This window comes from Natrix helvetica, assembly GCF_964273705.1.
Source record: "Natrix helvetica genome assembly, chromosome: 4".
NCBI lineage: Eukaryota > Metazoa > Chordata > Lepidosauria > Squamata > Natricidae > Natrix > Natrix helvetica.
In genome coordinates, this window is record NC_138550.1 from 92,245,218 (window position 1) to 92,389,396 (window position 144,179).

Consider the following 144,179-nt stretch of genomic DNA (forward strand, 5'->3'; position numbering starts at 1 on the left):
GTCATGTGACTGGGTGACCGTGGCCAACTTGGAAAATGTGGTGAAATTCACTTAATGATACTCTTGGTTAGCAACCAAAATTTTGGGCTCAATTGTGGTCATAAGTTTTCTTTCTTTCTTTCTTTCTTTCTTTCTTTCTTTCTTTCTTTCTTTCTTTCTTTCTTTCTTTCTTTCTTCCTTTCTTTCTCTTTCCCTTTCTTTCTCTTTCTGTCTCTCTCCGTCTCTCTCTCTCTCTCTCTCTCTCTCTCTCTCTCTCTCTCTCTGTGTGTGTGTGTGTGTGTGTCTGTCTGTCTCTCTCTGTGTGGCTCTTTGTCTCTCTCTCCCTCCCTCTGTCTCTCTCTGTCATTCTCTCTCCGTGTCTGTCTGTCCATCTCTCTCTATCTCTGTCTCTTTCTCTCTCCTCCCTCCCCCCATCTGTCATTCTGTGCATGTCTGTGTCTGTGTTTGTCTCTCACTCACTCTCTCTGTGTATGTCTCTCTCTCTGTGACTCTCTATCTCTCACTCCCCCTCCTCCCTCTCTGTCACTCTGTGTGTGTGTGTGTGTCTGTCTCTCACTCACTCACTCACTTAATCACTCACTCACTCTGTGTGTGTTTGTGTCTCTCTGTGTCCCTCCCTCCCTCCCCCCTCTCTCTGTCTTTCTCTGTGTGTCTGTCTGTCTCTCTCTGATTCCCTCCCTCCCTCTCTCTCTCTGACTCCCTCTCTCTCTCTGTGTCTGTCTGTCTGTCTGTCTTACTCTCTCTCACTCATTCATACACACACACATAGACACACACATACTGTGGTCACCTTGTTGAGTGTTCCAATCATATTTGAAACACTTAACAACTGGCCTGCACTTATGGGTTTTTGCAGCATTCTGCAATCACAGGACAAAAATATATGGTTAAAAGTACCTGGCAGCAGTGTTTTTCCCTGGGGGGTTCTGCAGAACATCCCAAGACCGATATCACCACATCTGCCCTATTCGGGGACAGGTCCTCTTCAGAAGGATGAGGCCCCACTGGTCCCCTCGGATTCTTCATCTTCCGACCACAGCCCCATTCCATGGAAAACATAGGTGTGTACACACCCCGCACAATTACAGCCAGGAGCAGGACCAAAGCCCCTCTCCCAACTGGCCCATCCTCCATTGGAGGGCTTTGGAGGGCTTCAAAGGGAAGCTTCTGCAGATGCGTGAGCAAGTGAGAACAAGTTCCTGCCGTCACAGTGTCCGAGGCTGTAATTGTATGGGGTGTGCATGCGCGCCTGTGTTTTCCATGGCGTGGAGCCGCAGTGAGGCTCTGCACGGCTGTCGATGACTCCAGAGCCCATCTGTGGGGGGGGGGGGTTCCCCTCATGTTCATCATCTTCCCGAATGGGTTCCAGAGTCATCGCAAGCTGCGCAGAGCCTCAGCACGGCTCCATACCCTGGAAAATATAGGTGCATGTGCACACCTCGTACAATTATAGCCTCAGAGACTTTGTAATGGCGGGAACTTGTTCTCACTTGCCTGGGCTTCTGCAGAAACTTCCCTCTGAAGCCCTCCAAAGCCCTCTGAGGGAGGAAGGGCCAGTTGGGAGAGGGGCTTTGGTCCTGCTCCTGGCTGTAATTGTGCGGGGCATGCACTCACCTATGTTTTCCACGGGGTGGGGCTGTGGCCGGAAGATGAGGAACGTGAGGGGACCAGTGGGGCCTCCTCCTTCTGAAGAGGACCTGTCCCCAAAGAGGGTGGATGTGGTGGCATCGGTCTTGGGATGTTCTGCGGAGCCCCCCAGGGAAAAACACTATGGGGGTTGGCTTTTTAACCAGGCGGCTGTCAGAGAGAAGAGGGTAGTTCATGCCCATGGGCTTGTTCAACAGCCGAATCCTCGCCTCCTGTTCCTTCTTTGCCTGCTGCACAAGCCCACGTGGCGTGCTCTCCCCTCTTCTCTCTGACAGCTGCCTTATTTCCAATGGAGGGGGTGGGGAATGCATGCGTTCTCCTCCCTCTGCATGGATTTCCCATGCCCTATTGGTAATGAGGGGCTGTTGGAGGGGCAAGCCTGGTGTGGACAAGCAGGGCAAGCGAGAGGCAGGCGGGGGGAATGAGCAAGGAAGCAGGCAATGGGAGGGAGTGTTCCGGTATGCGGCCTCCAGCAGAATGGGTACCGGAAGACACACTAAATTTGAGGAACAGGTACGAGCCTACCGGGGCATACCCCCTGAAACCCACTCCTGAAATAGTGTCAAATAAAAAAAATGGTGTTTTCCCTCTTATTCATAGACAGCAGTTGTGAGTATGATAGAAAAGTCTAAAAAGCAAAGATCCAGAGATCATTTCCCTTCCCAAACATCAGCTTTTTAAGATAGTAAAATAGCTATACCAATTTGAATATCTATTGCAGCATAATTGTGACCAATGGTTAGTTTTACAGGGGCTAAAACAAGATATCAAGAAAGGTAGCAAATGGAGTTCTTCTCTCTTTGCTGTGATGAACTGTCTCCAATGAAAGGTACAAATGAGATTATACAATTGTAGTCATATCCTTTTAATAGTAATTTTATTAAGCAATTAAAAAGTTAAAACTAATACAAGTAAGAAGAATAAAAGAAAAATTATAAAATGCAGAAAAGAAAAGATAGAAATAAAAGTAGGGAGGGAAATGCAATACAAAAGAAGAAAATAATTATTTACAGAAATGATTTCCCCTTTTATCACAACAAATAATTTTAGTAACTTATCACTTTCTCTTTAACTACAACTTTATCTATTTTTTCCCCATCTCTTTATCTATTAACAGTTCCCAAAAATCTCATCATTCAGTCCTAGATGGCAAAAGTTTATTAAGGTGACTTTTGATCCAGGTGAAAATAGATATGTTGTTATCTACAGTAGCTAAGGGTTACTGTGGATTATAATATATCTATTTTCACCTGGATCAAATAAATCAACTTTGTATTTCTTCCTTTTAATCACTGTAATTGTTAATGTCCTAGAACTTGATTTCTTTTTTATTTATCCTTTCTCAGGAATTTGTTCAAAACGTTAACAAGTCTCTTTCGTAAATCCAATATTGGAAAATATCCAGATTGCTCTTTTGGTGTGCTATTTGTATTCCCTTTCTAATTATTAAGACATCAGCCAGTTTCATTTTTATTTCCAAATGAAATACACTTTTTCCTTATTTTTTTTTTATAGCCGGTCATTTTTGAATACACTTTCAAATCAGTCATAGTCTTATCAGGTAAAATGTGCCTCTTTCACAATACCTTTTAAACACAGTCTGCCTGTAAGGTAGACACTCAAATTTAACTTCTAGGTCCATTGTTTACAGTTTGTGATATTTGTGGTATCAAATATAAATACATTTGATATCAATGTATTAATACATCAAATGGTATAGTATTTTGCTCCATTCTGCATTTAAAAGTCAAATTTAAGTGTCCTTCTTTAATTATAATTTTTAGTTCCTTCTGGTTCCCTCTGATGTCCAACCTTCAAAGTACCATCTTATTTTTTTTAAAAAAAAAAAGTCAAAACAACAGCATTTCCCCAAGGCAAGGATTTTTATAATTAATTTCAAAATACTATTTCAAATTCATCAGGATCATTAGTCTATTTGTAACTTTCCAAAATCAACCTGCACTAAGCTTCCCCGGGCCTCCCTACCCAGAGACTCCCATGCTCAGTTTAATGACTATATCAGGGAGTGCAGGATTGAACAGAGAATAGGAATAGGAATAGGAATATGAATAGAATAGAATCTTTATTGTCATGTTAAATGTACACTAATCAGCATACATTAAAATAAAATTTTGTTGCATTCAGCTCTCAAAAGATACCCACTATACATATACCCACATATGTACACATATACGACACATAGAAACATAACAGTCTAGTTTGAATGTATACATATACATGGTATAACTGTAGCTTTTGTGTCCCTCTAGCCTGTATTTTAAATTTTAAATGTTTAGGGATAGATTTTATAGGTTGTTTTAATTTTTAACTATATTGTACAGCCTATCATATAATTTGTTTTAATGGGTATTTATAATTATTTAAGTTTGTATATTGTTTTATTGTGGTCTGTACACCGCCCCGAGTCCCTTTGGGGAGAGGGGACGGTCTATAAATTAATTAAATTAAATTAAATTAAATTAATGGTGGAAAAAAGGAATCCTGCGACTTTACAAGACATCATTAAGTGATAACATTGTTCCTTCTTTTAATGATTATTAAACTTGCTATCATAATGGACAGCATCGATTATTGTCGTAATTCAAGGACTATTCATTCTATCCTTTTTTTATTTTCATAATTGTGCCGAGGCATAAGCCAAAGATATGAAGTTCAGTCTAGATCCAGTTCATGTCTGGTTAGTTTTCATACATTTCATTTATTAATTAAGAAAAAAAATACAAAGTCTACATTCCGATTCTTTATAGCTTCCTCTTGTGAATGTATTATTAGAACTGTTCAGATTTTTGAAAGGTTACCTTGCTGTGATAGAAGTGTCTCTGTGAAGCAGCAATTACTAACTATGAGGGTGGAGCAGCTGCAGCACTTTACTTCCCAACAATAGCTTCTCCAGCAGAGCAAAACAGCACTGTCTTGCCATTATTAGTCCATTTCCTTTTGAAGTTTACACTTGAAGGAATTATTCCTGTCTGATTAGGCTGATTAGAATTATACATCTCAGGAGGAAAATGGATTTCAGGAGTGTTTTATTTTTCTAACTGATATGATGGCCACTGCTATTGAAGTCTTCCTATGGGATATGGAGATGATTTGAGCAGCTATCATTCCTGAACATCCCACTTTAAAGAATTTTTCCAATCCCCTCGCATACACCCCTTCCAAGAAAAATGAGGCATGTGACTAAAACATATGAAGAACAGTTACAGGAACTGGGCAAGGCTAGACTAGTGAAGAGAACGACCAACGGAGACATTATAGCAATGTTCCAATATTTGAGGGACTGCAAATTTGAGGAGGGTGTCAAGCTATTTTCCAAAGCACTTGAAGGCCAGACAAGGAATAATGGATGGAAACTGATCAAAGAGAGATTCAATGTAGAAATAAGGATAAATTTTCTGACAGAACAATCAACCAATGGAACAGTTTGCCTTTGGGTGTTTTGGGAGCTTCATCACTGGAAGCTTTCAAGAAGAGATTGGACTGCCATTTGTCAGAAATGCTGCAGGGTCTCCTGCTTGGGATGGGGGTTGGACTAGATGACCCACAAGATCCCTGTTTAGCCGTTAAATCTTTAATATTGGTAAGTTTGATATGTTGGTTGCTCGCTGTCTGCCCTTCACAGCTTATTGCATTTAATGGACATTAATGCTCAAGTTACATCCAAAAGGTTATAAATTCCTCCTTATGGGACATACTCTGTAAAGGAGGCCACTCCTGAAAAATTAAGTAATTTGACCAAAATATCTGAATAATTGTAGATTAGTAGATAACATCCTTTTCTTAGATAAATGAGTGATGGAGTGGAACACCATTAATTCTCCTGGATCTTCTAAAGTTTTCAATACCACAGAGAGTAGGATTTCCAGTTGACTGGATTAGATGTGAATGAAATAGCTTCACAATTGTTATGTTGGTACATAGTTAACCATCTCCAGAAGATGGTCCTGGGGATTTTTGCTTAATTTCATGGCTGTGTATGAATGCTATGCCCCAGAAAGGGCATACAATAATAAATGTTATTGTATGCCCCATTCTGTTTAGCATCTACAAGAAATTACTGAGATACATCATTCAGAGATTTAGAATGGTCTTAATCTTATTAATTTGCTGGGGACACATCACTACTTCTTCTTTCTGTCATCTCCAGGTGAGGCAATGAAAGTGCTCAATCCGTGTCTAGTTATAGAAAAGGACAGCGGGGAGGGGTGTGTGTGAAGTTGAATTTGAACAGGATGTTTGTGGATTATTTATCTGTTAGGAGAATGGAATTCAACCTGTTTGAGAAGAAGGCATATTGTGTCTTCTGTAACACAATATACCTTTTACCAGTTTGCTCTATAAAAGCTCTCTCTGAATAAAAATGGCCTCATTACAGCAATCCATGACATGGTAATTTCTTAGTTAGATTATTGCAATAGATAATGTAGCTCATGCCCAACTAGAGGCTGGGACAACAGCCAGCATCTGTCTATTCAGAACTAAGTCCCCATGGGTCTAGCAACGCTTACTCCCAACTAAGGGGACTGATGAGATATCTGAATGAAGTCAAGCTTTTGCAGAGATTAGGAAAATTTATCAGGCAGCTAGCAGCGTGGAGCAGGCAATGCCAGGAGCATCCATTATGCAGATCAGATCAGACCAGATCAGATCAGATAAGAATCTACAGGCAAGAGATGATCTCATTCACAGCCTAGGAAAACAAAAAGTCCTCTATATAAAGCAGTATCAGACCCAGGAAAAGAAACATAAGTTTGCATGGCAGATGTGTTCTCTCTCTCACACTCATAAAGAGGGCATAGGAAAAGAGCACAATGCTGAAAATAAATACCTATTTTTGCTTTTCACCCTCTACCCTGCTTGTCATTTGATTTGGCAGACTATGCAAAATCTTCATCCATAGTCATTGCATTTGGAATTATATGACTGAAATGAAAATATGGGATTGTGATGATGGGGGAAAATCGAATGTGGGCTTGGCTGTTAAAGAGGGATGGACAATTGTGTGGTTGCCTGAGATTTCACTAAGAATGGAGGGAGGAGGGGGTTGAGGACTGCAAAAAGGGACCACGGCAACCTCAAAATTTATCAGCATAGAATTTAAAAAAGAAATGAAAAATCCAGGCAATATGTTATAAACTGAAGGATTGTTTTAACATAAGAATTGTTTAAAGTTAAACATGTTGTTCAAAATCTTCCTTGCTCTTTTACCTTTTTTTTTTTTTAAAAAAAGACTAATTTGGATGTTTCACAACTAACACATCTACCAATGTGATGCTGCAAATCAGATGTAGATTTCAACTTCAATCTGCTATGGTGTAATCATTGTTTTAGCCAACTCCCATGCTCCTAGTATATTGTGATATTGTGATAGATTTCAATTACAGGAGGAAAAAAAACCACTTGCATAGTTATTAAGCAATAGAAATCTGCCTGTTAATTTTTATTTTCAGTTTAGACAGAAGATTAATTTTATATACTTATTTCCCCTTATTTGGAAGAATGTTTGTTTATATATCCCACTGCTAATCTTGTGGATTTTTAAAAACTTATTTATCTCGTAAATATTCATATATTTCCAACTTTCCTGATTTCTGGCAATCATATGGTCCCAATTTGGTAGCATGATCAGAGGTATATCCAGGAATCCTAAAGGGTGGGCTGAGGGCCTGAGGCAAGTATAGAGTCATGGGGGAACCCTCTTGCTTTAGATAATTGTATATTTTAACTGCTACTACCCATCAGATCCATTATTAGCTTCCATGAGTTTCTAATCATAAGATTCACATGCATGCTTCAGGCTTCTACAGCAGGAGTCAAAATCTTTCCTATACAGCTGCAAGAAAAATATGATATTCATTTAAGGAGAAGTTAGGTGTGGAAAGTGGAGGGAAGAAAAAAAAATGTTTGGAAATGGTTGAAAGTCTCTACTTCCATCTCTGGGTGTGGACTGTTTGCCGATTTGAAATAAAACAACCAAGCAAATCACTTTTTCCCCTTCTTTTGAAATATTTGACTCCCGGGATTTTTTTTTTCATGAACACTTGTGTCTGAAAGTGTGAATCTTCCACAAAAGGCTGAATAACGTGATGTTTCTTGTTTATGAAGTAGTTCTGTATCTAGGAAAAATAATAGAGATCTCCATAGTTGGAGTGTTGAAAGCATGAATCTATGCAACATCTTTAGACATGCAGTGCATATAATTGAATGACTGTAGTTAGATTGCCATTCTTCCTACAGCCAACTTTTTAAAACAATTACCTGTATTACGATTTTTTAAAAAGCATTTGTAATTATTTTTTTAAAGCATGACATTCCAAATTATTCAGAATTTTATGGACATCAATGGGGAGGAAGCAGATGGGACTTCTGGTTCTGTTTCTATGTTTAAAATTCTACCCATGAAATCGATTGTTCAATTCTACTCAATTGCTACTTGGAGATAAAGTCCATCAAATAAATTATTAAACTGAGGGAGTGACAAAAACATGACAAAGGGGGAAAAAAGAGCCCAGATTTACTAAACTACTGGTAATTTTATAAGATAGCACAGATACAAAGCCACAGATTTGCATATAGCAGTTGCTATAATAGGACCAGCATGGAAATACTGAATACTCCCTGTTACATATATAGAAGATCAGGATAGTAGTACATAAAGGGCATAGGACACGTGGGATAAAAGAAAGAATAATGTCAACCAGTAGAACTATAAGTTACATAATTATGAAAAATTCTGCCATAAAATAACATTTTGTTGACACATTTTACTTGAAATGGCCCTTTTGAAGACTAGAAATTGAAACCAGCTCTACATTATCATTGTGGGACAGTTAACTATAGGTTTCATTTGAAATTAAACCTTGGAGCCCATTGTTATGTAGAATGCAAGTAAAAAAGAAGTGGTTCTTCCATCACATGGGGGGCAGGAGAGAGAGGGAGGGAGAAAGAGAGAGAGAGAGACAGAGAGACAGAGACAGAATAGCCTAGCAAGTTAGTTACTCTATCTGGTATTGAGATAGAAACAGATTTCTCTCCATCATGGATTCCTGACTCCCTAGCTCAGATTATCCCTGAGGATTACAAATATCTTCTATTTCTCTCGGATTCCCGCTCTCCAACATTTTCTGAGGCTTGGCTTTAGATCAAGTGATAATTTTTTCTTCACCTAAATAGGATACATTCTGGCTTCCCCATTGACTTTGCTTGTCAGAAGGTCACAAAAAGTGATCATGTAACCTCTGGACATCGTCATAAGTATGAACCAGTTGCCAAGCATCTTACTTTAATCACATGATCATGGGAATGTTAGTATGATCTTGTGAAAAAGGATCATATCTCAATTTTTCACTGCTGTTGTAACTTTGAACAGTCATTAAATGAATTGTTGTAAGTCAAGGTCTACTATATATCAGAGCCAGAACATTTTTTGCCTTCATTTGTTGGAAATCATTGTAGCTAAATGATACATTTTGACAGCTGCTATTCTGGCATTTTGAGCAACTGTGCATCTGTTACATGGAAGAGCCAGGTCTATGCATATGCCACTGCTTTTAAAACTAAAAGAAAGCTAACTCTTATGTTGAGAGATGGATAGGATGCCACATATAGGTGAGAACTCTCAATTAAAATTACCATAAATCCTGGATTATAGACTTTTCTAAAGAAGAAATTACATTCTTCCTTGGTTGCTGTCTTTCTGAAAATAGATTTTCTTTGTTCCTCATTTTTATAACTGAATTTCTATGCACAGGGATAGATGGTGACCATAGAGAAGGGAATCTTCAACTGGTCTCTATGGTAGCTGTAGTGACAATGTGTTCCTGTGCGTTTGTTGTTGCCATGTAGCTTTTTTCTTGTTTGAAAAAGAGGAACTCTAAGGTCAACTAACACTCAGACTAGCATTAATGCATTAATATAGTCATGAAAATCTAAAGAAACCCAAGTCCTAATTCTAGAAAGTGTAGGTACAATCAAACACTACACGTTACACCAACTATTAATAGCAATAGCACTTAGACTTATATACCGCTTCATAGTGCTTTACGGGCCTCTCGAAGTGATTTATAGAGTCAACCTATAGCCCCCAACAATCTGGGTCATCATTTTACCCACCTCAGAGGGATGGAAGGCTGAGTTAACCTTGAGCCAGTGAGAATCCAACTGCTGGCAGTTGGCAGAATAAATAAAATAAGATAAAAGAAAATAAGAAGAAAATGCAGGTCATACACCTAGTTTTCAGCATTGTTTTAAGAATTCTATTCTTATGTCAAAATAAAAGTTGCATCTTGGTAATAGTAATTGGAAGTCTCGGGAATTGCATCTAAAGCTTTTGAAGGCCACATGATCCTGATCTTCAAACTGTGTATTTATATCTACCTTTCCCTTCCCCAAGGTAGGAAAAGGTACTTATGATGATTTGTGGAAGGAGAAGGATGTACAGCATCTGTATGCACTGTAAGTGGGCAACATAAGTAACTGCCATTCTCAAGTAGGAAAGAAAATGGAGTCAGCCATAGAGTTCAATGAAGCAAAAGGACACAATTTGCCAAAATGGATTGTGACAGCATAGATGGTGTTAGATAGTGAGGGTGTCATACTCCACTCAAAACTGTGTATTTTAGAAAGATGCATCTGAAAAAAGTATGATTTCAAAAGCGTAGTTGAGAGTAGCTACATTTTCAAAAACATAAAGTTGCACACAAAACTCCAGACATACGAGAAAAAGATAAAAGCAATGCAGAGATTTTCTTGCAACTTTTTTCATTTCCAACCACGCTCTCCAAACAAAATTAAAATAATGGGTAAAAACTTTTGACACTGATTTTAGACTAATCCTGTTGCCTTTATTCTTATCGTCTGAAGAGCAGAAACTCTCTCTTCCCCCACCTAACTCTGCTTTTCTTTTTTGCACATATTTTGCAGTTCTTTCTAACATCTTTCAGCAACTCTGCAGGCTTGCCCACATATTTCCTAAAGTCTGGATACAATCCATCAGAGCTTTTTTTCCTGTTGAGGCACCATTACAAGTAATGAATATTATTCATGCAAGAGCACCATGTCCTCCTATCCCTGTCCTGAACATTGGACTGATACATTTTCCCCTCGCCAAGGGTTTGTTAGGAGATTGATAGCTGGTTTTCCTTTTAGGGCATCATCTCCTTTCCCCTCTGTTAAAAATGTGTTTTAATACTTCATGTGAATTTTATGACATTGTATTATGCTCTTTGAGTGCTCTGAGCAGTAAGATAATTTTGAAGTGTTTTGCAAAAGTCCTCAGGTCACTGTTGTCAACAAGGCTCATTTATCTTCATAACTAGGACCATTGGGTGATACTGGCATGTCTCAGTTTTCTCTTTGAAGGTCATTATTTTCACCTAGATACAGAACAATCAATATTGTATAATGAGCCCCTGTTGGACACCCTATAATCTAATAGATTAGAGCTGAACCACAATGGGCCATTCTGGTTTTGTTTTCATTTTGCAACTGTCATTGGAAAAGAAGGTTCACTTTCAAGTATGCCTACAAAAATGCTTATAAAATTGATTTTTCTATTTAAGCTTCGGTTCATTTCTAAAGATTCACTTTCAAATGAAAGCACATGGTGAGAAAGGGTCTGGTAATTCCAGGAAATTGGAATAAAGAGTTTGGATACACATTTTCAATCCATGTATGCCTACCTCTTTCTACTCTTTAAGTAGTAGGGGCTGTAATGGGCTAAGCAATGCAAAGTGCTTGAGTTGATGCAATGACTTTAAAATTATTCTTGGCAATAACATTATTCAGCAGGAAGCAAGAATGGTCATTGGGATGGATGAGTCTTGCCCAGGTTTCTGTCATATCCAGTAATGGTATATCAAATTTGCTTCATAATTTCTCGAGGAGGAGGAGCCAGCATCGCAACGATATGGTTGTGTCGTCTCAATGCTCTGAGACCACAGCCAATACTTTTGTCATTGGGTGGTCCAAATGGACCTAAACCGCCCGGAAGAGACGGTGAACAGGAAGAATATGTCTTGTTGATCTTGGGGATATCACAAAATCCCCGAAAGAAGCAAGAGAAGTTCTTCAAGCCGGTGACAAAAAATCCAGCCAAGGCTGACGAAGTCGGGGCGGCTCCAAAATGGAAGGATATGGAAAGAGAAAGTGTTTCCAGCTGGTGAGGAATTTTTATTGTTTTAAAAAAGACTGCCTATAAAAACTTAAAAAAATAATTTAAATTGAAGAATAAAAGAATTAAGCGGCGAAATTAAATTTGAAATGGTTTTGGACAGTGGTTATCTCACTTTTTAAAATGCTTTTTACATGGACAGAATCTTTACAAGCTTTTTAAAATGGATGGATCAAGTCTTCTTCTTCTACCGTTTCTTTGTGACTCTCTGTGATTTATAGAACAAAGTTTTCCCCTTTCATTGTTGTGGATACTTTTCTAATTCATTAGAAAAATTGATTTAAAGATTGGACCACCTGTTCCAACTTGAAATACAAAATAGTTACAAAAAAGAAACTTTTTAACAGTGTTGTGCTGCTCGAATGCTGGGAGGCTTTCTTGAATGGAGTTGTATGTATTCAGGCGGGACTTTCTTTTTTTAGAGTTACGGCTTGGCTACGGAGTGATAAGAAGAGAAGCCAGATGTCCCTTTGAAGTGCATTTAAAATGAAAACAACGGCATTTGTGAACTTATGCTTTAATCTTGTTGACCTTCCAAGTGAAAGCAGCTGCGTATGAGAATATGGCACATGGAGAAAACATAGAGGTTTTAAACTTACAAGGAATATTTTTAGAATTGCAAAAATTATTAAATATAAGGGAGAGAATGGAGAGAAAACTGGAATACTTGGAGCATCTAACAGCAAAATATGATGAAAAAAATTGAGGATGTTTATCAAATGCAAAATGAGGTGATTGAAATCCAAAAAACTGAAGTGGAAAATGAATATAAAGAGATTAAACCTGTCGATATCTATGGCAATTGGTTTATTTTTGAAAAAGGAAAGAATGGAGTATCGAAAGAGGAATTAAATGGAGAGGAAATTTATTCCAAAGGGCAAGATATAGAAGAAGAAGAAAAAATTAAAGAATTTATAGACTATGAAATCCTATCGGCAAAAATATTGATAACACTGCTGACAATCAAAGACAAGCTGAACAAGGAAGCAGAAAGAGGGCATCAAGAGTACATGAGAGATTTCACAAGCAAGGAGATGCTAGGAGAAGTCCATACAGATTTGATCAAGAAGATGTTTAGAAGACTGGTTCCACACATGGCAGAAGATATGAGACTGTTTTGTTACTGGAAAGATACAGGTTGATCAATGGAAGAGTATAATTTAAAACTAGCTAAACTTAGTGAAATTTAATGACAATAGATATAGTTAAATAAATAATTGATAATGATAATAATGTATACAATGTGTAGTGTTATGATAAGTAATAATTGGATATGAATATTGAATGATACCCATGAAGGGAAGGTCAGAAATCCTTTTGGATTATATATAAAAGTTAATAATAATAACAATAATAAAAAAGAACTAAATTAGACACAGTTAAGTTTTTACTCCCCCTTTCTGTCCTTCAGCTCATTACAGAAGACCATCCAGGCAGAAAACCATATTTTTATTTTTAATGTTGCCTTTGCTATGTTTGTGTTGTATTTGTGCTGATAAATAAATAAAGGGAGACTAGTATAGATCTATTTCAAGCTATTTAGCTCTCATCAGCTAGCCATACCCTTACTGGTTCTAATCCAGTAATTAACCCAGTAATTAATCCAGTAATAGAACCCAGGTTCTAATCCCAGTAAGGGTATGGCTAGCTGATGAGAGCTAAATAGCTTGAAATAGATCTATACTAGTCTCCCTTTATTTATTTATCAGCACAAATACAACACACACACACACACACACACATGTATGTATGTATGTATGTATATATGTATGTATGCATAATATAAGGATATTGGATGCAAATTGTAAACAGTGATTTGGAAAGGAGGATTAGAAAACTCTGTTATTAAATATTATGGATGTTTAGCTAGAATAGGATATAAGGATTTAGTGTTAATGGAGGATTTTATAAATAAGTAAATGAAATGCCAGTATGTGGTTATGTACTAAATTTTGGTATATTTCACGATGAAGGACGTTTAAACAATTATAGTCAAATAAAAGTGGAGGTAAGATGATGGTAATATGTATAAACATTTGAGTTAAAATTCTAGACTTAATATGAACTATACTTGATGACGGTGGAAGAGATGAATGAAAGCCTTTTGTAACCAACTGATACACTTTCTGCAGCATGTAAAGAAGGAAGGTTTTTTATCTGTTATGTTTGTTTTGAAAATTCATAATAAAAAAATGTGAAAAAAAATTGCTTCATAATTTCTCAAAACATTGAGGGTTGTGGTAGAAGATACGCACTGATATTCTTCTCTGTTATATATAGTATATTTTGAAGCATTCACCCATGAAAAGTTTACCAAATATTTATTTTCCATTGAAAAGAAATCAAAGGCAGAAATATTACTTTGTTGTTTGTATGTATACTGAGAGTTTATGCACTGGAGACAAATTCCTTGTTTGTCCAGTCACACTTGGCCAATAAAGAATTGTCTTCTCTTCTTTTCTCCTCCTCATGCCACTCCACTTCTCTCCTCTCCTCTCCACTCCACTCCACTCCATTCCCTTATATTCTATTATCAAATGAAATGAGAACTGGATCAATAAAAAGACAAGGGAAAATCTATGTGTGGCACTCGGACTAAATAAGGAGAGAACTAGAAATGCCAAATTCTTTGTGGCAAAAGAAAATTGTCAGCATTTTAAAACCAATGCTGTAGTGCAGGGGTGTCCAAACTTGGGAACTTTAAGACTTGTGGACTTCAACTCCCAGAATTCCCCAGCCAGCCGGCTGGCTGGGGAATTCTGGGAGTTGAAGTCCACAAGTCTTAAAGTTCCCAAGTTTGGACACCTCTGCTGTAGTGTATACTGCATAAGATAGCTTGGCGGCCATGTGATTCTTCCCTTAGAGCAGTGATGGTGAACCTTTTTTGGCTTGCGTGCCACAAGTGGGGGGAGCACAGGAGGGTCGAGTGCGGGCGTGCTGCACCCATAATGCAACGCGTGACCCCCCCATTTTAACATTTTTTTGCCCTCCCCAGGCTCCAGGGGCTTTATAGGAGCCTGGGGAGGGTGAAAAGAGCCTCCCCTGACCCCCCGGAGATCCTCCGGAGGCTTCAGGGACTGTCCAGAAGCTTCCCCGAAGCCTTTGGAGCGCTTAAAACCACCCTCCGAGCAAACCGGAAGTGACTTCCAGGTTGCTCGGAGGGTCGTTTTAAGCGCTCCGAAGGCATCAGGGAAGCAGCGGACGGTCCCTGAAGCCTCCGGGGGGGAGGCTCTTTTCGCCCTCCCCAGGCTCCTATAAAGCCTCTGGAGCCTGGGGAATGCGAAAAATAGCTTTTAAAAAGATGAACTCAGCTGGCCAGCATGCGCATGCGCGCTGGTCAGCTGACAGGGCAGCGCCTCACGTGCCCTGACAAATGGCTCCGCGTGCCACTTGTGGCATGCGTGCCATAGGTTCGCCATCACGGCCTTAGAGCTATCTATGCAACATGATGTAGCTCTCCTACAGTATCGTACTGAATCAAGATGTTTCTTGCCACCTTCTGTCAAAAACATTTAGACCAATCTTTGCAGCAAAGTTAAATAACAGCAAACAAATACTCCTACTTCTCTGGTAATTTGGACTCAGCTGGAAATCTTCTTGGCTTCAGCTAAGCTGCTTTTGTTGATACTCCACTTATGATTTCAACTGACAAAAAAAAATCCCTCCTTTTGTAAAGGAAATCCATTTTTCTTACCTCAAATGGGGAGAGGGAAGAGCTATGTTTACAATTTTGTCCCAGGCAGCTAAGTTATGATTGTTATGCTGGGAGCCTACAGCATCCTGCTGATACGATATACATTAAGAATGCCTTCCTTAAGAAACACTTTTTTCAAAAAAAAAAAAAAAAGCTGGAAGCTGAAATTCAGAAAAACGGTGCTTTGTGATCCTGTTTCCACGTTATGGTTCCAGACGTGTGATATTTTAGCATTCCCGAGTCTGTAAAAAATATATGGGGACTTTGGAATAGATATTGCTAACTCCCTTTAGATAAAAATATAGATTAGGTCCTTGATAGAAATTCAGGTTGCTGGCTATCTGCTTTTAGGATAACTTAAATTATTTTAAATTGGGTTGTCTAAGGTTTCTGTTTATATAATCAAGCATTAATCATGTTCAAGTCTACACATATTTCAATGAACCATCATATAGCAGCATTAACATCTACTATTTTACCACTGTTCATTTGATGTTTCATGTCCGTTTTTTTAAAAAAATATGTTTTCTTAAATAGCCTATATTAAAATGTCAAGGAAATTGAAGCGGAGGATCTAGTTGCCTCTATTCTCCCAGTGGGGGGGGGGGAGAGAAAGAAAGATATAAATGAGGTTCTAAAAATCTCATTTTAGATTATAAAAAAAAATGGGGGAATGAAATAATGGCCGGGGTGGGGGAAAATCACAAGTTTCCAGATTAAATGATGTCATTGTGCATCTTTTGGACTGAACGTTAACAAGCCAAAAGACCAGCCAAGTTTGTAGACTATGATATCTCCATCACAGTAAATGTATGCTGCTGAGAGACACTGTGAGTGAGCTGGATAGCTATATAAATTTGTTTGATAAATAAATAAAAACAATGCTGCTGTTGTCTTGATTTAATTGGCCATTTCTCCCAAAGATAAATTAATACATACCGATATTTAGCATGGAGCAGTTTATTAAAACATTTATTATTTGTTTTAATCGATTTATACGGCTTCTTATCTCACAAATATAGCCACTCTGGGCATCTAACCAAGTTAAAAATTCAATAAAGCAACCAAAACAATAACAATAAATACAACATACAGTGGCAGTCAAAGACAAAAAATAGTCACAACAGCAACACTCATCTCTTGGGTCTCATTAACTTCCCAACTCCCATGACTAGCAAATCAGCCATATTTTTAAAGTTTTATGGAGTGCCAGAAGACCTAGCAGACATCGGAGAGTGGGGTGTCCCAGAGGACAGATGCTGCAACAGGAAAGGTTTCCTTCTTGAGGCCCATCAAATGGCATTATTGTAAAGATGAGACCCATTGCCTGTCCCTTCTGTTGACCACATGGTAAAAACAATGAGAGAGAGAAGTCCCCCAAATAACCTGCTCTGACACTTGCCCTCATGCACTAATTTGTTATTTTTTAATTTTCTGTATATTTCTGCAGCTCTCCTTTCATCTGCCAGATATTTAACTGACATGTTCCCGGCTACACTCCCTTAACAGCTAGAATTTTTCTGCTATCTAATCTAAATAAATGGTCATGTTATAGCTTAGCAAGTTGTTCAGTTACATTCGGTCAGATGCTCCACTGAGTATTTTCTCTAAATGGCTGTTAGCCCGGCGATCTTTGCCATAAAAGACAATCTTTTTCTTCCTGCCTTGCATTTTTTGGCCGAAGTACTGCTTTATATTTCCATCTTGACAGGGAACTTGTACTTTGGAAGTAAATATGGCGTGAAGGCAAGAACTTTGAGGGCGTAGATGATGAGGAGTGATCACCACCTCTGCTAATGCAATCCCGACATGGTGATGGTTCGTCTGAATTTCTTTATTATGGTCAGTTTAGCATAGCTGTACCTCAGGGATCTTGATCATTTTTTTATATAGTTCATTTAAAGAAGCAAAAGAGATCAAAGCTGCCTTGTGCAAATATGTACAAGCCCATGAGGTAGCTGGTAAATTAAAAAAAACTCTACACTATGTGATTATATTCATATTTTTAGTATTGCCTCTCGATTAAATGACTACTTTTCAGTGACAAGAAATTAACAATTATATGGTAATGTATTCACCATAACCTGTTATAGCACTTCCCCCTCTTTATTCTGGCATGCACTCATTCTTCCATTTTGTCTCTCTCTCACACACACACTCTCACACACAAAATATTGGAGGCTGTGCAAGATAGGTTTGTGAAGATTCATGCATATAGATTCATTATAGGGACTTCCATACAAATTTTTTGTATGCATAGGAGAGATGGGTTAAAAAGGAATTCTGTATATATTCAGTGTGGCTGTTTTTCTAAATTTAATCTACTAAATCAGGGCCTTACTAATTCTTTCGAAAGATGAACAAACCCACTCAGAATAAATTACAGCCTCATAGTCTCATAGAATGGATGGTTCTCACTTTTTACATTGTACAGAAACTCCCTAGCGCATATGTCAGGTGTACAGTGAATGTAGCTATGCTTACATACCGAAACACAAATAACACAAATAAGCACTTACAATCCCTGGGAGTAGAAGAATGTTTGCCTTCCACAGCCCAATAGTCTCCAGATTACAATTCCCATCCATCCATCATAACTAGCAAACAAAATATCTATTACTTAGATTAGCTGGGAGCGATGGTATTTTTATTCCAAATTTTCTAAAGGATATTTTGTCATAGAGGAACCATGAAGAGTAAATCTCTAGATCTCAATGCATTTTCTGAAAGTTGTTTTTAAAGTGCGTGCACAATGAAGGGAATGTCATATGTATTAAGTGATTCTCATGTTTTCAAAATTCTAATGAATTAAACACAACTGTGTCAAAACCTTTTTGGAAAGCTCCCAAGATGACCACCTGTTTGAGACCCTATATCAGCGGTCCTCAATTTTTTTAAAACAGGGGGCCAATTCATGGCCCCTCAGACTGTTGGGGACCCCCAGACTGGCTGGCTGGGTAAGGCTAGGTGGTCATGTGACTGGGTGGGTGTGGCTAGGTGGGCATGTGATTGGGTGGGCATGGCAAATTTAGCAGTCCATTAAACAATACACACAAATTAAACTTTAATTTGTTATGCTCCTGGGGGTGGAAAGCAGGTTAGTGAAGGGATGCGGCTGCCTTGGGGTCTCTCTCTCTCTCTTTTTTTTCTCCCTCCTTCCCTCCCTCCTTCCCTCCCTCTCTCTGGAGGCTAGGGAGGCCAAACAGGTCAATTTTTGGCCTCCTCGGCCTCCAGAACCATTCTGCTACCCCAAAATGGACCCATTTTTGGCTTCCTAAGGCCTCCACTCCACATGTCCCATTTTTGGCATCCTCAGCCTCCAGAAGGTGAGTGGAAGGTGGGGCAGGGTTGTGGTCCCTTGTGGCCTGAATTAAGGACTTTGGCAGACTGTATCTGGCCCCTGGGCCATACTTTGAGGACCCCTGCCCTACATTGATGGCATATACAGTAAACCTGTAATGTGTAATCTAAATTTTAAACACAGGAAGAATTTCAGTCGAAGAGAGGTTTTCTTGAGATCTCACAGATTTTCATAATGAACTGAGAAAATAGATCACCTTACTATTTTCAAACTTCAGTAAAAATCAGAAGACTACCAATCATCCTTTGATAATATTCCTATATTTGAAAGAACCCTTTAAAAAATGCTGTAGTACTTTGGGAAGAGCAGTTGTCCTTGAACTTCTGTCACATATGAAAGAGCCAATCTATTTTTTTTTCATTTTAGATTTAAAACTAAGTTCAAAACATTTTGACTTTGCACCTAATTGAGAATGCTTACACTTGCAGTTTCAGAGACCATCCATGTACAAGTGTTCCGTTAAGAATATACTCTCATCAGATGCTGGTATTGACAGAGAAAAGTTTCAATCATCTTCTCAATCATCATGTAATGAAAAATGTAGCCTACATGTCTTCTAAGGTAAAACCTCTTACAATATTTCTTTTAACTGGACTGCTAATGTATTATTTATCAGATGAAATGGAAATTAATGAATTGTAGGGGATCATGTCTCCAGGCCACATATATATTTATGTAATCTGAACACCCCAGTTAAAAAACCACTAGGAAAGAACCAGAGAATAATCAAACTGACAAAATGAGGGAGGGTCTAATATATTTCATTTAAAGAAGTACAGTCACAAAATTAATTTTCCTGAACCTTATGTTGCCAGATTTTTTTCTTTTTTCCTCAAATCGCTAATTGCCCCATAAGTTTGCATGCCACGTGTGCGCCATTTCAGATTTTTAAAAATGACTACAGCAGCTATTCTGCAATCCAGCGTATCATTCATTGTTTCAACTCTGCTATGGAAAGTTGTCTGTTTTTTTCTTAACACAATTCCATCATGTACAATGTTAAAGCACACAAGTGGGTAGATAGTCAGGAGTTAGAATCGATAGATATTTGAAAAGCAGATTTCTCCACAAAAAATTTTTTTCACCAGTATTGTATCCCTAGAACCAACTTAAATGAAAGAGAAACTTGCCGAGTTGCGGAAAGCACATCTCTGAAATTACATCTGGATGCTTTTAATTCACATTTGATATTTACGGCTCTTTTAAAAGACCAATTGATTAGCTGTTGTGTGGATATGGACTTCCTTCCTGATTATAGTTTGTGTTGCAAAATTTGGTTCATTTATCGCTGGCTGGTGTAATATTATACAAAGCATAAAAACTGGAGGGACAGAAACCATAAAACTCCCTCTCCTTTTTTCTTAATAGGAGTTCACATTTGGGATTTGAATAAAGTCTTTCAGAGAAGAAAATGCTAGAATTTCTGATATCAACAGGATATATATATATATATATATATATATATATATATATATATATATATATATATATATATATATATATATATATATATATATATATATATATATATATATATATATATATATATATTCTGGAGATTTTATTAATTGTTGCTTTAGTGATGCTTATAGATTAACTATTCTTTCCTGGGACAAGTGAGGAAGGAAGTGCAATAATGACCTTAATGAGAGACAGGGCATTCCCTTCTGAAGTTTTCCAGAGTATTTTTCAACAAGAGATCACGAACCCAACTTGTTTAGAAAAGATAAAGAAAAGAAAAACCATAGTCCTCTATTAAAATGCCAAGGAGACTTGTGGCACTATAAAACAAATGATGGCTCTCAATATAACAGAACAACACAGGTTTTGGAAAATATTATATTACATTGAAAGGTTCTGTAACACAATGGTTTTTGTGAGCTCAGGGAAAGTCAATGACCTTTTATATATTTTCGGACTCACTTTTATGCTGCTTTAGATCATTTGGTGCTGTAGCTTTGCATCAGGAGGCTTCTGGAATTCTTCTGCATTGCCAATGTCCAGCCCACATTTTAAAATAAGTGAGGAATGAGCAATTTGAGTTTTGTATTCCTCTTGTACATTATAGATATGGATGTCTTCCAGTTTATTTGCTCTTCTTCTAAAGTACTTTTATTTTGTTAATTAGGGATAAGAAGAGCAAAACAGGAGTAAATGGAAAGCAAAATGGAGATATTTACTGTTTATTAGGAAAACAAAAACCATTTCTATTATGATGTAAATGTGGTTGTCACAGTTCATCCCAACACCATCAAACAACCTTCAATCATGGGGGGAAAAAAGTCCACCTCCATAAGATGCAGAGACCAGCAGGGGAAAAATTGATGGCAGTCGGGGGTTTTTTGACAAGCAAAAGCCAACTTAAAAGCACATAATTATCAAGCAGAATTTACTAGTACAAGATGGAATGATGGCTATTGACCCAGATGGCTTTTTAAAAAGATTAAACTAATATATGAATGATACTTCCATCAATTGTTATTTGGCAGATTGTTTCACAGGACATCCATGCTCCAAAATAGTATACCACTGAATACTAATAAGGCAAAGCTTCTTGCTTCTATTTCCATCTGAGGCACCTGTTCTTTTATTTCCCCTTCTTTTCTTTTTTGACTTAAAACCATCAATATAGATAATATACAAAGCAACTTTTTTTCTTTAAAAAATGGGTATTCCTAAAAAAAAACATCAAAAAACAAAGGTAACAAAATAAGAGCAAGTTGCATTTTGGAAACATTTGGGTAGAAACTAGCTTTAGAATTTGAAGTCTAACTTTCAGAATGTGGACTCAACATCCACTGGAGATCTCAGACTAAGTTTTTATTTTAGCCCAAACAGGGAAAGGAAGGAAATGGAAGCCGTCAGTTTACCCTGATTGGAGGTCTTTATATTTATGCAGGATGAACAGCTATCAGAAATGCTGTGATGCAGCCTGCCCTAAAAACAGGTCAGACTAGATTTAGATGACTGCTAAGTTTCCTGACAATATGAAGATGATGCTCTTTTCTTGACAAAGGTGAGCTTAAGCATTCTCTTCTCTTCAACTGAGAAAATTGCTAGAAAGTGTAAGATCCCCAGCTTTGTTTTATATTTCATGTAGGTGTAAACGATACTCTGTTGAACTATAATTTTGTAATTCACATTAAAGTCATTTGCATTCATAGGTTGTTCAGATTGCAAGTAAGTGGCATACATCTGCACTGTGATGCAGATGTTGTGGAAGCAAAACTATTTTTGGAAAAAGACTTAAAAGGGGAAATTATGCAGTTACAAATCTGAGTGGATTTTTTTTTAAGCAACAACTTAATAAGATAAAAAAATCCATGCTCATGATAGCTGCTAAAAATGCCCATCAGGGTTGATAGATTTTACCTCAACCTGTAATTTCATTTCATTTTGAATGGTCAGAATGCCATAATATCTTCTCTTGCCTAGAAAAGTATGCTAGTCAGAAGAAAATAAAATATATTTGCTTCCATCCAGATTCTGCTTTGCTATTACATTTTATTTCTATTATTATATTTTGTGTACATCAAGGGTCTCAATGGGCAAGGAGACACATAATGGAGACTGTGCCATACATGTAGGAACAATCAAGGTTTTTTCCCCCCTTTTGTGGAGTTAGCAGGGAGAATTTTGAGGAAATGTCTATTTCTTAATATATAGAAAACCTGTATTAAGGTTTATAAGAGAGTATTTCTACCTCAGAATTGGTGTATGTATGTGTGCTATGTTTGTACAAAACATAGGAATTAAAAATGCAAAATTATCAATAAACCAATAACAAAGAAGTAAAATTCAGGAACAGGAATAGAAAGAGGAGGAAAAAATAACATTCTCTTCTCTTAAATAAAAGAAAACAATATATCATCATCCAGTTGAAATTAAAAGTGAATCCATGGAAGCCCCTTGAGATTATGAAATGTCCCCCAAATGGAAGGCAACTAAATGTACAGATGAGTTTAAAACATGCTAGCCAGGTTACTACAATGGTTAAAGTTTGGGGTTAATGCAATCCTCAGCTTATCCTTAGAATAGGTTATCTTTTTTCCCTCCCTTTCTCTCTCACATACAGACATATCAAATTTTGAAATTGGTTACAGGGTAAGGTGTGAGAAATACAGAAGAGTAAATGAAAGATATTATAGCAAATTAAATGATCTGATAAACTTTTCATTGGGTGGAATTGAAAATTAAAAGGCTTTAGCCAAAAGCTTGTGTTAGAATTTTCTTATCTAAAGAGATTCTCAGTCATCCAGGTCATGGTTCTCCCAAAGGTGCTTTTTCAAAAGGCAACTGGACTTTCTTTGTTTTGCTGGAAGTCGTTTCGCTTAAAATATACATTCTTCCATTCCTCACCATTCAGCCAGAACTGAAGAAGCTTCTTGGATGAGAAGTGAAACGTCTTCCAGCAAAACAAGGAAAGTCCAGTTGCCTTTGGGACAATCTATTTTGTTCAAAACTCATCCAAGAAGCTTCTTCCCTTTAATCCCTACAATTAAGTTACAGCAGTATTTCTCAACCTTGGCAATTTTAAGATGGACTTCAACTCCCAGAATTCCTCAGCCAGCATGAAGTAGGCCACACATCTTAAAATGGCCATGATTGAGAAACACTGACTTATAAGATGTAGAACTACTGTATATTTTTGGCATTATCACTTCAGCCACAATAAAAACACATGTGATTTGGTTAACTATAATCTTCAAGGTGAATGTGTTTTTTAACTACTTTGGGGATCTAGCTATGTAGGTTTATTTTTTTGGCGACAACATAAAAGATACACTACTTTCTTCTGGGACTTTTGCTTAAACTTCCCAATCTAGACTTCTGCCCTGGGCTTCCCTCATTCAAGTACTAACCATGCATAACTATTCTTAGTTCCTGAGGTCAGATATGGTATACATATCTGATGAACAGTTTTAAACAGAAAGAACAATCCATTTCTTTCCTAGCTATTCCAACAGTTCTCCAATGTTAAACTTGAACTCTTTGTACCTGAAATTTAGTGGGTGTTCCCAAGCCTTTGCTGATTCAGTCACATGTATAAGAGAATTTAGGCATAGAAGTATTACCCAGATAGGCAATGGCCTTGACATGGCTTCATGCAAAAGCTAGACATTTTGGCGATGCTCTAATTTGGATTCCTACAAGGAAGATGAGATTGGGTTTGGCAGTCTACATACTCTCTGCCACTCACAAATTCATTTTGAAGTAAAATAGTAATGTAGCTTCCAAAACTAAGGGATCTTAGCATAGCACACAAAATTGCCTGCTACAACGTCCTACCAGTAAATGACTACTTCAGCTTCAACCACAATAATACATGGTCAAACAATCAATACAAACTCAAGTAAACCACTCCAAACTCAATTGTAGAAAATACGACTTCAGCAACAGAGTGGTCAGTGTCTGGAATGCTCTACCTGACTCCGTTATTACATTCTCAAACCCTTCAACCTTAAACTGTGTACCCTGGACCCCACCCCATTCCTAAAAGGTCCTTAAAGAGGGCGTGCAAAAAAACAAAAACAAAAAAAGAATAAAAAAAAGAATAAAAAAAAGAGGGCGTGCACCAGTGTGCTTACCATCCCTGTCCTACTGTCCCCATTTATTTGTATTCATTACCTTTTTTCATATTTATGTCCATACTTATACCTGCTACCTTGTACATGTTTGACAAACAAACCATTAAAATAAATAAATCAATCTTTTGTGCTCTCTGAGCTTGTTTTTTTTTTCTTGCAGAGATTTCATTACCAAAACTATATAACATTATCAATGCTACTGGAAGATGATCCACTCTTTATTACTCCTTGGAGAGCAAACCCCACTCCTTACTAGCACATGATATTACCTAGTTTGGGTAATGAAACATCTGCAAGAAAAAAAACAAGCACAAAGAGCACCAAAGACCCCCTATTTCAACCCTAAGCTACCAATATTCTTCTCTGTTGCTTCCAAGACTTTCCTGACTGTTCTGAGAGATTTTATTATTCTGTGTGTGGTGCAGAAGAGGACATGTACCACCACAAAGTGTCTGGAATTTAAAAAGAGGTCTGTAACTGGATAATATAGAGCTACCAATCTTCTCTCAAATCCATGTTGAAAGCTGTAGCAAAAATGTTGTAATAAAGTATGCAGATCAAAGACTTCATTCTAGAAAAGAAATGAAAATTTATGCTTCTTCAGTCTCAGCTCTAAGCTTACGGAACATTATGTAAGATTTGGAAGGGAAACTAACTTAATACTTTTTTTTTCTTTTGCCACACAAGATGCTAGATGCAAGAAATAATATTGGAAACTATCTAAATTTTTTCAGCAACATTATTTTTCAGACATATGACAGGTGACTGTCAGAACAGAGGGATGGGAAAGTAACATTTCCCATCCCTATACAGAGAGTCTTAATAGTTTTATTAGTCTCTCCCCAAGTACATCTGCAAATCTTATGAAAATATGATGATTGTCATGTCTGGGAGAAAATGAATTTACCTCCCCCCCACCTTCATTGCTTTCAGGAAAAACGCAATGTAGAAATATATAGACATACTGCCAATAGAGTATGTCTATATATTGGTGTAGTTGTTTGGTGTAGCAGTTTGGTGTGGTGGTTAAGGCATCAGGTTAGAAACTAGAAAACTGTGTTCTAGTCTTCCAAGAACAAAGTCAACTGGATTATCTTGAGCCAATCACTCTCTCTGAACTCTAGAAGTCATGGCAGGCCACTCCTGAAATCTTGCCATGAAAATTGCAGGGACTTATTCAGACAAACTCCAGGAGTCAACACTGACTTGCAAACACACACATGCACTGCCAAAGGGTTGAAAGTTTATTTATTGATTTATTTCATATGATTAAGAAGTTCTGAGTTCACCAGAGATAGGTTTTAGGTGGTAATTTTATTAGTATGTGGATAACTCACCAAAGGCTTCCAAAATTTTACTGGGCCTCATCTTGTTTTCCAGGTGCTTTATATCTGTGTAAAAGATGTCCAGTTCTTTGCACAGCACTAGTCACACAGCATGTACATCTTTTCTGTGCCACTTCATTGACCTTTCTGGACTTTTCTTCCACTGCAAGAGAGGCTCTGATAGATGCTTATTGTGTGTAGCAGTGTCACAATTGGCTGATGTCTCCTCAATTTTTATACATACATAATGAATTCAGGATGAACATTTATTTCTGGGTTGTTTTATGGCTTATAGTGTATCAGATTTTCCTCACAGCAAGGGTCTTAGAATCCTGATTAGTAATATTTAATAAAAGGATGATTAAGTTGGAGCTGCTGACTACTAGGGGGGAGTCAGAGAGACAAAGAGAACTAAGGTAGTGGCCCTTTAACTCCATTTCATTTGAACTTTCCTTTGGTGATTGAAGCTGCTGGCTACAAAGGGGGAGTCAGAGAGACAAAGAGGACTAAGGTAGTGGCCTACCTAATGGCGCACAAATCATATATCTATAAACTAAAATAGCAGTAATACATTCTGGATTAGTGCGCTTGAGATTGTGATTTTATTTTATTTCAAAATGACCAGCTTAGTTCAACGTAATAGCTGTTTTGCACCTGTCTTTCATAGCACTCTTTTCAAATTTGGATACTGTCCCCTTTGTAAACAAATTACTAGTCTACATAGACAGACTATCAATCTAGAATCTCTAATCTGTGCTCTCCAAGCAGAAATTAGGTGTCCAATTCAGCCATTCCACTCTATGGAGATGCCACGCTATCAGCCCCCTCTACCGCAAAGATTCTGCAGGAGAAGAGCAGTCTGGACAACCATGGGATCTGGCAGGGTGAGAGCTATGAACCATAAACACAAAGCTTTTGCTGTGACCTAGCATAACAGATACAGTACCCTTGTGGACCTTAATGGGGACACTAAAGAGACAGGTCAAGGTAGTTGTGATAATGATGACTTAAATAAGCAGGGGATCGTGGTCCAAAATGAAGAACTTTCTTCAGAAAGGCAAAATGGGGAACCAGGTATCACACATCAGTCACACAAGAAGAGCAAAGTATGCAAAAAGAGAAGTCACCTTCTGGTTGGTATTCAATCGTAAGGGGTGTAAATTTAGGAAAGGATATGGAGGTTTTAAAAGAGGTCGGGTGTCTGCCAGATGCTACTGCCAGCAGAGACAAGAGGCGTATTCTTAAGATAGTCAAGAATGCAAGTTAGAACTGTGATGTTGATGCTATTATACATCTTGGCACAAATGATCTGTCCCAAAAAGATGTACTTTCTGTGCAGAATGATTTCCAGAGCTTGGGGTATGAACTTAGTAGTATACAGTAGGTTGTAGGCTTATCTTTTCAGAGGTTTTATCAGTATATAAGGAACAATAAAGGAAGGGCCAGCGTGTAGCAGAGTTTAATGTGTGGCTAAAGGAGTGGTGTAAAAGGGACAAAAGAGATGGTTTGCAACCATTCAAGAAAGAAACTGAGTTACTTGGCATTAAATTCACAGATTTTCTGGATAAAGATTTAAACTGAACAGCGGGGACAGATGCTTAATTGATACAGAACATTTCTGTCCCCAGCAATCTAAAATTCATAGGGTTATCAGTGCATGTAACATAGATGTTTGTGCAGGTAAGATTATCACTCCTGCTGTCAAGCAAAACCAAGCATTTAATAGTGAGTGCCATACCATGTGCATGAATCATACAAGTGGCAAGAAAATATGGGAAATCAGGCATCACACAGGTTATGTAGACAGTAAACACAGGGTTAATCAAAATTGACTCAAATGTCTATACACCAATGCACAGAGTATGACGAATAAGCAGGGTGAATTAGAAATTCAAGTAAATGAGGGCAGATACAATATTATTGCCATTACAGAAACTTAGTGGGATGAAACACACAAATGGAATATACAGCTAGAAGGATTTAAATTATTTAAAAGAAATAGACCAAATAAAAGAGGAGGTGGAGTTGCACTATATATAAAAAATAATCTTATAATATAAAAGAAATAATCTTATAAATAATCTCTACAGAAATAGAGGGTCAATAATAAAGGTTGGGGGGAAAAGACATTTCCATAGGTGTATACTACAGGCCACCCAACCAAGCAGAGGAAGTAGATGAACTTTTTGCTAGTCAGCTAACTAAGGTATGTAGGAAGCACATCACAATAGTAGTGCAGGATTTTAACTACCCTGACATCAACTGGGAAACAAACCCTGCACCAAGTGGAAGATCCAACAGGTTCCTAACAAACCTAGCAGACAACTTTGTTTCCCCAAAAGTAGAGAAGGGAACAAGGGGATCAGCCATATTGAACTTAATTCTCACTAACAGAGAGGAAATGATAGAAGGTGTTGAAGCCACAGGAACCCTGGGGGCAAGTGACCATGCAATATTGGAATTCAACACTATGCAAACACAAGTAGTAGAACAAAGTCAAACTAGAGTCTTGGACTTTAAGAGAGCTAATTTCAATAAACCTAGAGAGATCTTGGGAAGAATTCCATGGATGAGAATCCTCAAGGGGAAAACAACTCAAGAAGCTTGGGAAATTTTGAAAAATGAGATTACAAAAGCTCAGTCTAGCACAATACCAATGAAGAAGAAAAATAACAGCTCCCAAAAGAAACCAGCACGGCTGCATAAATAACTCTCTGACAAATTGAAAGACAAAAAAGATAAGTATAAAAAGTGGAAAGAGGGGGACATACCTAAGGCAGAATATCAGCAAATAGCCCAAGCCTGTAAAGATGAAGTGAGGAAAGTTAATGCTCACAAAAGTAAAAAAATAGCAAAAAAGCTTCTTCCAACATGTTAAAAGCAAGAAAAGAGTTAAGAAAACAATTGGTCCATTGCTGGGAGAAAGTGGCAAGAAGGTGACAAGCAACAGAGAGAAAGCAGAACTATTTAACTCATGTTTTGCATCTGTCTTTACACAAAGGGATAAAACAGTCCAGCCTATCAAAAACAGCACCACAAAAATCAGATTAGGAACACAAGTTGAAATAGGGAAGAAAATGGTAAGTGAGCACCTGTCTACCCTAGATGAGTTCAAATCACCAGGATGGATTATACCCCAGGGTTCTGAAGGAACTGGCAGACAAGATCTCAGAACCACTGAACTATATCTTTCAGAGATCCTGGAGCACCGGGGAACTGCCAGAACACTGGAAAAAAGCTGATGTGGTTCCCATCTTCAAAAAAAGGGGGAAAATAGATCCAGGAAACTACAGACCTATCAGCCTGACCTCAATACCAGGAAAGATTCTGGAAAAGATAATCAAGCAACGAATTAGCGAACACCTAGAAGCAAACAAAGTAATAGCCAAGAGCCAACATGGGTTTGTCAGTCATGCCAGACTAATCTTATTGCATTATTTGACAAAGTGACAAAATGAGTGGACCAGAGGAATGTCATAGATATAGTTTACTTGGACTTTAGTAAGGCATTTGATAAGATAGACCATAACCTACTACTAGATAAAGAAGAAGAATGTGGGTGAGACAGCAGCACCACCAGATGAATTCGTAACTGGCTGACCAACCACACTCAATGTGTAGTCCTCAATGGAACTGCATCTACATGGAGGAAAGTATGCAGTGGAGTAACCCAAGGCTCTGTTTTAGGCCCAGTACTCTTCAACATCTTCATCAATGATTTCGATGAGGGAATAAATGTGGAACTCATCAAATTTGCAGATGACACCAAGCTGGCAGGAATAGCCAACACTCCATAAGATAGGTTTAAGATGCAGAAGGATCTTGACAAACTTGAACATTGGGCACTATCTAATAAAATGAAATTCAGTGGTGAAAAGAGTAAGGTTCTATATTTAGGCAAGAAAAACAAAATGCAAAGGTACAGTATAGGTGGTACCTTGCTCAATAGTAGTAACTGTGAGAGGGATCTTGGAGTCCTAGTGGACAACAATTTAAATATGAGCCAGCAGTGTGCAACAGCTCCCAAAAAAGCCAACACAGTTCTAGGCTACATAAACAGAGGGATAGAATCAAGATCACGTGAAGTGTTAATACCACTTTATAATGCCTTGGTAAGGCCACACTTGGAATATTGCATTCAGTTTTGGTCGCCACAATGTAGAAAAGTTGTGGAGACTCTAGAAAGAGTGCAGAAAAGAGCAACAAAGATGATTAGGGGACTGGAGACCAAAACATATGAAGAACAATTGCAGGAACAGAGTATATCTAGTTTAATGAAAAGAAGGACTAAGAGAGACATGATAGCAGTGTTTCAATATCTCAGGGGTTGCCACAAAGAAGAGGGAGTCAAACTATTCTCCAAAGCACCCGAGGGCAGGATAAGAAACAATGAGTGGAAACTAATCAAGGAGAGAAGCAACTTAGAACTGAGGAGAAATTTCCTGACAGTTAGAACAATTAATCAGTGGAACAGCTTGCCTCCAGAAGTTGTGAATGCCCCAACACTGGAAGTCTTTAAGAAAATGTTGGATAGCCATTTCTCTGAAACGGTATAGGGTTTCCTGCCTAGGCAGGGGGTTGGACTAGAAGAACTCCAAGGTCCCTTCCAACTCTGCTATTGTATTGTAAATTACAACCCAAGAATTCCAGCATGTTCTTTACTTTGAAACAGACACTACTGTACATGGCAACAAAACCCTTCATTTGTTGTTCAAGCTCTTATAGTGGAAAAGGCTGGAAGTTTGCTGCTTTTATAAAGGTGGGGTATCCTTGTTTTTGCAATCACTGCTAAATTTCTTGATGTGAAAACGAATTCACATGCAGGTGATTGCTGAGGAAAGTCTCTACATTCCTTTTGCCCTTCATACCCTTGAGAATCGATATGTCCAAATAGTATAATCCCTTTAGATTTATCTGAGATTTAGGGATTGATTAGCTAGCTCTTATTTGACATCCAGTCTTTAATAGAAAGTTGTTTTACTTATCTGAAGGACACTTTACATTGTTAAAGCATGACAAAAATGACCGTGCAACTGGATGATAATGTGGCATATGGTCATATACTAGTTCCAGCAAAGGTTAGTAAATCTTAAATAAAGATAATAACAAATCCACCTGCAATCTAAACTATAGCTTTATTCTGTACATCGAATTTTGTTTCTGCTTGGAAATCACTTCTAGATTTTGTGCTTGACACAGGAAAAAATGAAACTCTGATTTTGGGATTTTCTGATTAGACAAGTTATAGAAATGGCTAGTATATATTGCGCCTGCAAAAATAAAAAGTTACGGTTGTCACATTATTATTTTTATTCTACTGTGCTGAAAAGTTGGAAGGAATGTCTTTTTTCCTCTTCACACATCTCTCTTCCACTTTTTCACTCTCTTTGATAGATTTAATAAAAATAATAATAAAAGAACTCTAGCTTTACTCCCCCCCCAAAAAAAAGATAAGCAGCAGTCAATAAAACCACATGAAATTAACCGCTAAAGCTTGTCAAAAGAGGAAAAGTTGCCATAAAAATAAACTACAAAAGTATTGTCAATAATTGCTGCTGAAATATGGAATGAGATCACATTCCCCATAAAAGGAAATTCTTTGCTGAATCACACAAGGAGAATAATTCTTCAGACAAGTTGCTCGCTCCATCTTTTATCAAATCATCATCCTCATCCTCATTATCATCATCATCAGTAATATACATAACTTGAGGCAGCTGTCAAGTAAACTAAATGCAGGTGTTCATGTAATCATGAGGAATTGAGCCCAACTGGAAAACTGTTTTTGTTTTGGAATAGATTTCATACAGTCAGTGGGGTGAAAAAGGGACACGTTTCCAGTATGATAAAGATGTAAAATGCACACAGTAGTAATAACCATGTAATAATATAGATATAATTTAACAAGAGCCGGAACATGAGATCTGTTATCAAGGGTGATGGAAAGGCTTCCTTTCCTTTTCCTTTTCCTTTTTTTTTATTGCTGCTCCTGAAGATACAGTTACCACTTGAGGGAGAGATCTTATGGTTTATTTTTCATCTGGGTTGAATTATGTTCCTCCAAGGTCACCCTGCACTTGTGTCTTTAATAACAGGGAGATCCATCATAGTAAAAGATTCCTATGATGGTTTGACTGCTTAACAAAATATATATCAATTTTAAAAATAATAAAACATTAATATAGCCAAAAACTTATTCTGTTAGCATTGTATTATTATAGGGGTTTCCCCCCTCCCCATGCTTAATTTGCAGTCAATATTTTTGCATTCTTTGCTATAATAGCCTACCACAAAAAGATACCATCGCTCCCCAAAATACAAAGCAGTATTTCTTTCTCATACTCTAAAACAGTGATGATTAATCTTTTTGGTGCTGGGTGCCCAAAGCGCATGTGACCCCCAAACCGCAAAATGCAATGCGAGCACCTCTCGCATGCACCCTGACCCAGGCATGCACCCCATCCCTCTGCATTCACGCACCTCCCCATGCATGCACACTGCCCCCGTTGCTTGTTTTTGGCTTCCAGGTTGGTGCAGGAAGCTTTCCAGGTACAAAACAGGGCACGGGGGGCTAGTATGGCTCCCCCAGGGCACGGGGGGCTAGTATGGCTCCCCCCTGTGCATTGTTTTGGCTTCCAGGTTGGTGCAGGAGGCCTTCTAGGCCCAAAACGGAGTGTGGTGTGTGTGTGCACAAATGCCCAAAATGCAATGCAAGCACCCCTGTGCATGTGCCCCACCCTCACACATGCAAGTGTGTGTCCTCTGCATGCACCCCACTCCATGCGCATGTGTGGTAGATACCCAAAGACCAGCTGGCCAGCAGGAGGCAAGTGCGCATGTGTGGTGGAGCTGGGCTGGGTCGACAGCTGCAGTGCCCTCAGAGAGGGCTCTGCATGCCCCCTGTGGCATGCATGCCATTGGTTGGTCATCACGGTTTTAAAGTGTTACAAACCCAATTTGGTTATGTGTTCTTTATGGTGATGGGAATATGAATTGCTAGGGCTTCTGTTTTTAAGGGGTTTTCTTACAGCTACACAACATCTTGGTGTCTACTAGTATTAGAGCTTAGAAATACAGACCATTCAGTCTGTTCCACCAAATGGTCTTTCATGTCAGGTTTCTAACTCTATCTGCCAAAGGCCAAATTACAAAGTGATCTTTAAAATGCATAAGAAGTATAGTGACAGTGAAAACCAAAATAATTTTCCAGTATTGCCAGTAGACTTCCACTTTTTTAGGCTTGAAGAATGGTTTCTATACACCAACACCATCTATTTACATATGGCATACTTTACATTAGAAATATTCAGAGCTGTTGTCAATAGGACTGTCATATGCAAAGATAATAGTTAATTGGAATCATGTTTATTTTTTGCTTGAATAGCAATAGTATAGTGTGATATGCTATTCAAGGAGTGTAGTCGTATTAGGCCACATAGCTGCATATGAACAAAGGTTCATTAAATAAAAGAATTGCCCTGCTAAAAGCTGTAGTTGCTAAAATGCAAATATGCAGTTTATGGGCTAATCTCCATATTAGTACTGATCTTCAATGTACACTGGAGGCAAAACATATGTTTTCCCCCAAACTTTATATATAATACCAAACTACTGTATATCATGCAAATGGTATGGTATGTATATATCCATAATTGATAGAACTCTTTGAATTATTGTAATAGTCTCTATGTTTATCTTGTTCAGAATTTTCTGTTCTTTTTTTAGCCATCTAAAAGAGAGCACCTATCCGTTCCTCATCTAAACTCTTTTAATGTAGAGACAGTTCTTCCTTCTAGGGAAAAAAAAACACATTGATTATAACCGTTATAAACATTGCCCTAATTATCTGATACTGTTCTTTTATTCTGTCTTCTGATGCACAAAGGTCAAGTCCTTTCTAATGTTCCTTTTGGGTTGGATCATGACACAGAGGTGGAGAACATGCTTTGCATGAAAAGGACCCCATGTTCTAAAAGGTTGCTGATGATCAATATTGATGTTATCAAACTAATGATATTAATTTATTTTTTAAAATTTGATTTTATTTTTAGCCATAATTATTTTTTTTATAAATAGCTCAAGGCAGTGAACATAATCTAATATTCCTTCCTCCTCTTATTTTTTCCTGCAAGAACCACCCTGTGAGATGGATTGGACAGACTGAGTAGTAATTGGTAGAATTATATTACATACTCTTCATGATCAATATGCAGGCTGTGTATGGATAGGGGCCTATAGAAACTTAATGTAATAGATTAACTTTTCCTTAAGCATGTTCATATATTGCTGTAGAAACACTTACAGGCAGACAAGGGAATGTGTTTTATTATACAGTACATATACACATACTTTGTAAATTTGGAATTGTGTTCTTTAATAATAGTGTTATATGGAAAGAGTGCTTAACGCTACTACAACAGCCATATGCTCTACCTGTGTATAATTCAAGATTTGATCTTTGGCATTTCTCTGTATAGATAGGACAGTCTTCTCTCTGGAACTCTGGTGAGCAAAATGTTCAGTATAGAAAATGTTAGTAGATTTATCTGATTCACTATAAGGCAATTTTATGCTCCCAAATAGATATCATTGCTGCTCATATCATACTACAGAAAAAAAGGGGGAAAATACCGTTTCCTACTACTGGATAATAATACTTTCAAAGTAATACCTTTGTATTCATTAAAATATTCTTTAAAATAGGAACAATTCTTCCCTAATATCATATTTCAAGTTGAAGCCGCATCCCTTTTGATAATTATATTGATTACAGTGATGCATGTAATGTAACAAGTTGGGTTGACTTCACAGGGAAAGCCATAAAATCAATATTAAGAGTATAAATCAGTATTCAAAGCCCTATTACTACATCTGCTATTGGATTTATTTATGTCTCAGATGCAAAGCATCTGCTAAAAGCCAACTACTAGCCTTGGCATATCTGAAGCATTTTGTAGCATCCTCTAGGCGAATTATATGTGAGCTGAAAGAGTACGAATATCCTTTGAGATATTGGTTTTCATTTACAAGTGGGATTTTGCAACGAGCTGAACTTTGGAAATGAATTACTTATTAAATATTTACATTATTTCAACAGCCATAAGAAGCGCCGATTAAGATTGGAGCTATTCCGTGCTTTAAATTTTGCAAGCAGCCATGATCCTATAGTTCAACTAAGAAATAGTCCAATAAAGCAGAGGTGCCTAAGGACATAGTAGCTCCTTTCCTTTTTACAACCATTAAGGAGAAAAAAAGTTTACATGTCATATTCTCAATAGGAAATGCAAGCCAAGTTGTTATATGCCAACTCTTACTCCCTTATCAACAATTGCATGAAAATAACAAAACCAGCAGCTTTACATGGGAAAGCAAATGGGCAAATGATCGGATGCTGGTTAGTTTCCCCTCTCACTTCTTACAAGGGAAATTTCATATGTACTATGTGTCTGAAATGTTGAGAAATCATGGATCAGTCTCATAAATCTAATTTCTTTCATTAAGGTACATGAAGGTGATCAGAGATTAGGATTAAAATCTCTGGTTTGGATCATGCGCAGCGATGACAGTACTTGCTAACCTTGTCAGGTTTTCAGTCCTAAACAGAGTGGACTTGGTTAGGGACACAGATAAATTTCAGTATTGTAGACTAGTCTGAGATTCAAAAACCATTCTGCAAGAAGATAGTGAAACATTTACATATTCTTGCTAAGATTTTGGCAGAAAGTTGGACATCTTTACTTTTAGAATTGTGAGAATTGCAATGGGCTTTTTTTTTACAAAATGGCTGCCAAAGTGAATGTGGAGAGTCTTTTATTGAAAGTGGAAGATGCCGGCTGGGGAGTTCTGGGAGTTGAAGTTCATTTATCATAAAGTTGGCAAGATTGAGAAACACTGCCTTAGATGACCAAGTCCAGATCTATAAATCTTCCCTTTTCTCTGAGAATCACCATACTATTCGATACATAGCTAACTTTAGTATCATGAAAGGGGGCAGTACAGTATTGGGCTTGTTTGTTACAACATTTAACACTTGTTTTACTTTTAGGGATGGGAGAGTGCTACATGTGTGATTTCTCAGCCGCTAAAAGGTATTGTTGATTTTGACTCATAGGAAATACTGATTGGGAAATAGTTTGCCAACAATATTTATGGGCTGACCTCACCTTCCTGACTCAGCATTTATAGACCCCCAAGGACCACTCTCCATAATGCATGCAGAGCTCTACTCTTGCTTTTCATGCACTTCTCAGTCAAAACCAAGGCAGCAACAGCCAAAGAACCTCAATGTAGAAATCTGGTCAAATCTGTTGACATCTGCTGGTCTTCCTCACAAGAAAGAAAAAGAATTAAAAATCCAGGCATTTTCCTTGATTAAACCTGTAAATTTCTTTTTGAAGTTCCACTTTTTCCCATTGTGCTTTTGGTTTAATTGCTTCATTCCTAATTGTAATTTGACTCCAAGTACACATTTAATTATTTGATTTGTTCAGCCTATTTTTGAACCTCAAAAGGCTTCTTTAAGTGGCTTATGATTGATTAATACAGTTGTTCTATTTAATAAAAACAAGATTCTCCTAGCCACTTTATCAACTGCCCTCTCATTGGCTTACCTCTCTCTCACTGCTGTAGCAAATGCATTGAGCAGCATTTGCCCTGATTGAAGTTTTGCTCCTAGTTTTCTCTCTCGCACTCTCTCCTTTTCCTTTCCTTCCTTTCCTTCCCACCCAATTACCTATTCTGTGTTAGGATTCTATCTGGTCCACTTTATTTTGCTTATGAAATTCTGGCAAAGCAGCATTTGTCCTCTATATATGAAAAAATAAAGCAGTTGCAACTGTGACCCAAAGAAAGAGACAAATAGATTCATTTCTGCTCCCTTCAGTTTTCTGCCAGGCTGAACTTCCAATAACCTTGGGCACAAGATCTGAGCTCTTGGAGCTAAGGAGCTTGTCTGCTGTGCAAATACCAGAGTGCTCTGGAACAATGTTGCTTAATCTTGACAACTTTAAAATGTGGGGGCTTAAACTCCCAGAATTCCTCAGCCAAAACCCCCAGAATTCCCTAGCCCAAACCCCCAGAATTCCCCAGCCAAAACCTCCAGAATTCCCTTGCTATAGAAGAGACCACAGGTTGAGAAACAGTGTTATCACCTGGTCCAGTATCTCTTTCTCTCCCCCCACCCCCATCCCCAAAGAATCTTGCATGCAATCCTCGTTTCTGAATATTCTTAAGTTAAAGATGTGCGTAAGTTAAAGTTCTAAGTCTTTAACTTAGAAACTCTACAAGGTTAAATATTCTTAAGTGAGCTCCACTATTCCTTTCTGTGCCGTAATACCCCTTTTCAAAACTCTGTCCTCACTGGCTATGAATGCTGCTTACTTGGCATGCTGAAGGATCTTTAAAACAAGGCTTCAAGTTGACCTATTTTCATCTTTATTTAGTTTTTAGAGGGCGGAGGAACTCTTCGAATAGACCTGTGGTTTTCTCTTCTCTCTGATGCTTTGCTTGCATTTCTATAGCTGTTGTTGGCAACTGCATGTCAAAAGAGGGTTACAGGGTGTCTCAGTACCCCTTTTCAAAAGACTTGAAGAAATGTTCTCCCCTCATTCTTGCCTTTAGTTGGGAATATGCCAAAAGTCTCACTATTATGCTGAGTGGCTGAGAGCACAGAGTAGCCATCAATCTTTCCCAGCAGAGCGATTCGCTTAGCCAACTTTACAGCAAAATGATATCTAAAAGCTTCAGCCCCATTTCTTTCAGCTCCTTTTATTGTATTTTGCATGTGTGCACGGACACTCATTTTACAACCTTCATAGTATTTATGGTGATAACAGGCTCCCAGATTTTCAGGTTAGGAGGGAGCCTGTTGGATTTTATTTTTAAAAATAATTTTGCTTGGATGATCATTGTTCTTTATAAAAGTGACACATTTTGAAATGGCCCAGAAACTCTTTGCATTAAGATTTAGTGACGGCTGGGAATAAAAAACAAGAGTTTTGCCATTTAATTTTACAATACAATCCAATACTGTGTTTTTTCAGAGCACTTACTATGGATATTTTCTGTATTAAAAATGAGTGCAGAATTAAAACAAAAAAATCACTAGCCATGACACAATGATTGAAGTTCCTTTTAATGTCCATTTTATTTTTTTAAAAACTGTAACCTGCAAATGCTTCAGAGAGTCTCGCTGCTTAAAAAAAATTGTAATCTTTATGTTCTATATTTTGTCCTCACTTGATGTCATGGCCATGACTATCTCAAGTGCTGTGTAATAATTATATAAAGTAATCCCAATTTTTTAAAAAATAACTCAAGGCAAAAATGTATTTTATTCTTCTTCCTTTTACTCCAAACTTCTCATCCACATGACTCCTGATATTTCAAGTCACCTATTTTAGCTACCAGAGCAGCTGTAAGAAAAACAAAATAAAAAAATTTGTAAGTGTTTTGTATAATTGATTTACCCTATGATCCTGGGTATCCACAGCAAGTGGACAATAGGGATATGGCTGATCTGATCATAATAAACTGAATTGAAATGGACAAAAGTATCACATATTTGTGCCATATAGTTTCTCTCTTATTTATAGGTTATGAAGTAAATTCAAAGGGTTAGAGCTTATTCCGTGACATTGTGGCACATTTTTGTTGTTTTTATTATTATTGTGCTAGCTAGCTAGCTATGGATATTTTAGCCATGTCATATGATTACAACTTCTTCTTTTATGAGAATAATCGTATGATTTTCAAAAACCTTTGTAGAGCATGATATCAGTGAGGGCCTGGAAACATAATGCCCACGCCCACGCCCACATGGAGTCGGGGAGCATCATCAAAATTTATCAAAATTAAATGGCTAGAATCTTCTGAGATCATAAAAATCTTACACAATTTTTATTCCTTCCCCATACATCTTGTATGATTTTGAAGTTCATGAGATGTTTGCAACTTTGTGAGATAACAACCATTTTAATGTTTATTTTGAGGTCCTTATCACAAACTTGCACAGACTATCAGTTTTTTTTAACTAGTCCAATTTCTCAGATTATGTTTGTTTGCACATTATCTCATTTATTTACAGTTTTATAGTCAAAACTATAACAGAACCTAGTGTCTTAAAATATGATGAGTGATGAAATAAACAGCATAGAAAATGTGGTATAACTTTCTCAGCAAAGCAAATATATGTTCACATTTGAAACAAAGATAAAGACACATGGATCCAGGAACATATAATTCCATTTGAAAATTTTCAAGTTTGTATTTGTATTTCAAACATCAATTTTTATCTTGGAATTCAAAATTGGTATACTTTGAAGCATCAGTGACTCTTGGTGTACTTGGCAGGCATCAAATATTAACACTTATCAGCTGTCAGTCTTGAGTTCTCTAAATACCACTGGATTATGCTAACAATCATATGAATTAGGAAAAGCTAAGCATCATTATCTGTCAACCATTCTGTATTGTATGTATGAAAAGCAATTTCAGGTTAATTGTTTAATACCCAAAACAAATTATCACTTAAACCTTAAGTATCATAAGATATTTGATAAAAATATGTGAACTTCTGGAAAACTCTAAACATCTGAATAATCTTTGAAAGAAATTGAAACTTTTTGCCAGTTTGGTTTCAGAAAAATTCCTGGAAGTAAATGTATTTCATTGCTCCAAATGTTTCTTTACAGACTTACAGTTTCTGCTAGTAATCTGTGATAATGATTTTCAATTATGAAATAAAATTAAGAGAACTTGTGAAGAATCAGAATGTTAGCAACCATTGTTCCATTCCACCATTCATCAAAAAGACTGGAAAAAAATATAATTGTGTGGGTCTGAATTAGCTTATTTTATAATTCAAGTGGAATTGGCCTTTGAACGAACATCTTCGGTATCTTAAAGCAACCAGGGGGTTGATATGAATATTAGTCTCTATCTTAGGAATTTTTATACATTTTGAAACAACAGGTGTGACTTTTTGGGTGAACAGTGGTATTTCAGGGACAAGCTCAAATTGTTATGGACATTGAACATAATGGCTCTAAAAAAACCAATCTATTGAAAAAGGGAGAAAATGTTCTATTCATCCATCTTGAAAATGCCTTCTTTGGTGCACTGTGCATGTCTCCAAATACACTGCCAGCAAACCAGTACTTCTTTGTGGCAAAACAAAGAAATATGCTGACTATCACAGCTTCAGCAAGATTCAGTGACATGGACAAACAAGGGAGAAGCCATTGATTTAAAGGAGCCTGGGAAAATGCCAGCGAGTGGACAAGTATACAGAGGTTCTATCAAAGTAATAAATATTGCTATCACAGGTTGTGCTGATTTCAGTTGTGTAGATGCATCCACCTATTCACTAATGCAAATTTCCTCGATAAGATTGAGCACTCAAGCAAAGGCTAGATGAAACAAGATAAAGGCAAACAATACAAAAGATTTTTCCAAATAATTTTTCTGGATATTATGAGCCATATTTGCATGAGTCAATGAATAGAACATCTAGATATGAAGTAATATAAAATAAAGAACAGCTAAGCTATATTGTTTGTCAGTGATAAGGTTGGGACATTTACTGAACAGTAGGGTGTGAAAATTGGTTCAATCCAATTGACAATTTCAACCATGTTTCTAGTTAGAATAGATTCAGAAAATTGAGTCCGTTAGACTTATTGCTTCAGTTTGAAACATGAAATTGGGTGATTTTCTATCATCACTGAAGCACCATCGAATTGACTCAACAATCTGATTTGCATTGTCATTCTGATTTAGAAAGATGGTTTGAAGATTTGATTGAATCAACTTCAGATCAGATCTCTGAATTGAATCTTTGCATAGCTCAGTCTGAGGACATGTCTCTGACACTCAGTTATAGAAGAAGATATGAAGCAATTATATTACCAAATGTGCTAGACTCTTACTTTTTGTGCAGACCTTGTACCACCATACATCATATCCCAAGCCACTTCAATATTTTGATATCAAAAAGCATCTTGATATGTTTAAAGATAGGGTAATCTCCTTCAGTTATCATATAGCACAAGTACTGGACAATACATTTTCAACCAAATATTTTATATTCAAAGAGGGAATGATTTGAAATTTGCACTTTGAGATTTTAGTGCAATGGATCTCAACTAACAAAGGGCACTTGATTATATATGTAAAATGCTGGTGGTGGGAGGAGGTTCACTGGGAATTGGGACTCCATTCCCTGTTTTCCTCTCCTTAGTCATATTTTTAAAAAGTCGAGAAAGGGAATGAAGTCCAAAGCAATATAAGACTTGCCACCCCCCCCCCAAAGTATAGAGTTTAATATACTGACTAACCTCATGGGACACTGCCAGTATTGATATCAGACAGCCACCAGCCACACTACTCAGCCCCCTCTGCTCAACACTTCATGAATGGAAATGAAGTTGAAACACTTGTATGTCGTCTGAAAAAGTCCCCAAAGCAGCCTAAAAGCTTCTAAATCTGAATGGATTTGGTGTATTGAAGGAGCTCTTAGCTTCAGTTCACCACTCAGTTTCAATAGGATGAGAATATGCATAATTATAATATGTCATCTCCATGAGGAGAGATACTTTGGCGGAAGGTTAATCAGGGAGAATCTGCGTATTGCAGAACTGTAAAGCATATTTTTAAAGAAAGAGGTTATAAAGAAATCTTGTATTGTTCAGCAATACTATTTCAAACTGCAACAATATTGGAGTGTTCTTACACTTCCAAGCTGGTCAGAGAACAAAGGAATTGTGGCTCCAAAAGGGTGCAAACAGGCATTAAGATCTGAAAAGTTACACTGAAAGCAATTTATAATATAGTTCAATATTGTAGCAATGAGCATACAGTGCTGTTATGGAGCTCAACCTAAACTGGCAAATAGTTAGAGCACAGTTTTATCAGGTACGTAATTTATGAATGTGGCTCAGAGAAATCACACTTAGAAATGCATACTAGAGGCTATGATATCATTTTATCTTTATCTTAAAGGTCAGAATTAGAAGATACTGGAGCTGAATTGTCACCAACCCTGCAATGTGGGTTCCAGTTTGATACATAAATTAGCTAAAACATAAACTTTCTCTGTGAAGCCAAGAGAAGCTCATGCAATTTGTATATGAGATTTCTTTTTTCAATTAACTCTTGAACCATTTGATTATCACTTGGGCCTTTGGCTGATAAATGGAGCTTCTTCAGTGAGATGTGTTAATTAATTCATTTACATTCAGTGCTCTTAATGAAGAAGAGGAGGCCAAGCAACACCTCTCTTAAGGCTAGCCAGACATCTGCATCATACATGGTGGGAAAAAGCCCCCTCATGCAAAAAACAAAACAAAACCCAACAACAAGCCCAACATGTAGTATTGCTGCTGTGAAATCCAGGATGAGGAGTTCTATGCTATTTTTCCAAAAGTAAATAGTGTTATCTATAGTTTTTGTATTACTGTCTTGTACTTCCCTTCTGCGAAACATCTACACGTTTCTTATTTCTTTAGCTGGCAATGTGAAGCTTTCTTAGTTAGATCCATAGAGGTAGTCCTTGAACGGATGTAGTCCTCCATTTTATGACCATTCAGATCATTCAAAATTGAACAGTCATCTCTCAACAGAGGGTGAGGGATACCACATCATCTATCTCCAGTCTACAACACAGTCCTTTCATGCCGTTCCAAGAAGGCTCCACATCCATTTGCATTACTCAGGTGACCCTGAGGACACAGATAAACTCCCGAGTGTCCTCAACAACCCTCTAAAACAGGGGTGTCAAACTGGCAGCCCATGGGCCAGATGCGTCATGCGCAGGCCACACCCATCCCAGTTCTGTGAAGGGAAAAATGTCATTAAACATCATGGAAACGTGACACCGCGAGTTTGACACCCATGCTCTAAAAGAATGCAAATGACCAGCTGTCTGCAAGAAATATAAATCCTTCCATTCCTCACCATCCAGTCAGACCTGAAGAAGCTTCTTGGATGAGAAGCGAAATGTCTTCAAAGAAAAACCAGAAAATCCAGTTGCCTCTTGAAAAAACACCTTTGGGACAACCATGACCTGGATGACTGAGAATCTCCATAGACATTTATGACCATTCAGTGTTACAATGGCCTTGGAACAGAATTACCCAGAATGTTCTTCTGGCTTTCATAAAATGTTATTCGCTTTTCCCAACTGGTTGCAGCATCCCATGATCACCAACCACAATTTCCAACTTTTTGCCAGTTTCTGACAAAAAAAAAAAACCTCTTCCCATTTAAAAGCTTGGATTCACTGTTCCATTCACTGAATGACTATGATTTAACTGCTGCTGTGAAAAATATCAAAAACCCAGATCCTGTCATGCTGGGTGCCTCAATTTAATGAATGGATTACCTCAGCCAATTGTGGTTCTAAATTGAGGATTACCTGTAATTAAATTAAGCAAATTGTATAATTTGCCACAAAGATACTATGTTATATTGACTTTCCAGGAATCCAACTAAATTCTTTATTTTAAAAAAAGAATTAAATTTGGATCAAACAGCAACTGATGCTGTTGAACATATATTTTTGGGTGCCTTCAAAATATAAGAAAAGTTATGATTTCCTTTGCTTGGCATATTATGGTGGTGGAAAATTTTGCCTTTTATTTGCATGATATTATTTTACAAGGAAACATGTTTAAATCAATTCATTATTACTTTATACCTGAGATTAACTAAGGTTATCCTGGCAAAGTGGGTAGAAGAGATTTTTCAGTAGTCAAAAATCAGAAGAAAATGACTCACTCACTGATATTTAAAGGATGATGTTCTCATCCTAAACATTGTTTAAAGTGAACAGTTTAAAAAAGCAGTTGGAAGATTACATACCATATTTTTCGGAGTATAAGGCGCACCTTTTTTCCTCAAAAAAGAGGCTGAAAATCTGGGTGCATCTTATACGTCAAATACAGCAGTTTTTTGCCTCCTGAAGCCCCGCCCCTTCACCAAAATGGCTGTGCATAGTCTTATGAAGGCTTTCAGGCAGCTCCTGGGGGCTGGGGAGGGCAGAAAGAAGCAAAAAATGAGCCGTTTTTTGCCTCCCCCAAACCCCTAGCAGCACTCTATAAGCACTCCATAAGGTGATGCATGCAGGCTTTTTCGTGAAAAACGGGCCGTTTTAGGGAGGTTTCCATAGTGCAAAAACTTTTGTTTTCCTTTTGGAAAGCTCTTTAACTGATTGATAAGAATTACATTGATCAAGTGCTGTGCCAGCAGAAACAAAGTCTTAGGTGCTGCAGATTGTCAGTAATTTCCTTCTCCAGCAAAGGATAAATACACCTGGAAACATGTACCTACCTACCTATTCTCTGTCTCCCTACCTACCTACTGTATTTCTCTCTCTCTCTCTCTATCCCTCAACTACCTCCCTCCCTACTCTCTCCCTCCCTCCCTATCTACTATATTTCTCTCTTTCTCTCTCTCTCTCTCTTTCTCTCTCTCTATCCTTCTACTTACCTACCTACATCCACTCTCTCTCTCCCTATCTACCTACTGTATTTTTCTATCTCTATTTCTCTCTCTATCCCTTTATCTACCTACCTACCTACCTACCTACTCTCTCTCTCTCCCTACCTACCTACTGTATTTCTCCCTCCCCCTCTCTATCCCTCTACCTACCTACCTACCTACTCTCTTTCTCCCTACCTATCTACTGTATTTCTCTCTCTTTCTATTTCTCTCTCTATCAATCTACCCACCTACCTACCTACACACACACTCTCTCTCTTCCTACCTACCTACTGTATTTCTCTCTCTATTTTTCTCTCTCTCTCTCTTTCTCTCTATACCTTTATCTACCTACTTACCTACCTAACTATTCTCTTTCTCTCCCTACCTATCTACTGTACTTCCCTCACTCCCTCTCCCTCTCCATCCCTCTATCTACCTACCTACTTTTAAAAAAAAATGCCTCTTCAAAATCTTGGTGCATCTTATACTCCAGGGCATCTTATACTCCGAAAAATACGGTAGTCTTAAGACTCACTAAGAATTCCCAGGCAGCATTGCTAACTGGTATAACTGATATGCATATTTCTTGCACATTCCAAGTCCATCAGATATGTGAAGATTGATGTATCTTGGCGGGAGGAAATGTTATAATGTCTGTTATAATTAAGTGAGAAACTTTTAATTGCCTAATTTGACAAATTAACCAGTCATGCACAGTTGATCTCTGGAGATAGGGAAGGAGACTTAAGAAAATAATGTGGAGGATAATGCTGCAAGTCTTGATGGCCATAGACCATACTTTTTGGGATATAAGGCACACTTCCCCGCCTAAAAGTGGGTGAAAATTGTGGTGCTTCTTATACACCAAATGTTGCCAAAGCCCTGCCCACCATTTTCGGCCTCCACACATTGCATTTTCAGCTTCTGCACATCCTGTTTTAGACCCATTCCAGGCTGCGGGGATAGCCATAGCACATCGCCACTGATTGTGACTTCCTCTTGTCATGTTTTTGGCTTCTTCAGCCAAAAAGGCAACATGCAGACACCAAAAATGCAACGGGCAGACACCAAAAATGTGACAGGCGGAAGCAGCGATGAGCAGCGATGTGCTGTGGCGATCCCGGCAGACTAGAACAGCTGCTTGGCAGTATTCCGGGAGGCTGATCCAACCACCAATCAGCTGCTTGTGTTGAGTCAGGCTGCGATAATGTGCTGAAGCTGACCAGGCTGTTTGCTCTTTGCTGCAAGGACACTAGCCAGATGAATACTGATGGATGCTGTAGGCAGAGGCAGAATTTTTTTTTCTTCTCCAAAAACTAATGTGTGGCTTATATTTGGGTAAATGTTTTTTATTTGGGTATTTTTGATCTTTGCGGCTTCTATGCAGTAATAATAAATATAAGATCTCATTTCAGTAAAAGCCATTTTACCGGCACAAAGCATAGGACAGAGAGAAATTTGCATAGGTTCACATAATTCTTAAACTTTTAGGAAAAGAGCACCCAAAATAAGTGATATTTAAACAGCCATTAAAACACCTGTCGTGATACAGCCATAGGCATATCAGCTGGAAGAGTTCCACAAATACAGACCAGCAGTGTAAAAAATCCTTCTTTCTTATAACTATCGACTTCACAGTTGTTAAATGTAAGCCTGCACATGAAAGCTGATTTTTAAAATGGGAGCAAATTCATTTAATCCAAGGGAGGAGAACCCATAATCCATTGGCTGCATGGAATCCCCTCCAAGCCTTTGATGTGGCATCTAGAATTGTCTCCTACTTTAATGCTATATTTCTAGCAATGGCTTCAATTAAAAATTTGGTGTCAACTTTCTGGAGCGCTTTGGGCACTGGTTTACCACCAGAATATTGACATTATTGACATTCACCTTAGCCCACTTCCTAAGCAAAACTATCTATACCACCCCCTAAACAAAAAGATCTTCCTTGACACTGCGACAGAAATACTGCTTGTCTCACAATAACATTTCCTTTGAAATTCCCTCTCTTTTCTCAATTCCTACATTGCCACTGAATCTCTAAAGCACCACTGGTTGATGCTTCATTTCCACCTGAAATATATCATCCTCAGCATCACTGTCCATCATTTTCCACATTTTAACCCATTCTGTTAAGCAGAATGTGAGGGAGTGAAGTTGAAGTTGCTGTCTGCTTTTTTCAAAGGTAGCTGTAGTCATGCAGAAAAATCCCCCCTCCTTCATGCATTCAGATATTCATTCATACATTTGCTAACAAGCATCCAAGCCAATGCTGTGGCTGCCTATGATAGTTGAGCCACACCCTGGCATTTTCAAGGATGGGCCGTTGTCCTAAGCCAACTTATCCAGTGGTCCAGGGTCTTAATTTAGAAAAGCAAATGTTAAGACAGAGTGAGAGCCGCATATGTAACAGAAAAGGGTGAACAAATAGCCTACAGGTAGGAAAGCGAACGTAACATCTGGAGACTGGCAACTATTACAAGCAGTCAAGAAGACTTCCATTCAACTGCTAGGATCACAAGCTATGATCTTGCTTGGAACTTTGCTAGGAACTCAATGCCAACTACCCTGTTTCCCCGAAAATAAGACCTCCCCGGATAATAAGCCCAATTGGGCTTTTGAGCACATGCATTGAAATAAGCCCTCCCCAAAAAATAAGCCCTCCACAAAAATATTGCAACACAGCAGCAGCCATGAGGTGACCATGCTCGCCACCTCCTGCACCACAAAAATAATAAGATCTCCCTGAAAAAAAGCCAAGCACTTATTTTGGGGGTCAAAAGAAAATAAGACCATGTCTTATTTTTGGGGAAACATGGTAGAAAAGGAGACATCTCACTAAAGCAATACTTCATCCCAATTAGGGTAAAATATTATGAAAAAGGCAACAATTGTTTGCTATGTTATGTATTAAATGTATATAGTTATGCTAAAGGTTTTTTCTACTTTATGATTGGTTAAGGCCATGAATATAAATATAAATAACAGGCATATGCCTGCAGTTCCTCATTTCCATTTTTGAATGGAACAGCTCAATGAGAGCTATTGCAGCTATGCTGGTCTTGTTCTTGCCTACTGAAACCCACCACACAATATGCTACTTTAAAGATTTTCAGAGTTTTGTTTTATATTGAGAATAATTGTTGCAATAAAGCATTGTGATTTTTTTTTTTTTTGCTGCATTGTGTTGTATCCAGTCTTGGGAGAGCAAAGAACCCCCAAAGGCTGTTGCATGTCTTCATCTAACTCTATTTCTTGCTCTAAAATGCAATAACAAAGATTCTGAATTTTGATGAAAGAGAATGGTATTTTTTAATAGTTGAAGATCCTGAGGACTGCAACAAGTATTACTGATGATCAGAAGCAATAGCAATAGCACTTAAACTTCTATACTGGTTGAAAGCGCACACATAGCGAACTGGTACCAACTGGTACAGGAACCCATCCCTAAATCCATTAAAGCAGAAAGTTTAATTATGGCCAAATTAACACAAGGTCCCAAATTCAAAATCCTGCCTGATTCAACAAAGCCATAACAGTGGAGAGGTACAAAATAACCAGTGTGCATCTAATAAATGTCCCTCAAAGTTCTTAGTTTGGACTTAAGCTCACTTAAAAGTTTGAGCTTTGATTTCGTCAGAGTTTTTAAAGTTGGTTTTTAAGACCTCATAGTATTTTTTGTGTGACATAAAAATCATCCAGCTATGGGTTTCAAAATTGATTCAGAAGATAAAAATTCACAGGTTTTTTTTTAACACTTTGTAATCACTGCTTATTTCTGCTGAAATGCTTATATAACAAAATTCATGGACTGATGTCTGATGCTCTAGTACTATAATACTTTAGATTGTACAATTTCCTATAAATGTCTTCATTTGCTCTGCTTTAGTTTGAGCTCTAGCAGAATTGTCCACCTCCCGTAGATTAATATATTCACCTGATGCATTTCTACTATTGTTATATATGTATAATTCTTTCTGTGTGTATATATTTGGATTAGGATTAATGCTAGACAAATAATTTTATGAATTAGAAGATAGAATAACCATTGTTTCTTCTTTAGCAACAAAAGAATGTCTATTTTGCGAAGATCAGTTGAAGTTTTAGCTTAAACGAGGAACAAAATACCTCTGACTATTTAACACTAAGGTGGAAAACCCAGCAGTACAGATAGTCCTCAATTTATGGCCATAATTAAGCCCAAAATGTACATGTTGCTACATGAGAAAATTAAGTGAGTTTTCCCCATTTTACAATTTTATTTTTGCTACAATTAAGTGAATCATTGCAGCTTTTAAGTAGTAACGCAGTTATTAAGTGAATCTGGTTTCCCCATTGACTTTGTTTGCCACAAGATTGCAAAAGGTTGACCCCATGACTCTGTAACTACCATAAATATGAGTCAGTTGCCAAGAATCTGAATTTTGATCATGTGACTATGGAGACATTAAGTGTGAAAAATGGTCATAAGCTACTTTTTCAGTGCCGATGCACCTTCAAAGGGTCACCAAACATACTGTTGTATGTCAATGATACCTGTGTATTTAATTTCCATCATATCATTCAAGGGACAAATCATATCAAAAGGTAGGGAATTTATTAGGGAGGAAACCGTGCCCTCATTTAATCAAATATTTGGTCCCAACCTCACCTCACCTCACCTCACCCTCCATTTGACTAGACTCATTCAAAGATCTCAAACAGAAGAGATAATATTAGCTCTTGCTATCTTAATTCCCTAATGGTTAGTGATGGATGATGCAAAGCTGAAGCTATCAGTGATAAAAGAAAACCACGGCTTGGAGTGAGGGTGGAGGACAATTTGACTTATAGCCTGAAAACCAGATGTTCTGTATTAGACGTATGATTAAAAGCTCATCATTGATGACTTATTGAAAACAAAACAAAAAAGATTTCCTCAGAATTAAGCAACGTCTTCTTAGACTTATTCATCTACCCAGTCATCTTTGAAGGCAGATTCTAGGTAGGCTTCTACCCTGAACAACAGCTTTATTACCTCATCACATTTCTTTTGAAGTTTTTTTCCCTAAAACTTGTTTAAAGAATAACTTGATAACAATGTAAAAGTATATCTGTGTGATGGTTTCCATAAATTGCTCCTTATATGCTTCTGGTTACATAATGTAAGAAGAACCATTAAAAAGTCGATTCAAATGGTCATTTTCAAAACTTTGATGTTGTTAGTTCTGTGATCATCAGGAATAATGATCAAATACTTGAAGCATCAAAGATAAAGTCTTGTATATTTATTAGAAATATAATGGTTATATCTCCCATTACTTTTTAGTGGCATTTTTATGAAAGAAAAGTATATTCTGTAGCGCTAAAAGAAAGCTCCAAACAGATTAAGCTTATTCAGGTATTTATTTGAATCAATATTTACTTATTTGAAAGGAGTCTTTACTGACATAGATGGATTTTTTAAAAAGTAAAAGTAATGTATAAAACATATCTACTATCAAGTACCTTGAATAACAAAGATAAAATGGCATTGCATGATAAAGTGGATGCAAATTTTCAAAGAAACAATTACATTACAACAAAGCGAGAAAATATGACAAAATCAATGCAGTTTAGCCCAAGCTCGGTTTTAAGAGAAAATTGGTACTAAATAGAAGTTTACAGATGGTATATAATTCTCTCAGTAAAAGTAGTCCCTACTTAGCAATCATTTGCTCAATGACCAAAGTTATGATGGTGCCGAACATATAGTACTTACAGTTGGTCCTCAAAGTTATAGTCCTTGCAGCACCCCCATAATCGTGTGATCAAAATTTGGGTGATTGGCAGCCTGCTTTCATTTTACAACCATACTGTATGCTTCAACTCCCCGTCTCTGTCCCTCTGGCAACCCTGCACTTGACCACCAGCTACCCCTCCCATATGACCTTCATCATCTTTCTCCTCCTCCTGATTTCTGGGGAAAAATGCAGATTACAGGAACTATTTGCAATTTGAGATGCAGATGATCCAGACTCATCATCCCCATCAGCCTGCACCTGTCTTCAACAGTCAAGGGACACAGGGCAGAAAACACCCTGCAACCAAGAAGACTCCACACCTATTTGCCCTACTTAGGTGGCCCTGAGGACACAGATAAACCTCCAAGTGGCCTCAAAGACTGTCTAAAATAATGCAAATGACTAGTTGTCCGCAAAGAGTATAAATCCTTCTATTCCTCACCATCCAGTCGGAGCTGAAGAAGCTTCTTGGATGAGAAGTGAAACATCTTGGTAAGGCCACACTTGGAATATTGCATTCAGTTTTGGTCACCACAATGTAGAAAAGATGTGGAGACTCTAGAAAGAGTGCAGAGAAGAGTAGCAAAGATGATTGGGGGACTGGAGACTAAAACATATGAAGAACGGTTGCAGGAACTGGGTATGTCTAGTTTAATGAAAAGAAGGACTAGGGGAGACATGATAGCATTGTTCCAATATCTCAGGGGTTGCCACAAAGAAGAGGGAGTCAAACTATTCTCCAAGGCACCTGAGGGTCGAACAAGAAGCAATGGGTGGAAACTAATCAAGGAGAGAAGCAACTTAGAACTGAGGAAAAATTTCCTGACAGTTAGAACAATTAATCAGTGGAACAGCTTGCCTCCAGAAGTTGTGAATGCCCCAACACTGGAAGTCTTTAAGAAAATGTTGGATAGCCATTTCTCTGAAACAGAATAGGGTTTCCTGCCTAGGCAGGGGGTTGGACTGGAAGACCTCCAAGGTCCCTTCCAACTCTGCTATTGTATTGTATTGTAAGTTACAATCCAAGAATTCCAGTAAGTTCTTTACTTTGAAACAGACACTACTGTACATGGCAACAAAACCCTTCATTTGTTGTTCAAGCTCTTTGTATCCTCAAAGAAGAAAGAAAAAACAAGAAAGTCCAGTTGCCTTTTGAAAGAGCATCTTTGGGACCACCATGGCCTGGATGACTGAGAATCTCCATAGACTTTTAGTTATGCACTTTGGGATGAATATCCTTCGAGTGTGGGAGTATGAACGGATTTCTAGAAAAACTGCAGACTACAGGAACCATTTGCACTACAGTTTGAAATGCAGACAACCCAAACTCATCCTCAACAGCCTTCACCTGTTTTCAACAGTGAAGGGACACAGGGCAGAAAAGAAGGCTCCACACCCACTTGTACTACTTAGGTGATCCTGAGGACACAGATAAATGCCCAAGTGGCCTCAAGGACTCTCTAAAAGAATGCAAATGACCAGCTATCTTCAAGAAATATAAATCCTTCCATTCCCCACCATCTAGTCAGAGCTAAAGAAGCTTCTTGGATGAGAAGCAAAACATCTTCAAAGAAAAAACAAGGAAGTCCAGTTGCCTCCTGAAAAAAAATCCTCCTACTGATGAGGCACACCCAATGCTATGCGATGTCTCTCTGAGGTCCTTGTCTATTAACTAGAACCAGATCTGCCATTGCTAACTAATGCAGTCAGATGATGTTTTGCTTAATAACCTCTTAATAACCTCTTAGCTTAGTGAAATTCCAGTTCCGGTTAGGGTTGTTAAGCTGGGACTTAACAACATGTTGCAGAATGCATAAAAATGTGTTATAATCTAAAATATATGCTAATGGTCATGAGGACAACTTTGGCTCAACATTGGAAAAGAGACACTTTGATGATTTCAGACTGAGGAATCCAATTTTGGGAATATGCAGCACCTCCATCCTCACATGATCAAAACTTAGATACTTGGCAGCTGACTTGTATTTATGATGGTTGCAGTGTCCAGGGATCATATGAACACTTTTTGCAACCTTCTGATAAGTAAAGTCAATGAGGAGGCCAAATTCATTTAACAGCTGGGTTACTATCGACTACAGTGATTCCCCTAACAATTGTGACAAGAAAGGTTGTAAAATAGGGCAAAACTCACTTAAATGCTTCACTTAACAATAGAGGTTTTAGGCTCAACTGTGGTCGTAAGTCGAGGGCTACTTGTATGTGCATTTATCCACAGAATGATGACAGTTAATGATCATATTAATGTCTTGTTCAGAGTTTTGTACAGATTTCATTTTTTAATGATAAAAATGTATTGAGTTTTACATGAACATTTGATGAACTACCATGCTTCACATTTTATCATAGTTCTAATTTCCCTGTTTATTTACTGATGTTTTCTTATTCAATGTTCTACTTTTCTTCTTTTTTTGCCCTGTAATTTATTTTTTTCCCTCCAATGTTTTAATACATGGAAAACTAGAAGAGAAATACTGATGAAAATGTCTCTTGTACAGTATATGAAGAAGACCATAGAGAACTAGTCAAGGTGGTGCTTCAAAAGGGCTCAGCATACTTCTGGTGTAAGTATGAGGCATTCATTGGCATCAGGAAACAAACTTAAACATATATTTTGAATTGTTGCTCAAAGAGAAATGTTCCTTTGAGACTTCCTTCAGCCGTGTTCAACTTTCAACTGCAATATGCAAGTCACCTTTACAGTGTAGGAAATTGAGTTAAGATGACAGGGATATTATAGTGTAGACAATATGAAACATATGTAGAGCTGGAGTAATGTGTAAAAGGTCATGGCATTTTCATTTCTCACATGACATTAAAAAGGCCAAGCAAAATATCACCTTCTAGGATCAGATGTTTGCATCATAAATGGAGCAGCTTCAGAAGTACTTTTTTTCCCCTCCAAATGCCATATTACGTTCACAATTTATTTTTATTACTTTGGCTAATGTTTTAAATTTTGCTTTTTTAAAAAAAACTGTGATACATTTTTTTATACATGGCTAAGCAACATCTGGAAACTTGATGCATATGAGATCAATAAATGGGCAAATTTTTAGTGTTTTTGAATTTGTTGGTTAATCTGTTCATAGTATATAAAATAATAATTTCATATAATGGAAACAGATCATGCTTATATTAAAAACCAGGGGTCATACTTGGACTGAAGTGTCCTAGACACTTTTCTCCCATTTCAGCTGGTGCATTTGAAGATATAAAAATTTGATCAGAAACTGGATAGAGGTTTATTCAAAGTTACATTGATTTAGGACTAGTTCATTAATTAATTTTTTAAAACTGATGTTCTTCTCTTTTACAAAGGCATTTTGATACATTCTTTCAAGGTCAAATTTTAATATTTTCAATATTTTGATAAATCTTTTCTGCTGTTTTCATGCTTTAATATATATAAACAATCCATGTTCTTTTTTAACCCATATATTCCCCCACCTAAAAGTTTGATGTCACCCTCAGAATCTTTCTTTCACTGTGATGCCCAGTTGTTTGAAAATAATGACTGCAAGATGTGAAATCAGAAGTAGAAACAGGATGATAAATGTTTCCAGCACAAACTGCCTATAGGAATATATTGATTTGCTAAATGACCTTGGTGTTTGTTTAAAGACTGCTGCATTCACTTACAATTGTGGCATTCAGTTAATGACCACCATAGAATTGTTAAAATCACATCCAATCATGTGGGTGGCTCAACTTACAACTCTCCTGACTTACAAAAGAAATTCCAGGTTCCATTACATTCATATATTAAGTGCTACTTTCATTTCAAAATGTAGTGAAACTGAACATAGCCAGGTTTAAGATGTTCTTCTAATGCACTACAAGTATCTTACTGTTTGGCAAGAGGTTGAATAAAATAGAAGCATAAGGAAATGAAAGAGCTCCTTGAGTATTTCAAAACACTCTGCCAAGCATTCAAATTCAAGCTCATTGAAATTTAACTTAGAGATGTACAAAGCAAACATGGTAAACATTTGAGCAGATTTTTTAAAAACATACACTTTCAAATTATCATTGTATGAGAAATTTTGATCATGAATATGCTTGAGGAGGGCAGTAGAAGAACTATATATATATTTTTCAGTACTCAATTGGCTTCTGCTGACAAGGTTGGACATGAACAAAATGTACATTCCCATCTTTTATCTTCTTTCTTTGTTTATAAGAAGTAAAAGAAAAAGCTGAAATCTGAAAATCTTAGCTCTGAAAATTAAGTACTGCAGTTGGGAACAATACAGGAAGATGTCTTGTTTAAAGCTGTGTACCCAACAGATGAAAGATGGTAGACTCCCAAAGGTTCTCCTGCAAATTATGATAAGTAGAAAAACTCACAGGAAGTATCTTAACTAGTCAAGTTCTAATTTAAATATTAAATAACTTTATAAAAGATAAGCAACAAGCAATACAGATCTTTTGACATCAAGGCCAATTGTTACAAGCCTACAGTTAACAGCTTACATGCTGTATTTAGCATCAACTGAAGCTTCCAAATAGCTGCATACATAGTGCAGGGCACTGCAGGCACTAAGAAGCCTTTTCTGACTCTGCAAAGGTAAGAATAACAGCAAGGGGGGGAACAGCTGTGCCACCAATTTAGATTAGCTAGAAAGCAAGTTTTCCTGCTTTCTAGCTAATATAAATTGCGCAACACAGCTGATTGTCACACAGCTGATTGTCAGAACTTTTTTAAAACTTTTTTTAGCATTTTTAAACTACTGGTTCGGGACTGGTAGTAAAAAAAATGCTTTAAAAAGTAAAAAAAAATTCTGACATTGCGCAGCACAGCTGATTGTTGCACAGCTAATTGTTGCACAGCTGATGGTCGGAACTTTTTAAAACTTTTTTTTAGCATTTTTACTACTGATTCTCCTGAACCACTAGCATTTCACCTGAATCCAAATGTCATTTAATATAACTCCTAGTCCTGTTTATCTCTTCCAAACCCATTCCATTCTTTTTGTGGTAAGTAGGATAAATGTTTTAGTCATGAAATCCAGCATTCTGACACTTTCCCATCAATTCCTTACTGATAAGAATAAAGAAAACTTTGCCCAGTTTTCTATGAACCGATGTTTTATATAATGGTTTAACTTTCTTTCTTTCTTTCTTTCTTTCTTTCTTTCTTTCTTTCTTTCTTTCTTTCTTTCTTTCTTTCTTTCTTTCTCGTGTATATAGTCACCCATCTCCTAACCAACTATGGGCAAATCAAATAAAAAGTTACAACAACATGTAAAATCTTATTAAAACTATAAAACTATAACATTTGAGCATTAAAAACAACAATTGTTGCCAATCGAACTTCTAATTTGTAATTACCCAATCTTATCCAAGCCCTTGGTGGTGGTGGGGTGGTGGGGAGCCAAGTCTTCAAAGCTCTATGGAAGGCTAAAACAGGGAAATATATGTTAGATGGTCAATTTATTTGATCCCAAGTCAAGATTTCTCATTGATTTTCTTGCTTTGTTGCCCATCAGCCTTATTTTTTAAATTTCTACTTGCTCTGAAATTGGATTTTGGGGTGGGATGATACTAAGTACTAAGATGCTTTTAAGCTACACCAGGATACGTTTTCTTAACCTTTTCAGGTGAATTTATATATCAACTATATGTGTGCATGCAACAATGTTTTTTAATTGGCACAGTGACAGAACTTTATATATAATACAATTATTATTGGTAAATTCTCATGTATTAGAATACTATTTCAACTACATTTAATGGGAACAAAGTGCAACAAAGAGATATATATTGCTTTACTGAAATGCCTTGCATTAAAATTTTTGCAATGCATTAAAAAAACTGCAATGCACTAAAAGGGCACTGAGAATCCTTACCTTGGATGCTTTATGGTTCCAGGTAAATAGCCACACATTTCCCACATATTTGGTCAGTAAGTGATTATGCAGTGACTTTTTTTTTTCAAAAAAAGCACTACTGAGCTTGAGGAAAGGAGCTTCATCTAGGGAAGCATTGCTATTTTTCTTCTTCAATGTAAAAGAGTTAACTTAGAGAGCTTTTCTTTACCTGCTCTTGTGAGAGATTTATGAGTGTTTCTATCTCAGAGTCAGTATATGAGAATAAACTGAAATAAAGTTTAATGAAAAGAAGGCAGGGGTGAAATTCAACTGGTTGGGACCAATTTGCGCGAACCGGTAGTGACGATTTGAATCGGTTTGGCAAACCAGTAAAAAACACCCCTGGTTGGCCCCGCCCATGCCTGCCCAGTCACTGGTCACCCCTTCCAGCTGCTCAACCCACCCACTCTATATATGTTGCCTTTGCCACATGGCCCAGCTAATCGCCTCATCAGTCACCTCACCAGCTCAGCTCACCAAAGGTGCTTAATTGCCATTCCCCAAGGCCTCGGAGCCACTGCCATTCACTGCCCATCTTGGTGGGGTTGGAAATGCGCCATTCCATGGCTCCAGCCTTGCCTCAGAGCCACCACCTGCTCACCGCCCACCTCTCTCACCTACCTTCGCACTTTGGTGGGGGGGGGGGACACTGCAAGGCTCAGCTGCCTTTCACACCAAGAAGCCTCCAGCCTCTGGCAGTTGTTTTCAGCTGCCTTCTGAGCAGCTCCAATGTGACGCCATTCCTCCGGCTGCTGCTGTTCTCCTGGCCAGACCCGGCCAGGAAAATGGCAGCAGCCAGAGGGATGATGTCACAACAGAGCTGCTCAGAAGGCAGCCGCTGGACACAGTCTTGAAGGTACAATCCCGGGAGGAATGGGTGACCATATGGGGACAGACTGTGGCCAGTGGCTGCCTTCTGCTGTTAAGCGGGGGAGAAAAGTTCAGCAACATTCAATGTGGCTGCTTCTTTCCTCCTTCTCGGGCTCATACACACAGAGCAAACATGAGAAGGAGGCAAGAAGCAGCCATGTTGAATACTAGAAGGCTTGGCCTGCCAAACTTTTCTGTCGGTTTTGTGGGCATGGCTTGGTGGATTGCTGTGAGTGATATAAAGCTGGTCACACCCATTCAGTCACATGACCAAGCCATGCCCACCAAGCCACACCCACGGAACTGGTAGGGGGAAAGTTAAATTTCACCATTAATTGGGATTCTAATTGGAACCAGAAGTTTGTGCTCTGTGTTCTATCCTTGGTCTTGAGTTCAATTTTCATTCTTCAAAACCTAATCCTTTTTTATAACATTGTGTGGATAAAGCCATGTCTAGGGCAACTTGCTGTGGTCAACTTGCCATGGCCAACTTGTCACCAGACAATTCAATGTTATGCTAATCATTTCATTCATTTACTTTTATTACAGGTGACTGCCTTTTCATTGACATTGTTTTAACTCTTGTGTTGACTTTATTTTATTATTATTGGCCATGTTTCCATTGAAATTAATTTAACTTTTATATTTATTAAATTGTCCTGTGGTAAGTTATCCCACAGTGAGTTGAAGAAAAGAAGGATGAGTTGGCCATGATGCATTGACCATGGCAGGTTGGCCATGATGAGTTGTCCCATTCTGGATAAAGCCTATATGGCTTATTTTTTTCCTAATATCATGCAATCCTCCCTCCCTCCCTCCCTCCCTCCCTCCCTCCCTCCCTCCTTCCTTCCTTACCAATATCTTTACTAAGTTTCAAAAACAAAGATTTGAATACAAACTAACATAAGAGGGAAAAGGGAAGAGAATAACAGGACAATTTAAAAGTAGAAAAAATCATTCAGATAAAACTATAACAAAAGTGAAGTCGAACTTAATTCAGTATCATTCTAAAATACCATATACATGTTATATGATGTTTTCATCATAATATTACGTTCTTCTCAATTTTAATCTAACATATAATCTAACACACAATAAATTATCAAATATAAATATCCATTTTTTAAAAAAAACAACAATATCTCTTTAGTCAAATCAGCTGTAATCCTCAAATCCCAAAGTTAAAAGTTGTTTTTCTCCATATCTTGTATGAAATCTAACAGTGATTCTCAAGTAGCAAGAAATTTAGTCAGGTTATTGTCTCTAAATGAAGCAGTCAATTTCACCAACTCAGCTAACATTATTACGGTAGTTTTAAAATCCATTCTTCCATTGTAGATTTTTACTCCTCTTACAACTTTGGGCATATAATAACCTTGCATCTAATATTATATATAAAAACAAAGTGTCATGTTTTTTCCAGCTGGTTATCTGCCAGAAAAGCTTCAGTTTTCAATTTTACATCCAGAAGACCTTCATGCTCTTAGTTATCCAATATATCAGCATTTCTTCGACACTATCTCTCAGCCATGTTAATATTGTATACATGTTGACTGTGAAAAATCATCATTTATAATGTACACACAGCCCACCAGAATGGAAGGGTATGATATTGGTCAGATCAATCAAGGAAGTACATCTGGGACCACAAAAAAGGGACTTCTTCGTAGTGGTCCCCTCTTTATCATCTCCCTCGAGGTACAGTTGTCTGCCACCCTATTGTTTTTCCAAAAGGTCTTTAAAATGTGGTTTTGTCAGGCCTGAGGACCCTGAATGGAAGTGGAATTGATCAACTGAGTAACCTGACAATGTTGCTGCGGTCATGGGAGTGTGGGAGTGGGAGGGTTTGTGGGTTTTTAAGTTGTAATTTTTAACATTGTAAGCCACCCAGAGTTACCTGTGTGACCTTGATGGCCATATAATTATGTTTAATTAAAAAATAAAATAATATTTTGCTAAATACTGTATGGTAGACTAAGAGTTTAAAAGAAACAAATCCAGAAGAATGCAAACCATTTCTGTATTACTGCCAAGACAATTACATGACATGTCCATGAAGATAATATGAGTTGAATTCAACTTTTTGTGGATCTTGCCTTTACTTTTTAATGAGGCTCTTAATATATGGATATGGTCTCTATAGTAGTAGTGACTGATATATTGCCTATCAGTAGGCTTCAGTGTCCAATTCAGAGTCTGGTTATTACCTGTCAAAGCCTTCAGAGAGTGGCTGTGCAGTACTGTGTCCTCCCGTCCATGATTAAGTTGAAGGATCTAAAGAAGATTTTATGAGGATCCCCTATCCCCAAGGGAAGTAAGAGCGGTATGAAGCAGGAAGCAGTACATTTCTCTGCAAGCTATTATCTTATAGAATAAATGGTTCCAAGAGGTAAGCTTTGTTCCTCTACTTCTGGCATTTCAAAAGGCAGAGAAACCATATTTTATAAACAGGCATTTATTTCCTAGTGTTTAGGCATTTTTAGTCATGCTTTATAAATTATGGATTTTATTCTGTTTGATGGCATAGTTTATTGTTATTTGTCACTTTCATAAGTGTTATAAAAATGGAATGACTGAGTGAATGAATGATTTAATTCTCCTGTCTCAATTTATCTAAGCCATCAAGTATTTAGTGTTCTTGCCAGATTGGAACCAGAGAAAAGATTTGCCTTTACAAAGAGCCATCTTTATTAGATCAATCCTTCTGAGGTTAGGTTCATCGACATTTCATTGTCTTTCCCATATTGTCTGGTTGTTGAAAACTGTGTCCTCATTTAGGGATTAGCTCACTATGTGGCTTGAAACCTTTATACAGTCACTTATATTCAGTATAAGCTACCTAGGAAATTGAAAAATATGCCAGAAAAAAAAGCAGTCCTGAAAATGCTGCAAAGAAAACTGCATGGAGAAGCTCTACTCTGAAAGAAATGTAATTCGAAACGAGAGATGGTCTGGTGTAGTGATTAAGATGCTGGAGCAAAAGTTGGGAAACAATGTGCTCTAGTTCTCACTTGGATTACTCACTTGGATTATCTTGAGCTAGTACCTGCCTCTCAATCCTCATAGGTGTGATGTTGTGGTGTGATGTTGTGGGGAGAGGGAAAAGAGGAAAGAATATTGTATATACAGTATGCCACCTTGACTTCTACAAAACAAAGGCGGGAAACAAATCAAATAAATGAGATTTTATCATTAGTGAAGACTAGATAAAACTACCAAAAGGGTACAAATGATATTAGGTTATATGAACTATCCCAAGAATGCAGGAGAAGGAATGGTAGAACCTAAGGGTTGAGTGAAAAAGGCAATTAGCCTAGAATTCCTACATAGCCACAAGCAAGCTAAGTCCAGCCCCTCTTGAATGTTGTTGACCCTTATCTAACTCTAACCAGGTGCTGGCTGTTAGTTGTAAAAAATCCTGTGTATAGACTTTTAGCAATAAATCTGTTTAATTGAAACTTCACATGTGAACATGGCCTTTCATGTCTTACAAGTATCAGACACACTATGCCACTGGATATGAATGAGGTAGTTTTGCCTTCCTTGTAAGCTTCCCTGAAACATATTGTTGGCCACTGAGGAAAAGATGATGCTAAAGTAAACAGTAGTTGTGATTACTGGCACATTGCCTCACTGCTCTGTCTTTCTACCAGTGAGTTAAGGACTCAAGATAATTAATGGCTCTTTTTGCTCTATTGAAATATGAAGGAAAGTATCCCACCTTTGCTTTTTTAGCTCTCTGCTGCCTTCCTTTGCACCAAACAATAAAGCACAGCTCCTTACAAGGCGTTTGACCCACTGTACAAATGCAGTTATCACATAAATAAATGTACTTTGTAAAATGTGCTGCTAGATTATAAAGCATTGACAGCAGTGCCAATATACACTATAAGAGAGAGAGGGAGGGGGAGAGGGAGAAAAGTTTAGTTACAGAAATGTCTTAAATATAATTCCGTTTATATATTCCTTTGTGTTGGTAGGCATTACAGTATTAAGTAGTAGAATTTCATTAGATCTCAAGATTCATCATATACCTCTGTCATTTCCTTTTTTATTACATTGACATTTTCTTGGAACTATTCAAGATCTTTTTCTTAAATGGTAGTTGCTAATTAAAAACATGATAAATGTTAAGTAATTGTAGGGTGTTTTTTTACAACACATACACTTGCACCAAATTGAATTTCATCTATCATTTCATGGCCCATCCTTCTGGTATCATAATTGCTTTCCAAAAAAATCCTCCCAGGCAGTTTGCTTAAATTATTTGTATCATTTGGTAATTTTATTGCTACATTGTTCATGTTCTTTTCCAGCCAAATAATAACCAATTCTTTTAAAGGACAGGTTGCAACCCCCGGTTGTTCATTTTTAGCAACTGGGAAACTTGCTCCACGTTCTCCATTAGATAAGATCTTTTGGGGTTCTCAGAGAAGTTCATGGGACCATGAATCTGAGCAGCAGCATCCCAAAATGATAGCATTCCAAAAAATTCATTTACCAAGATAAGTTTCAGCAGTGGCTTACATGGAAGGAACAGCTTAGGTCACCAGAGAACTTGAAACATCATCATTGTCATCACAATTGTCATTGTTACCGTGATCATCATCTTTCCTGGGGCAAGAAGCTGAAGGAGGATTTGGCAGGAAGATGAGATCCAGAAAAATCAGAATTCTGTTCCCACTTAGAGTTAAAAACAATATTTGTGATTAGGCCATTTGAAGAACAGCTTAGCACTGCATATTATATCTATAATTGAAGGCCACAGTTACCCTATCCTCAGTTTGGAAAGCTGTAGAGAGACAAGGATATGATCTCCAAACAGGAATCTGGAGATTGTTAGATACAGAAATGCATCACTTGAGATGGAGATATATAACTGGGTATCATCAACCAACTGGTCATACCTCATCCTGTAGTGACAGATGGTTTTGCCCAGCAATTTCATATAAATATTAAAAAAGAACAGAGACAGCACCAAACCCTAGGACACCCCACAAAGCAAGGGGTGCAAGCTAGACCTTTCACTGCTTATCAGCACAAATTGGGACTGGTTTCAGAGGAAAGATGTGAAACAGCACAGAAACTATGCCACCGACCTCCAATTCTGTAAGTCAGCACCAAAGAATACTACGTTTGATGGTACTGAAAGCCACTGACAGATCAAGAAGAGCAAGAATAGTTATACCATCTCCATCTCCAGTGCAACTCCATGGAGATGGAGATGGTATGGTATAACTATCTCCATCCAGCTCCCACCAGAGATCACCCATGAGTGCAACCAATCCAGACCCATATTCTGGCCTGAAATCTTATTGAAAAGGGATCAGATAATCCATTTCCTCCAAGATCCTCCAGAGTGCAACACCACAATCTTTTTCAACCACGTTTCCCAAGAACAGGAAGTGGGAGACTGGACAAAATTTGTCTAGAATGATACGGTCCACACTAGTGCCTCTTTAAAAGGAGCCAAAAACACATCCTTCATCAAGAATAAATTCACTAACACTTGACCCACTCACATAACACCCCCAGCCCCCCTGACAGCCCTAACCAGCCAAGAGGGACATGAATATAATGTGCAGTTTGTGTCATTATGAATGGGTGGAATTTATGTGTGGGATCACATGTTTTATCATTTTAGTGTCATAGTGGTTACCTATGAGTGCCTATGGACTCCTATTCATAAAAATACTACTAAAGAAATTTAAATGTAAAAACAGCTTTAAACTGTACAGTATGGCAATATCTCCAAATATTTTTTATAACCATGGCTTATCCATAATATTTTCGCAGTTCATTCTATAATATCTCTGACTTGCACTGAATTAACCAAAGAGACCCAGATATTCATCTCATTTCTAGATGAGCCTACCTTATCATTAAATTATAATTTATTTAAATTAATTGGAATATAAGGAATTACCTAAAAAGGCCATACTATGCAACAACATCTCTAATAGCACTATAAGCACTAATGAGCCTAACAAGACTGGTAAGCATATTTTAGCCTAGTAACTGTAATGCCATTCTTGGGGCGGCTTAACTCTGCCTCGCTTCAAGTCATGGTGCCAATTTGTTTCAAGTAAGGATTCACTTGATATGTAATCCCATAATCCTAGCAAATATTTGGCCAAGTAAAGGTTTTATAATACAGCCCAAACTTCATTGAAGGTGCTTTTCTGTGTATTTGCTTCTAATTGTATTCTATACTGTAGTGTAACATACCAAAACAAACAACCAAAAAAAATGGCAAGTGTTTGGGCTGTATAAGCCGAAAGCCACAGTACTTCCTTTATTCAGCACACACTATTTTTTGACTGTTTTAGTTCTTGAGTTCTTTTAAACATTTTTAAGCCAGCAAATCTTTGCACTTTCAGTGAAAAGCAGAAGAGTCTAAAATAAAAATGTGGCACAAAGGTTTATGCTCCCGTCCTAACTTTTATCCTAAATTATAATTGATGAAATAAAATATTTTTTTTATATTTACATATGTTTACCTAGAGATACATTTCTTGAATAGGATTACTTATTTCTAAATAGATATTGGGTTGCAATGAAAGAGATTTCACCCTTAAACCATACAGGGGGGAAAAATGGAAAGAAACAAGCAGATCTGACAAATTTGATGAGACTGACTTATGTGATTTTTCTTGAAATATGAAAGAAAAATTAATGTAATGCAAAGGCAGTTTTTTTAAAAAAACTCACTCTACTCACAATTATTAGTGATATTTATAACACTTTATGTGCTGGTTTTTTGCCCTTCATATTCCTCATAGGAATTGCAGGAGAAATAATTATAACCACTTACTCTCAGATTTCATTGTTCTATTCCTTTCCTCCCCGTTATTTTATCTCGCCACCAAAAAAAGGTGATGTTTCTTTTAATGGAGACCTCTGTTTAAAAGCCTATTTTGATAATGATTTAGATTAAATGAAACTTTATCAAGATGGACATGCTCTGACAGGAAAATAGGCACCAAAAATTATAGGTTAGAAAGCAAGAAAGAAATAAAATAATGCTGAAGATTTGTTTTGGTCAAACGTTCTTGCTTCTTCAATTTTAAGAATGTTTACAAGTGGGTAACTTCTGATCAAAAAACAGTTTTTTTTTCCTCTTAAGAGGATTATTTGAGATAAGAAAAAAGATTCAGGATGCGATATCAAGATAAGGTCACTAAAGCAGAGGGTTGTCCTATTACAACGGTCACGGGGACCTGACCCAATTAGTGCAGGGCCCCACTCACGAAGGGGTCCACACACTGGACCTCATTTTTGTATCTGAACAGTGGACGAGTGATCTGGGAATAGGGGATTTAGTCATCACGCCCCTGTCATGGTCAGACCACTCATCCCTCCGGCTGGACTTCCCTGGCGCTATCCCCCACCGCGAGGAGGCGGAACCAGACTCTATAAACTGGTACCGCCCCAGGCACCTGATGGAATCTGATAGATTCCAGACGGAGCTTGGGCCAATACCTGTAGCCTTGTCCCGCTCCCGCTCCGAGGACCTAGTGACTGCCTGGAATAGGGCGACGACTGGGGCCTTGGACCGGGTTGCGCCTTTGCGACCTCTCCTGCGACATCGACCCACCCGGGCTCCTTGGTTTACTGAGGAGCTTAGGGTGATGAAGCGCCACAGGAGACGTCTAGAGAGCAGGTGGAGGTCCTCACGCTCCGAATCTGACCGAACACAGGTAAGAGCCTATTTGCGGACTTACCTTGTGGCAATAAGAGCTGCCAAACGTAGACATTGTGCTGCTCTTATTGCGTCCGCGGATAACCGCCCTGCCGCCCTGTTTAGGGTGACCCGCTCCCTTTTATCGCAGGGGGCGCGGGAGACACCCTTACAGGGTAGAGCAGAGGAGTTTGGGGAATATCTGCAGGACAAAATCCATCAGATCCGGAGCGGGTGGGCCTCCGTCAGTGGACCAGACGAGCTGCCAACAGCGAGTCTTGAGAGACCATTCTGGGAGGAGTTTGACTCTGTTGCCCCCGAGGATTTGGACAGGTTGCGTGGACGGCTGCGACCTACCACATGTTTAACGGACCCGTGCCCCTCCTGGCTGGTACTGGCAGCCTGGGAGGTGACACGAGGCTGGCTCCTGGGCTTGGTGAACGCCTCATTGGGTGAGGGATACTTACCAACTGCCTTGAAAGAGGCGGTGGTGAGACCCTTGCTCAAGAGACCTTCGCTCGACCCAATGGAGCTAGCTAATTATCGTCCAGTCTCCAACCTCCCCTTCTTGGCGAAGGTTGTTGAGAATGTGGTGGCACAGCAATTTCCACGACACCTAGACGAATCCGACTATCTAGACCCACGCCAGTCCCACTTCCGACCCGGGCACAGCACTGAGACAGCCTTGGTCGCGTTGGTTGATGATCTCTGGAGGGCCAGAGATAGGGGTTGTTCCTCTATCCTGGTCCTATTAGACCTCTCAGCGGCTTTTGATACCATCGACCATGGTATCCTATTGCGCCGGTTGGAGGGGATGGGAGTCGGAGGCACCGTTTTACGGTGGTTCGGCTCCTACCTCTCCGACCGGAAGCAATGTGTGTTGACAGGGGGGCAGAGGTCGTCCCTGAGGCCACTCACTTGTGGGGTGCCACAGGGGTCGGTCCTCTCGCCTCTCCTGTTCAACGCATATGTGAAGCCGCTGGGTGAGATGATCCGTGGTTTTGGGGTTGAGTACCATCTTTACGCTGATGATACTCAGCTGTATATTTCAACCCCAAACCACCCCAACGAGGCTGTCGAAGTGATGTCCCGGTGTTTGGAAGCCGTCGGGGTCTGGATGGGGGACAACAGACTCAAACTCAACCCCTCCAAGACCGAGTGGCTGTGGGTACCGGCACCTCGGTTCAGCCAGCTGACTCCATCGCTGGCCATAGGGGGCGAACAGCTGTCCCCCGTGGAGCGGGCGCGCAATTTGGGCATCCTCCTCGATGCCCGGCTGTCCATGGAGGACCATGTGGCAGCCGTGGCAAGGGGGGCGTTCCACCAGGTTCGCCTGGTGCGCCAATTGCGCCCCCTACTGGACCGGAGTGCCCTGCGCACGGTCACTCATGCGCTGGTGACATCTCGCCTGGACTACTGCAATGCCCTCTACATGGGGCTTCCCTTGGGACGCATCCGGAGACTGCAGCTAGTTCAGAACGCAGCCGCGCAGGTTATTATGGGAAGTACTCGTTACTCCCACGTAACACCTCTCCTGTGCGAGCTGCACTGGCTACCTGTGGCCTTTCGGGTGCGTTTCAAGGTATTGATTACCATCTTTAAAGTGCTCCATGGCATAGGACCTAGTTATCTGCAGGATCGCATCCTACCACACACGTCCCTGCGACCTATCCGCTCACACAGGGAGGGGCTCCTCCTGGTGCCGTCTGCTAGGCAATGCCAGCGGGCGACACCTAGGAGTAGATCCTTCTCTGTGATGGGCCCAACCCTCTGGAATGACCTCCCCCCGGACATTCGAACTACCACCGACCTCCGTTCCTTCCGGCAAAAGTTAAAGACTCACCTATTTCAATCAGCTGGCCTGGCACTTTCTTAGTTTTACCTCCCGGGGATTTATTCATTTTAATTGGGTTTGGGGTTTTAATAGTGATGTTTTTAGGATTAGAATATATTTATTTCTTAGTACAGCCTATCTCCCCCTCCAAATGTATCTTAAATGTATTTTATTATTATGACTGGTTTTATTTGTATTGACTGTACACCGCCCCGAGTCCCTTTTTGGGAGAGGGGCGGTCTAAAAATCTAAGAAATAAATAAAATAATAAATAAGGAAGAGTTATCAAGTTATAAATTGAAGATATCATCTTCAAAACCATCATGAAAGAGGATATTTATTCTCTATACAATATTCTAAAACAAAAACAAAAACCGAACATTCCTTCAGGTACTTGTTCCATCCTTAGTCAAGGCTAAAATGCCATTGGTGTGAAAATGCAGGAAGATTAGAAATGAAAGAGTTCTAAACTACTTATTACATTCTAGCCTGATCTAAAAATACTTCTGGGGATACCATGTATGTATGTTTTCTGACCCCTCCACGCCTGTGAATAAACCAGAACACAGGCTTGGCTGTTTGCCACTGTTTAATTACTGAGATAACGAATCCTTTGGCTGAGGGCCCAGACAACTCACGTTCAATAGAGTATCTATGCAGCAACCCAGATAATTCAAATGAAGTAACGCTGATTGTCCAAATGAACAGACACGGCTAGAATACACAGATAGATTTTCTTAACTACTTATTCGTACGGTTGTTTCTTGCAAATGTCCCCTCCCAGCGCCTCACCTATAATCTCTCTTGGGAGGGGCCAATCTACAACCACATGCGCTTAATCATCTTCTGTGAGTCTGCCTACGAAGTTGCTGCTTCCGTTTCTCAGCCCTTCTCAATCTAGCATCAAGGACAAACTGCCTTTGATCCTCCCCACTGCTCCATGCCTCAGGCACCTTCTGGTGGCCAAAGAGCCTCTATGGTCCCTGTTCTGAGTCTGAACCCTGCACAGGGTCCTCCACATTGTCTAGGGCAGACTCATATGGTTCCTCGCTATCCGAGTCCATCAGCAGCTCAACCGGATCCGTGGGAATCAAAGTACTAAATTGCTCACACAACTCTTGCACTTATAGAATGATGATGGAATGAGCTTATACAGAGAAGGGAAAAAGTCCAAAAAATAGGTATCAGGCACATTACTGCCATTTAATTGAACAAATGCTCCAAGATTTTTAAAAAGATTCATCTACCTAACACCCCCCCCCCCCAAGAATAAAATTGGAATACTCTTTCTCATTTTTTGAGTATTTTTGAATAGATGTACATTCTAATTAGTGGAATGCAGGCAGTGGTAGATTGACTTGTAAGAACATTGCTATTCTAACTTGTCCAGAATAACTTCCACATACTTTAGCTAAAATTGGGCTTTAGTTGAATTTGTGGTGTAGTATGAGCTGCTCAGTAGCGTCTTTATTATTAGGAAAGAATGCTTTATATGATTGTATAAGTGTATCCTTTTACATATTCTCTTCCCCCCCTCTCTCTCTCTCCCTCCCTCCCTCCCTCCCTCCTTTCCTCCCTCCATTATCGCCCTTATTAAAAGGCATTATGTGAATGCCTGAGTATTATACTGTATATAAAAACTGGTTAGAATCTAAAAAGCAGCATACAGTGAGTGAGTGTTATTGTTTTTATTCAGTACTAGTTCATAACCTATTGCAATTATACTGAATTTGGCAGGTGATAATGTTTCATTGATGTATATATAAATCAAAGGTTATTTCTGTATTGTTTCCCCTAGGATTCCTATAACTCTTTCTCCTGCAAACGATGGCTAATGGGTTCTGATACATATTTCATTTTAGTTTTGAACATGTGCCTACATGTTAAGCCATTCATGCAATTTTATTTTTTACTGAAATACACATTACTTGTGGATTTATTTATTTAAGACTCAGAAAGTACACTTGTTCAGGCAAACACTTTCACATGGGGTCATCCATATCAGATAGCATTGGCACATACATATTTATCAGATAGAAAACATATTTATCAAAATTAAATCATCCTTTAAATAATAAAACACATCACCATAATGGCTTGCCACTATGATAAAAACAACTTCAGCAATCAAGATAACTCTGTGAGATCTGAATATCAATTTAAAGCAACAGTTCATAATTACTTTACACCAAGATTCACCATTTCACATTTATTTGAAAGAAATGTGGGGAGAGAACTTGAAGCCTGCCTGCAAAATACAAACTGAAGACGTCTTATATGCAATTTGCATAGCATAACTATGCTGCAGGATAAACCAATCATTTGTGTGACATTCTGTGATTGCACCAAATTTATTTTTCTATACTCTGGTCAATTTTTAAACCATCACTGGGAGAACCTATTTCCTTTGTGTTGCACTGCCCATAATTAAATGTCAGGAACAAGACTAACAAGGCGGCAACCTTAAGATTCTCAGTGGAATTTCTATAAGCAAAGCATTCCTTGTCAAGCACAATTCAGTTCAAACTTGTCTTCTTTCCTCCATAGCAAATGCGTTACCATTTCCTATTCAGAATTTTTGGAATTTTAAGAATGCCATACTGTTTTCTCTTTCTCAATTTTTTTGTCTTATCACTTTGTAGCACCGCTGGCTGCTCATGCTTTCTCCTCTAACAAACAAACACCAAGAGAAGGATGTCCATCAAATGTTTAATAGTTCTGAGGGAATATGAGAAGTTGGCAACCCCTGGAGAGAAGAACTGTGTTCCATAAAAGACAATCACATTCAGCCTTTGGTTCCCTCATTACTAACTCTGCACTAAATCCAGGGAAATTTCACCAGTATTTTCACATTCTTTGAACAAAAAAATCAAAAGCAATGCATTTCCATGCTAATTAAATGAGAATGAGCCAGATAAGAAGGAGGGGGTCTGGAACCATGGAGTTGGTAGCCATCTTTGTCTAGAAATTTGATATGAAATCAGGGGTGAAATTCAGCAGGTTCTGACAGGTTCTGGAGAACTGGTAGTGGAAATTTTGAGTAGTTCAGAGAACCAGCAAATACCACCTATGGCTGGGCCCAGAGTGGGGTGGGAATGGAGATTTTGCGGTATCCTTCCCTTTCCATGCCCACCAAGCCATGCCCACAGAACCGGTAGTAAAAAAAAAATGAAGTTCATCACTGTATGAAATAGTACATGCATTTTTTATCCTCGCTTCCATACTGGCTTATAAGAATTCATTGTGTTCTCTTTGGTTTCAGTAACATGTTCACATAAATGTTTTGTTTTACTAAAAGAAGGGGGAGGTTCATCTCTTCTTATATTCTAATTCAGCATCCACAATTTGGATGTCCAACAGATCTGTGAACTTCAACTCCCAGAGTTTTCAGAAACATTCATGCTAATTTTGAAATTTAGTAAACCGAAATCCATTCACATCTGGATGGCAGCCAAGCTGAGGAAAGTTGCTTTACTTGTATATTTGTAAACAAAGATTTAGGTACAAAACCACACCTTTTCAGTGCTGTCTCATGCTAGAAAACTAGACTCAAATAGTAGGATACCTGGGTCATCTAACTTGCTGGGAAAATGAAGGGCATACAGCACCACTGTCTGTCTTCTATCTTTTCCTTCCTTTTATGCTCTTTTACTGGCTGTTCTGGATAATAAATTCTTCTGCCAAGCTGTCAACTTGAACTAGAAGGGCAAATGCTAATGCTGGAATATTGCTGGTAAGCTATAAAGAAATTAGAAGATAAAGTAGGTGACTGGATTTAAATAAAAAAAGGACCTAGGGTTAGAAAACTGTGTACGATAGTCAGCAAGGTGAGGTTTGAGAACTCTTGAAATTGGCAATAATTGTTAAATTGAAAGCAGATAATAATATGTTTCCTTATTTTAAATGTAGGGATTATCAGCAAACCACCTATTGAGATGAGAGATAGACCATCAAAGAAAGATCATCTTTTCAAGTAAAAGTTCCAGATGAACAACAGGCAAAAAAAAAAAGGGGGGGGGACCTAATACAAAATGTTGCCTTGCATTCTTGGGCTATAGGTCTGGACTGCAAAATTATTGATATCAATCAATTGGAAGCCAAGTAAGAAGCTTTTTATTATTATTTTGGGTTACCTTTGAATGAATGGATGGATTTTTACTAGTGTTAGTATCAAACGTGGATTGATATTTTTACCCTTTTAAAAAAGTGTTCTAGTTTAGTACTGCAAGCTTCTGGGAAAATTAACACTCGTTATACTCTGTCATTTCCCTGCTGTACATATAATACTTGACCAAACTGCAACATTTCAAGTGCATTATATAAGGGGGGGGGGGAGAGGGAGGGAGGGAGAGAGAAAGAGAGAGAGAGAGAGAGAGAGAGTTTAGTATAGTGGTTAAGGCCCAGGATAGAAACTGAGAGACTAAGAATTTTAGTCCTACCTTGGGCACAAAGACATCTGGATGATTTTGGGCCAATCACTTTGTCTCAGTCCTAGGGAAAAGGCAAGGTCAACAAGCTATTCCCAATAAAACCATTTGCAAATGAGCTGCTTAAAATTAAACACTATCAAAATTCCATAGGGATCCACAACTAACAAGGTTTCCTATTCATCTACAAATATACCATAGATTAGCACTCAATAAAGCAGCCATGAAAACCTTGGAAAAAATATTCAAATACCATGTGCTTATATCTACAACGATCAGAATTATACAAGCTATAGTGTTTCCTGTGACACTCTATTGAAAGGTAAGCTGACCTTTGAAGAAGCAGAACAGAAAGAGTATTGCTGCTTCTGAACTTTGATGTTGCAGAAGACTGCTGAGAATACCACGGACAGCCAAAAACCAAACCAATCGGTCATCAAAGAAATCAAACAGGAGCCATCACTTAAGGCACAAATGACCAAGCTTACATTATCCTTGTCTGAAGGAATTATAGAAAACACAAATATCTGGAAAAGGATCTAATGCTGAGAAAGAGGGAAGGAAATAGAAGAGACAACCAGCAGCAAGGTGGAGGCATTTAGTTACAGTGGCAAATCATTGGGAGATCTAAAAGAGCAGGTTGAGGACAGATCATCATGGAGAAAATCTATCCACTATTCTACCTGTTCTCTAGATTCTCTAGGCACTTGATTAATCAATTCATATAGCACAGGGGTGTCCAAACTTGGGAACTTTAAGACTTGTGGACTTCAACTCCCAGAATTCCCCAGCCAGCATGGCTGGGGAATTCTGGGAGTTGAAGTCCACAAGTCTTAAAGTTCCCAAGTTTGGACACCCCTGAAATAGCAGAAGATGATCGAGAAAATATATAATGGAACTGAAACCAGAATACTTGCTGTTTGGATAAATGGACATACAACTAGAAAAAAAGCAATGGAAAATTAGTTTTATATATGATCACGGCTGCAAGACAACTCTGTACACAAAAATGGAAAGATTCTGAAATATCCATAACAGGAATGGTTGGTGAGGATAACTGCAGATAATGGTAGCTAGCAATTCCACTACTTAAAGCTCAGTACTGGTAGGCTGCTTGTTATAGGAGAGAACACTGGATTTCTGTTAGCCCACTAAACTTTGCTACAGTAGCAATGTGAGCATACCTGCAAAGGTAAGCGAACAACGCGGGGAGGGGATCCACTGTGCCACACGATTTAGATTAGCTAGAAAGCAGGAAATACTGCTTCTAGCTAATATAAATCGCACGTCATAGCTGATCGTCAGAAAAACTGGTTTGCCAGAACTGGTAACATTTTTTTTTTACTATTGTTTTGGGTGAACAGGTATCATTTTTACTACTGGTTCGGGCAAACTGGTAGAATTTCAATCCTGCCTTCAAGATAAAACAGACAGGAAACAGTACTAGATGAACCAATTCTACTTTATTGTAGTGTTACATTAACAGTAGAAATTGCTTGCTATCACGTTTAACTGTACGCTCCATTAGGGTGAGTCCTTTGTAAGTTCCTTTCTCTGACCCTTAAGACACAGGAGGCTCCTGCCTGCCTTGTCTGATTATCTCACAGGAAGTATCTCTTTCTCTCGTTCTCCAAGATCATCCACACATTCCATTACAATTCAATTCCCTGCTCAGACTCCCTTAAAAGGAAGTAGAGTAATCAGACTCAATGGAGATAACTCTTGCTCTTTTTTGTCTTTTACTCTTTTCAAAAGGTGACAACTGGGTCTATTAGTTGTCTAATAGTAACACGTGATGGTAGTATGGTGGGATCGAATGAGGGACAAAAACAAACAATATGTAGGATGCTTATTGAAAATCTCAGGTCAAAATTGGATAATTGAATCTTCTATCATCAGCTTCCTGGGTTACAAAAAAAAGGGAGAAGAAAAATGCATTTTTTCTATTTCATTGTCAGGTATTCAAGTTCAGTCTAAGGTTCAATAAAAGTAAGCTATTTTTAATGCTGCCAATTTAACTGTTGCCTTATTGCTGATAAAATACAACCAGAGGTGAATGACAGACTCAACAGTGATGTGAAGGAAGCAACTGCTTTATGTATTCACTGAAAAAGCAATAAGACATGAACTTTTCACCTTTTTCTGAACCAGATGCCAAAAAAGAGTTGACACATGGCATAGAAGCAATCAATCTCATGAAAACAGTTCTCGGCAACTTTTATCTTTTCTCTGATCAGAAGCTCCTGAAGAGGAATCAGGATTACTTTGGATTGATACTTAGGGTGCAGAGACCTTTATCTGAAGAGAGAGAAAAAAGTGGCTTTCTTATCATCATCATCATCATCAATCCTCTTATAACTAGTTTAGCAATGGCTACAGAAAACTGCTTGTCTCAAAAGTAGAAAAGTGCTTGTATTCATACACTAATGGATCTTCCAAAAAATGCTTTGTTCATGCATTCAATTTAACTAAGTACATGAAAAGAGACTCTGTGTGCTTCATCCATGTCGATAACAATCAGAGGTAGAAAATTCTGTCAAACTGTGCTGCAGAGTTATCATCGGACAGGAGCCTCTAAGGGTGGTACAGAAATACAGTGTTTCATCCCAAAGCAGTTGAGGCCCATTCTGAAGAAAAGTAGACTCTGAAAAGACTTGGATTGATCCTCAGATTGTTCCCTAAAACTTTAAAAAAAGGAATCAGAATTGATATCACTATTGCACTCTCACTGTTGCTTTGAGTTCCAGTGTAAACGTGCAGATATTCCAGATGGTGCAATTGGAAGAATGGATCAAAAAATAAAAAGAGAGAGAGATCCCCTGATTAGGTTACATTCTATTTTTTTAACTTATCTGATGTTGAGTTTAAACTACAAACCCCTTTCTGCATGTTTTTCTGCATATATTGATTTGCTAAGCAAATCAGATTTGCTAAGAAAAGTTAGAACAAAACTACCTGCATATTTTTGTGTATCGTTCTTCAAATATACACCTCTGTATGGCGTATGTTTGGGTAGAAATTATACTATTGTCAATACTGATAAGCAGAGTTTCAGCCAACAGTTTTTTTCAGTCCTATTTAGAGATATGGGAGTTAGACCTGATACATATGGAATGTAAAGTAAGTGTTCTACCCTTAAGATAGCAATAGAAATAGCCTTTAGACTTATATACCACTTTGCAGTGCTTTACAGCCCTCTCTAAGCAGTTACAGAGTCAGCATATTTCCCCCAACAATCTGGGTCCTCATTTTACCAACCTCGGAAGCAGTGACGTGCGGTGAGGTTTATGGCTGGTGAGGCTGGTGACGTCATCAGGAAGGCGGGGAATGGGACCACGTGTGCTGGAGGCTCAGGCTGCCTCAGCCTCCAACACACGTGATCCCATTCCTCGCCTTCCTGAGCATGCTCTGCTGGCTCGCGCTCCGCAGTCCTCAAAAGCGACTGGGGAACGACGAGAACCTTCCTGCCTCTGCTGGACTTTGCGCGCTCCTCGCGACTGCATATTGCAGTCGTGAGGAGCACACGAAATCCAGCAGAGGCAGGAAGGTTCTTGTCGTTCCCCAGTCGCTTTCATGCCTTCGTCATCCGGGAGCGCCGACAACATTTCTGCCTCCGCCCTCCGCAGCTCCCGGGCGCGCCCGGATGGAGGTAGCCAGAATGGCGCCGAGGCAGTCTGGTGGGCGAGCGACCAAGGATCAGGCTGCCTCGCTTGCTCTTTCATCCACCCGGACCGCCTCGGCGTCGCTTTCATCATCCGGGAGCGCCAACAACATTTCTGCCTCCGCAGCTCCCGGGCGCGGCCGGACGGATGTATATAATATTATAATATTATATATATATATAGTATATAATATTATATACTATTATTTCATGAAGAGAGGTGAGGCTCTGCCTCCCCTGCCTCCCCTGACCGCACGTCCCTGCTCGGAAGGATGGAAGGCTGAGTCAACCTTAGGCTGTTGAGGATTGAACTCCTTGAGTGAGCAGTGAGTTAGCCTGCAGTACTGCATTCTAACCACTGCACCCTCATACTTCCCTTCATGAAGTTAAAAGTCTTTGGTAGTCACTGATATAGAAAAATAAAATAACAGAAAGATTGATAGAAGTTAAATAAATAGCCATGAAAATCCCATCAATATAAAAGCTTTAAAACTGATTTTAACTAAACCATTTGACCCTTGCAAGGATTTGCCTGAAAGAAAATATGAGAAATACAATTCTTTGATTTAGAAATCTTTCCCCCCACTGTTTTTCCCAAGAATAACTTTGCAAAGTGTGCATTTATCAGCATTAAATAATTAATGCGGATGGCATATAAGCTCTTAGACAATGACACCTGCTGATCCAGGGAAATGCCAATTCAAAAGCAAAGTCTTTCATGCTCAAAACCTAAGTAGAGATTAGTAATTTAATACCAAAGATGAACTGTTCTCAATTAAAAGATTTCACTATCTCCCATTGTATGTTTTCAGAGCTTTCAATCCATCCCATTCCTTCTTCAGTAACTGGAACCAAACCTTGCTCCAAGGATGAATAGACTCACCAATAACCATTCTGTTCTGATAAAATTAGTTGTGTTTCTCTTTCTTCAATATGTTGGCACTGTGATCTAAAGACTGCCATGAAAATATCTAAAGAAATCAAATATAAGACACTGGAGCTTTTGTGATCATTGGAAATGTGTTATCTGAACATATGCTAGAAAACTGCCTTAATATTAGGGTTCAGTGAAAAGTAATGCTTCCAGTGTTATAAATTGGCAACAGATGGCAGCACCAATGTACTAGACACTGACATGTTCTTCAGTCTCTTTTCATTCCCTTCATTCAGTAAGTAGTTGCTATGAGATTTGAGGTTGCTATTTTTCATTATTTAGAAGTCTGCTGTGAATTCCCACCAGTGTGCTTTAAGCACACACCATGATCAAATATTCGACTACCACAGAAATTCTTCCAGTTGAAATTCACCACTGATGCAGGTTGTTTATGGTGATGACTATGTTTTCATGAGTACTGTGCAAAATTGTGCCAAGAAAACTAAAGAGATTGAACTGGTTTTTGTGATCAAGAATGAAGTGCGCAATCTGTAACAGCAACGGAGAACTCTTGAATGAAATTGCAGCGGAAATTGCTGTCAGGATTGACATGGCACAGGAATGTTGGGTCACATCCTTGATATTATTCAATACTGGAAGGTTTGTGCAAGATTGGGATATCTTCAGGAGCATCTTTGGTTCAAATGAGGAAGTGGAAGAGATGGGATTTCATTGAAAAGACAAGGTGTGAGGGTGGCACTAACAAACTTACCTATGGCTGTTACAAGTGTGTAACAAACGATAATTATTATGTGGACAGGTAAATACAGATAATGCAAAAGCTTGTTTCAATAATTATTTTACTACTTTAATTATTATTCTCATTTAAACTAACTTTTGGAGGTATTATTTTTCGTTCAACCTTTGTATATTAGAAATATCTTATACAGGAATTTCCGCATTTATAGCTTAATGATCATCATTTGCGGTGCTTCATTGTACAAAGCATTTTCAATCCTGATAGTCTGGCCATCCTTACTTCTTGGAAGGAATCGTGCTAGAAGAGTTTGTCAGCTGGGTAGGTTCTCCAAATAAAGAACATAATCCTAATCCCAGGATAAATTTACTGAATCCCTCACCTTCTGACCTGGCAGGCTGGTTGAAATGCAGCTGTTGAATGGATGGTGTTTGCCTTGAAATTTTGTCCTGTTTGCACGAGTTTCAAACTTTATTTATGAGGAGGTTTTTAAAGAGAAAATGGGATTAGAAAACTTCCTAAAACAAAATACATTTAGAAATATGTACTTCAAGAGGAAATGTGTTTTTAAGGTTTCCTGAGATGCTCACAATCCTTCCTTACTTGTCACCAATTTCTGGCAACTAGGATAAAGTAGGAGTGGATGGATTGGGGGTGGGGGATTCAATTTAAGGGGGTGGTTAAAGGATTATTTATTTATTTTACCCTGGATTTGTCCATTTTCTCTTTTGACCACACTCACATTGTCACCTTCAGCCTTCATTGCATTTTTCAAGCATTATGTGCACTCGTCAACAGCAATTTTTCCATGGAGACATTTTTTCAAAAAGAAATCTAGTTTACTATAGAAATGGGAAGAAAAGACGTATGAGAAAAGATAGGCAAAAATGACCCAGGCTGAATTATATTTCTGAACTTTAGATATTATCTCATGTCTTAGGTAAAGGGTTGTACTGCAAAGGTTTAAAAATATATCAGTGGATACACAAGCAAAGTGTGACTGAAATGTTTATTTCTATGAATACAGCACTATAGAATGGAGATGTTCAGTTTTGTTTTATGACCTTCCTTTCTGAGCTGATATTAAACTAGATCACAAACCCCACCCATCCCCCATTCTCTCCCTTCATGGATGTTATTTGTATTTGGCAGTGAACACAAAGAGATGCTTTCACCAAGAACTAAGGAGATAATTTCCTGACAGAACAATTAATCAGTGGAACAACTTGCCTCCAGAAGTTGTGAATCCTCCAACACTAGAAGCTATTAAGAAGAGGTTGGATAACCATTTGTCTGAAGTGGTATAGGGTTTCCTGTCTGAACAGGGTGGGACATGAAGACCTCCAAGGCCCCTTCCAACTCTGTCATTCTATTTTAGCTCTGTGTGATTGGATAAAAGAGAATGCTTTGTTCTGCTCACATTCTATGCATACTTCAGTGATTAATGTTCCTATTGACTGCCATTACTTTTTCTTTGCTTACTGACAACTGTATAATATTCTCTCAAATATGTTTATGGTTTTAATAGAATTGCATTGCATCGTTTTATTATTTATGTTTCAGTTGGATGTTTACCAAACATCCAGAGTTTGGTAAAACATATATACATGTTTTAAATAGATAAATAAAAGATCTGCTTTTGGCATGCAGTTAGTGCAGATTCCAGAATTCCACTCTCCAAGATTGATATTTAACATCAACAGTAATTTATGAATTTTATTGAGCATCGGATGTTTAGGCAGGAAGTTGTACTTAGAACTAGTTGCTAAGCCCCTTATAGCTGCTCATTAAAACTAACTTTGTTCCCAGGAATGGGGCTATATGAGAAAACTTCTGTTCTCTCTTATAAAGTGTAGTACTTGTCTTCTCATTATCCTCATGAAAGTATGAAGGACTGCAAGAAGAAAGGCTTTGCATATGCAACTGCATATGGAACTTTGTTACTATAGGGTTTTTATAAACCTTTGTACTTATAACTGTACACACAGAGGCCACCTTCTTATAGACCTCCATGCCATATACACAAAGACCAAGGGAGACAACAACATTAGTGCCTTATTAGAAGTGAGGTTACTCAGTGTAACTCCATCCTCACTAGTGCTCTGTTAAAAGGCAAACATCTTCTTCAAATCCATCCACCAGAACGGAGGGGCAGGGAAAGTTGTGGGTCCCCTCTCCTAAGAAGATACAGTACACCTGGGGGATCTAGAAGAAGGGTCTTATCTGTGATGGCTCTCTGCCTTTGGAACATCATCCCCAAGTAGATGAGATTGCCTCCCCACCCCCACCCCCATTTTGACATTCTTTCACAAGGCACTGAAGATCTGGTTTTGCCAATGGGCCTGAGGAACCCATGGAAGTCATTGAGTGGCTTATTTGATGGTTTGTTGTTGCTAGGGGGTGAGGATTCTTGTTTTTACTCTTTTTATATTGAGTTTTTTATTTTTTGTAAGCGACATAAAATCACTGAAAGTGAGTGGATAGCTATATAAATTCTCCACATGAGGTATCTACATAAATAAGTCTAGAGAACTCCTGCTGCCCTAATACACAATTTAGTAGTTTTCTTGGCAACAGTACAGAAGTGATTTGCCATTGCCTTCTTCCAGGACATTTGTCTCTTCATTCTCAGTCTAGCCTATAGTTCCTGTGTTTCCTGGTATCTCCAACAAAGCAACTAATTAGGTCTTACCCTATTTGACTTTTGAGTTCAGTCAAGGTAAACTAAGTGCTGCCACTAGCTGGGCATATTCCATTAACTAGTTTTAAATAAAACCTGAACTCTGCCAATCTAAACTCACAACCTCTCTGTCCTTGTAAAAGAAATCCATATACACGGAATTATTCTTGCAGAAGTCCCTTGTTCTATTGTTAATGTGAAATAGCATCTTTTTGTGTTTGGTCTGTGACTGTATATTTTAAACTTATTTAAACTAAACATTCTCTGTTTTTTTTTAAATGGTATTGAGAAAATAATGTATTTCTAGATGGCTGAATTGCTTTGTACCCTAAGGATGTAAAGTTTTATGTCTTTAAAAGCATATGCATTACTTACTTACATACATGTATACATAGATGGTTATGAACTGTTATGATTCTTTTTAAAACATAGCTATTTATTCTTTTTTGTGCCTATTTATTTATTTATTTACTTTGCTGATTCATCTTATACTTGGCAAGATTAATTTAAATGACTTTATAAAAGAATTTCCATTTCCCACTTTCACATCTATAGGTTCTGGCAGGGGGAAAGAAGAGGATATTTTATCATACCTTGGGGAAAGAGTAAAATACATTTCAAGACATTTAAAATAATAGAAGTAGAAAAAAAGAACACAGTGATAAAAGAAATCTGGGAATTCCCATTATACATGTAAAAATGCAAAGGATGATTGAAATGACCTGGTTTATTTCTGTTAATCCAAGATTGGATTATTAATAGGAGAAGCTGGTACTGCTAATGAAATTCTATTTATACATCTCCTATTCTTTTTATTATCAGTGCTAGAAACTCTTTGATTTAATGTGTGTTATTGTTTGAAATCCCATCAGATGATCCAAAATCAGAAACAGGAGTCTTCCAGGGGAATGTGCATCCTAAGAGGAGTGATGGTTGTGTTTGTATGATGGGTCCAGTGGTTGTATTCAAAAAAGATTACTACTAGATCTGTGGCATGGCTTGGTGGACGTGGCATGGCTTGATGAGTGTGGCTTGGTGGGTGTGGCAGGGGAATGATGCTGCAAAATCTCCAGTCCCTCCCCACTCCTGGGGAAAGGTTACTGAAAAATCACCATTCCCTCCCCACCCCACTAACCTGCTTTCCAGCTTCATTATCCTGTTCAGGCCAACAAAAGAAAATTCAGCTGGGAGGCAACGGGGGCGGGACCAGCCTATTTGTCAATTCTCTGAACTAATCAAAATTTCCGCTACCGGTTCTCCAGAACCTGTCAGAACTGGCTGAATACCACCTCTGGATGGGTCTCAGTTATCCTAGTTCTGTCAAGTCTGTGGAACTAGAAGGGCATTGAGCGCTGACCAGAACAGTATGTTTATTGCCATTCACCTATTTATAAGAATCTCACCAGGGTAATTGAACTCATTGTAGACCAACCAGATAAGCATTCCAGGGTTTTGGAGGTACAGTAAATGTGTCTGCTTTCTATTGCTTCCTCCCAGGGATTCCAGGCTAACCAATCTCTTAACTCCTCCCAATTTCAGCTGCAGATTCCACCACTGGTCTTATCCTGTTTTCAGCTATGTAGCATAGTAAGATTAGAAGGCAAAGATATTGCTCAACAACAGACCAGGTTGTTTGCATACAAGAAGTCCCAAGTTTTGGAAGCTCTGCATTGGCATGTTGGCTGGAAGAATCCTCTCTGAAACCCCAGAAAATTTATTACTGTCAATAGTGAGTCATGAGTGTCAAACTCATGGTCTAGTTGTACCTATAATCTGATTAATTCTAAGGCACCTTCTGTGTATTTTCTCACAAAATAGTGTTTAATTCAATTTCATTCACTATACTTTTCAATAAAAAAATGAAAATGCTTGCTATATCTTTAAATGATCATATGATACCGGTAGATGCTACATAAGAGTTGCAGAATCTTCTCCAAGCTAAGCCTCTTACTTGATAGCATATAACCAATGTTGACCATGAAAAGCTATGCTATGCTGGGCCAGATCTTGATAGAGTTTGGATGGGAAATTATTAGAAAGTATCAGAACAGTAAATTAGACCAGGCAACTGGAAAAAAAAGTATTCTGGAAGTAGCAAACCTTCATATGGTTGAAAAAAATCCACAGTAGTTTCAATGAAGTCACTACAACCTGAGCACAAACTGAAAGGGACTTTATTTTTTCTATTTATTTTTATTTTAACTGAATCTGAAATCTGAAAGGTTGCAAAGCAGATTTTATGAGTCAAACTAATATGGAAAGTAGGTTTGAGTTGAAGAAAATAATGTTTGCAGAACTAACTCCAGTTCACTATTTTGCTGCTTCTTCCTCCTCTTTCCCAGTCTTGCTGTGATTGTGATTGTGTTCCTAGGGGACCTTATGACTCCTAGGAGATTTCATGTCAGAATCATCACTCTCCACAATCAACCTGCAACAAACTCAAGTAAAAGCTGTAAGCAGCACCTTTATTCTGGTAAATGTCCAATATATGTGTGAGAAACTTTCTAATTTTTATGATTGCCTGCCAAACCCCATTGTTATCAATAAACTAAGATGACAGTAATTCCACCCATACTTATGTGTTACAGTAATGGGAGGCCTAACAACATTTCTCAAGTGACATCAGATTCCCAAGACTGCCATGTTCTGATCCAGCTATTTCTGGAAGAAAAGCTTATGGTATGGAAGCCAATGCACACATTGACAAAGGTATTCTTCCTGTTAACATGGAAGTCTGCAAGATGTTAGTGTAATTTGAGCAATGTCAACAAGGAGGCAGTTTCTCTGGAAAATTAACATGTGATTGGACTTTAGTCTCATTCTGCAAAGAGGGAAAGTTTGACTATCATAGAAAATGTGCAAATGCTAGTATTGAGATCAGTGGGGCATAACTTTAATGTCTTTCACATCTGCGCAGAAGCAAATTAATCTAGAATTGTTTGCCCTATACAGAAAGGTGTGTTTCCTCCCATTCTGATATGTGTGGACTGAACCATACCTAGAAGATCTGCACAATGCCTTGCCAGCTTTTGTCCATGGATTTATCAAGTACTTTGTGTGTTTTAAGTATTCTATTATTTTTGTTGTTTTAGAAAGAGGATAAGAGAAATCTCAGGGGAAGACAGAAGCATTATTTTATTTTAAGAGGCATGAAGCTTCTGGGGAAAATTGGGACAAAAATATATCATGCTATATACTTAACTCCCTGAGGCCATCAATCCTAATTTAAAATGATACGGTGTTTTTCTTTGCTTTATACAAGGTAAGCAAAAGTAAATGATTCCTTCCAAGGTGCCATTTCTTTTCTTCTCTTTTTATGGTCCATGTGGCAAGAGATGCATGCAGAATAATAAGGGAGGCCATCATTTGGTGGCGGGGCACATGATTTACACAGGTATAAGGATATCATATTCCATTCCTTAAGTCCTCTCCTTATCCATTTTTTAAAGAGAGTCTAATGCAATAGGCTGGGAAATCTTGAGCAGTAAGGAGTACAAAAAGTATGAACAGATCCCTTGTGTGATCAGAGGGCAACATGGTCCTTATTTGTGTGTCCATCTTCCCAAGACGGAAGAAGATATTGTCCCAATATGTACAAATAAAATATACCAAAAAAGAAATTTCTTGTACAAGTCATTAAAGCAAATTTGACCCCCCCCCCCAAAACCCTGCCATAACATAACATAACTATTTTAGAAAAATAGAAAATATATGAAAACATGTTTTTTTTTGGTCACACCTCAAAAAAGAATCACATTAGAGCTAGCAAATACACACACAAAATATTTGCCCAAAAGAGCCCAAAAGGCCCAGAGCAATTACATAATAATGACATGCTACATTTTTTGGTTCATGTAGAAAGGAAAGTATGGAGCACCTGAGACAATCCCAATTAAATGGTGGGAATCCACAGCTCCTAAAGCAAAGTACATCTTTGTAAAGAGCGTAGTTAAATTATCAAATTCACTACCATAAAATGTTGTGACGAGCATTAGTTTAGATAGTTTTAAGAAGGAATAAAGTTATAAAGGGTATGTATCTAAGTGGTTACTCATTATCATTATATATTCAGGATGAGAAAAAGTAGGCCTGTAAACAAAGAATGCACTCAAAAGAGCGTATCTATCCTTTTTTTTCTTTCTCCTCACCTTTTCCAATGGCATCTGGTTGACCACTATTAGAACAAATCGCTGGACTTTAGTTTAATCTATGGATTTCTTATAGCTTATAAAATGTACTCTTTATTTTTAATCCACTTACTAAAACAATAAATCTGATGGGATTACATGATAGCTGTTCACATTTCTCTAATACTTTCCCACTAGATGGATCCTAATTGTATCTAGCAGTAACCTACAGTACTATACAATGAATTCTACCAAGGAAGCTATTGATTATCTCCAAGATATTCCTCACCTTAACATTTACCTTGTTTCCCCATTAAGAAATGTGTCCAAAGTAAGTTAAAGAATGAGCTCAAAGTTAATATAGCACGGTTCTATTTTTACTTAAGAGACCTCTAAAGACTGGTAAGATTTCACAAGAACTGTGAAACAGGTTTTCTTCAACTATCTGGGATGTGATAAAATGATTGTCCTAGAAGAAGGAAAAGAAAAAGTAAGGTTTCTCTTTATCTTATAGCTGTTAGTGGTACTAGTGCGATTAAGCACTAGCAATGAACCCCAGGTCGAGGTTATAACAGAGCAACCCTGTAAAGTATACGCAGCGTGCGATATATAAAGCAACCACACTGAATAATGGATAGTAAAGTAACAAAAATAAACTTTACTTTCTGAAGAATATAGCAAAATCCATAAACACAGCCAAAAAGTCATACACAGAGAAAAACAGTCCAATAACTTACACACAGTAAGTAGTAGCAACAGTAATAACAGTTAGACAGCAGTTATCATACATCAGGCAAGAGAGAGAGAGAGAGAGAGAGAACATCAGCTGCAATTTATATGCTGTAATCTACCAATTAGCAGATCTCCTCTCTTAAAGATACATAACATTCCTTGTGCAATATATTGTCTACCCAACTTGTTGGTTATACCCTAACATTCTCCCCTTTGGGTAGATCAATATATCCACTCACAATGTAAGATGATAACCTTCACATGATGAGGTATGTTTCACTGAACTTTGTGCCTTAGTGAAGTTGTCTGCTAAATTGTCTTCAGTTGAACAATATTCCAACTTTATCAGGCCATCCTTAATGCTTTGTCGAACATTAAGATACCTCAAATCAGTATACTTCGATCTCGTCTTAATAGCTAAACTAGTCGCCATTTTTATTGCTGCCTGATTATCTTCATAAACAGTAAAAGGTTCATTGATACTTAATCCCATATCTATAAGCAACTGCTTATAATATATCAGCTCAGTACATGTCAACGACAAACATGAAAACTCAGCTTCCATTGTGGATAAGCTTATGTGTTTCTGTCGTATCGACTTCCATCCAATCAGTACACCACCTAGCATAAAGGCTATGCCGGAAGTTGACTTCCTATTATCTATAGCAGCTGCAAAATTCGCATCAGCATAAACAGTCAAAACTAAATCCCTATTCGGTTCTAAATATAATGCATAGTGGATAGTTTTCTTCAAATAACGCAGCACACGCTTTGCTGCTTGCCAATGCCTCTCTGAAGGACTATCATTGAATCTAGCCAGTTGGTTCACACTAAATGATATATCTGGTCTAGACCAATTACTTAGGTACATTAGGCTACCTATCAAAGATTGATAGATTCCCTTATCAAAACCAGTACCCTCAGTAACCTCAGGTTTAAACCCCAATGCCATTGGTGTCTTTGCAGTCTTACATAGCTCCATGCTATATTTCTTAAGTAACTGATTAATTTTACCAGCCTGCGACAGCTTAAAGCCTTTACTGGTTCTAACCACATCTAAGCCCAGATAATGCTTAATTTCACCCAAATTCCGGATTCTAAATTTACTCTCTAATTGTGAAACAATGTCAATAGCTTCCTGTTCAGACCTAGTAATAATAGCTATATCGTCCGTGAACAAAAGCAACAACGAGATCAAACCATTTTTCACCCGTCTAAATAAACAAGGATCAGCCAAACCTGGAATAAATCCCATAGCTTTTAGTTCATTTACTATGCATCTGTTCCACTCAAAACCGGACTGTTTTAAACCATAAAGGCTCTTTTTAAGTCTCCAACAACCAGTCTGGCTATTAGAATCCACACCTGGTGGCATCTTCATATAAATGGTATGCTGCAATGGAGCATGCAGATACGCTGTTTCAACATCAATATGGGTAACATTACACTGATATTTAGCAGCCCACACCAATGATGCCCTCAACGTAGAGGCTTTCAAGCTCGGAGCAAAAACCTCATCGTAATCCCTCTCAGTTTGGGAAAACCCTGGAGCAACTAAACGAGCCTTATAAATAGCATTGCCAGCAACATCGTTTTTAATTTTAAACACCCATCTACAGCCAATTGCACTCTCCCCTGAAGGGAGCCTAGCTTCTTCATAAACCTTCAATTCCTGTAAGGATTTCAACTCCTTCTCCATAGCTGTTTTCCACAATTTCTTTTCCTTTTCAGGATACAGCCTTAACTCTGCAAAACTAGAAGGTTCTATGCTAACTTGCAATACTACACTGGCTTGGTATCTGTCGGGTGGATGCCTGTCCCTAGTAGACCTCCTAGGCAATACAGGACTTGCAGGATCATCCTGTTCCACCTCACGAGTAGATTCTACATCTACATCTTCCTCCCCTTTCAGAGTAATAGATGGACTATCCTGATTCTCTAACTGCTCATTTGGTGTATCATGATTAACCAAACGATCAACATCTACATCATCACAAACCTTGTGAAACTCTTGTTCTAGCTTCTCCCAACCAACATGTTCTGAAAATTTAGCACTAGCACTGTGCATAATTCTCCGAGTTCCAGGTTCCCAGAACCTAAACGATCTATGATTGGAATTGTACCCAACAAAAACCATCTTCCTAGCTCTGCTTTGATCCTTCCGTCTAGTCTGTGAGGGAATATGCACCCAAGCAGGGACACCAAATGTGTGTAAATAACTCAAATCAGGCTTCCTACCATGCCAAAGAGTATAAGGAATCTTACCAGTAGTTGAGTTAACTACTATGTTCAGAATATGGTTTGCACACATTATAGCCTCACCCCAAAGCTTTTCTGACAAACCAGAATCAACTAGCATAGTTCTGGTCATTGCCTGCAATGATTGACCACGTCTTTCAATAAATGAATTATGTTCTGGCCTGTAGGGGGCAGAACGCCTATGTTCTATACCAGCATTCTCCAACATTGATGTAAACCTATGATTAGTGAATTCAGACCCATTATCAGTGACTAGGCAAAGTACTTTTTTATCCATCTTACGTTCAACAAACTTTAACCATTTAGTAAAATGTTGGAAAGTTTCTGCCTTTGATTTCATTACATAACAGAAACCATACCTAGAATAATGGTCCATAATGCTGAGTATATAGCAGGCACCTCCTAAGCTAGGTTTCTTAGGGCCAATTAGGTCTGCAAACACTACATCCAGTGGTTTAGATGTCTTAAATCCTTGAAACCGGTTTGCAGGGGTAACCTTACTTTTAGCCTGGTTACAGGCATTACAGTTAAGATATTTTGAACAAGGTTTCAAATTGATTCCATTAGATAGAATAACAGTTTGACGTACCATTTTAAAATTTACATGGCCTAAACGTCTATGAAGTAGATGTATACAGTTATTATGGGGCTGTTTATTCTTATAACCAGGTTCAGAACTCGCAATATTTAAAGATTTCTCATGTAGAATAAATAAATTATTCTCCAAATTGGCAATAACACTATTACCTTCCTTTTCGATAATGCATCTATCATTCTTAAATGTTACTGTAAACCCACATTTCACAAGGTCTTTTACAGATAATAGGTTAAATTTCATTTTAGGTACATATAACATTTCCAATTTTTCATTAATACATGGACAATAAGCTGTACCTTCACCTGAAGCCTTGATTTTCCAACCATTTGCTAAGGAAATGTGCTGTTTGCTAGCCTTCATAGTAACAAACCTTTCTTTAACCTTAGTTATAGAATGGGATGCGCCACTGTCAACCACCCAGAAACTATGGTTTACAGCCTTATCTACCTTAGCTACAGTTACAGTAACATTGTTGCTTTTTCTTTTACTATTAGCAACACTCCTTTTCTTGCTATTTTTACAGTTCTTAGCAATATGCCCCTTACCACCACAAGAATAACATTTCTTAACAAAATTTACAGTTGAAAACTGTGTTTCTTCTTGTGATTGATTGTCTCTGAACTGAACTCTATCCTCTCTTCATCTGGACTCTTCAAGCAATCTCCCGGTAACCTCAGATAATGTCAGTTCATCACGTGAAAGAACTTCCAATGAGGAAACAAAAGAGTCGTAGCTTTCATCAAGCGATGATAGAATAATATACACCTGTTGAAGCTCAGAAAAAATTAACTCTTTTTCTTGCAAATCCTGCAAAGTTTTCTTCATGAAGTCTAAATGAGCCAACATATCACCACCTTTTTGCAAACAGGCTCTAAACAGTTTCCGTGTGAGATGAATATGAGCACCCACACTGTCCCGAACATAAATTCTCCGCAATGTGTTCCAACACCTAGCAGCAGACTCTTCGCCACGAATATGGACCAGTTGCTGGTCATTCAGTGTTAGTCCAATAATGCAGAGAGCTCTCTCATTGTCCCTGTTAAACTGCGCAATCTTCTTCGCATCCTCATTATCAGCAGGATCCCAACCTGTAACATCCGGTGGGTTCTGAACCACAGACCACAGTCCTTCTCTACGCAGAAGTAGGGAACACTTCAAGGACCAGGAAACATAGTTGGTTCCATCAAACCGGGTAATCATGGAGAGTGCAGCAGACTGTTCTTGTGCCATATTCACAAAAATAAACTATCCAAAAAGTGGTGCATAAAAATAAAATATTAAGGCAGGGTGTCTGGGCCCATAACCAATGTTAGTGGTACTAGTGCAATTAAGCACTAGCAATGAACCCCAGGTCGAGGTTATAACAGAGCAACCCTGTAAAGTATACGCAGCGTGCGATATATAAAGCAACCACACTGAATAATGGATAGTAAAGTAACAAAAATAAACTTTACTTTCTGAAGAATATAGCAAAATCCATAAACACAGCCAAAAAGTCATACACAGAGAAAAACAGTCCAATAACTTACACACAGTAAGTAGTAGCAACAGTAATAACAGTTAGACAGCAGTTATCATACATCAGGCAAGAGAGAGAGAGAGAGAGAGAGAGAGAGAGAGAACATCAGCTGCAATTTATATGCTGTAATCTACCAATTAGCAGATCTCCTCTCTTAAAGATACATAACATTCCTTGTGCAATATATTGTCTACCCAACTTGTTGGTTATACCCTAACAATAGCCCAGATGGAAAAGGGACTATCTTTGAATATGAGATAGTTGAGAGAGTTAATGGTCAGCTGAAGAAAGTCCTTCTAAATAAGAGATCAGCAGATTTTGTTTGCAGAGTGATTTTTATACTGTTAAATAAGGCCCTTACATTACATTGTCAAATTCTGCCCTGAGAGCACTCCTTGTGTCTATATTGCGGTTACAATATTTCAGTTGTGGGAACATAGCTTATTTTGGTTTGGAATTCACATACATGGCATGACCCAGACTAGGTTTAGGATATATTTAAGGTAAAGACAGGCACATGACCACTTCAACTTTCAATGATAGAAAAGTATTTTCCCATTTCAACATCAGGTATGATTTCCCCCCCTAAAAAATAAGAATACAACACAAAAAAGACATATATATTTATATATATATTCCCTCTTAATATATGCAGTTTGGGGTACTGTTTGTACTGATAAACACAATGTTGTATGCAATTTCCTCCAATTATGTGCTTTCTGGTGTTGTTTTCTAAATCTGATGTTTTGTATGCAGTGTTTCCCCATGTGTTAGTATACAAAATTCCCTGAGGTGTGCATGTTTGTGTAAATCCTTGAAATAGAAAGTTGCATTGCAACATTCTGCAATATGAAAAAGCGAAAAGATAATTGCATTTCAGTTTGTGCATTGATTCAGGCAATGCAAATTGGCTGAAACAATTTGCTCCCCTTGATTGTCCTTAGTTTAAAGTTTGTCATGGGGGAGAAGGCAAGTGTAGAGTGATTAACAGGCAAAACATAAAATACCCTTTATTGACAGAATATCTTCCTGTGCTAACGAGTGTTGTAATGTAAACAGATGGATCTCTTCTGTGTTACCCTTCACAGATCAATTCAAGCTTATTAACTGCTTAAGTTGCTTGCTTCTTTTGCCTGAAGTAAGAAAATATGCTTCTCCTTTGATAAAGTGTCTTACTAGTGGAAATAAAATTACCCTAAGTAATGCTTATCATAATGTGGATTAACACATCTATGCTTCAGAGTATATGATGCTTAAGGGGATGTTTATCGCTGCCAAGCCTTAATGGCTGACAAGAACTCCCTGAGCTGCAGCGCTTCCTTGGATAGCTATATCTTCCATTTGAAGGCATCTGAGGGAAGAGGGAAGGCAGGCTGAATATCATCAAAATTAGTCTACTATATTCTGCACCCCTCCCTCTTCCCTGCCTCCCAAGATAGTAAAGACTTCTATTTGTCAGGTTGTTCTCTCCTAAATTAAAAAAAGAAGAAGAATGACATTGTGCAAGAGAATCTCAAAGACTTCATTTCCATGCACCAATTTTATTGGATTTTCTCCTCCCCTTTCACCTCGTCTGGAGGGTGATGACAACATCAGTTTAGAACATTCATTATCTAAACAGAATGTGGAAGAAGAAATTTCCAAAGTGACTTTTGTTGAAAATAATAGCTTATTATAAGTGATGGGTCAGAGTTATATCTTATGGTCCTTTACATGCTCTCTGGGTAGATCACAGATGGAATGATAGAGGACAGGATACAGACAGGATGCAACTGATTCTGAAAGTGTAGGGAGGACTGTGACATGCTTAAATGGCTCTTTACAATAAAAGCTTGGTATCATGGACCATTTGGGAGAAAAGAGTGTCAATTTAAATTTACCTAATTGACTATTTACATCACTTATATAATTGTATAAGGCCATTCTGTCATTCAGGTCATTTTTATCATTAGGACATAATATCAATTGCACAAAGAATGTTGATTACATCAATTCATTGGACATACTTCAGAAACAACAAATCTGGGTTGGGATGTGTGTCTAAACCTGGTTCAACCAAGGATTATTGTTAGGGTTAAAGGTAAAGGTAAAGGTTCCCGTCGCACATATGTGCTAGTCATTCCCGACTCTAGGGGGCAGTGCTCATCTCTGTTTCAAAGCCCAAGAACCAGGGCTGTCCGAAGATGTCTCTGTGGTCATGTGGCCAGCATGACTAAATGCCAAAGGTACACAGAATGTTGTTACCTTCCCACCAAAGGTGGTCCCTATTTTTCTACTTGCATTTTTACATGCTTTTGAACTGCTAGGTTGGCATACATTGTTAGGGTTAGGGTTTTCACCAAAAGAATTGGTGGCCTGGTAAATGTAAACAGTTTTTACCATCCTTATCTTGGTTCTGTAGTTTTCAGATCTGGTACCACAGAAATGCATCTTGAAGAGAAAATGCATTGTCAAAGAGAACAATCTCCTCTCAAACTTAGTAAAAGGATTTTAATTAAGTTCAGGTTTACAGTTTATAGTGATAAACTTTTGTAGTTCATCCATCAAATAGCTGTGGATACCTGGTCTTTTCTTATATGTATATTCAATACAATATTTTGGTAACTGTACAGTTACCAAACAGTTATATTTCTTTCCAATATTGGGAATGTGCCATTGATCATTTGCAATTATAGACAGAAGAGACTCAGTGGCATCAAAAACACTGAACCCCAAGCTGCTTTCATCAATGATATGAAGTCCTTTGTTTTAGGGCTCACTTCCGGATGATTTGCCCCTGCAGATTTTTAAAATGTATTTTTATTTTATTTATTTCATCAAGCATGTATTATATAACATAAAGAAGTGTAAACATGATTTTGAATACATGAAATAGATACGAATAAAAAGGAACATTAGGATAGGGATGGTAGGCACGTTGGTGCACTTATGTACTCAACTTACAGACCTCTTAGGAATAGGGTAAGGTGACAATAGACAGTCTACAATTAAAGTTTTCAGGGTTTGGGCAAGAAACCACAGAGTCATGTAGAGCATTTTAGGCATTGACCACTCTGTTGCTGAAGTCATATTTTCTGCAATTGAGTTTGGAGCCGTTTACCTTAAGTTTGCATCTATGTATGCTTGTGTATTGTTTTGGTTGAAGCTGAAGTAGTCATTGACAGATAGGACATTGTAGCAGATAATTTTATGTACTACGCTTAGGTCAGACTGAAGGTGGTGTACTTCTAAGTTGTCTAAGCCCAAAATTTCAAGTGGCATAAGGTATTCTGTTGCGATGATGGTAGAAGGGAGGGCAATATAGTATTTGGATTTCTTTTGATGGTTCTTTGGTTAGATCAGTGTAACATTTTCACTTTCATGCCCTTCAGATGGATTGGGGCTGCAGGTCCGAGAATTCTCAGTCAATGTCACCAATTTTATATTTAACTTAAGAGAGACAAAAGGCGATTGTCTGTTCCTTGATTTGCTTGTCTCTCTTTCATTTCTTAAAAAAAGACAAATTCTTTTTTATTTATAGTAGGTGAACTGTTCTCAACACCACAAATGAAACATATACTAAGGGAAACCATTGGACCATATCAATGACTTCTGCCCCCTAGCTTTCCAGGATCACACATTTACACCTAGCAGAAAAAATATCTTGCACCTTTTTTTAAAAAAAAATAATATTTGAAACAATGTACCAAGATTTAGTATTTTATATAATTTTATAAATTATTATATAATTAATCCCAAAATTAAATAAAGAATTTAAAACCTGCTGGCCCTGCCAATTTAAGCACTATTATCATGCAGCTGTGTCTCCACAACTTTTGTAATCCCCCACTTCTCTTTCCAACTTTTTTTAAGTGAAACTCCAGAGGAAAAAGTTTTCACTGTCCAAATCCTCTGAAATGTATCTATATCTCCCTTTCACATTAAAAAAAACAGATATAGTCAAAAGAAAAATTACAAGAGTGATTCAGTTCTTTGTCTTCGAAAGCATGCACATTTTACTGCTACAATATTCAGTTCTAAGTTGCATTACAAAGGCACCTGGGGAAAATCATATATTTTCTTTTTCTTTCTTTTTTTTCTTCTTTTTTACCCTGAGAAAATATTGCTAAATCTGTGCCCTGTTGTGCCTCTTTGAGGTTTGGCCTACAGTGCCAATTGAAAGTCTAGCAGGGTGCTCCTAACTTAGTCATGCCTCTAGCCCAAGCAAAATCCATTTATGAAGCTAGAGTGAGTTTAGTCCTAGGAAAAAATTGTCAGAGAGGAATAGGGTATAGAGATGTTGACAAACTTAATTTGTCCTTATCTCAGAAAATAAATTTCAGTACCTCATCACATTCATCTCAGGTTTAAGGTAAGCATTAAAATCCCTCCAGCTTCATCACAGATTTAGATTTTACTCTGAGCAAAACATCTGACTTCTTATTCCCCTCTCTCTTGCTTCAATTTTCTTACTGCTGCTCAGTCAGCTGGGGAGGAAATTTGTCTCTTGGCCCTCCCTCCCTGATGCTTGGGAATGGCAATCGCCAAGCACTAAAATATCTAGCAAATGTTATTTTCACAGAGCTCTGGATATGGAGATGGAAAGTAAAGGAACTGGAGACTGGTGTAGAATGGAAAGGCAGGGGAAAAGTAAGAGAAGTTTCTTGGCTGATACAGGAATTGGAGAGACCTTGAAAATTTCAAAAAAAGATTGCAGAAGAGTTTGACTCCATTACTGCAATCAGGCATGCGCCAAAGCCTAATTTTATTTGAATTGCCTCAGAAAAAGCCAAACTACTTTCCTGGTTTGGAATAGGGGAATAGCTCTTCCCATCATCTGAGAAGAAGTAAGATGTAAATTCCATTCATCACTGGCAGAGTGGTAATACTTAATACTTAACTGTATTAATATCCATAATATTATTCTAGATTCTATTCTTCTATATGAAACAAGGAACTAGTGCAACAAAAAATATAAAGCAACTTCAAGTTCTGTCTGTGGAATCCATACTATCCAATACTACACAAGAGTTTTAATTCCCCATTAATAATAGTAAAGTACTATATTGCATCAAACCTGACTCCTGTTACTGCATCATGTAATTTTCCCGGCAACTGTCAAGATTTAAGATAGGAGTCAGAATGTCTCCCAGCACAGATGTCAGTTATGTCAGATTTAAGCTGAGAAACACAGGGCAAAAAAGGTCACTAACCCATGAGAAAGACAGAATGAAAAAGTGCCAACATCACATTACAATGGGTTTGAACAAGGAATTAGATCTTTAGCTGGACAGTGGATAATCAAGTGTTAAGAGCTCCTTTTTAGTACAAATAAAACTTCATTTTAATCTAGCTGTGATGAGCAATGCATCAGAGTATCTTAAATGGAATAGGAATGTAAGCCTAATCAAACCATGTTGAGGTGAGTGCTTAGGAAATTCTGCAACTTGGTTTCTACCATTAAAAGAAAGGATGTCTAGATGTACTCATATCACTTTTCAGGAGAAAGTAGCACAAATAATGTAACTGGATTACATTCATCCTTTCCCCAGGCTCAAATATCTTCCCAACAAATAGACAAATAGACTTTATCTCCCAGAACTGATCAGTTCAATGATTATTGATACAAAAGAACTAAACAATAACCCAATTAAGGAATACCAATGCAGAAAAACAAGCTAGCAGTAAACAACAGCCTAATCAAGGAAACACCAGGAACAGATGACATGACACTGACAGGACAAGCCACTAGTATATAAAAACAAGAGGAAACCCCATTCCCTTCTAGCACTGTTAATATTATCTAGTTTGGTAATGAAATGTCTACAAGAAAACCATCAAGCTCAGAGAGTACCAAGGACCCCACAGTTCAGTACTTGCTAAGAATTCTGAGAGTTTGAAGGTTACATAACTGAAGGGTCTATCCAGGCTGTGGAAGACTGCCTTATAGTAATACTTACTTCCAGAAATTGGAAGAGAGGAATTATTGCTCAGACAAAGAATACCAACAGAGAACATTAGCGCACATAGGATCTTAGAATCTGTTCTACTTCTACCATGTTTTCCTGAAAATACGACAGGGTCTTATATTTTTTTGACCCACAAAATATGGCCTTGGGCTTATTTTTTTTTGAAATTTTTTTATTGTTTTAATTAAAGAAAAATACAAAAAACCATTCTTCATTATATCTTGTAGAAAGCATGTCGACTGGTTACAAATGAATTTCGTGTATTACTATACATCCTTCATATTTTTAATTTACATTTTAAAATTGAAGATCTTTATGTATTTCACCATCAATATACCATCATTCTCATTTAGCTGTAATTATTTAAATATGCTTTTATCTGGAATCATTTGCACTTGAAGACACAACCATCTACTGGCATTAATTAGCTATTCCTATAAACCTCCAATAATTACCCTTTTATAGCATATTCCCTTTTTTTTCCAACTCACTAAGGCTTATATCTAATTGCTTTTACCAATGCTAAGACATATAAAAATCATTAAACATTATCCATTAACATTTTCTTATTGTTATTATAGTTATCTAAAGAAAAAAAGATTTTTTTATCATCTATATCACATCTCCTCCCCACCGACCCAAGAAAAATTACATCTTTATAATAAAGTCTAACCAAAAGTTTCTAAGTAGAGTTTATAAGTGCCCAAGAAAAATTACATCTTAATAATAAAATCTAAACAAAAATATATTAGTGGAATTGATAAATCTTTTCCCCAGGTCGCAATTTACAGCTTATATCCAAATTATTTTTACTAATTGAGATTATTACTTCATTATTATTATTATTATTATTATTATTATTATTATTATTATTATTATTATTATTATTATTATTATTATTATTATTATTATTATTATTATTATTATTATTATTATATAATGAATTATTAATTAACAAAAATTTTTTTAAAGAAAATATTCTAAAAGTGTCTAAGAAATCCTACTTATTAATCACCAAGAGTTAACTAAGTTTTGAGTTATCAACCTTCATCATCAGCCTGTGTCTTTCCAGGAACAAAACTGTCTTATCTCTTTAGCCAGTTGTTTTGTCAATTCTCTTATAAACTTCTTTATAAAGTTTTTAAAAATTTCTCTCCGCACTTTTTTGCTTGAAAGATCTCTCACATAGTCTTGTTGCCCTTGAATTAGTATTAAAATTGGCATGTCTTTAATTATCCAATGTCTTTCTAAAGCTGTTTCTCTTCTTAATTCCATCATCAAATCCATATCTTGACAGGGAGGGTAGAGCTCCAGATCTTCAAGTATGTAATAATAATCAAATTCACTTTTCCATGTTCCCTCCTTTCCACTTTCACTCTTAGGTGCTCCATTATTAGGTTCATTGGTTATCTTGTCTTTATCTTCTATATCTTCACTCTCTTCTTTAATTTTTGAGGCTCCAGTCCCTTCATCTTTTGTTGAGCCAGACAATAATCTATCTAGCTTCTTATCAAACCTCTCAAATCCTTCCAATATCTTTAAAATTCCATCCAAAACATCCTGATAGCTTAGGGTTTCTTCATCTGTATATGAATGCATATTTCCCAGAAGAAAAGAAAAAGTTTGAAATCCACTGCCACTCTCCCCTTCAATATCTCTTTTATGTATATATTTTTTTGTTTTAAAATTGCTTAAACATAAGATCCTTTTAATTTTTTCAAGAAGAAAAAAGAAATGAGGGTTCTATCTTTTCTTTTCTTTCCCTTCCCTTGTCCAAAATATTCCACAAGGACACCTGCAAGAAAAACAGTTTGTGTCCTTGAGCCAGTATCAGTCTCTACAGACAAGCTGCAAACCCTCTAGTTACAATGTCAACAAACTCAGAGAAAATAAAGCAAAGGATACTTTGTTTCAAAAAGAGAAAAAAACCAAGTTCTGGCTTCCGAATGGCAGATTCAACTTTCTCTTATTCGTATCAAGCTTAAGGAGAACAAAGATCTCTAAGTGTCTTTAATAAAATTTAATAGTCAGAAAGAGGAAGAATTATTAAAGTAAAAAATGTTTTAAATCAGCTAAAAAATAGAGGTAGCACAAATTAGGAGAAAAAATCAATTCATTCACTTAAGAGGAGAAACAGGAAGCATTCCAATCACTTAAATCCACAAAACGCTGTTACATAGAAGAGGGAAAAAAACTTTCTAAGGCAGTCCAATAAAGATAAATTTCGCTGCTTTATTCTTTTGCTTAAAGGACTAATTTATCTTTAAAAAAAATTTCTTTGGGCAATCATTCCCAAAGGAAAAAAAAATCTCACCAGCTGGACTCACTTTCACTGCCATTTTCCGGAGACGTCTCCAACTTTGTCAGCCTGGGGGCTGTCTGTTTACCGCTGGCTTGGAGAACTTCCCTTGGGTCAATCAGGTACTTTGCGGTCCCTGAGACCAGCAAGGATTTGTCTCCCTGTCACCGTCTCTCCAGGATGGTTTAGGTCCCTACGGACCGTGCAGCAGGCAAAAGAATCAATGGCGGTCTCAGACTATCAAGACCTCACGTTGTGTCGTTGCGACATCTGGCTCGTTCTCAGCTTTGGGCTTATTAAAGGGGAGGGCTTATTGTTTTTGGGTTGCCGGGAGGCTGGTTCCTTTGCGACCGATCTACCAAAGAGCTGGGCACAGCCTCAGGTTGTGAGCACCTTTGCCCCCCACCTCGTTCCCGCAGCTTGGCACCTTCGGGATACCTCTAGGTCGGTGAGCTGTGCTCTGCCTGGCTGGAGAGGCGGATTGTCCAGGGGGCTTATTTTCAGGGGAGCTAATATTTTTGCCCATCCAAAATATGTGGCAAGGCTTTAGTTTCAGGACAGGTTATATTTTCGGGGAAATATGGTAGCAATATCAGTAGAAAATTACATGGACAAATGGCAGATAAAGTAAGAATGCCCACCAATTTATATCCTATTAGCACAAAAACTGACACATACTTTCTGCATTCCAAATACTTTTCTTATCAGAATATGGGTTATAATATTTATTCATATTCCTGATCTTCTTGTAAAATCCATTCACCATCACCTTCAATATTACAACTTGGAAATTCCCAATTATCCATTTAAGCTCAAATTCAATAAGGAAAGATGAAATGGCATACTTCCTTATTTGTTGTGCATGAGTTTATAAAGGCAAGCACTTTGATTAGGAATTTTGCATAAGATATTAAGCCAAGATGTAGCTTGTTTGTTTCTCATTTAGCGGGATGAGAAAAACCTAATTCCAGAAAAAGAAAGTTATTTTGATTTGCAACATATTGTAAATTAAATCAATTGTTTGTTCTTAATTATTATTATTTTGTGTATGATGAGAACATGACAGAAGACAAGTAAACATATATCCACAGTCCATGTAAAACTTATAATTGGCAGTGGCTTCATAACTATGTCCAGTCCAGTTACCTGATGGGCTAATACTGGCTTTTGTCCTCATGCTATTTCTTGGTATTAGCAGCTGAAATGCACTGTACATAATGAACCCAGAATTTGCTGGTCCATAATTTGTTCGTTTGTAAGATTTAACCTTGTCCAACAAACAAAACCTTGCTTGACCACATCTCTTGTAATCCCATGGACCCAACACTCCTTGAACATGCATTTTACATTTTTTTCTCTCCTTTAAAAAAAAAGCTAATTTTATTTATGAGGCATGAGATTGATCTGAGGACAGGTGACTGATTTTCCTAGTAAGACACCGCAGTGGTTGAGAGCCAATAAACAGAGTTGTGTAATTTTATTTCATTTTTATCAGGTTCTTCAACATACCAGTAAGGTGAACAATGATCTCTATCTATCACCAATATCACAGTTAGGAGAAGACACTTGATAAAGGCATTCCCTGGAATATATTGAAGGTGGTGACAGCAGTAACTACTAAGCAGCTATCTCAAAGTAGGAAGGCAGGAAGAAGGAAGTCAATAGTCAGATAGTTTCTAGGAGAGTTGGACATCACCGCCCCGAGTCCCTTCGTGGAGAGGGAGCGGCTAACAAGTCTAATAAATAATAATAATAATAATAATAATAATAATAATAATAATAATAATAATAATAATAATAATAACCGCCCACCTTTCATCTCATAGGCTCAATCCTGCTCTACAGAAGCAGAATAAGTGATTTCCTGTCATCTACTTTATTGCATTACAAATGAATGGAGCTCGGTGGAATTTTCAGAAAATTAGAGCAATGGAAGGTACTGGCAAACTCACAAATGTGCTACATTATTGTGCAACTAGTCTGACAGCTGATTTTATTTTACATGGTTATTAGCTGATACAAAAGACATTATGAAGGCTTAGGATAGCTTAAAAAAATGTCACTAGCAAAATATGTGATTTATATGACTCTTTCCTTAATAATTATAGGGTTCTGAATTTCTTTTAAAAATGAACTTCATTTTTCCTACAAAATGAAGCCTCTTTTCATATAATTCTACGTTAAAAAAATCCTTTTGTAATACTTGCTCATGAGAACAATGCATATTTGATGGAAATCTGTAATAAGTAACATTATGGAGAGTGTTACTAGACACTGATTGATGTGTATATTATTTTTTTTCTCCCACATTTTAACTGGCATTTTTTAAAAATTCACACTCCCCTCTTTTTCTATTAGTATTTCAAGCCTCTGTAGATCTGAAGAGAAATTCACTTAAGTCTTGCATTTCTTCTTGCATTCAGAATGTCCATAAGGCAGGGGTGGTTCCAGCAGACACTACTGCAGGTTCACTCATATGCACTCTGCGCTCGTGTGTGTGCGGCACGCGCACACGGTATGCAATTAAAATTGTTTTGCACATGCACAGAACTGAAAAACAAGATGGCAGCATGGCCAGCCTGGGTCGCTGCCGGTTCTAGAGACCCAGGCCACCAAACCACTTCCGTTTCAGCCGAACTGGTCCGAACCAGTAGGAACCCACCACTGCCATAGGGTTGCAATTTGCTAAGTATAAACCAGCCGTTCCTAAACTGATATTTTACCTCCTATAAACCAGCTGCTCCTAATTTATGTAGTGAAAAATTATTAACCAAAATGGCTCTAGATTGAGTAGGGTTTATGTAAACAATTTGGTACAAGAAGTTTAAATATCTTTTCTATATTAATATAAATATCAGTAGTTAGTTTTAAATCGCTTACATCAAGATAACTCATTCAAGCAAATCCATGCACACTGGCATCAGACTTTGTAGATTTCAATGAACAATCTTCTTGCAGTGGCAAGGATCAACTCTACATCTGGATTATTCACCTGTAGCGGTCTGCTAGTCTTCACAAGTTTGGAATTACAGTTCAAACAAGCTTAAAGGACTTTTGACCTCAACTTATTAAGAAGAAATATCATTAATGTTTAATAAATAGGTCACAATTCAGAACTGCCCTAACCATACCCTAACCAAATATTATCTTTAAAACGGAATTTATTGTTTTTGGTTTTTAATGTAATAAACAGAAGGAAGAGAGATGAAGAAAAGTACTGAACAGGGAGTAAATGTAGAGTGGGATTAATAATGAGTTATGAATTTGAACATGTTGAAGACTAATTTTTTAGACAGATGTTCAAAAGTTAGTGGGCGTTTTTTAAAGATTTCCATTCCATCTGTAACACAGATTGTGGCATCTACTTTTAGGATCTTCATGGGTATGAAGACAGGGACTGATGTTACAATGTTATTGTACACCATACAAAAGAATTTGGCAGAATCACAGAGTTGGAAAGTAATTTGGCTCCACCCCCCTGCTCAGTACAGGATCCATTACAATATCTTTAACAGATGACCATTCAGCCTCTTTTTGAAAATTTACAGGAAAGGAGAACTTACCACTCCATGAGCTGTTTAAGTACAGAGAGAAAATCTTCTCTAGTCTCCATCATTTTTTTAAAACCCTGTTTGGGATCCTGTCCTGCTGTCCTCCGGGGCAATAAAGAACAATTCAATTTTCTCTCATCAGATATTTTTATGTTTTGTTGTTATTACACTTACAATAAGATGGGTGGAAGGGAAAATAAATAGAAAATATGTGGGTATTATTTAATGATAAAATATCACTAACGGATTCGAAGTTAACACATGCATCATACAGAGAGAACTAACTACCACTGATAGTAGGTGTTTAGAAATAAATAATAGCAGATGGAAAATAGAGATTTGTCTCTGCCAAACAACCCTCCTTGGAAAACCAGCTTTACTTAGGTGCATTGCAGGATATTGTCCCTTAGTCAGTGCTGAAGCAAGAGTCAGCTGACACTCCTGGGACTCCCAAACCTTCCTTGTGCTTGGCCCCAGCTAGTTGTGTACCATCCAAACCCACAGATAGACCCACTTCTGAAGTATTGAAGGTGATTTTCCATTGCAATTTTTAAAATGGCAGAAAATGGAGAGGGATTATTACAAGAATTTCTGAGTGTGATGCCCAGAACATTATTCAAATGGCATGTGTGATCCTCAAATAGAAAATACCCCTGACCCCCCATGACAAAGATACATTCCGAACTTCCATAATAATTCTATTTCTTTTTTAAAAAAATATTTAAAACAATACAGTATCCCGAAGTTGAAGTGACCATACATTCACATTATACACAGCTAGTCTCAACCATTAACTGTTAGCCTACTTAATACATTGTCTATCCTTCTGTCCAATCACAATATATACAGTTTGTTCCAGTCTTGTCACCTTGTCTTATACCAATCATAAAATCTGTTCCAGACTTCAAAATATTCTGATTCCCCTTTATTTTTAAGTTCAAGAGTGAGCCTATCTGCTTCTGCACAGGCCAACATGTTTCTGATTATATCTAGCTCTGATGGTGTATTTTCTTTTTTCCAATATTGTGCATAAGTTATGCGTGTCGCAGTTAGTACATGTATAATTAAATAAAGTGTATCTTTCTTAAACCCCTCCAGTATTATACCTAGGAGAAAAATTTCTGGTTTAAACAAGATTTGGTCTCCCACCATTTGTTCTAACCATGATTGAATCATTTTCCAATATTTTTTTGTCTCATTGCACGTCCACCACATATGATAAAAAGTGCCTGGTGTTTTTTTGCACTTCCAACAATTTGGGGCCAGATTTTTAAACATTTTGGAGAGCTGTGCTGGGGGGAGATGCCATCTGTAGAACATCTTATACAGATTTTCTTTATATGCCATAGCCATTGTTAGTTTCTGATTAAGTATCCAAAGTTTTTCCCACTTAGCCAATTCCACATTATAACCAAAATTTTTCACCCAGACAACCATAGTTTCTTCGACATGTTCCTCCTCTAGCTTATATTCCAACAAAAATCTATACAAAACTTTGATCACCCTGTTTTCTGTCTGTATCAAAAGTTTATCTAATATTGTGTAATCTTTGGCAATACCTTCCTTCTTTCTATCCTGTGCAAACCTTGATTGTATCTGTAAGTAGGACCACCATTCCATTTGTACCCCTTGTGATGCCAATTCTAATCTAGTTTTGATCTCCCCTGTCTGTTCAATAACTCTTTATATGTAACTATATTTTCCATATTAATTAAATTTGGGTTTATGTATGCTTCCATCATAGATAGCCAAATGGATGTTTTGGTATAGTGGTCATGTTTAATTTTGTTCCATATTAATAACAAGGACTGTCTGATGTAGTGTCTATTGAAATATTTGTGTGCAGATCCTTTTTCATACCACAGGAAGGCATGCCATCCTACTTGGAGGACCTTCCAATTTGAGTAATCTTTTATTTCTCAACATTATCCATTCTTTTAACCATGTTAGAGTGGCAGCAGTATAATAAAGTTACCAATCTGGTACGCCAAATCCTCCTTTTTCCTTAGTGTCTTGCATAGCCTTGAGTTTTATTCTTGGTTTTCATCCCTGCCAAATAAATTTAGAAATTGATTCAAATCCTTGAAAAAACCTTTTTTCTAATTTAATGGGAATATTCTGAAATACTAAAATAAATTTTGGTAATATATTCATTTTTATGACTGCAATCCTACCCATCAGGGACAATTGTAGGTTTTTTTACCTTTCTAAGTCTTTCTTAGTTTTATTGATCAAATTAGTATAGTTATCTTCTTTGATGGACACACACCTCGCAGATAAATGTATACCTAGATATTTGACTTTTTTGACAGTTTGGATACCCAATTTCTTCGTTAACTCCTCTTTTGATTTTGATGTCATATTTTTAACCAGCATTTTAGTCTTTGTCATATTTATCTTTAAACCCGCTACTTTCCCATACTCTGTCAATTCCTCAATAAGTTTCATACCAGACTTTATAGGATAATTCTATTCCTTTCATTCTATTTTTTTCCCAGCAAGTGATTGCCTAGGGAGATCTTTTATTGATTCAAAGGTTGCCAGGGATTGATATCACAGTGCCCTTGGGCAAACTTTGAGTAAGTTCTCTAGGTGAACCCATCTTTGGAGATTAATTCATCCTGGGGGAAAGATACATGAATGTCTTTGGCCTTTTTGATACTTTTTTTTACACAAGAGCATTTTCAATTCTTCGTTCACATACATAGTATCTTGTTTTAGAATAACTCGGAGTAAAATAGTTCTATCTTCCTTCTTCTGATTGCAGGACTCATTGATTGCTTGCATCAAAGTAACAAAAATTACATAATCTTATGAAAGGAAGCAAGAGAAGAACATGTTCATCATTTAGGAAATCCAAGCATTTGATCAGCAATAGTTATTTTTAACATACAAACATATTTAATTGATGCTGCTATCATCAAAGATAGCCTTAAGTGTATGACCCAGTCTTCCAGGGGCAATCAACAATAGTTAAGATCAGTGGCTTCTGAGCACAGCAAATTTACAACGTGTAATAAACAACTTGCCAAGGAAAGAGCTGTGGAACATATAATTAAAAATGAATGTTGTGTTTCAATGCCATTTTTTCCTATTGCATTCCAGAGCTAATTAGAAATTTGTGTTATCTCTCTATGGTGCCTTTATTTTTAAATTAAGCATAATATTACTACTTTCTGCAAAACATCCTATCCTATATCCAACTCAGTAATGACCACTCTAGCCACCCAAGTCATTACCTATAAAGTTCAAGATGAAAATCAGAGGACATCATAAATGTCTCAAAATATAAAGATAGAGGTGAATAAAAATTAGATATATGGCGTTTGAAGCAGTTATACCTTGCAGATTGAGAGAAAGACAGCCAAACATAGTAAGCTCATCAATGTTATTGAACTTGTAGGCAAGACATAAGCTTCAGAGTTTAATTTTGCCTGGCTGTTATTCATTATTATGCTATGTTGGAAATGCTTGCAAGAAGAAATCAACACAAAAGGAGAACGCTGACTTTAATTTCAGATAAAATTGGCAGAATCTTGTCAGTTCCATATTCTGTTCTCTAGGCAACAACAGGCCCATTGCTTCCCAACACAGAAATTAAAGATGCAGCCAAAAGAGCTAGGGGAGAAAGAATTTTGTGACAGGATGCTTGCAGAGACTTGTTAGGCTAGGAATCAAGTTGTAAATAGAGAGGTTGCATGCCAGTTCCCTAGAGTTAAAAGAGGAATCTAAAAGACATGGCTTCTCAGAGAACAATTCAACCACTTTGGATAGACTGGAAGCAAGCCACCAACACAGCTGCCTAAAAAACCAGCCAGTCACTAGAAGAGATGCTCCAGGAAGAATCTTGCATCACTCATAAATCAGCTAGTATGTTGATAATAGAGGAAAGCTAGTATTTTGATAATAGAGGAAAGAAGGAAGGAAGGAAGGAAGGAAGGAAGGAAGGAAGGAAGGAAGGAAGGAAGGAAGGAAGGAAGGAAGGAAGGGTATCAGTGCAAAAATCAGTGCTTTTAGAAGGTAGGCAGAAGCAAAGCTGATAAGCACAGCTAATACTCTAAGTCAGGGGTGTCCAAACTTGGGAACTTTAAGACTTGTGGACTTCAACATAGCTGGCTGGGGAATTCTGGGAGTTGAAGTCCACAAGTCTTAAAGTTCCCAAGTTTGGACACCCCTGCTCTAAGTGAACAGGAAAGTAGAAATGAAGAAATAGTCATTTTTTTCTTGGAAATATAACCATAGCCCCATATTGACAATTTAAGCTTCCATAGCAGAGATCTCCAGTGCCTTGCAGAGGAAGGGAGGGTCTAAAAGATTAAAACATGCAGGCAGGGTCCTTTTCCTATCTAAGAATAATGGGGAAAGACAATTTTACCAAAGACCCCTCTGAGAATTAATTTAAGCATTTCCCCCCCAGCGGATTAGTGACAAAACAAAATTCATCTAGGATTTATTTCTCCTCTTATTATTATCCTGAAAGCCACAGTGAAGATAGGGATGGCAAATATTCTAAAATATTTTCTCATTTATGTAAAATGGGACAACTCATTGTCCTGTACAAATGTTAAAACTCCTAGAAAATAAATGCTTTTACACCTACACTCCTGGACTTGGTCTAATATTTTTATATAATTTTTAATTTTTAAAACTCAACATATAAAATTGCGAAAATGTAAATTAAAGCACACTAGTAACACAAAGTTCTCATGTAACTAGACATTAACTAAGGTAAAAGTTTAGAAGTATAGAATTACAAAAATTCAATAATTCCCACTTTCTCTTCGACAGGGACCTGGCTAGAGAGGCAAAACAAATTTGAATAAACAATTCTCCTGCAAATTTTGTTTGCTGGAATCTTAAACTGCATCTTCCATCCTTCCAAGATCAGTAAAATTAATGACTATAGACTCATTGCACTGATGTCTATAGTGATGAAGTGCTTTGAGAGACTGGTCCTACAACACCTCATGTCCAGTCTTCCACCAAATTTCAATCAACACCAGTTTGCTTATAGAAGCAACAGGTCGCCAGGGGACGTCATCACCACTGCTCCACATATTGCACTGAGCCACCTTGAGAAATCTAGGAATTATGTCAGAATGCTTTTTATAGACTATAGCTCGGCCTTTAACACCCTCTTACCAGGAATTCTCATTGAAAAGTTGACGGACCTGAATTTTCCCCACCCTCACTTGTGAATGGATCAAAGACTTCCTGACGGATAGTCCACAAACAGTGAGGGTTGGGTCCTATACATCTTCATGCTGAAGCTCAGCACAGGCTCCCCTCAGGGCTGTGTGCTCAGCCCCTACCTGTACTCGCTGTATACATATGACTGCATATCCTCTGATCCATCCAACATCATAATAAAGTTTGCAGATGACACAACGGTGCTGGGTCTCATAACTGGAGGGGACAAATCAGCATACAGGGGAAGAAGTCCAGAAGGTATCCGTATGGTGCTCAAGAAACAACTTACATCTAAATACTAGTAAGACAAAGGAGATGGTGCTAGATTTCTGGAAGCACAGAGAGGAACCTGCCCCACTGTATATTGAAGGGGGCTGGGTTGAGAGGGTTTCCTCTTTTAAATTTTTGGGAGTGCTTATTAGTCAAGATCTTATCTGGAAAAACAACATGTCCATGGTGATTGCCAAGGCCAACAGAGACTTCATTTCCTTAGAGTCCTGCAAAAAAAAAATCAGGTGGAACAATGGCTGATGACCTCTTTCTATCGGTCCATCATAGTTACATATTGTGTTACAGTATGGTATGCTGGTTTAACTGCTGCGGACAAGGCGGCACTACAAAAAGTGATCAATTTGTCACAAGAAACCATTGGTTGGCCTCTGACACCACTGGATGACATTGCCAGGTGTTGCTGCTTTAGCAGAGTAAGGAAGATACTCAGAGATGATTCACACCGTGGTCAGTGTCTCTTCACACTTTTACCATTGGGCAGAAGACATTGAAGCATAGCCAGTCAGACAAATGGGTTTAAAAATAGTTTCTATCCTTGGGCTGTCAGACTCTTAAACACAGCCACAATCTTCCACGCACACACAGAAACATATGACTAGTTTTTCTTTCTTTTTCTTTCTTTTTCTCCTCCCCTCCCCATTACTTGCATAGGGTTTATTCTTTATACTATTTATGTTGCTTGCATTTTTTGTCATGGATTGCTCCAGTAAGGCTAAAACCATAATTTCATTATATACATGATGTACAATGCCAATAAAGACTATGCTATGCTACGCTATGCTATACTATGCTATGCTATGTGTTTTCTGGATGCCTAAGGACAGCCTATAGAAGATAAAGCCATTAAAGCAGGGGTGTCATACTCATGGCGTCACATTGTTGTCACATGCTGTATCATGACTCCCCCCCTTTGCTAAACCGGGGGCGGGAGTGACCAGCATGTGACACATCCAGCCCATGGCCCACGAATTTGACCACCCTGCACTACAGGACCAGAGTGGAATCCTCTAAAAACAAGCTATCGTGGAATAGGAGTGTTTTTAGGTTCATCCTATCTGTGGCTTTTCCAGAGGTAGCTGATTGGCCACTGTGGGAAAGAAAAACTTGGCTTTTTCTTCAGACATTGGGCCAGGAAATTCAGTAAATCCATAGATATGTATGGGTATGCTGTCAGAGACGTAATGTACTGAGGGTGCGGTTGATTTTGTAATTTTGATTTTTAATTATTTTCTGCCCAAAATTGTATGTCAGTTGAGCAGCCTTGTAAATTTAAGTAAAGAAATAATATGATGAGGTAGATAGGACTTAAATCTCACCTAACAAATCTCTGCTTAACTTTGATAGTACTGAAAATTATGATACAAAAGTATATGATGTGAAATCATAGCACGTGTTTCATTTCAGCATCTTTGATTGCCTGTTGATAAACTGTACAAATAACAGCATGTTACTGAGAAAACTGGATCAGCAATATTTATTTCTCCCTCCTTCACTGTATATGCCAATAGCATTAATATTGACTGTTTCTTCTCTGATTTATTTCATTTTCTTCTTCTTTTATGAGCTAAAAGAGGCTGGGTAGTACATCCTTGAACACTTGCCATGTTCTATTCTCACTACCATTCTTTCTACAGTACAAGATAATATTATGTTACTCTATTTCCTTCTCAACAATAGTTACTTTCTGAAGACAAGAGTCTGAATAGCATTTTAAAATGACAGAACAATAATTACTTGGGCTAATTGTCTATTTCTTTGTTCAAGAGGCTGTAGTCCAGTTTAACTGATAACAATATGCATGAGATTTTATTGCAGCTGTAAGGTATTAAAATCAGTTATACAGCCATGAAATAGTTTCTGTCCTGAATAGAGTAAATAGTTCGAGTAGTTATATGTCCTTCCCCTCTTCCTAATCAAAACATACTGTATGTAATCAATAGTCAAAGTTTATTTTGTTCAAAGACCAAAACAGAATGTATTAATATGTTTAGCTAAAAATTTGTGGATAAAATGGTTGTCAAAGAAAAGATTTTCATGAGTTTATGAAAATATTCTTGATGAAACACGTATCGAATAAAAGAAAATTCATTCTGATAAAGTAAGTTGATTCAGCAGCATAGTTTGAATAACTCATTTATGTGTGCTTGTTTGAATACTGTTGTTTGTTTTCATTTATTTTTCTATTCCAGATAATTATGAACGCATTGCTAACTCTCCAATACTTTTTTACAAACATAAGAGATCCCCATTTAATATAATGCTGCCCTTCACTTCTTCTTTCCTCCCTTATATAACTATTCAACATATTTTGTTTTATCTAGTAATGTTGTTTATACTTGCTTCCAATAAACAAATTCTTGTTTCACATTTTATCTTAACTCAGAAAAAGTTTATAAAAGGGCCCAATTCTAAATTTTCCTCAAATCACTCTTAGGGAAAAACATTATTTTAAAACAGGCAATTCTGTAGGACTGACCTAAAATGATCTACTTGGAGTGGCTATAGAATTTGGAGAGGGAGCTGAATTGAATTTCACTGTTTGTGCTAAAACTGAACTGCAAATGCTTTCCTTTGGTTTTCCCATCCAAATTCATTCTCAGCTGGGAAAAGCTCTTCCCATAGCAATGCTCCAAATTAGAAAGTTCGCTCCTGCAGTGATGTTTCAACAGAAACATAGGTGCAGGAAATCTGACACATGACTTGAAAAAGTGGCCACACTTCAGTTTTAACTTATCATAAGAAAATTCTACATCTGGAAGTAGCCATTATGTAAAGATAGATATGGAAGGAAAGGAAGATGCTATGCTTTGAATTTGCTGTGAGTTTCATGGGCCCTATAGAGAAGTAGAAGTTTTGTTGTTTGTTATCTTTAAAGATCCCAATATTTTAAATCAAGGACCAGGATGAATCTGAAGGATTAAGGGAATAAATTCCCCCATAGTACATTATTTTGATCTGTTTTTAAAACCAGATCTAGCAACCAAATTATTCTAACTCCTGACATTTGTTTTAAGAAAAGGTTTTCACTGAATATTAAAATGCGGCATTATGATTCTTGCCGATCGCAGAATACATATTATCAGGCCATTCTTAACAATGTTCTAACAGAGGAATACTTCACACTGGAAAGAATAATACGTGATTTAGCAGCAAAGTGGCTAAAACAAAATGTCAGGACCAGAATGAGATCACAACCTCACAACCTCCTCCAGAATGTGTTTTGATTCAAAGAGATCTGAATGGTCCAAGGTCATTTTACATTAAGAGGAGAGAAAAAATGAGGTTACAATCAAAACTATATTTTAAAGCATCTGGTCCCATTAGTCACACAGAAGTGGGCACAATATATAGTAGGACAATCTCTTTCAGATGCAATGTCATTGTTCAGCCAAAGCAACAAAGATTGTAGTCTAAGAACTCAAAGTTTTGACAGGTAAACTTCATGTATTTCCAGAAGCTAAAGTAGAGCATTTCTTTTTTTTAAAACAAAGTTTTATTGGTTTTTAAAAAAATAAAAAGGAAAGGGGTGGTGGAATAAGTTACAAATTTTGGCAGTCACAATATGTAGGAGGTGTCCCCTCCCCCCGTGCTCATAATTTCCATTTATACATAGATTAATTTAATACTAAGTAATAATATTTTGTCAGCATATAAACTTTTATCTTCAAATAATTTCAATCAATTTATATCAAGCAGATTTTCTTGCTCATTTTTGTGAACTGAGTTTTCTTGGTATTGCCCCTTCTCCCTACACCAGCAGAGCTCCGGCCCCTACCGTGTCCTGTAGGTCTGGTATAGGATCATCAGATTTATCTAGGAATACTTAATTTTTTTCCATAAAGGCCTGAGCCTCTGCAGTTGTGTTAATTCTGACTCTTGTATCCTCCCAGAATATTAACTTCTTCGCTAATTGTGAATAGTTTTTTCTTTTCTCTCTCACTTTCTTAGGGATCTGTTTCAAGATGGTTATTTCTCTATCCTGATATTTTAAAGTTTGCCCCCTTTGTGCACTCAGAATCTCATCTCTTGTAGTCTTTCTGAGAAATTTAATATGTACCTCCCTTGGGACATTATGTGTTCTAGCATATGCTGAGTTTACTCTATAAACCAGGTCCAAGTCCCACCCCATCTGTTGTTTTTCTTTTTGGATATATTCAGCCAAAAGGCTTGTCATGATGTCCCTTAAATCTTCATCATCCGCCTCAACCACATTTTGAAACCTAAGGAAAAAGGACATTCTTTCAAATTCCGTTTTTATCTGGTGGTTCTCAAGCTCTTGGTTCCCCTTCTGCACCCCTTTCACCTCCCCCCTCATCTCAGCCGTCCCCTCCTCCAAAAGATCCAATCTCTGTGAATTTTTAATCACCCGGTCTTGGTTTTCTTTAAGCTGCTCATTCATCTCCTTTAGTTGACTTTTTAAGTCCTCCTGTCCCTTTAAGATTTGTTGAAACATCTGCTGGAAGTCCGTCTCAGAAGGCTTAGGCTGCAACAAAGATGTTAAGTAGAGCATTTCTGAATGTACAATTCTTTCTGGAAATTTTTGAGCTGGAGTATGTAAAATAATTTCCCCTAGTCTAAGGTCTATGGTTGGCCCTTGGGTGATGTACCATCTAAACAGCAGATGGGGCCCAGAGAACAAATATTTGATTCAATGAAAATTATACTGAATTAGATTGTGGCAAAATAGATTACATCTAAGTTATTTAATATTTACTCCTTTTATCACATTAAAATATATAATTTTATCACATTAAAATATATAATTTTCCAACTGGCTTTGAATCGAGAGGAAAATATACTAATATGAAAAGATCTGCCTCTGCAGTAAGCTTTGACAACAGGGTTGGTCTGTTTCATTGCCAACACATACTAAAATGTGAAGTTCTTGTCCCTTCCAACCAATGTCATCCACCAGAGAGAAAACAAACTAGTTGGTATTGTGGTTATGACACCAATCTAGAAACTGGGGGACCTTTGAGTTCTAGTCCATTTTAGCACATTGCCAGATGAGTAATGTTGGCCCAGTCACTTTATCTTAACCCTAGGAAGGAGACAGTGACAAACCACTTCTGAAAATCTTGCCAAGAAAACTGCTTAGGCAGTCATCAGGAGTCAGTGCTGACTTAAAGGCACAAGCACACATAAAAAGAAAATCCTTTAGATGCATCTCTTCAAGGACACTCTCACATGAAGATTCTAGGCCAGGATGAAAGCAGCTTCAGAATTCTGGGTTCCAAGAGTTTTCAGTGATTACCACCTTCATTCTGAGCTGCAAAGACCCAGGTTGCTTAGGTATTTATTTCCTTCTTTTCCCTTTTGTGTGTAAGGAGCTTTTTGTCGTTGTGGGAACTGCAGTAACTTGCAGTGATTCTACTCTAGTCATTTATTTCTAGCATTTAGTCAGCAAAAGAAGAAAATCATAGGTTACTGTCAAACAGATGTGTAGGGTTTGAGGAGTGATAATAATGGCAATGAAAGAAACCTGACAGAGATGTCTATGAGACAAACTCATATAGCTAGTCAATGCAAATTGTGCCACAGAAAACAGGTGTGTGTGTGTGTGTGTATTCCAGGCGGTACGCCCTGGTATAGGCATACTGGTGCCTATCTGGAGCACTGGGTACCATTCCAGTATGGTGCTCCGGAGGGCCCACCCACCCAACCGAGCTCCTTACCTGTATTTGAGCTCTTTGGCGCTTACAAGCACAAAGCACGCAGTGCCTGCACGATGCTCCCCCGAGCAGCTGGAGCGTTGCAGAGGCTCACGGAGGCGTCGCAAGAGGTAAGGATGCATGCGCGCGCTGCGTGCGTTGATGTGGTGGACGCCGGTCCCGTTGCATACTGGTTGCAACGGGATACAGAACCCACCAAGGGGTGAAGCAGATATGCTCACAGAGGGCAGGTTTATTAGTTATTTAAGTAAGGTCCATCCTATTCTTTAGCCTGAGATGCCTGATAAATAGCAGCAACAAAATGGTGCCTACCCCTGAGTTTTCCCCCCTAAAGACAAATGAATAGAAAGGAAAAAAAGAAAAATAAGCGTAGTATTTAGGATTATGGTTCTTATAAAAAAATCAGCTGGGAATGAAGTAGTTTTGAGTACAATTGCAGAAATGACTGTTACTTGGTGACAAGTAAGGCAGGAGGCAAAGTCAATTGAATGGAGAGTGATAAAATAATCCTCTTCTTTCTGTATTCTGCAACCTTATTGAATTGCTGCCAAAGGTTATGAGAGGGACAGACAAAGGTAGCCGAGGAAAAGAAAAAGTTTGGCCTCTTTTCTCTGATTTCTTTCTTTCTTTTTTTCTTTTTTACCCTCTGAAACCACTTAGAAGAACTGCTAAACTTGAACATCCAGACAGCTCTTTGAAGGAGCAGTGCAATATTGCACATTAGTCATAGAACTCATGGGTTGGCACTGTTTTTCAGATGCTATTTATGAGGCATCTCATGCTAAAGAATAGGATAGACCTTATTTGGATCTTATTGAAAAACCTCAATAATAAATCTACCCTCCATAACCATATCCGTCTCTGCTTTCTGTCCTATGGCATAATTTGTACTGACTGGCTCCATGCTTGCAAACTTCCCAAACAGAGTGAGCAAGTCACTAAACCAGGGGTGAAATGCTACCGGTTTGGACCGGTTCACTCAAACCGGTACTAAAACTGCTACCAGTTCAAGAAAACCGGTATTTCCGATGATCAGCTGTGATGTGTGATTTACATTAGCTAGAATCGTTGGATTTCCTGCTTTCTAGCTAATTTAAATCACCTGGCACAGCGGATCCCCCCCACCTTTGCTGTTCTATTTATCTTTGCAGGCGCTCTCGGTAACAGGCTCATCCCGTTTTGATGCTCTGCGCATGCACACATGCTCACATTGCTACCAAACCAGTAGCAAAGGTAAGTTGATTTCACCGCTGCACTAAGCCACTCTCTGTTAGAACCTGCAAGCCTGGTTTCACATGGTTTGTGATGCAACATCAAACCAAGATAGAAGCCACATAAAAAAGAGATCATTCCAAGAAGGGAAAGAAAACAAAAGCCACCTCTGAGTGCAGGGACTGAGTGGCTTTGGCTATTACTGGGAGTGAGAAACAATTCTTATATCAGGTGAGCTAGAGAGATTCTGTCAGATAGCCAAAAAAACTGCAGTTGGGTCACATTCTAGCCAAATCCCATTTTATTGAACTCAAATCTGCTCTGGGGTCATGATTCACCACTTGGAAAACCTTGACTGGTTTAGAAGAAATCACAAAGAACATTTCCTCCGAGTAATCGGTATAAAAGATTATTGCATCTGAGACTTTAAAAGCTATATCTGAATCTTCTTCTCTGAGTAGATCAGCCTGTTAATGGGAAACTTCTCCTAGTCATTTTTTTCTCCACCAAGATCATTTCCTTGCTATTACCTCATGAAAACAGAAACTATTAGAGGGCATGGGTAAAAGTATGATAAGGGGAATTTATTTAACTCACTGCTCCAGGCAAACCAGCCACACAGCTATTATTTCCTCCTCTCCTACACAGCCTGAAGCATCTAGGAGAGGATAAACCAGGTCAGCCAGTGCTGAGAAAAAGTAAAGGAATAACAGACAGGTTGAAAATATAATTCAAGAAGCCTCAGGACTTCTGTGACCATTGGATTGGTAAAAAAAACATAGAGGACTGTATGACTAGGAATTAGGGGAAGTGGAGGGGAAGAGAATTGAATTTATATTTATCTAATTGCACTTGCCAAACTCTGTGAAAAAAACACAACAATATATTAATATTCTTTTCAGTTTTGTACAAATGATTGTGTGTGTGTGTGTGTACATATGTGTGTGTGTGTGTGTGTAATTAGGCAAAAGAGTAAAATGCAATATAATACAGGAAATTCAGGAAAATGCTTGCAAAAATGCATATTGGGGGGGAAATGCCTCTCAAAATATGCATATTCAGATAAATGTGCATAAAAATGTCCATGATTTTATATAGAATAAAAGGGAGCAAATTCAGAAGCATTTCTTTTAAAAAAATGAAAAGGTGAATGAAACCCTATGTGACAGATTTGCCCATTCTTACTGATGAATGTCATTAAATGAAAAGATAAAATGTATAATGAGATGGAAAAGATCTACTTGAGCAATAACGTAGCTAGACTCCCCCAGGACTTCCAAGAACCCTCAGCATTAATTTTGTTTTGTTTCCTTGCAAAGTAATTATAAATTACCATTGCATTTCTAGATTCAGGCATTCCTCAAATCATAAATTCAAAATTGTTTCCATACAGTTAATAACTGATGGCTTAACATCAGTTATTTCTGTTTGCAAATTAATAACTACTTCAGACAACCATATCCATTTCTCATGATTTGTTATATGATAAATCTATAGACAGAGGAGCTCTTTTCAGGAGATGTGATAAGGAGATTACATCAGGTCAGGGTCCTTGGGAGTTGAACTGCTGGTGGGGGAGGGTCAGTGCTGTCTTTGGTTGGCTGTGTGGTTGATTTGGATTCTGAGGGGTTCGTAGGCTGCTTGTAGATCAATGTGTCTGCCCTCATCACAAGACCCACCACAAGACTCACTGATGACTCACAGCTGACCCATCACAAGACCCTCATTGGACACACCCACATCTGAAGCCCTTAAAAACAGAAGAACACTGACACTGGCATCCGCTAAACTCTGCTGAATATGTTACCTATCCTGGAAATGAAATGTTTGGAAACCAACCTGCAAGCTTGGAGAATGAACCTTCACCCTCATCGTATATCTGAGCTACAGATATTTGCCACTATTACAAATATGTGTGTGTCTGTGTGTAAAGGCTGAGAATGTCAGCTGGACTAGGCTGAGCTCCTATTACTTGCCCCAGCTCCTGCCAACCTATAAGTTCAAAAGCATGCAAATGCAAGTAGATAAATAAGTACCACTTTAGTGGAAAGGTAACAGCATTCTGTGCACCCCAGCATATTAATCATGCTGTCCACCCTGACCACAGAAGTGTCTTTGGATAACACTGGCTCCATTGGCTAAGTAATAGAGATGAGCAATGCACCCTAGAGTAGGACATGACTAGACAGATGAAAGTTTTCTGATATGGAAAAGGGATTACTGTATTTGGTTCAAATTTGGAACCAAATCCTTTGGTTCAAAGGATGCTACACACACTAGAACATTACTGATTATACTTACACATGTTTTGAATGAACCATAATGGATTTTCTTCTGTCTGTCTGTCTGTCTGTCTGTCTGTCTGTCTGTCTGTATCTATCTATCTATCTATCTATCTATCTATCTATCTATCTATCTATCTATCTATCTATCTATCTATCTATCTATCTATCTATCTATCTATCTATGTACACACACACACATACACACAGAGAGGGGGGAATCCATTATAGTTCATTCAAAGCATGTGTAAATATAATCAGTAACGTTCTAGTCTGTTTGCAGCATCCTTAAATTTGAACCAAGTATAGTAATCGTTTTTCCATATCAGAAAACAAGTAACTAAAGTTTACAGTGACCTTATTAAAATGATAGATATCATTTTTCAGAACCAAAATCTCTGTGATTAACTAATGTTAAACCCAAATAATAGCAATATCACATATATCTTGAGAGTGGGAAAAATTTCAGCGCAAGGCTGAGTTATATGCAAACTGGTTCCTGTTAATCCAGTTTAGCCATTGAAATTTTGCCTAAGATAGATCTGAAGCAAAGATTACACTATCCCTTTACAAAACCTATGACAACTATGAGATAAGTCAAGAGTATGATTTATGTAGAAGACAGCTTTAGTAAGAGCTGGAAAGGAAGAATTCTGACTAATGATTACGGTATGTTCATAATGAACTATGAATGTCTTTTCAGGCTAAAAAATTGAAGAGTTTTCAGTGTTATTTTAAATAAATATAATTCTTTAGGGAATTCTATTCATTTTGTAATGATGTGTTCATCTCCATGCATAGATGAATCACCCCTTTGAATTTCTTGTTGCATTGTAAAACCCTTCAGCCACTTGGGAAAAATAAAAAGCTGTCCGTGTTTGTGTGTGCACATGTGTATATATACACACACATACAGAGTATTTGTATATTTTAAATGTGTGTCACTTAATTTCATTCAGAGTAGATCTAAGCAAAACCAAACATCTGTTACACATGTAATTGGGGTCTTTGGCCATCTATCAGAAATTACAAAGAATCTCCATGGGCTTTACTATGTCTAGATGATTATAGTGACTTTGAGCTTAGATAGCTCTGAAAACACCTGCAGTTTTTGGCATGTAGTCTGCTTGGAAAGCATTTGATTATCACAAATTTTGGCACAGCTATATTAACAAGTAGTAATAGATTACAGCTTTGGAAAATATCCTGGTTTTTTTTTTTCCAAATGTGAGATTGTTGTTCTCTTTTATTTTTTCACTCCTGGCTATTTTCCCTGAGAATGAGAAATAATTATGCAAGACAGAGGAAGAGAGAGAGAGAGTGAATGCAAGTTCATTTTACCATTCTGTTATGTACATGACTTTACCCTGCGTGGGGATCTACTGCTCCTTTTACTGGTACAACATAATGCAGTTTTAGTTATTGTAGATAGATTGATGTTAGTATAAAACATATACAGTAAATAATTGGGGTCAATCACAATATAAATAAATCTGACTATTTTCCTTATTTAGCAAAGAGATGGACATGTCTACCCCTTGCCACTCAATCCCCCACAAAACACTTTAAAGCCCCACATATTCATTTTATTTTTGCCAAAATTCTGAGAATGGGAGCCAGTTTGGTGTAATGGTGAAAGTGTAAGCCTCAAATCTAGGAAACAGAAAGTTCTAGGCTGGCTTTAGGCATGAAAACCATTTGGAGGAATCAATTACTTCCCTTTCAACGCAACCCATCCCATGGAGGTTTTGTTTTGGGGGAAATAGAAGTTAGCAGAATTTGGTATGTTCTATGCCTTGATGTGCATATAAAAATAGCTGGGTAAATGTAGTGGTTAGATCACAACCCTTTAATGCAGGAAACCAGGAGTCAAATCCGAGCTGGTACCTAGTTTACCAGTAGAGTCTTGGGCAAAGTCTCCCTAATGCTTCATCTTGCTTTGTCAGTTGTGAGAGTGACACAAAGAAAGAAACTTATGCTGACTCAAACATTGCCCAGATTAACAAGATCCATGTCAGCTGCTGGGCAACTGACATGGATCTTGACAATAAGTGGGGTATTGGTACAAATAATACATGGACAAGAGAAATTGGAATTGATGGAATGCTACTAAAACAGTAGACATAATGAGAGAGGATATATGAAACATATGGGGCAACTATGGATGGATGGAAGACCTGCATCCATACTAATTGAGAAACCTCAGCATAATGAAGAGGAAGCTGTTCTCACAATGTGAGATAGGACAATTACGCAGGACTCAAAAGAAAAATAACTGTATGTGTAGCCAACTCTTGAAGCTGGAATGCCACACCCTCCATTAGGGAGCACAACAGCTGATATGAGGCATAAAATCATGAATAAACTAGCTACAGTAACCTTTAAGACCAATTATCAGGACTCAGTGGGAAAGTACCATCAGAGAGAATGCCAGAAGATGCCACTAGAGCACTCACAACAAAACCCTACTACCAACAAAACTCAGACCAACAAACTGGTATATGCTACAGCTGCTGTAAACCTGGAGATCAAGATAGTTCATAGAGAAGTTAAATGGAACTATAGAAGAGTGTGGAGATTAAGGGTAACATTCAACCACTACATGGTCCTGATTCCATCAGAAGCCCTAGAGATTGCTAGGAACAGCTAAACTGTGTACCACATAGTGCTCCCTCAAACGAGAGCCAGTAAGTGTGTGCAGAAAAGTTGTCCAACCCTTGAGTTACTGTATGTCACGAAATAAGAAAAATCTTCTTGCCTCAATTCATAAAACAAGGAGAGTAACTAAATTGTTAGCACCCCATCCTATCTGTGCTAGCATGAGGAAGTTGATGAAGACATATTGAAAGACTGCTTATTGAGAGAAAAAAAGGGGGGCAATGAAATGTTTAAGCCATCTTACTATCTGCTGAATCTTGAGAACTCCACAGTTATAAAAATAGCATATTAGAAATTATGCAGTCAGAGAGGGAAATTCTAAACAATATAGAAAGGCTCTGGGAATATTGAACTTCTGGGAATAATAGTCAATAGAAAATATGAGGTCTAGAATTAGTTTGGAATGGGTTAAAGCCTTTGTGTATAGAAGTTCTTTTTATCCAATGTGCCTTGGGAACCAGGGACATTGGCAGATCCTTTCTGACAGCAAGGATTGTTTAGGATTCAGTGCACAACTGAGTGTAATTCCCCCCCACACACACATTTTATTGGAAAAGTACTGTAGATAATTTAATTTTCATTTCCCAGACAGTCCTCATTGTCAATCTTGTGAGGTAGACAAGACAGTAGACATAGTCTTATAAACTATCTCTACCACTATGCCACTCATAATACCTAGCCCCAAAATAGCAATAGCAATAGCATTTAGATTTATATACTATTTCAGCCCTCTCTAGCGGTTTACAGAGTCAGCATATTGCCCCCAACAATCTGGGTCTTCATTTTACCGACCTCAGAAGGATGGAAGGCTGAGTCAACCCTAAGGCAGTGAGAATTGAACTGCTGAACTGCTGGCAGTCGCCAGTCAGCAGAAGTAGCTTGTATTACTGCATTCTAACCACTGCACCACCATGGCTCTTATCTATTTTACTATCTATTAAACATAGTTTATTGTATTGATCAGCAACAACATCAAAACAGTTAACACAATATGTATTTACATCAAAAGTATGCAACTTTCCAGAGTCGCTGAAAACAATATTGGGGAGTAATTGGCATGAACCACCCCCAAGGGAGTGACCGTTGGTTATTCTAACTTCAACATTTTTGTGTACATAACAGTCAGTGACGTGTAGTCAGGGGAGGCAGGGGAGGCGGAGCCTCACCACTCTCATCATGAAAATAAAAAAGAATTACTCCAGGAAGCCGTGAAAGTGGCTGGGAGAGGCGCGCGGCTTGGTTTAGCCTCCCTGGACATCTCAGCAGCAGCCCCAAGTGTGCCAATCTCGCCATTTTTTACATCGGGCGAGCCCAGGATCCTTGCAAGGGGAATGGGACGTGTGCAGGAGGCTCCTCAGCTCCAGCCTCAATCAGCGCAGCCGCGGTCCCCTTCATCCTGCCTCAGGAAGGAGGGGAATGGGACCACATGTGCAGGGGAAGGGGATCGCGGCTCTGCTAATCTGAGGCTGTGTGCTGAGGAGACGCCTGCACACGTGGTCCCATTCCCCTTGCAAGGATCCCGGGCTCGCCTGATGCAAAAAATTCCTAGGTACCGTGTTTCCCCAAAAATACAACCTGTCCCGCACTCACTGACCTAGCGTTATCCTGAAAGCGCCAAGTTACAGGAGCCGGGGGTGGGGGAGCGCTCACGTTGCTTGCCGCCTTCGGTATACCGCTAGGTTGGGGAGTGGCGTTCTGTCCGGCCAGAGGGGAGAGTTGCCGGGCGGCTGCTCTCTTGTGAACTGGCTCCCGAAGAGCCGGGCACAGCCTCAGGGGCGAAGCAGCCATGAGGTAACTATGCTCACGAGCAGCCGCCCGGCAAATCCCCTCTCCAGCCAGGAAAAGCGCCATTCACTGACCTGAGCAGCCGCCCCGCAAATCCCCTCTCCAGCCAGGAAAAGCACCATTCACCAAGCACTTGCGCAGCTCTCCCAGGCCACTGCCGCTGCTGCCGCCGCCCGTTGCCGCTGCTGCCGCCACCCGCCACCGCCCGCCACCGCCCGCCACCGCCCACCACTGCCCGCCACCGCCCGCCACCGCGCACCACCGCCCACCACCGCCCACCACCGCCCACCACCGCCCGCCGCCGCTGCCCACCGCCGCTGCTGCCGCCGCCCGCCGCCACTGCTGCCGCCACCCGCCGCCACCCACCCGCCGCCCGCCGCCCGCCGCCCGCCGCCCGCCGCTGCCCCGCTCCGCTCCGCGCATAACTTCCAAACTCCAAAACTTCCAGCATCGCCCGCTCTGGGAGTGCTCTCTATGGTGGGCCGGCTGCTGGAAGACTCTGTCCGGAAAACTCTCTGTCCGGCAGCTGGCCCACCATAGAGAGCACTCCTAGAGCGGCCGATGCTGGAAGTTTTGGAGTTTGGATGTTATGCACGGAGCGGAGCGGGACAGCGGCGGGCGGCGGTGGGCAGCAGCAGCCAGCGGCGGTGGCCTGGGAGAGCTGCGCAAGGGCTTGGTGAATGGCGCTTTTCCCGGCTGGAGAGGGGATTTGCCGGGCGGCTGCTCAGGTCAGTGAATGGTGCTTTTCCCAGCTGGAGAGGGGATTTGCCGGGCGGCTGCTCGTGAGCATGGTTACCTCATGGCTGCTTCGCCCCTGAGGCTGTGCCCGGCTCTTCGGGAGCCAGTTCACAAGAGAGCAGCCGCCTGGCAACTCTCCCCTCTGGCCGGACAGAACGCCACTCCCCAACCTAGCGGTATACCGAAGGCGGCAAGCAACGTGAGCACTCCCCCCACCCCCGGCTCCTGTAACTTGGCGCTTTCAGGATAACGCTAGGTCAGTGAGCGCGGGACAGGTTGTATTTTCGGGGAAACATGGTACCTAGGCATTTTTTACATCAGGCGAGCCTGGGATCCTTGCAAGGGGAATGGGACCACGTGTGCAGGCGGCTCCTCAGCGCACAGCCTCAGATTAGCAGAGCCGCGATCCCCTTCCCCTGCACACATGGTCCCATTCCCCTCCTTCCTGAGGCAAGATGAAGGGGACCGCGGCTGCGCTGATTGTGGCTGGAGCTGAAGAAACTTCTCCGTTTGGGCTGCGCCCCTGCGATTGGAGCAACCACGTGGTTTGATGACGTCACCAGCCTCACCAGTCATAAACGTCACCGCACGTCACTGATAACAGTAGCAAAATAGAGATAGAAAATAAGATCCCAGATGATACCTCCTCTATTCTGTATTACTAAGAAAACAATTGGGGGCAGGGGAATGATGTATCCCACATTCCCCTTCTCATCAGCATATTGCACTAAGGTGTGCAATGTAATGGACTCCAGCATCATGTATCATTTCATTTTTTGGTCCCCATGCTTCTCTCAGCCTTAGAAAGGGGTGGGGTCGCTAGGGCTGGCTGAGAATGTGTCATGTATAATCTGACAGACATTACATTAGTTTTTTTTCTTGCATGTCCTAAATGTATTACAGTTCAACATCTCTGTGTTTCATAATGAACCTGGACTGCTTTGTGTCTGTGGTTTTAATACAAACCTTGTCCTCAAATAATATGATTTGAGTTGGTTCTTTTATTCTGAAGTCTAATAGTAATTTCTGCAGCTACACAAGTTTCCTGCATAATTGTTCTGAGTGCAGAATTTAGCCTCTGTAGATGACAAGGCTTATTGTGCTTTAGAAACTTTATTGGATCTATTATATTTTGTTTTTGATTGAATAAATGCACTCCATTTTAGCCTTTCTTTATATTTCAGTGGAGGAAAGACAATGACTTATCATGATGTTTCATTTCCACTTTTTTATTTAAATTGCTCCCTCTCTCCAAGCCATCTCTTTTTTTGCCTGCACATGCAATTGGTACATCTGTGTAGGTGATGTACATGTGCCTTCCATTTAAAATTCATATATAGGCATGGATCGATATTTTCCTGTTCAAAGTCCATGTTTCGCAACATTTGATTTAGCTTTAATAGGATCATGCTTTGATTGCTTGTTTTAGCTGATATATGGATTTTTGCTCTTTTTCTTTTCCTTGGCTCTTCAAAAACATGGTGCTTGGAATATATAAATCTCTTTTTTCTCACTATTGAGAAGGGTTCTCTTAATATCTGAGAGTTCCACATATAATTTTTCAAATACTGCTATACTTAGTAGATTTCTGGCACTTCCATGTTTAAGTATTGGTACAAAAAACTCATCATAATTCTTGCCTTTTTTAAAAAAAAATAGCATTTTGCTCTGAAGCAGGCTTTATGGCATTGCATATTTCCATAAGCCTCGTGCTTGTCCTGCCTTAGCTGCAAGAGGTCCTGAACATCTTTTCATAAATTGAAACAAGGCATTTCTTACTCTGAATCTGATTCTAATTCAAATTCTCCAGATGAATTTTCTGTACCCCCTTCTGATTTTCATTATTATGCTTCATTGCAGTCAGCCAATGTTTAGACAGGATTTGACATTTTTATCCATCTATAGAGTCCATCTTAAGGATCTGGGGTAGATAGATGGTGGCGTTTAAGGTATCGTCACAGAATGTAAGCTGTTTCTAGTAAAGCTGCCTTTTGCAATTGACTGATACTTTTTTCAATGTCGTTGGTGTTCCAGTGATGCTCCTGTTGTTTATTTTTGTTGTTGTTTTGATATTATTTGATGACTTTGTAAACTTAATGGATAGATCAAGGTGCTACTACTAAAATCAAGCTGGTTTGTACCCATATCTGTGTAATGGAGCTCATCTGGAATTATCTTTTCTTCTTCATTAAAATGAGCCACACTGCATGAGTTTCCCCAGTTTTTAAGTCCAAACCCCTGTAGCTTTTCGTTCCTATTGTCAGTCCAGCATTACACCTAACTAGGTTCTGCAATTTAATTTAATCCGATTTTCTTTAGGGATATATGCATAAGCTTTTCATCTGAACACCTTTAGGTGTGATATAATTGGGTTTGCTCCCATTCCATAACTCAAACAGGGTTTTATCTGCATCTTTGGTCCCTAAATGGTTTCTCAGATAAGTAGCTATATTAAATGCTTCTCTGCAGAAATAGTCTAGTAAGCTTGTGTCAAGCAAAAAATATTTAATCATGCTTAGCAGGCTTTAATTCTTTCCTTCTGCAACTCTGCTTTGCTCAGGGGTATAATTTAATGTTTTCCACGTGTTCTACCTTTAATTTTAAATATTTTCAAATTCTTCATTGCACCATTCTTCATTAACAGGCCTTAATTTCATAATTGTTCGTACTTAACTCTTACTCATAACATATAGGTGCAAGTGTACGTTGAGTGACAGTCCATGAAGGTTACAAAGGAGTTTTTACTGCTCTTCATTTTGCCATGGGACCAAAGATGTCTGAAAAAATAAATTCCAATGGCTTGTTTGGAAGTCAAGCATGGAAAAACGTTTCCCTTTTTCTTTTGCATTTAAACAATAATCACATTTGATTCTTTTTGTTTCATGCAAGGACAAACATTCAGTCCAATTGTTCATCCTTCACTTTCTTAATGGCAGACTCATCTCTGTCACCTAATCTTCTATGCCATTTTGCAAGGTTATTATTATGCATATATCCTGCTACTCTACTTGTTCTATAGGGATGCATAAAAGTCCTGGTGGTGAAGTTGCTGAAAAGTGACTATTTGTTTGCACTGTTGCAGCCACAATGAGTCACCCAGTGGCATTATTTCAGGTGATGCAGTGCTCCTTGGAGGACGTAATACTGGGTTTCACCTAGAGCAGCGATGGTGAACCTTTTTTGGCTCGTGTGCCATAAGTTGGGGGAGCGCAGGGGGGGGTCGTGTGCAGGCGTGCCACACCCATAATGCAATGCATGAGCCCCAGTGCGCATGCCCACACTACAGGCGCGACCCCCCCATTTTTGCATGCTTTTTTCGCCCTCTCCAGGCTCCAGAGGCTTTATAGGAACATGGGGAGGGTGAAAACAGCCTCCCCCTCCACCCCAGAAGCCCTCCGGAGGCTTCAGGGACCTTCAGGAAGCTTCCCTGAAGCCTCCGAAGCAGTCAAAATGCAAGATGCACTTCCAAGCAAACCGGAAGTGACTTCTGGTTTGCTCGGAGGGTGGTTTTAAGTGCTCCGAAGGTTTCAGGGACCTTCAGGAGGCTTCAGGAGCAGTCAAAACCACCCTCTGAGCAAACCAGAAGTCACTTCCGGTTTGCTCGGAGGGTTGTTTTAAGCGCTCTGAAGGCTTCAGGGACTTTCAGGAGGTTTCCCTGAAGCCTCTGGAGCAGTCAAAATGACCCTCTGAGCAAACAGGAAGTCCCAAACTTCCGGTTTGCTCGTAGGGCCAGTTTTTTGCACGCCAGAGGCTTCAGGGAAGCTCATGAAGCCTCAGGAGGGCCTCTGGGGGGTCGGGGGGCTCTTTTTGCCCTCCCCAGGCTCCTATAAGGCCTCTGGAGCCTGAGGAGGGCAAAAAATGGCTTTAAAAAAGGGTTAACTCATCTGGCCAGCGCATGCATGCGCGCTGGCCAGCTTACAGGGCAGCACCAGGCGTGCCATAGGTTCGCCATCACTGACCTAGAGGATTGCTATGAAGAATATGCTGTGTACTTAGTGGATAAAGTCACTTGCATTTACTGACCAATTTTAGAACAGTGCTAGTAGAGGCTACAGGGGTGAATGTTATTGGGGGAGGGATTTTGGCCCCATGATCCCCAAGGAAGTTGACAGACCTCTCTTGGCTGCTAGTTTGGTCTCTTCTGTGCAAGATCTGTGTCCCTCCTAGCTCTTTTTGGTGAGGATTGAATGAGATGTTGTTACAAAAAGAAATGATAAAGGATGATTACAAAAATAAATTGTTGAGAATAAACCTAATAGAGGTATCAAAATAAGAATGGTTTGGGATGTACATACATCTTTCATAAGAAGATATTTTATACAATGTAATAGTGAACTTTGAAAATGGATAGAGAAAATACAAATTATTTTAGATGAGATTAAAATAAGGAAGAATGCACAAAGATAGAAAGATTCAGCATTAAACAGCACGGAAGAATGTTTGGTGAAACTGACAGAACTTGTGGAGCTGAATAAACTGACTTCTTTGATGAGAGAAACTACAGAAACTAGGATCTACTACATTCATTGATGGAAACCTATTACATACTTTCTAGATAAAAATGAAATAAAATGAACTTGTGATTTATGGGTTTTATGATTAGACAGATTATAGAAAGAAGAGTGTCGTGATGTAATTTTAGAGGGAGGTGAGTTTGATAAACAAATATGAAAAATATCAGAAACTATTTCTTTATAACCTTTATACCTTCATATTTTTCTCTTTTTTACTTTATTTTTTTTCTTATTGCAGGTTTAGCCTCTTCTGTTATTTCTCTCTTTTTTTAAATTTTCAGTATGCTATTTCAGTTTGCATTAGTTATTATTATTGCTGTTAGAACTTTCAATAGAAATACATCTTTTGAGGTTGCCATATTGGCTTCCAGGCCCCATTCAAAGTTATGGTCAGTTATTGCTACCTACACAGGATTTATAAAGCACAGCATCAAGATATATCATGAATCCCATGTGATTCTGCCAGTCCAAACATTTGGAGACATTGCAGAAAGTACCAGCGCTATAAAAGACTGATGAGATAGCAGACCATTTAATACGAACCGATTTTTTAGAATATATACTCTCCAGAACAGAGGTGGTATTCAAAACATTTTACTACCAGTTCTGTAGGTGTTGCTTGGTGGGCGTGGCATGGCTTGGTGGGTGTGGCTTGGTGGGCATGGCAGGTGAAGGATACTGTAAAATCTCCATTCCCTCCTCACTCCAGGGAAAAGTTACAACAAAATCTGCATTTCCTCCTGATCAGCTGGGACTCGGGAGGCAGATAATAGGTTGGGGCAGGGCCAGTCACAGGTGGTATTTACCGGTTCTCCGAACTATTCAAAATTTCTGCTACCAGAACTGGTCAGAACCTGCTGAATACCACCTCTGTTCCAGAAGTATATTTGGCCCTATCCTTCTTTGCATTTCACAATGCTGAGAAGACTACCTTATTCCCATGTGCAGTAAACCTAGGATGCTTATGGGTAATGATCATTGTTTGTATTGTGAGTATGTTAAATTTGAAACTTGGTTTTATTATTTATTTGTTGTACAGTTCTTTGAAACTTGTGTTTCATTACTTCTTTGTTGTATACTTTACAGGGACAATTAACAAATATTGCAAATAAATATGTAATAAATAATCATTCAAAACAGTTCAGACTTGTTTTCCATCTTCTTCTCTTTCCCAAAGTCTTTGCGAATAATTTTTCTCCAGCTGTGTTTTGAGAATCATCTGTTGCTTCCTACTGTAGCACAATCTTTTCCATTTTTTCCCTTTTCTCTGCTGTTTTCCTTATGTTTTGTGTGACACGTTCTTCATTTTGATGTATTATGCAAAGCTTCATTGAATGTTATTTATCATCAGCTTATCTGCATTTCAAAGAAGACCTGTTCATTATGTGAAGACCTACTTCAGTTGCCTTTAATATCCCATCAAACAAATAATGAACTCACAAAACTGGGGGAGGGGTGAGCATTATGAGAAAACAAAGCAGTTAGTTTGTTAGAAAGTATTATATAAAAATTAACCTGCAATTTCACTTTAGCCTTTACATATTTATAAGCGTTTCCTTGCAGTCAGTCAAAGTAACATTTATTGCCAGAAGGCTACAGCAGATGAAAAACATTATGTTGGATTAGGAGCCATATACAATTTTGAAAACAGACTGGGGCAATATTTCTGAAAAACTATTTGAATGATAGATAAAATGGATGAATAATTTAAGAGATTGTTTAAAGTTTTTTCTGGCTCATAATAGGGAGATAATGGCAGATATGAGTCTTTGTTTTATATCTTGAGGGCTTTGGAGAAGCACTATAATCTTGGAAATTTGTGGATTACAGTCACCTTGTGACTTTTAGTAACGAAAGAGAAAAATCTAGATTATAACTCAAGGAAAAGAAATAGAAAGTAATAATAATGCGTACTAAAACATATTACAGCCCTGCAGTTACAGCTTGTTGAAGAAATCCTTGCTCAAATATCAAACTGTTTCAAGGTAAAAACATTTTGAATAGTTATGAAGTTTCAAATGCCAAAAGTTACAATATGTATATGACAAGTTGAAAAACAAGTGACACAGAGAAAAGTCCTTGGGGAAAAGTACAGAACATATTACAGTGGACAACATGACTAGAGAAACACACAAACAGACAATAGCAGAACTGAAGCAGGAACAAAAAAGTGACAGATCACTCTTGGCAGGAAACCAGAAATCTTCCAATATTTGTCAGATGACTGTATGGTGACATATTCAGTCTTCTAGTTAACAGCGATTAATCAGTCGCTTGATACTGTCCAAATGGTCAGGGATAGACAAAGGCAAAATCAGGTTTCTATAATAGAGCAAGATCTGTTGCAGGCATCAAAAGAAGGATGGCAGGTTTCCTACTCTGCTGTTACTTTGCTGTCTACACTAAACCACCATTGTCCATCTTCTCAGATTGCACTGCAGTTCACTGTGCCCAATGTCTGTTCAGCCAGCTATTGCAACTATAATTGTCTGTCTTCCAAAAAAACAGGTTGCCTCGGATTTGCTCTGAAAAAGGAGTCTTTGGTGGAATTTTCCCATATTGCAAGTCAGTTGGGGAAAATTACATGCCTTAAGAGGACAAGAGTGGATTTTATGACCAGTCAATGTTGGCTTACGTCCAAGATTCATAAATTCAGCACAGATAGAAAAGAGATCTATCTGTACTCAGGAATATCCATTAGATGTTAATGAAACTATGCATTAAGTTTGTCTGTCACGTGGAAAAAGTATGCAACAGCTTTGGGGAAAACATATAGCATCAGATCAGGGTGGCTTTAGGAAACCTTCCTTCCTTCAACAGCAAACTTATCTTATTGTAATGTAATAGAATCTTTGACACAGACATAAGACATTTCCTTTGTTCAATAAATGCCACTACAGGTAGTGCTCTACTTAGTTCACTTAGTGACCATTCAAAATTACAACGACACTGAAAAAAGTGACTTACGATCAATTTTCACACTTATGGCCATTACAGCATCCCCATGGTCATGTGATTGACATTCAGATGCTTGACATCCGGCTCATATTTATGATGGTAGCAGTGTCCCCAGGGTCATGTGATCCCTTTTTGCGACCTTCTGACAAATAAAGTCAATGGGGAGGCCAGATTCACTTACTAATTTAATAAGTGCAGATATTCACTTAACAACTGAGCAAAAAAAGTCATCAAATGAGGCAAAACTCACTTAACAAATTTCTCGCTTAGCAACATAAATTGTTGGGCTCAATTGTGGTCATCAATCGAGAACTACCTATATTCAGTTGCCAGACTGGAAGGAGAGACCCTGCCACTTCCTTTCTTGCACTAAGAAATAGTGAAGCAGTGGAGTCCTATAACTGGTAACATGAAAGCAGAAGATTGGTGATGAAATAATAATTGTATTTATTTATTTATTGCCTACAAGTCATTGTTGATTCATGGATGCTGCCTGGATAAACACTTGTCTTTTTTTTTTGTCTTTTTTTTGCCAGAATTTCAAAAGTGATTTGCCCTTGCCTGCTTCCTAGGACTGGGAGTGAGTGATGGCCCAGCTGGCTTTGTGCCTAAGGCAAGATTAGAACTCACAGTCTCCTGGCTTCTGGCCTGATGTCTTAACCACTACACCAAACTGTCTCAGACAACTTCTGAAAATAGTAACACTGGAGACTGTGAGGTAGTGATTAAGATATCACACTGAAAATCATGTCAAAAATGAATATTTAGTGTTTATTGCTAACTGCAATCTCTTTATAGATATTTTGCATGAAATGGGGGGAAAAGTGTATAATTTAGAGCTTTGATGATTAGAAAATATAGATAATTGGGAAAAGGAGAAGGTTTTTTTCTTTTCATAATTATAGAGTAAGAAGTATTTTTGTAAGTACATTTGCTGCAAAGAAAACTGGAAGCTATTGTTTTCTATTTCTTTTCATTCTTCACATTTTGTCTTTGTCTTTTTTCTTCTCTTTTTAAAAACTTTATATTAGCTCTTGTTAAGTTTTACCATTTTTCAAAACATTTCATACAAAATACTGTACACAAAAAACTTACTCTTAAACCAGCAACCATGCACTTGCAAGGTAATTCTTCTGGACAATTATTTACTATCCTAGCATATGGGGCAGTGTGTGTTTAAAAAAACTAAAACAAATGCCAAATGCCTGTGAATTATTTACTTAATGTATGAAATAATTTGATTAATTCTTAATACAAATCATTCATTATTTAATGGAGAAATAACGTCAAGGTTGGAACACTGATACAAATACTTGGATACAGAAAGGAAATTGAGAGATCGAGATTAGCTCAAGTGACATTCATTTTAGCAAATATGTCTATCTTGTAAGCCATGTTGACGCTACCAGACCATTGTCTCTTGTCTCTCTCAAATGCAAAAGAGGTAAATAATTGGCTCTACTGGAATAAGACCCAAGCTCAGATCTAATACTAATCCTAGAATTACTGACATCAATAGCAATCAAAGATACTCCTGGGGCTGTTTTTAAAGATAGAAAGCCAGGATTGTTCAATTTATGGTAGCTACCAAATAATCAGCACATTCAAATAAGCAGTGCATGACAGTATTAAAGTGATGGTCAAATAGCTGGTCAAAACTGTGTCACTCACCATTAAAAAAAAAATCCTGCCTCTCTAAAATGAATAAATTACCATTCAGTTTACCACGTTTATTGTTACAAGCAGTGCACCATAGAAGTGTGGATATCTGAAAATCTGGTCCAAATTATAGCAGCCATTGGTTCACCTACTATTTTTAGAAGGTTTCTCACTGCTCCAAAGTGAATAGAACTAGGCCCACCTGCTTTATATCTTTCTAAATAAAAACAAAAGAATGTGCTTTAGGAGAAGTCTCTCACATCCAGTGTAAACCAAGAAAGGAAGCCTCATAGAAGTTACTAATTTTATCTTTTTGAACCATATTCTGCATACAAAATATATTAACACCTAATACAGCATACATAATACAGAGAGTATTTCAACACACAAATATCACCATTTGTTTTTGTCAAGACTTTATAGGGCCTTTGGAAATTAATCTGAATTATTTGCTTCAGGGTAGCAAGATAAATTGCTCTTATGTCAGTAATTCTGATGAGGAATTATTGTAACATATAACTTGCTCCAAGGACATCAGTGAGTTGGATTTGTTCATTTGTTTTCATTTTAAAAAATATCTACCTTGATTCACTTTATACAATAACTCAATGTCACTTTAATTACTTTTAAAGCAATAAAATAGTCCAAATGTATAAAACATGCACACCTACTTCTGTACCATCATGCCCATAGTTTTAGATCATCAGTTTAGTCCATCTCTCTCTATTCTTCTTAAGGTGACAATCAGACAGAGAGCCTTTTTGGTAATGGCACCGTTTCTTGAAAATCACCATCATAGAAGCTTGTTCTACATTCATACTGATGTATTTTAAGTACCAGACGAAATTATTTTCATTTACCAGGGCACTTAAATTTTAGACATTTTAAAATCTTGCCAATAGTTCTGTTTCATCTACCCATTTTGTATCATTGTGATATAAGTGTAAAAATAGTTCTACAATTAAAAGCAGAACTTGTAAGATGAATTAAAAACATCCCTGCAGAAAGAAAGAAAGAAAGAAAGAAAGAAAGAAAGAAAGAAAGAAAGAAAGAAAGAAAGAAAGAAAGAGAAAGAAAGAAGGAAGGAAGGAAGGAAAGAAGGGAAGAGAGAGAGAGAGAGAGAGAGAGAGAGAGAGAGAGAGAGAAAGAAAGAAAGAAAGAAAGAAAGAAAGAAAGAAAGAAAGAAAGAAAGAAAGAAAGAAAGAAAGTGAAGCTGTGATATTAACTAATCCGCATGGCATTCAATTTGATTATAACTACTGTTAAGAAGACTCAGATCTTTTAAAATAAAAATCTATTGTTTAAATATTATGCCACATTGATTGCATGGCTATGTATAAATCAACTGGCCAGAAAAGACCAAATTTAAAACTAACAATGTAGTGAGAATAGTATTCTTATAAAACTAAATATTATTCTTATAAAACTTGTTGAACAGCTTTTCTATATTGTCTACTTTGAGATGATGATTTCATATCACGTCTAATTACTCTGAAAAAAACCACCCTAAAGCTGAAGTTCAGTAAAATGCTGAGTCTCTGATTTAACATACAACAAGTGTGACACAATAATTTATAGGTGCACAGTGGTATGGATTCTGGATGAAGAATGTAATACAAGGATGGAATGTTTATTTTGATGGCATTTCTTTTGAAATTTTGAAAGATCTATTAAGAACTGTATAATAGTCTCATGATTGTTTATCAACACCAGGTCCCCTCCTTCCCCAAGAGCAACATGAATAACATGAACATAATTATTGACTCTCGAAATAATTGTATTTTTACATAGTGTATTAAAGTTGAATCACAATCATGGTTCAAAATGCATCATTTATTTATCCAGGGGCTAACCATGAATACCACCTAATCATCATTCTAGAGTGATGAAAACTGATTAATCTAAAGTAATCTTATTGAACAATGTGCCCTGCTGCTTTAATAATTGTATCCATAGACAAAAGGGCCAGATTTTCATTGCTTTGTTTAAGCTATACCACACTGATATTGAATAACCTTTTAATTAACTTAAAAGACAATGCCACTCTTGACAGTAAAGGTTGCTCACATTCACTTTTGATCCTATTATTTTACACTGATGAATCAAGGACGTGGAAGAAAATTGGACAATTTCCTCATCTTTCAGCAATAACATCTAAATATAATTTCCCATATCTAATTTGTTTCATGTGTCCCCCTCCCATCCACATGGCCCCCAACCCTTCTGTCCTTCAGGAAGGCTAGAAAGAGTTGGCTTTTCCATAAGGCTCTAATTTGATTTTGTGAACCTACAATATATTACAACAGTTGTTATTTTTTTATTCCCTGGGAGTCATCCTGATCCCAACCCACCCCCCCCCCCCATTTTATTGTTCTTCTAGTGTTAGGTGGTGGTTTCAACTTGTCCTATATTCTGCCTTGACTTGTTTGATGATTAGGTTATGATAGGATTACAAATCCAATACATTATTAAGGAGCTAAGTGGCTTCATGTTCAAAGGAAAGTCAATGGTATGTGGGAATGACCTAGGGAGAAAGGCAGAAGAGCCACAGTTTGGGACATCTTATCCCATGAAAGGAATGCAAGAATCAGTTTAGTGCAGGGGTGTCCAAACTAGGGAACTTTAAGACTTGTGGACTTCAACTCCCAGAATTCCCCAGCCAGCCATGCTGGCTGGGGAATTCTGGGAGTTGAAGTCCACAAGTCTTAAAGTTCCCAAATTTGGACACCCCTGGTTTAGTGAGATAATCCAGACAGGAAGTACAACCAAATGGACTAATTCTACTTTAAGGTAAGGATACATTTACAGCACCTTGCAAGTCTGAAACTGCATTTCTCTCCTGTCATCTTTACAGACCAATAAACTAGAGAAAGGAGTCTCTGCTGTATTTGTCATGGCCACATTAATCTTGAGGGCTAGGCTGTGTCATTTCTGATTGTTCTATTAGTTTTGGCTTCTCCACAATCTCCCAAGGAAGGTCAAAAGGATGGCAGTCAATGTCACCTCAAAAGGATGGCAGTCAATGTCATCTCAAGGAGTTAGATATTCCAAAGGGCAGGAATCATGGCAGAGAAGGCTCTTCTAGATCCTGTCAGCCCAAATTCCCTGACTGACCAGGCCTGCCTCATGACCCCTCTGCCATGCAAGCCAATCCCGTTGGGGTGAAATAGTTCCTCAAATAACCTGATCCCATTCCATGCTGGACTTTAAAGGTAATAGCTAATATATTGAATTGCACCCAGAATCAAACCAGCGGCCAGTGCAGCTCACAGAATAATGATGTAATATGCATCACTCTAGGGACCCCCAAAACTGTGTGTGCCACCTTACTCTGCACCAGTTGAAGCTTCCAAATGCTTTTCAAAGGTAACTCCATGTTGAGCACATTGCAGTAGTCCAAATCTGACTTGACCAGGGCTTAGTGACACAGGAACTCACCATCCAGGAAAGGCAGCAACTGGCACACAATTCAAAGTTGTACAAAGCCTAACTACTGTATGACTGCCATCTGTGAGCAGGAGGCACGAGTCCAGGATTACACCCAAGTTACAGACCAGGTCTCCCTGGGTTAGGGCAACCCCATGCAGAAAGTTGTTAAAGTTCTGGATCTAGAAGTTCCATGCACCCAAAGCCATTCGGTCTTGCCAGGGTTTATCTGAAGCCTGTTCTCCCCATCCAGGCGCCCACAGTCTCCAGGTGTTATGAGAAGACAGAAACAGCATCACTTGGATCACCAGTAAAATATAAAGTTAATTATCATTTAGCAAAGTGATTTCACCCAGCGGCTTCATGTAGATGTTAAAAAGGATTGGAGAGAATACCTGTGGCATGCCACCCAAAAATGATCATGGATTGGATCTTTCATTTTCTATCAATACAGATTGGGACCAGCCTTGGAGAAAGGAGCCAAACTAGTGCAAGACTGAGCTGCCCAGCTCCAAACTTCATAGCCTGCCCAAAAGGATATCATGGTTGATGGTATTGAAGTCTGCTGAGAGGTCAAAGAGAGCAAGGATTGTTGCATTACCATTCTCACCAAATGCTGTTTCTGTCTCATAATTGGACCTGAATCTTGACTAGAAGGGATCCAGATAATTTGTTCTGTCCAGAACCCTCTGGAACTGCCAAGCAATCACCTTTTCTACCACCTTCCCTAGAAAGGGAATATGGAGAAACTGGATGAAATTGTTCTGGCATCCTAAGATTTATTTATAAGGGGGTGAACCTTAGAAGGCTCCAGAAACATCATGTCCTGCAGTGAAGAATTTATCACAGCTCCAACTCACTTGATAGTCACCATCCTGGAGGCTTTCACCAAGCAGAAAGGACAAAAATCTAATTGACAGATGGTTTCACTCAGGGGTAGGTTCCTACGCAAACCGGTACCTGTTGACTCATATGAATGCTTTGTGCGCATTGCTTGCACATGCACGGTTCATTGTAAATGGTTGTGCGCATGCACAAATACCATTAAAAACTAATAAATAAGATGCCAACAATGTCAACAGAGACTGGGAATCAGTTTGGGGGGGTGGGGGTGGCCAGCCTGGGTCACTGCTGGTTTTGTGACCCAGGCCAGATTATCACTACCTGTTCAGCCAAACCAGGCCAAACCGGGCCAAACCAGGAGCAATCCACTCTGGTTGCACTGGTAGCATCAAAGACCTTGTCCATTCTTCAGGTCCAACAGGGTCAAACTGTTCCAAACTGGTTAAGACCTTTCCCTAGGCATCTCACATAGATTTTAGTCTAATCTTCCACCTTCCCGGGATCAGTCAATGTCCAGTAGCCGTCTTGACAGAAACTTTTAAAAGTTTTAAAAATTAACAAATTTTTAAAAATTTTAAAAGTTTAAAAGTTTTGTTAATTTTTTGTAAATACCCTATAAAGGCATAGTCACAGGTCATTGGAGGCTTTCCTGGGAAATTTTCACCCCTGGAAAGACTTAACCTAATGGAGGAGGAGCTTCCGGTGATGGCGGTCACCTCCTGAGCTCCGGAGAACGCCGCGGAGCTCCCTGATGGGTTAGGACTGCTACCGGGCCTCATGCCATCGGAGGCCCGAGGGTCTGATAGCCTGTCCACCCTGGCTTGTTTCGAGCCCGTTTTGGGCTGCCAGGGTGGTCGGAGTAGTCCGGAGTCTGGCGGAGAGTGCGGAGAGCGCGGAAGGAAGGCTGTTTAGAGCGAGGAGAAGGCGGGGCTGCAATGGCGGCAACAGCGATAACAGCAGCACGGAGCGGAACAGCAGCTCAGAGCGGAACGCAGCGTGGTGGACTGCGGGTTGCCCCAGGGCGAATGATGCAAGGTGAAAGATATTGGCATGAATAGCGCTGGGGAGAATAACAACAAAATAACAACAACTAAAAAAGGACGGATGGGTGTGAGGCTTGAGGCGCAAGAGATTTGCATTGCTGCTGGCAACTGGCCTAAGACCGGGGAGGAGAATAAAGAGACCAAGATATGGCTAGGAGTTGGTGAGTTAGCCGGGAGAGACCAATTGGAGGCGGCTATGGCGACGGGTGAGGGAAAGGAAGGTCGCCATTGCCTGGACTTCTGCTGCTTTTTCTATCATACCCTGGCTGCTCCCAACGTTCCTATGCCCCCCCCCAGGCCCTGCCAACGCCAGCAGGGGACACCAAACTCTAACTATAAATCTCTGTGGACCTCCAGGAAGGAACCATCCTGAACCAGTTCGAATAGTTTCCCACTTTTGGGTCATCCTGCCATGGAACATCTTGAACACCTTGAACAATCTCTCACCTTGTGGTCATTTTTGTCATTTTATACAATTTTATGAAATTAAGGGTATTCGATCATTCCCACCCCCTTCTTCTCTATCTAGATATTTTTAACATCTCCTTCCTCCCTCTAAGACCCCGACTCATTAGCCATCAACTTTTATTAACTTTTATCAACTTTCTATCAACCTTTATTAGCATCCTGATTCCATTGGACTTTTAACGAACTATTTATTCGAGGTTGGACCTGCTCCGCCTGCGGGAGGCCCCTCTCTCGCAGGTATGGCCCTTGGCTCTCTCAAGGGCCTGCCTTGATGACGGGTTTGCGAACCCCGAGAGGTGGAAGAAACGGAGGCTGAGGGGCTTTTTAATTAAATGTTTTTTAAAAGTTGTAAGGGGTTATAAGGATGGGGGGGAGGGGTTGTAGGGATGGGGGGGGAACTGGTTAGGAGGGATGGAAGAGCCAGGCACCTAGGTGTGGTCGAAAGAGGAGGGAGCGGAGTGGGGGAGGAGAGGGAAGAAAGCATTCCTGTGCAGGGCACCTTAATACCAACGGTCGTGGGGAGGGGCAGGTGCGAGGACAGTTTAAGAGCACGTAGTCGGTTGGGAGACCGGGGTTTTTGGTCATTCCCGGTCGTTTGTACCAACCCCTGCATACTAGGTGGTCAGGATCGACGGACCCAAGGCCTGAGACTGCTGTTATGCAATGCGAGGTCCGTTGTCAATAAGGCCCCCCTCATCCACGATCTAATTTTGGAGGGGGACCCGGACCTCGCCGGAATAACCGAGACCTGGTTGGGCCACGAGGGAGGTCTACCCCTTGTGGAAATGTGCCCTCCAGGTTATCGAGCATTTCACCAGCCTCGGGCCCAGGGAAGGGGCGGTGGGGTAGCAGTGATTATCCGGGAAGACTTAGAGCCGAGAGAGTTCACTGTGCCGCAGACATCCGGGTGTGAGTCCCTCGTCGTGAGATGGGGCCCAGGGAGGCAGTTGGGCCTGCTGATAGTATACCTGGCTCCTCGCTATACTTCAGCGGCCCTGCCCGAACTCCTTGAGCTGATCTCATCGGTGGCGGTTGAGACCCCCAAACTTTTAGTGATGGGGGATTTTAATCTGCCGTCGATGGGAGAAGCGTCTGAGGGGGTTCGGGAGTTCATGGCTTCCATGACAGCCATGGACCTGACCCAGTTAATTCAGGGCCCTACTCACGAGGGAGGCCACACCCTGGACCTTGTTTTTGTCTCGGGCCAGTGGACGAGTGATCTGGGAATAGGGGATCTAGACACTATTCCCCTGTCATGGTCGGATCACTCACTTCTCCGGTTGGACTTCCCTGGTGCTACCCCCCGCCGCGAGGAGGCGGAACTGGAAGGTATTAGATGGTTCCGCCCCAAGCGCCTGATGGAACCGGATAGGTTCCAGACGGAACTTGGGCCACCTCCTGTGGACCTGACCCGCCCCCGAGTGGAGGACCTGGTAGTCGCATGGAATAGTGCGACTACCGGGGCCCTAGACCGGGTGGCGCCTTTGCGGCCTCTCCTGCAGCGACGAACCACCCTGGCACCTTGGTTTACCGAGGAGCTAAGGGTGATGAAACGCCACAAGAGACGCCTAGAGAGTCGTTGGAGATCCTCCCGCTCCGAATTTGACCGAGCACAGGCACGAGCCTATTTGAAGACGTACCTTGTGGCATTAAGAGCGGCCAAACGTCAACATTGCGCCGCTCTTATTGCGTCTGCAGATAACCGCCCTGCCGCCCTGTTTCGGGTGACCCGTTCCCTCTTGTTTGAGAGACCACGGGAAGCCCCACTACAGGGCAGAGCAGAGGAGTTTGGGAATTATCTACAGGACAAAGTCGCTCAAATCCGGATGGGATGGACCCCTTTCAGTGGTTCAGTAGAGACGCCCGTTGCGAGTCTTGAGGGACCGCTTTGGGAGGAGTTTGACTCGGTTGCCATCGAGGATTTGGACAGGTTGCGTGGACGTCTGCGACCCACCACATGTTTATTGGACCCGTGTCCCTCCTGGCTTGTACTGGCATCCTGGGAGGTTACGCGCGACTGGCTCCTGGGCCTGGTGAACGCCTCGTTGGGTGAGGGGTCTCTACCGGCCGCCTTGAAAGGCCCCTGCTCAAGAAGCCTTCCCTGGACCCAACGGACCTAGTCAATTATCGTCCAGTCTCCAACCTTCCTTTTTTAGCGAAGGTTGTAGAGAGTGTGGTAGCACAGCAGTTCCCACGTCACCTGGAGGAAAATGATTATCTAGACCCACGCCAGTCCGGCTTCCGACCCGGGCACAGCACGGAGACGGCCTTGGTCGCATTGGTAGATGATCTCTGGAGGGCCAGAGATAGGGGTTGTTCCTCTATCCTGGTCCTATTAGATCTCTCGGCGGCGTTCGATACCATCGACCATGGTATCCTGTTGCACCGGCTAGAGGGGCTGGGAGTCAGGGGCACCGTTTTACGGTGGTTTGGCTCCTACCTCTCTGGTCGGACGCAACGTGTGTTGACAGGGGAGCAGAGTTCGACCCGGAGGCCACTCACATGTGGAGTGCCACAGGGATCGGTGCTCTCGCCTCTCCTGTTCAACACATATATGAAACCGCTGGGCGAGATCATCCGTGGTTTTGGAGTGGGATATCATCTGTATGCTGATGACACTCAGCTATACATTTCCACTCCGAACCACCCCAATGAGGCCGTCGAAATGATGTCCCGGTGTCTGGAGGCCGTACGGGTCTGGATGGATGGCAACCGACTAAAACTCAACCCTTCCAAGACGGAGTGGCTGTGGCTTCCGGCCTCCCGGTTCAACCAGGTGCTTCCATCTCTGGCCATCGGGGGCGTCCAACTAGCCCCCATGGAACAGGTGCGCAATTTGGGCGTCCTCCTGGATGCCTGGCTGTCCATGGACAACCATGTAACAGCCGTGGCAAGGGGGGCGTTCCATCAGGTCCGCCTGATGCGCCAATTGCGCCCCTTATTGGACCGGGATGCCCTACGCACAGTCACCCATGCGCTAGTGACGTCTCGCCTGGATTACTGCAATGCTCTCTACATGGGGCTTCCCTTGAGATGCACTCGGAGACTACAGTTGGTCCAGAACACGGCCGCGCGGGTGATTACGGGGAGGACTAGATACTCCCCTGTAACACCTCTCCTGCGCGAGCTGCACTGGCTGCCTGTGGTCTACCGAGTGCGTTTCAAGGTTTTGATTATGATCTTTAAAGCGCTCCATGGCACAGGGCCTAGTTATATGCAGGATCGCATCCTGCCCCACACATCCCTACGACCAATTCGCGCACACAGAGAGGGACTTCTCCGGGTGTCGTCCGCCAAACAGTGTCGGGGGGCGACACCCAGGAGCAGAGCCTTCTCTGTGATGGGCCCAGCCCTGTGGAATGACCTCCCCCGCGACATCAGGATTACTTCCGATCTCCGCTCCTTCCGTGTACAGCTGAAGACCCACCTCTTTCAATTATCCGGCCTGGCTCAATCGCAATCGTAATTTTCCCATTCCTCCAAACTGTTTTTTAAATTGTCCTTAAATATTAATTTTTTGGGTTTTTACAATTGGGGTATTTTAAAGCTGATTTTTAACTGTCTATTGATGTAATTTGTTTCCTCCTCCGTGTATGTATGTGTGTTGTGTATATATGTACGTTTGGTGTTGTTATATATTTTTTATGTTTTATGCTCCATTGTACGCCGCCCCGAGTCCTACTTGGAAAGGGAGCGGCTAATAAATCCAAATTTATTATTATTATTATTATTATGACAAGAGAGGGTGTTGGCTAGTTAGTTATATAGTTGATCATGGTTGGTTATGCAATTATGGTCTCCCAAACATAGCTCTTGGTATTGATAATTAAAAATAATTAATTATAATAATTATAGCAGATATCATCACTGAGTGAGACCAACATTTGACTTTCATTAACCCAATATCCAAGCATTAAACTAATGCAGAGTTGGATATTGGGTTAATGAAATTAGATACTGACAGAACTTTAAATGACTTGTGATCAGTTACCAAGGTATTTGATTGTCAGTTGTTTAATAAAATGGATCTGTTGCCTGTTCTAAATAACCAATAGGTAACAAAGCAATGGATTTGCAAGGACAATGAACTGCTTCCATTTTCCTTTCCAAATAAAATATTAGGATTCAAATCTTTCAGACTCAAATCTATTATGTGTTTTACAGCAGTTTCCAATTCATGTTTTCAGGAACTGTAATAAAAAAAAAACCCTGAAGCTACTTCCCCCTGCAGTACATACCACCAGCCCTGAACCAATAAGCATAACTCATAATGGGAAGTTCACATGATTGTTACAAAAAATACAACTTTAACCCTTCAATTGTATGCCAGAAATAACTTTCCAGAGACAACCAACCTTTTTTTTAAAGAAAAGTGTTTATCATTGTATGTCAGATGATCTGAAGCAGATGTTGAACAGAAGCAGAAAAGTGATATAGTGAGTAAACCTCATTGGCAGGAATAGAATTATCACCATTTTGATAGAAGAGCAAATGGCTACTTCACAAGAAGACAGAGGGTAAAAGGTGACACAAAGCAGAAAAAAGATGCTAGACTGATCACTATACTTTCTTATCAAAGGATTAATAGGCAATCAGGCTTACCTTAAACCATGTATGCTTTATTTACTCATAAAAAATTGATGATATTGCTTGCCTGACTTGCCACAATAGCACATTTCCTGATGTGTGTTTCTCAGTTAATAATTGTCTGTCAAGCAACTGATTGGAAACAAGGCCAGTGAAAGCAAGTCATGATTAATTGCTAGTTGTAGGGAAGTAATGCTGGGGTGGTAGTGGGGATGGGGTGGGAGGGAGCATAAAGCATGTCATTGTATGTGCTACCCCTTCTCTGGAACTGCTGATTACCCTCCAGTTACTTTATAATGTCAAGGTTTTTTGTTCACTTCATCCCCTTGATAGAGCAAGTAGCACTCAGTAACTCAGTTCTCCGAATTAATATCTTCAATGTGAGCAGCTGTGGGGCAAGACACTTAACATTTTGCATACAGTGGCTTGGCTACATGTAGTTTTCTGGACAAAACAATCTCATGGATTTTATATTTCTTTTTCCAAAAGCTTGAATTTTCATTTTTGAAGAGTCAACATGTGGAACACTATGAATATTTTAAGAAGGATGCCATGTCACCAATGGCATCCTTCTTAATTCTTCTTTTTTTTTGAAAAAAAGTTTTTTATTGGTTACAAAATTTTAAGGAAAGGGATAATGGGTATGGGTACAAATTTTGACAGCTACATCGTGCAGAAGATGGTATTCCCCCCAAGTCTCATAACCTTTACAAAATGATAAACAAAATGTTATTGCTTAACTAAATCTTGACAGCTTATTTTTACATTGTATCTTTCAATAATTTCAATCATTTACTTTGTATCTAACAAAAAGATTCATTGTATCAGCAATTGCAATGTTTTTCTAACTTACTTTTGTGATCTGAGTTTTCTCATTGTTGCCTCCTCCCCCCCGCCTGCCAGCAAAGCCTCGGCCCCTCCCTCCTTCATATCTTGTGTACTGTCTTCCGCTTTGTCTAGGAGAGCTTTGTTTTTTTCCATGAAGGCCTCCGCCTCCATAGTTGTATTAATTCTAACTCTGCTGCCCTCCCAGAAAATCAACATACCTTCTGGCATTAGCCACCAGAACCAGAATCCCTTATCAAATAATTTTTTTGCTAATAGTGAATATTTTTTCCTCTTATCTCTTACTTTCTTTGGGATTTGTTTCAGGATGGCTATCTCTTTGTCCTTGTATTTTAATGTTTGCCCCCTTTGTGCCCTCAGAATCTCATCTCTTGTAGCCTTTCTAAGAAATTTAATATGAACCTCTCTTGGAACATTGTGTGTTCTAGCATAAGCTAAATTAACTCTATAAACCAAGTCAATATCCCATCCTAACTGCTGTTTGTCTTTTTTAATATACTCAGCTAACATTGTTGTCATGATCTCCTTCAAATCTTCATTGTCAGTCTCAATTACGTTTTGAAATCTAAGGAAAAAAGGCATCCTTTCAAATTCCATTTTTATCATGTGGTTCTCAAGTTCTAAATTTCCTCTCTGGACCACGCTCACCTCCCCCCTCATCTCAGTTGTCCCCTCCTCCAGAACGTCTAGTCTTTGCTTGTTTTGTGCAGTTTGGTTTTGATTTTCTCTGAGTTGTTCATTCATTTCTCTCAATTGATTTTTCAGTTCATCCTGCCCTTTTAAAATCTTTTGAAGCAGCTGATGAGTTACTGATTCCTCTTCAGGGGCTTTAGGTTGTAGAAACAATGTTAGTGACTGTTGTCCAATTGGGCTGGATGTTGAAGATGCTGGAGCGGATCCTGGCTTCCCAGGTGGTGGTTTCTTCGGAGCCATCATAAAAAAAAAAAAAAACTCAGAGATATCTATGTCCATACAAAGAAATGGTGACTGTGGAAAGGCACAACCAAGAGAGACCACGAGGCAGACAGTCCAGACAGGAATAAAGACCTTCTATATAGTTCAAATCCAGTCAATTAAATCAGTTATTCCAGATCCAAGATACTACGTAGCAAGAGATGTTTCCGAGAGTCACAGAGGCAAAAGTACACTGCCAGCAATTTTCATAGGAGGAGTCTAATTTCAAAGAGCATAAAGACGAAGGAAGTGTGCCAACTTGCTTCACCAGCACCAGAGATCAGGAAGCAACAAGTGAAAAGTCTTCAAAGTTTTTAAAGAAATCAGATCATCACTTTTCTTTCACAATTGCAATAAGAAAGTCATTTTGCCATTGCTTATAACGAGTGTGATTCCTTTTAAAACTCTCTCTCTCTCTCTCTCCTCCGAGAGAGAGGAGATAAATCCAAAGCCGCTTTTCCAAGGGGGGGGGAAATCCCCCTCCCTCCAATCACACTTCACAGGAGAAGATTGAAAGTCTTTTAGAAAGCTGATGTTCTTTCATTTAAATATCAAAAGGAGAATTGGGGAGGATTCCCATCTCACCTCACTTCAGCTGTAGCCTTCAAATTGTCAATCATCCAGCTCCCTCAAAACGAAAGCGCGTGGGAGCGTAGGAGCTCCATCGCGCACCCCCTCTTGCTTCTCGGCTCCTGGGGCAATGCCGGAGACCCCCCGCAGCCGCCGCCAATCCAGGGGACCCCCAGCGAGCAGCCCCTAAGGCAGGGTGCCCCTTCAAGGCACCCTGTGCCCCCCCCAAGCCGAGGGGAGCCCACCAAGAGAGCGCAGGGCGGACGAACACAAACACATCCTTCTTAATTCTTGATTCTACTCCTTGGTTTAAAATGCAGCATGATTATTTCTTGATTATATTTTTATTTAGCCCAATAAATATTTGATAAAATATAAATTGTATGTCCACTGAATAGATAGCAGGGTTTCATATTCTTTTTGTTTAACTATAGTTCTACCATAGTTGATTACTTTTTAGAAAAAAAAACTGGGAGAGATTATCTTGAAAATTGCTGATTGACTACTGTAGGCAACTGAGTGACTGCTTCCTGCTGAGTAAGCAGAGTCTGTATAAAGAATATAAAGTAGCTAAATTCCAGGTAATGACTGAACAGGGAAAATATTAGAGGAATGTTGCATATATCTATAGTGTATATATCTTAGAAATGGGTTTGAAAAAGTCAGTGCAGCAGCTGTGAATATGCAATTGAAACTCTTCCCCCTTTTTACAAGTGTAGTGCATGTTAAAAAGGGACAAGATTTCAATCACATAGTTGAGTCTGCCATCTTCGGGGTTTTTTTTTTAACATCCATCACAGATACTTTATATGAATGCTTGCAAGAATACTGTGATATTAATATTCCATGAATGCTTCAGATGATTTGCTTTATAAGTCCATGGTCTGAGTTGTTCAGCTGAGGGACTGTTAGTTCCTGTAATACATAAGAATTCATAGCAATTTGTTTGGCCAAAGCATGGTGGTGAGTTTGATGGGGTGAGTTTTAAATAGAAAGTTGTGAAAGTTGAGAGATGAAAATCCTAAAGATCTTCAGGTAAAAGTGTAAACATTATAGAACAAGATATAAATTGCCTTTACATGCCTATTAAGGCCTAAATGAAAAATCAGGAAAGACATTGGTTCATAAGGTTAATAGCCTTCATTGTATCAATGATCTCAGTAGGGAAAGTAATAAAAAAGATTAATTGGCATTTTTAATCTAGTAAGACAAATATTTAATAAATGTAACTGAAACTTAATCCCAAATGACTCCATTATTTGGAACAGAGGCCTTGAGTGACATAACTTGACCAAAAAGAATAGAGGCAATATAAACAGAAGATAATTGTATTTTGTAGTATTTGTCCACCTAGAAATCAAAATTGATTAATTTACTATATACACATTTGTTGTTGTTTACCATTGCCTGCCCAACTAGGAAAAAAGTATGAACAAAGATTTCTAAAAGCAAATTGCAGAGCTCTCAAACAGGAATAAAGTTGTAGTGAAGGAGGAATTTAATTACCCTCTACATCTGTTAGAAAACATATTCCACCAAGCATAATCCTTCTAGGAACTTCCTAACTTGTGTAGCTGACAATGTTATCCTTTGTATGAAAGAGGAAGACACAAGAGAATAAGTCCGGAGAAAGTGGAAATTGAAGCTACATTGAATGAAATAGTGGTGTAATGCTCAGAGTTCTCACCTGCAAGGGGAATTAAATCTGAATAAGATATACTGGTATACATCTTGACTTTAAGAAAATCAGATTTTAGTTTAATAGGTTTTGATAGCAGGAAAAGCTAATGGGAAAAGCAGCTTAAGGTAGATGGAAATTGCTACAAAAGAAGATACAGAAGTAATTCCAAAGATGGCAAAACAGAATATAGAAAAATAAGACTTTGCAACTACACAAAACCCTTATTGAAAACCTGAAGCTATACAGTATATGCTGAACAGGGTATTGGACACTAAGGAAGAAAAATTACAGAAATCTGTTGACTGATTATTAAGAAAGCTAAAATTTGAAATAACCTGCAATTAATGAAACCGGCTACTGGTAACCCAAGTCTTCTTCAGAGAAGTTCAAAAGAAAGGAAGTGAAACTATAGAAACTGCTCATAAAAGATGGTGAAAGCTAAGATGGCAAAAAAAAAAATCCCTACTCAATCACTATTTTATCTGAATCTTCAACATGACATTATTTCTTCTTCCAAGTAACTATGAAGAGCAGGGTGAAGAATCATAATTGAGTTTGAGAGAAACATGGTCAGAAAAATTTTATTTGCTTTGATTTATGAATTACATTTTAGGGTCTTGAAATAATTTGTTGTTGGTCTATCTGAAATGTTATGTCTCATCTCTGAGAAATCCTAGAGAAGTGCCAGATGATTGGAGGAAAATATTTTGTTTATTTTAAAAAAAGAGGAAACAGAAGAATTAGGAAACTATCATCCAGACTATTTCTGATACCTGTGAATATTCCAGAGCAGAATACACAAAGTGTGATTGGTAAGTACTGTTAGATACTTGTTCTAACTACAGTGGTTTCTGTTGCTGTTAAGTCTGTGTGTGCCTATCCATTATCCAATCTAACAAGTACCTTCAAAACAATGCAGTATATACCAGAGGCTTTATAGGAGCCTGGGGAGGGCGAAAAGAGCCTCCCCCGCCCCCCGGAGGCTTCAGGGACCGTCCCTGATGCCTTTGGAGCGCTTAAAACCACCCTCCGAGCAACCCGGAAG